This window comes from Oncorhynchus kisutch, linkage group LG16, assembly GCF_002021735.2.
Source record: "Oncorhynchus kisutch isolate 150728-3 linkage group LG16, Okis_V2, whole genome shotgun sequence".
NCBI classification, from domain to species: domain Eukaryota; kingdom Metazoa; phylum Chordata; class Actinopteri; order Salmoniformes; family Salmonidae; genus Oncorhynchus; species Oncorhynchus kisutch.
In genome coordinates this window covers 25,174,689-25,318,867 of record NC_034189.2, presented here as the reverse complement: position 1 = coordinate 25,318,867, position 144,179 = coordinate 25,174,689, and the positions used below count along the sequence as shown (strand labels likewise).

Sequence of the window (144,179 nt, the reverse complement as noted above, 5' to 3'; positions counted from 1 at the left end):
CATGTGTTTTCAGGCTCACTAACCACCTAAAACTTTTTCCACACTGGGAGCATTGGTAGGGCTTCTCTTCTCTATGCGTCCTCTCGTGCCTATTCAGGTCCCCTAACTGGGTAAAACTCTTTCCACAGTGAGAACATTGGAAAGGTTTTTCTCCTGTGTGTGCCCTCTCGTGCGTTTTCAGACTACCTAACCAAGTAAAAGTCATTCCACATTGGGAGCAGTGGTATGGCTTTTCTCCAGAGTGTATTCTCTTATGTATTTTCAGGTTCCATAGCAGAGTAAAACTCTTTCCACACTGGGAGCAGTGGTGTCTTCCTGCTGATTTGGACGTCTCTGGGTCTGGTTCCCCCGAAGGACTCTTTTCGCTGTCAGAGTGACAGTCTGGCCTCTCTCCTGCCAAAGAGAATAATTAAAAAGGGACTTCATTGTCATTTTTTGTCAACAATATTCATAAATTACTCAATGTCGAAGTGGAAGAAAAAGGTCATATTTATTTTTTATGGAAAATAAATCACTAATATAACTAGATTAGATAAGTATTCAACATGTATTCAAGACATGTTAGAATCACCTTTGGCAGTGATTGAAGCTGTGAATCTTTGAGTAAGTATCTAAGAGTTTTGCACACATGGATTGTACAAAATTTGCCATTTATTCTTCACAACAATTCTTCAAGCTCTGAAGTTGGTTGATGATCATTGCTAGAAAGCCATTTTCAAGCCGATTTAAGTCAATACTGTAATTAGGCCAATCAGGAAGATTGAATGTCGTCATGGTAAGCAACTCATGGTTAGAGCGTTAGGCCAGTAACCAAAAGGTTGTTCAATCGAATCCCCGAACTGACAAGGTAAAAATCTGTCATTCTGCCCCTGAGCAAGGCAGTTAACCCACTGTTCCCCGGGTGCCGAAGACGTGGATGTCAATTAAGGAAGCTCCTTGCAACTCTCCGATTCAGAGGGGTTGGGTTAAATGCGGAAGACGCATTTAAATTGAAGGCATTCAGTTGTACAACTGACTAGGTATCCCCCTTTCCCAAATCCAGTATATTTATTTTGCCTTCTGTTTTAGGTAATTGTCCTGCTTAAAAAGGTGAATTTGTTACTCAGTGTCTGTTGGAAAGCAGACAGAACCAAGTCTTCCTCTAGGATTTTGCTTATGCTTAGCTCTATTCTGTTTCTTTTTATCCTAAAAAACTCCCTTATCCATGCCAGTGACAAGCATACCCATAACATGATGCAGTCACCACCATGCTTGTAAATATGAAGACGTGTACTCAGTGATGTGGTGTATTGGATTTGCCTCAAACATAACGCTTTGTAGTCTGGGCAAAAAGTTTATTTCTTCCCCACATTTTTTGCAGTCTAACTTAAGTGACTTATTTATTAAACAGGATGCATGTTTTGGAATATTTTTATTGTGTACAGGCTTCCTTATTTTCATTCTGTCATTTATGTTAGTATTGTGGAGTAACTACAATGCTGTTGATCCATCCTTGAGCGGTTTCCTTCCTCTCAGGCAACTGAGTAAGGAAGGGCGCCTGTATCTTTGTAGTGGCTGGTTGTATTCATACACCATCCAAAGAGTAATTAATAACTGCACCAAGCATCCTGAGACCATTCATGTGTGGGGTTGCTTCTCAGCCAAGGGAGTGGGCGCACTCACAATTTTGCCTAAGAACCCAGCCATGAATAAAGAATGGTACCAACAAATCCTCAGAGATCAACTTCTCCCAACCATCCAGGAACAGTTTGGTGACAAACAATGCCTTTTCCAGCATGATGGAGCACCTTGTCATAAGGCAAAAGTGATAACTAAGTGGCTCTGGGAACAAAACATCGATATTTTGGTCCATGGCCAGGAAACTCCCCATACCTTAATCTCATTGAGAACTCGTGGTCAATCCTCAAGAGGCGGGTGAACAAAAAAAAAAAAACTATTCTGACAAACTCCAAGCATTGATTATGCAAGAATGGGCTGCCATCAGTCAGGATGTGGCCCAGAAGTTGATTGACAGCATGCCAGGGCGGATTGCAGAGGTCTTGAAAAAGAAGGGTCAACACTGCAAATATGGACCCTTTGCATCAACTTCATGTAATTGTCAATAAAGGCCTTTGACATTTATGAAATGCTTGTAATTATACTTCAGTATTCCATAATAACATCTGACAAAAATATCTAAAGAAACTGAAGCACCAAACTTTGCGGAAATAAATTAAATTTGTGTTCTCAAAACTTTTGGCCGCGACTGTACAGTGTAGAATTATAGTGAAGACATCAAAACTATTAAATAACACATATGGAAGCCATAGAAAGAGGAGTGAGAGGCCCCAGTGCACAACTGAGCAAGAGGACAAGTACATTAAAGTGTCTACTTTGAGAAACAGACGCCTCACAAGTCCTCAACTGGCAGCTTCATTAAATAGTACCCGCAAAACACCAGTCTCAACATCAACAGTGAAGAGGTGACTCTGGGATGCTGGCCTTCTAGGCAGAGTTGCAAAAAAAATGCCATATCTCAGACTGGCCAATAAAAGATTAAGATGGGCAAAAGAACAGACACTGGACAGAGGAACTCTGCCTAGAAGGCCAGCATCCTGGAGTCACCTCTTCACTGTTGATGTTGAAACTGGTGTTTTGCAGGTACTATTTAATGAAGCTGCCAGTCCTTTACAAACATGTCAAACAATGTATGGAATCAATCGTTAGGATGTTTTTAACATAAAACATCAATAATGTTCCAAAATCAATAATGTTCCATGTTCCAATGTTCCAACCGGAGAATCCGTTTGTCTTCAGAAAGGCACTGGAACGAGAGGAAACTCTGTCGGGAGCGCACGTCATGAGACCAAGGCTCTCTGCCAGACCACTGACTCAAACAGGTCTCATGAGCCCCTAATTTATAGTAGAATCCTCATTCAACTTTCAAAAGACGGTTGACATCTAATGGAAGCCCTAGGAAGTGCAACCTCATCCATATCTCAATGTGTACTCAGTAGGCCAAGCTTTGAAAAACTACAAGCCTCATATGTGGTTGGATTTTTCTCAGGTTTTCGCCTGCCATATGAGTTCTGTTATACTCACAGACATCATTCAAACAGTTTTAGAAACTTCAGTGTTTTCTATCCAATACTAATAATAATATGCATATATTAGCATCTGGGACAGAGTAGGAGGCAGTTCACTCTGGGCACGCTATTCATCCAAAAGTGAAAATGCTGCCCCCTATCCCAAAAAGGTTAAGCAGGTTCTTAATTTCACCATTTCAGCGGCCTATTGACAGGTGTCGTTTTTATATTCAAAGTCAACAGTGTTTTCTTTGCTTCAATAGAGTGATCAGGGATGTGCAACTATAGTTTTCCTTCTCAGAAAATACATTAGTGCAACACATTCTGCAGAAAATTGCTTAATTTTAAACAGATGACAACAGAAGTACAATGATATTTGTCTGGCAGCCACAATAAATTAGTAAATGAGCTTAAAATGAAAAAGCAAAGTATTTTGTGCAAAAACAATGCATGGCCATTATACACTATACATACAAAGGTACATGGACACCCCTTCAAATTAGTGGATTCAGCGATTTCAGCCACACCCATTACCGACAGGTGTATAAAAATCAGGCACACAGCCATGCAATAGCCATAGACAAAAATTGGCAATAGAATGGCCTTACTGAAGAGCTTAGTGACTTTCAGCGTGGAAGAGTCATAGGATGCTACCTTTCCAACAAGTCAGTTCGTCAAATATCTGCCCTGCCAGTGCTGCCCCAGTCATCTGTAAGTGCTGTTATTGTGAAATGGAAACGTCTAGGAGCAACAACAGCTCGACTGCAAAGTGGTAGGCTACACAAGCTCAAGACAGCACCAACAAGTGCCGAACTGCATAGCACGTAAAAAAGTATTTGGTTGCAACACTCACTACCGAATTCCAAACTGCTTCTGAAAGCAACGTCAGCACAAGAACTGTTCGTCGGGAGCTTCATGAAATGGGTTTCCATGGCCGAGCAGGGGCACAAGCCTAAGATCACCATGCACAAAACTAAGCGTCGGCTGGAGTGGTGTAAAGCTCGCCGCCATTAGACTCTGGAGCAATGGAAAGGCGTTCTTTGGAGTGATGAATCACGCTTCACCATCTGGCAGTCCAAAGTACAAATCTTTGTTTGGCGGATACCAGGAGGACGCTACCTGCCCGAATGCATAGTGCCAAATGTAAAGTTTGGTGGAGGAGGAACAATGGTCTGGGGATGTTTTTCAGGGTTAGGGTTAGGACCCTTAGTTCCAGTGAAGGGAAATCTTAACGCTACCGCATACAATGACATTCTAGACATTTCTGTGCTTCCAACTTTGTGGCAACAGTTTGGGGAAGGCCCTTTCCTGATTCAGCATGTCAGTGCCCCCGTGCACAAAGTGAGGTCCAGAAATGGTTTGTCGAGATCGGTGTAGAAGAACTTGACTGGCCTGCACAGAACCCTGACCTCAACCCCATCGAACACCTTTGGGATAAATTAGAATGCCGACTGTGAGCAAGGCCTAATCACCCAACATCAGTGTCCGACCTTACTAATGCTCTCGTGGCTGAATGGAAGAAAGTCCCTGCAGCAATGTTCCAACATCTAGTGGAAAGCCTTCCCAGAAGAGTAAAGAATGTTATAACAAAGGAGGAACCAAATACATATTAATGTCCATGATTTTGGAATGGGATGTTTGACGAGCAGGTGTCCACATACTTTTGGTCATGTAGTATATTTGTAATGCTTATCATAGAAAGAAAGTAGCCAGCTACATTTCCTAATGTTTTGCTTAAAGTTAATCTTGAATTTTACCAGAGGAAAGTTGGCTGGCTGGCTACACTCAGTCGGAACGCTGTCTGCTGATAGCAACTTATGTGAGCGGCGCTGAAGAGAGGAGTGGAGCACGCCCAATTTGACTGGAGCATGGAGCGAGATTCGCAAAGGCAGGAGTGTCAGCCTTCTAGCACAGTAGCGACGCAGGGCATGCCCGGCCAAGCATTTGTAGTCTACTTGTGTGCTGCTATAGCCCCTTGCTTTAGCTATTGTCATCTAGTATGCTAAATATTTTCATAAAGAAACTGATAAAACACACAGGAGAAAAATCAAGGTGACTTACAAATGAGGAGGAGTACTGTAAGAGCAATAGAGGGAGTGTGGTGATGTAGTGTCCACAATTACAGAATTATTGTGGAATCTGAAAAGACAGGTACCCCGAAAGCATGATGGTTTACTTACTACGTGCACATTCTAACAGAAAGGAACGAGGTGGGTCGCTAGCAAGTGTGTCATTGTAGCAAAGTATTTATAAACAGAAAATCTGACCTCTTAAAAGTTTTGTTAATATTTGTTCTATTATCTATACCAGTGGTTCCCAACGAGGAGTACTCGGCCCCTAGGGGTACTTGGCCTATCCACACAGGGTACTTGTGAAAATTCATGAGACCATAGGCCTAAAATGCACATGAGGAGGTACTTCAGGGTACTCGGGACAGAGCAAAATTCAGTTGGTGGTACAGTAACCAAAAAAATCTAAAAATGTTGGGAACAACTCATCGATACAATAGGCTATCATTGTTTCTGGCATATATTACCTCTTTCAATGAGCTTTCTGTTTTGACTAATCCTTTTGGCCTACCAATAGAAAAATGAATAAAAAACAACTAAACAGCCCTGCCCAGCCTGGAAAAAGTGGCCCGAAGGGTGTTACGCATCCCCAGTGGCTCTGCAAGCTCTCAGAGGGTATTCTCCACTGCTGGCCTGCTTGCCAGGCACCATTGCATGAGCTTGAAGCCACAGACTCTACCCAAAAAAAGTATAATTAAAAAAGGCACTGTAGATGGTGCCTAATAAGGCATTTTTCATTTAAATTGTATTTAATTAAGTAAGTCACAGCCTACATGTGCAATTTATAGACTATTTAATACAACGAAATGTTGTTTAAATGCTGAGCGCTTTATGTCCCTGCTAGCCTAGTGTTTCGTACTCGCAAATGCTTCTCAATTTATTTATTTGTAAGCTATAGCCTTGAAATAATTGAACTAATATAGCCTAAAAAAACTATGTTCGTTCCTTCTTAGGCTACCTGTCTGGCTCCTGACCTATTTAGAGTGTTTATATTTTGAGAGGTCAGTGGAAAATCTCCAACCTGTTTAGTGCGCCTTTCTTGTTTTTCTTTTATATTGACGACGCTATTGTCCGGTTGAAATATTATCGATTATTTAGGCTAAAAACAACTTGAGGAATGATTATAAACATCGTTTGACATGTTTCTACGAACTTTACGGATACTATTTGGAATTTCCGTCTGCCTCTTGTGACCGCATTTGAGCCATTGGATTACTGAACAAAATGCGGCAACAAAATTTAGGGTTTTTTTATATAAAGAGGGACTTTACCGAACAAAATGAACATTTATTGTGTAACTGGGAGTCTTGTGAGTGCAACCATATGAAGATCATAAAAGGTAAGTGATAAATTTTATTGCTATTTCTGACTTTCGTGACTAGTCTACTTGGCTGGTAACTGTATGTAAAGTTGTGTCTGCTGGGCGCTGTCCTCAGATAACCGCATGGTTTGCTTTCGCCGTAAAGCCTTTTTGAAATCCGACACAGCGGCTGGATTAACAACAAGTTAAGCTTTATTTTGACGTATTGCACTTGTGATTTTATGAAAGTTAAATATTGATAGTCATTTAATTTGAATTTGGCACTCTGCAATTTCACCGGATGTTGTCGAGGTGGGACCTGATCCGAAAGAAGTTAACAAGAAATTTGTGGAGTGGTTGAAAAACGAGTTTTAATGACTCCAACCTAAGTGTATGTAAACTTCTGACTTCAACGGTATATTATTTTACTGCTCTAGGGATATAATTATTGTTTGGATAAGCTTATTTACTACTATGTATTGATATTTTTTCCTCCCCACTCTTTATGCGATGCGCAATGCAGAGAAAATGGGAAGAATCATCATCACTTAACTACCCTGGTGAATTATTGCAATGCTTGTTTATGTGTCAGTTAATCCCATAAGGGATGGCTTGACAATTGGCGATTTGACACAATATATTTTTTTCCCCCATTCATGTAATACTTAATAAACGTCTTTAAAAAAAAATGTTTCTAACCAAGTGGATTATTTATCTTTAGGCTCCCCGAATGGCATCTATTAATTTTATAGAGCCAACTTCATTAGATTATATATACACACCGTCCCATTCAAAGGTGCCAACCAGGTGGGATGGCGTATCATGGCAGAATGCTGTAATAGCCATGCTGGTTAAGTGTGCTTTGAAATCTAAATAAATCACAGACGATGTCACCAGCAAAAGAAACACACCATCACACCTCCTCCTCCATGCTTCACAGTGGTAACCACACATGCAGAGATCATCCATTCACCTACTCTTTGTCTCACCAAGACAACTTTGGACTCAGACTAAAGGACACATTTCCACCGGTATAATGTCCATTGCTCGTGTTTCTTGGCCCAAGTAAGTATCTTATTATGGGTGTCCTTTAGTAGTGATTTCTTTGCAGCAAATTGACCATGAAGGCCATTTGAAAAAATGGCCCCGGAAGAAATGGCAGCAGTTTTACGGGCGCCCAACCAATTGTGCTATTATGTGTTTTTTTCTGCGTGGATATGAGGACATCGAACACTCACCTCGGATTAGACAAAGATTTTTTTCTTCAACAAGCAGGACATTCTCCGAACACCCGACATGGCCAACATCCCAGTTATTTGCAAGAGGAAGAGACGCAGGTATAGAGGACACAGAGCGGGGTGCCTCATAAGGATCCGCAGAAGGCGAGAGGGAAAGCTGCCATTATTACTCACCAACATGCAAACATTGGACAATAAATTAAACGAGATAGGATCACGAATATCCTACCAACGGGACATCAAAAACTGTAATATCTTATGTTTCACGGATTCGTGGCTGAATGATGACATGGATATTCAGCTAGCAGGATATACGCTGCACCGGCAAGACAGAACAGCACACTCTAGTAAGATGAGGGCGGGCGGTCTGTGCATATTTGTAAACAACAGCAGGTGCATGAAATCTAAGGAAGTCTCTAGATTTTGCTCACCTAAAGTAGAGTATCTTGTGATAAAATGCAGACCACACTATTTGCCTAGAGAGTTTTCATCTATACTCTTTGTGGCTGTTTATTTACCACCACAGAGGAACGCTGGCACTAAGACCGCTCTCAGTCAGCTGTATAAGGAAATAAGCAAACAGGATACTGCTCACCCAGAGGCGGCGCTCCTAGTAGCCGGAGATTTTAATGCAGGGAAACTAAAATCAGTTCTACCTAATTTTATCAACATGTTACATGTGCAACCAGAGGGAAAAAAATTATAGATCACCTGCACTCCACAGACAGAAACGCGTACAAAGCTCTACCTCGCCCTCCATTTGGTAAATCTGACCACAATTCTATCCTCCTGATTCCAAAAATAAAAGCAGGAAGCACCAGTGACTCGGTCTATGAAAAAAGTGGTCAGATGAAGCAGATGCTAAACTACAGGACTGTTTTGCTATCACAGACTGGAACATGTTCTGGGATTCTTCCGATGGCATTGAGGAGTACACCACATCAGTCACTAGCTTTATCAATAAGTGCATCGAGGACGTCGTCCCCACAGTGACTGTACGTACATAACCCCAACCAGAAGCCATGGATTACAGGCAACATTCACACTGAGCTAAAGGATAGAGCCGCCACTTTCAAGGTGTGGGATTCCAACCCGGAAGCTTAAGAAATCCTACTATGCCCTCCGACGAACCATCAAACAGGCAAAGCATCAATACAGGGCTAAGATTGAATTGTACTACACCGGCTCTGATGCTTGTCTTATGTGGCAGTGCTTGCAAACTATTACAGACTACAAAGGGAAGCACAGCCAAGAGCTGCCCAGTGACACGAGCTTCCCAAATGAGTTAAATCACTTCTACGCTCGCTTTGAGGCAAGCAACACTGAGGCATGCATGTGAGCATCAGCTGTTCCGGACGACTATGATCACACTCTCCATAGCCGATGTGAGTCAGACCTTTAAACAGGTCAACATACACAAGGCTGCGGGGCCAGATGGATTACCAGGATGTGTGCTCCGGGCATGTGCTGACCAACTGGCAGGTGTCTTCACTGACATTTTCAACATGTCCCTGATTGAGTCTGTAATACCAACATGTTTAAAGCAGACCACCATAGTCCCTGTGCCCAAGAACACAAAGGCAACCTGCCTAAATGATTACAGACCCGTAGCACTCATGTCCGTAGCCATGAAGTGCTTTGAAAGTCTGGTCATGGCTCACATCAACTCCATCATCCCAGAAACCCTAGACCCACTCCAATTTGCATACTGCCCCAACAGATCCACAGATGATTCAATCTCAACTGTACTCCACGCTGCCCTTTCACACCTGGACAAAAGGAACACCTATGTGAGAATGCTATTCATCGACTACAGATCAGCGTTCAACACCATAGTACCCTCAAACCGCATCACTAAGCTAAGGCTTCTGGGACTAAACACCTCTTTCTGCAACTGGATCCTGGACTTCCTGATGGTGAGGTAGCAACACATCTGCCACACTGATCCTCAACACTGGAGCCCCTCAGGGGTGCATGCTCAGTCCCTGTACTCCCTTGTTCACCCACGACTGCATGGCCAGGCACGAATCCAACACCATCAATAAGTTTGCCGATTACACAACAGTGGTAGGCCTGATCACCGTTAACGACGAGACAGCCTATAGGGAGGAGGTCAGAGACCTGGCCGGGTGGTGCCAGAATAACAACCTATCCCTCAACGTAACCAAGACAAATGAGATGATTGTGGACTACAGGAAAAGGAGGACTGAGCACATGCCCATTCTCATCAAGAGTGCTGTAGTGGAGCAGGTTGAGAGCTTCAAATTCCTTGGTGTCCACATCACCAACAAACTAGAATGATCCAAACACACCAAGACAGTTGTGAAGAGGGCACGACAAAACCTATTCGCCCTCAGGAGACTAAAAAGATTTGGCATTGGTCCTCAGATCCTCAAAAGGTTCTACAGCTGCAACATCAAGAGCACCCTGCCTGGTACGGCAACTGCTCGGCCTCCGACCGCAAGGCACTACAGAGGATAGTGCGTACGGCCCAGTACATCACTGGGGCTAAGCTGCCTGCCATCCAGGACCTCTGTACCAGACAGCATCAGAGGAAGGCCCTAACAATTGTCAAAGAACCCAGCCACCCGTCATAGACTGTTCTCTCTACTACCGCATGGCAAGCAGTACCGGAGTGCCAAGTCTAGGACAAAGGCTTCTCAACAGTTTTCACCCCCAAGCCATAAGACTCTAATTAAATGACTACCCGGACTATTTGCATTGTGTTCCCCCCCCAACCCCTCTTTTACGCTGCTGCTACTTCACTGTTTATCATATATGAATAGTCACTTTAACCGTATCTACATGTACATACTACCACAATCAGCCCAACTAACCAGTGCCTGTATAAAGCCTCGCTACTGTTATTTTTCAGTGTTGTTTTTATTTCTTTACTTACCTTTTGTTCACCTAATACCTTTTTTATTTTATTGCACAGTTGGTTAGAGCCTGTAAGTAAGCATTTCACTGTAAGGTCTACACCTGTTGTATTCGGCGCACACGACAAATAAACTTTGATTTGATTCTCGCAGTCTCCTCTGAACAGTTAACGTTGAGATGTGTGTTACTTTAACTCTGTGAAGCATTTATTTGGGCTGCAATTTGAGGCTGGTAACTCTAATTAACTTATCCTCTGCAGCAAAGGTAACTTGGGGTCTTACTTTCCTGGGTCCGTCCTCATGAGAGCCAGTTTCATCATAGCGCTTGTTGGTTTTTGCGACTGCACTTGAAGAAACTGTCAAAGTTCTTGAAATGTTCCAGATTGACTGACCTTCATGTCCTAAAGTAATGTTGGGCTTTTCTTTCTCTTCGCTTATTTGTGATGTTCTTGCCATGATATGGACTTGGTATTTTACCAAATAGGGTAAAAAGACCACACCTAACCTTGTCACAACACAACTGATTGGCTCAAACGCATTAAGAAGGAAAGAAATTCCACAAATTAACTTTTAACAAGGCACACTGTTAATTGAAATGCATTCCAGGTGACTACCTCATGAAGCTGGTTGAGAGAATGCCAAGAGTGTGCAAAGCTGTCATCAGGGCAAAGGCTGGCTACTTTGAAGAATCTCAAATATAAAATATATTTGTATTTGTTTAACACTTTTTTGATTGCTACATGATTCCATATGTGTTATTTCATAGTTTGGATGTCTTCACTATTATTCTACAATGTAGAAAATAGTACAAATTAAGCAAAACCCTTAAATGAGTAGGTGTGTACAAACTTGACTGGTCCTGAATATATAACTTTTTCTAAATGACAAAATATTAGATCAATGTACCTCCAAATCGTTATGTTGGAGTGACTTAAAAAGTTGAGATGAGACAGATGTTTTTGTTGCGCAAGACCAGAAGTATCCAGGGAAAGTGTTGGAAGATTAGTGACAAAATGGTTGCTATGAGAATTACAAGATGGGGAGTTTAACCCCAAATTGCCCTAATGAGTAGAATTCTGTTTTCACATGCAAAGGTGATTATTATTTTCAAACATTTAAACGCGTCTGCCTTCCCAACGAAAACTCGAACATATATTTTATGGAGAAAAAAAATGTGTTTGTATGTTTCTGAAATATGCATCAGGCTGCTTTGTTGACACCATGACTGAGCTATGCAGATTACGGTTCGCCGCTTTTGCCCGTTCATGTCACGCGGTGCACTTAATCTAACCCCCTTCACTACTTACTGGTGTTAATCCGATCTCCTGTCTCTTCCGATGTGACAGTTATCTCTCCCTCCGTCTTCACTCCAAAAACTGCATCCTCCTCTTCTTTCACGGTAACATCCTCCTCTTTCACTCTGAACGTTTCTTCCTCTTGTTTCACTGTAACAGCTTCACCCTCTTCTTTTTTTACTGTGACATCCTCCTCTTGTTTCTCATCTTTTACGACAATGTTCAACCAAATACCGTCTTTCTCCGTCAAGCAGACCCCCTCTTCTTTGTCAGGGGAGGAGTAGTTTAGTGAACTCATGGTCGGGGATGTTAGCATGGGCGACTAGCCTGGTGCTATGTTATCCAGCTAACTTACTAGCAACGTATATGTGCAATTAAAGAGGGTAACTAGATATACAACAGAAATGTGTTTAAAACAAACACAGTGGCTATAAATGTAACGTCACACCGAAAACGTATAGAGATTCAAAGGTTCGTCGATGTTGGCTAGTGACTTACTAGCTTGTTGTTGTATTTGAAGAAGGGACACGTTTCACGCCACTTCATACAGCTACGACCGGAAGTGATTTTCCCTAACCCTTTCCTAGCCTCAACCTTGGCCTCCTAACCTGCTACGTAAATTATCCTAACCAGCTACGAATAAGTCACTTCCGTGTCGAATTGGCGAGGAGGAGAGAGAGGCCCAACTCGGCGGAAAAGCTGTGTCTCCCCAGCAGTTGGCGTTGTTTCGCCTACTCATGCGACCACATGTCTCGGAGTGTGCAGGAAAAGACGGCATTTTGTCCCCCAACCAAACCATGGTCCGCATGTTCTCAACAAATTCAAACACCACACATTTTGAAAACAATTGATTTGTCCCGTATTTCAGTCAGACATTCCAACCTGTCTATTTGCAGGCACGTTCCGTTTATGGAAAGATATTCTCTATATCATTAGATGTAGTAGCCTACATTTAAATGTTAAAAACTTTTCCAATCATTGTGGAGTTCTGATATTCTGTGCAGCACAAGATGAGATGTATGCCAATGTCATATGCCTATCATCAACCAATCATATTTCTGAAATCCTTTCGAGCTAAATTCCAGCTACATTTGGAGAGGCCAGTTAGGCCTCATCACTTACAAAAAAAGCGTGCTTCTGAGTAAGAGTTACAAAAGTAAGTAAATAGCTACATGAGACTGAAATATATAAGGTAATTTCATCAAATGTGTGACTGAGGTGCTATATGCGCATTAGTTGTTTATTTAGCATATTTCTTCTACTTCACTCAATCCCGTTTTAAAATTCTCCCTAGTAGTGGTGTAAAGTACTTAAATAAAAATACTGTAACGACCCTGGATAGTAAGGTAGTAAGTACTACTTAAGTAGTGTTTTGGGGTATCTGTACTGTACTTTACTTTCCTATTTATATTTTTGTCCCGTGTCCTGCAACCAAACAATTTTCCACATTTTATCAACAAATTCAACAACACATTTTGGAAGAAAAGTTGATTTATCCCATATTTATATATATATATAAATATATATATTATACTTATATATTATATATATATAATAAATATTATATATATATATATATATATATATTAGGATGTGTTTACCTAAGATTACTAGTTACGTTAAACACTTCTCCAATCATTGTGGAGATCTGTTATTCTGCGCAGTGCAAGATGAGATGTTGGTCAATGTCATATGCCTATCATCAACCAATCATATTTCTGAAATCCTTTCAGCTAAATTCCAGCTAAATTTGAAGAGGACCGTTAGGCCTCACAATTTACAAAAAGCCTGCTTATGATTAAGAGCTCTTAAATTAAGTAAATAGCCATATTATACTGAAAGATATCATTTAATAAAATGTGTGACTGAGGCTCTCTATGTGCATTAGCACCCAATCCCGTTCTCCCTACCTATCAGTGGTGTCAAGTACTTAAGTAAAATTACTTTAAAGTAGTATTAGGCTACTTAAGTAGTTTTTTGGGGTAACTTTTACTTTTGCTACACTACATTCCTAAAGAAAATATGTACTTTTTACTCCCATACATTTCCCTGACACCAAAAAGCACTTGTTAAATTTAGAATACTCAGGCAGGACAGCAATATGGACCAATTCAGGCTCCTATCAATATAATGCTTTCTAATCCTCATTGCCTCTGATCTGGCAGACTCACTAAACACAAATACTGCATTTGTTAATTATTTCTGAGTGTGCCTGTCTTCCATAAATAAAATAACAACAAGAATATCGTGCCATCTAATTAAGGAATTTGCTGTATAGCATTTCCTTTTACTGACAATTGAGTACTTCTTCCACCACTGGATTGAAGTACATTTAAAACCAGATACTTTTAGACTTTTTCTTACTCAAATAGTATTTTACTGGGTGACTTTTACTTTTATTTGAGTCATTTAATTATTATTATTATTATTATCTTTACTTTTACTTAAGTATGACAATTGGCACGTTTCTTTGGCCACTCCCATATATTCAAATAGTTTCATAAACCAGCCACACATGTGGACTCTTGTTTCTGCATCACCACATTTTGCGTGAGGAAAAATAATAGGCTAGGTGCGCTTAAATTACCTCGTTCAGAGCAGCCGGAGTGGCAAGGGTGTAGCGTCGCTACTGCTCTCCTCACAGTGGTGTTCGTTTAGTAAGTTAGAGCAATGTTGAATCAATGTCTTGGAAGATCACATAATGATGAATTAGTCAAAATGATTCATGTAGACTACACTGTCCCGCAAAATCATCCTGTTGTCCCATATTTGGATATTTGAAATGTGGTCACTCTAATGATAATTGAGGTCTGTGATATCGTTAAGATATCACATTTCCTCTGGAACACCTTAGAGGTCCTCTTCTGTCCTCTTCCAGGTGGACAGAAATCTTCTTCATCAGCAACACTGTGCTGCTCAGATGTGGGATGTTACTCAAAATGCAAACTACCGTGCTCCGAGCACGCAAATTGCCCAGGGGGGGTCGGAGTATGAGTCCAAATCAAATAATGCATAACGGAGCATGAAGGGCACTTCTCGAATGTATACTCCGTTTGTACATATTTTGAAGCATGCATCAATGACGGTGTGATGAGATAACTCTAGTGGAATACGACGATACCAGCGCTTATTTCAGAGAGCGTTCCGGAAGCAGCGCCCCCAGTGGGCAGAGCTAGGTTTATTGGATATGGACACGTTTTTAATACAAGAAAAAAGCCTCTCATTTTACAGTGGGTTCGCCATTGTTCTGTGTGTCCTAGTTATACTAATATATTTGAGACCAGTATATTGCAGTTAATTTCGTCTTTTGACTTCATAAGTAAAATATATTCGAGTAGTAAAGAGGGAAACAACGAGTCCCAGACAATTCACAATAGAACATACCGGAGGTGGCGTCGTTTACTATGTTACCTAAATTATTGCGATCATCTGGTTACCACAAGTCTTTGGACTACACTGAGCTCATTAATTAACAAAACAGACCATGGTCCACGGTTGGTCTGTGTAAATTATGCGACTATATTGGAGACAGATTTATAGCAGTGAATGTCATCTATTCATTTACTCTTACTTCTAAATAGAAGCAATATCAGACAGAGAAACTAATTGTTCTCACTTTGTGATAGAACATTCAGATGTCTGCCTGACTTTACCTGAAATATTTGAATTTTCTTGTGATCACAACAAAACTATGTAAAATTGTACCTTTATTTAACTAGGCAAGTCAGTGAAGAACAAATTCTTATTTTCAATGACTGCCTAGGAACAGTGGGTTAACTGCCTGTTCAGGGGCAGAACAACAGATTTGTACCCTGTCAGCTCGGGGGTTTGAACTTGCTACCGCCCCTTCTTCGAAGGTTTGTGTTTTCTTGCCGACCGCAATTTTCTGGATTATCTTGAGACACGAACAAAACTACTTATTTTACTCAACTAGAGATTTAAATCATTTGTTTCTTTAAAAAGATGGGCCTGGCTGACATGGGCTGTTTCCTTGCCTTATTCTCCTTGTGGTTGTAAGGGAAATTTTAATGTTTGTGCTATTCTTATAACTAATTTATGTGTTCTATTCATGTGCTGTTCTATAAACCAATTGCTGTGTTCATACAAGTGGCTGACTACAAATCCTTATTATCAGTAGCTGCAATTTGGCAGTACGCCCAGGCCTTGTTCTGAGAACAAACTAAAGATATCTCAGTTTCAAGGTCTTAGCTTAGAGAGGAGAAGCCTTGTGAGGTGTTGGTCTGTCACATGTTATGAAACAGTATTGGTCGGTTACATGAATGAAACAAAACGGTAATGATTAATAATGCCAAATCGGGCCTCCCAGGTGGCACAGTGTTTAAGGGCGCTGTACTGCAGCGCCAGCTGTGCCACCAGAGACTCTGGGTTCGCGCCCAGGCTCTGTCGTACCCGGCCGCGACCGGGAGGTCCGTGGGGCAACGCACGGCGTCGTCCGGGTTAGGGAGGGTTTGGCCGGTAGGGATATCCTTGTCTCATCGCGCACCAGCGACTCCTGTGGCGGGCCGGGCGCAGTGCACGCTAACCAAGGTTGCCAGGTGCACGGTGTTTCCTCCGACACATTGGTGCGGCTGGCTTCCGGGTTGGATGCGCGCTGTGTTAAGAAGCAGTGCGGCTTGGTTGGGTTGTATATTGGAGGACTTTCAACCTTCGTCTCTCCCGAGCCCGTACGGGAGTTGTAGTGATGAGACAAGATAGTAGCTACTAACAATTGGATACCATGAAAAAGGGGGTAAGAAATTAAAAAATATATATATATATTTTAAAAAATAATGCCAAATCATGCAAATATCACTGGTCTGTGTATAACCGTATATAATACAACTGCTGGGTCTGCCCAGGGAGAGCTCCTGATTGACACTATGGTGCATTGAGTTGGTTGGAACCTCTCCAGCATGCTGACAATAAAGAATGATTCATTTAAGATTGACTTCGAGTGTCCCTGTGAAAGATTTTGGTTATTTACCAGGTAACAAGAAGTGAAAACTATACAAGGACTGAAGCAATAGACTCCTTACTCAACTAGAGATTGAAATAAATGGCTGTTCTTTCAAAAGATGGGCCTGGCTAACGTAAAAAATACATTAAAGGGAAAGGATCCAAAGACACAGAGGCTGATTATCTTTCTGCACATCTCTTTATTTACAATGGTGGCTGCCATGGTTAACACAAATGCAGGGCAATTAATTCCTACCTGAATTGACTCAGAAAATGAACATAAGTAGGCCTACAGTATCACAGCGAGGTCAAAAAGGTGTGTGTGTGTGTGTGTTAGTCAGATTATCCAGTGTCCACAGCAACACTATTAATTATTCTCTACCCCAGTGTATGTGGTGTACTATGGTCTTGGCCATGCTCTCACTAACCCTCGTCTTTTCTCTATCTCCCCTTCCTGAGGATCTTGGAGCGCGACTGAGAAAACCCTGGCCTGACGCCTGGACGTGCCTGGCCCAATCCCTTGCCCCCCCTCTACCAGTGTGTTGCTGCCTCCACTGATTATTTCTCCCCCTCAAGTCACTGACCCACTCCCCACACACCCACAAATGTGTCTTTCTTTACTTACCATATGACTTTATGAAAAGTCGTCTGTGCATAGGGTCTTGAAGTGTGAATACTTTCTCTATTGTCATTATGGATATTATCTGACCCTGCTGGCCATTAATACTGGTATTGCCCTTTCATTGTTGAAATGGTGAATAAAGGAAGATGATGCTTTCATTTTAAATTAAAATACAATGAAGACAATGTTTTATTGAATGTATGCTTTTATACTGTATTACAACAGAGATTAGTGCAAACTGGTAGTGTGACTTCTTTCCCCAATGATTTCCTGAGGCTGAGGTACTTTGTCAGTTATCAGTTATTCCGTACCAACTCTAGATGAGGTCAAATGGCATCAACACCACACACAACTGCAATGCAACTAATTCATCTCATTGATACATGACTGTTCAGTCTGTTGAATATTTAATCAATGAAAATATGGATTTCTTGGCTAAATGAAGGTTTTATTAAATCTTCAAAAGGGACACACATACAAAATAAAGTCATTGACAGGAAAAGTAATTTACTACATAACTTATACTCACTCTTATAGCCTCTCCCATTCGTTTGCTTAGCTGGGGGAACGGGATGGAGAAATGGTTTACAATAGGCAGGGTGGGGCTCATGGCCACATAGAGCCATGACTCCTCTATTCCACATCAGTAACTCATGCAAGCAGCAAAATCTGATAAAAAATGATAAGACACCTTATGGAACAGCAGGGACTGTGAAGAGACACACACACACACATGATAACATACACATGGATTTTGTGTTGTAGATAAATGGTAGTAGAGTATGGCCTGAGGGCACACACTTAAAGGAAAATTCCACCCAAAAACTATATTTTGGTATGTTATATGAGTCCATTATTGATATAATCCCAAAATGTTTTGCTTGTCAGCAATCAAGATATGTAAGTTTCAAAATACAGAAATATGAAATGTAATGTTTTTAATTGTTGGCAGCAGCTAATGGGGATTCATAATAAATACAACAATCAGAATGCATCCCAAAGGGCACCGTATTCCGTATAACTTTTCCCTGTATAATGCATTACTTGTGACCCAAACCCTGGTCAGATCTAGTCCTGATCTAGTTGAAGTGCTGCAATGTGAAAGCAACTCTGTGTGCAAGTCCTCGTTGGTCATTGCCTGCTTCAGCCATGGGCACATCTGCTTGATCCTGATCTTCCATTGGAGGAAGCAATGCTGCTTCAGGTAGTTGTGCAGCACAGCTATAGCAATGATCACCTTGCAGCATCTTCTTAGCTTGAAACCAAGTGTATTGCGGAAATACTGGAATCAATTTTTCCATGCTCCAAACATATGCTCAACCAATCCCTTTCGTCCGGAGCTCGGTTGTATGTATCTCTGCTGCTCAGCTGTTGTGGGATTTATGTATGGAGTGAATAAAAAGTTACTCTGACCATATCCACGGTCACCAAGTAGTAGTCCACTATGTTGTCCTCTCTGAAACTGAGCACACAGAAAAATCCTTGAATCGTGAGTTGCACCTTACCAACAGGCAACTATGTTTGAAAACTCTAAATTAGGAGTGCATATATTGATGGAAAACCAGTTCTTACGGTTCCTGTACTCCTCAGCATCAGAAGTTGCTGGACACTTGATGGGAACATGACATCCATCTATACAGCCAATCACTCCTGGGAAGTGCCCATATTCATAGAATTGCACTTTATAGTTGGCTTGGCAAGCAGAATCAGGAAACTTGATGTAAAGACTCCTTAGTACACAAATGACCCTGCAGACTTTATGAACTATTCTACACACAGTTGCTTCACTGGCACCACACAAATCACCAGTTCCACGGTGAAAGATTCCAGATGCCAAAAACCTCTAAGTGATCAGAACTTGGAGAGAATCGGGTAGAGTCCTTCCTCTTTGAGACCGAGAGGAAAGTCTAGGCTCAAGCAAAGATATTCTCTCCAATGCATTTTCTTTGTACATACGAAAGCGGTCTCGAACAGCTATTTCATCAAAGTAATTTAATGGATTACTCCTATCCACAAGTACTCGTCTGGTTGGCCTCTGTAGTACATGTTGGTCTTCATTTAGATATTCCAAATAGTCCATGCTCCCTCACAAACAGAACAAGTCAGAAGTTAAACCTGACTCTTTTATGGATTAATTTAAGCTTCAATTTAGTCCTAGAGTAGCTCTAATCCTCTTTCGGCTTTGATTAATCCAGAACAGGCTAAATCTACGACTATTTTAAGATAAGACTGTGCAAGTCAGTTTGAATTATAACAGTTCAAACAGGCCTTTTATTCTGGGACAAGGCTTAAGCCTTGTCTGTGAAACCAAGACTTCGGAATGAAATGTTGTCAAGTCACATCTCATATATTGTCTGCTACGATATTTTATCTTGATACCTTAATAAACACACGCTGTGTTAATTTTGGCATGGTTACCTGCCTAAAATACCGACTGTAGTGTGCGTAAATCATAAGCCCATAGTAAATCAATAGAGAACTGGTTAGCTGCCTACTGTTAGCTAGCCAGACAGCCACAAATAATTATTAGCTAGCTACCCACGAAGAATTGACATCTACCTTGGATAACATTGGTTTTAGGTCATTTTTGCTTGTTATACTATCTGGTTAGCTACATTATTAGGATTCACAGATAGCTAGCTGACAGTTAAGAAGTAAAACATTTGCTTGGTGTATATCTTGTTTCGTCTCTATTGCCATTGTCCTGGCTAGACGGAAGGTTTTAGTGAATGGGTAAGTCCATAGTAAGGCAATAGGGATAGCTAGCTAGCCACAAAGAATTGACATCTACCTTCAAATCAAATTTTATTTGTCACATGCGCCGAAAACAACAGGTGTAGACCTTACAGTAAAATGCTTACTTACAAGCCCTTAACCAACAATGCAGTTTAAAAAATATATATAAATAAAAATAAATTAAAGTAACAGGCTGCCTTATGAGAATTCGTATGAGATCGAATAAACCCCCACTTCCTTCCATTCTGCTAGCAAATGTGCAATCTTTGGAGAATGAAATCGATGACCACGTGGAAGATTAAACTACCAACGGTACATTACAAACTGTAACATCTTACGCTTCACAAAGTCGTGGCTGAACGATGATAATATCAACATACAGCTGGCTGGTTATACGATGTACCGGCAGGATAGAACAGCGGCGTCTGATAAGACAAGGGGCGGCGGTCTATATATTTTTGTAACAAACAGCTGGTGCACGATATCTAAGGAAGTCTCGAGCTATTGCTCGTCTGAGGTAGAGTATCTCATGATAAGTTGTAGACCACACTACCTGCCGAGAGAGTTTTCATCTGTATTCTTTGTAGCTGTTTACATACTACCACAGTCAGAGGCCGGCACTAAGACAGCATTGAATGAGCTGTATTCCGGCATAAGCAAACAAAAAAAACGTTCACCCAGAGGCGGTGCTCCTGGTAGCCGGGGACTTTAATGCAGGCAAACTTAAATCTGTTTAACCAAATTTCTATCGGCATGTTACCTGTGCAACCAGAGGAAAGAGGACTCTGGACCACCTATACTCCACACACAGAGACGCATACAAAGCTCTCCCTCGCCCTCCATTTGGCAAATCTGACCATAATTCTATCCTCCTGATTCCTGCTTACAAACAAAAATGAAAGCAGGAAGCACCAGTGACTAGATCAAGAAAAAAGTGGTCAGAGGAAGCAAATGCTAAGCTACAGGACTGTTTTGCTAGCACTATACTGAAATATGTTCCAGGACTCCTCCAATGCAATTGAGGAGTACATCACATCAGACATTGGCTTCATCAATAAGTGCATCGACAAATTCACAGTTACTGTATGCACATACCCCAACCAGAAGCCATAGATTACAGGCAGCAATTGCTAAAGGCTAGAGCTGCCACTTTCAAGGAGCAGGACTCTAACCTGGAAGCTTATAAGAAATCCCGCTATGACCTCCGACGAACCATCAAACAGGCTCAATATTGAATCATACTACACCGGCTCTGACACTCGTCGGATGTGGCGGGGCTTGCAAACCATTACAGACTACAAAGGGAAGCACAGCCAAGAGCTACCCAGTAACACGACCCTACCAGATGAGCTAAACTACTTCTATGCTCACTTCGAGGCAAATAACACTGAAACATGCATGAGAGCACCAGCTGTACCGGAAGACTGTGTGATCACAGCCGATGTGAGTAAGACCTTTAAACAGGTCAACATTCACAAGGCCGCAGGGCCAGACAGATTACCAGGACGTGTACTGCGAGCATGTGCTGACCAACTGGCAAGTGTCTTCACTGACATTTTAAACCTCTCCCTGTCTGAGTCTGCAATACCAATGTGTTTCAAGCAGACCACCATAGTCACTGTGCCCAAGAACACTAAGGTAACCTGCCTAAATGACTACCGACCCGTAGCACTCATGTCTGTAGCCATGAAGTGCTTTGAAAGTCTGGTCATGGCTCACATCAACACCATCATCCCAGAAACCCTAGACCCACTCAAATTTGCATACCGCCCCAACAGATCCACAGATGATTCAATCTCCACTGCACTCCACACTGCCCTTTCCCACCTGGACAAAAGAAACACCTATGTGAGAATGCTATTCATTGACTACAGCTCAGCGTTCAACACCATAGTGCCCTCAAAGCTCATCAAAGGACCTTGGGACTAAACACCTCCCTCTGCAACTGAATCCTGGACTTCCTGATGGTCCACCCCCAGGTGGTAAGGGTAGGTAACGCTGATCCTCAACACAAGGGCCCCTCAGGGGTGCGTGCTCAGTCCCCTCCTGTACTCCCTGTTCACTCGTGACTGCACGGCCAGGCACGACTCCAACACCATCATTAAATTTGCCGATTACACAACAGTGGTAGGCCTGATCACCGACAACAACTAGACAGCCTATAGGGAGGAGGTCAGAGACCTGGCCGTGTGGTGCCAGGACAACAACCTCCCTCTCAACATGTTCTAGGCAAAGGAGATGATTGTGGACAACAGGAAAAAGAGAACAGAGCACTCCCCCATTCTCATTGACAGGGCTGAGGTGGAGCAGGTTGAGATCTTCAAGTTCCTTGGTGTCCAAATCACCAACAAACTAACATGGTCCAAGCACACCAAGACTTTCGTGAAGAGGGCACGACAAAACCTATTCCGAACCTACTCAAGAGACTGAAAAGATTTGGCAGGGTCCTCAGATCCTCAAAAGGTTCTACAGCTGCACCATCGAGAGCATCATGGGTTGCATCACTGCCTGGTATGGCAACTGATCGGCCTCCGACCACAAGGCACTACAGAGGGTACATGTAGGTAGAATTATTAAAGTGACTATGCATAGATGACAACAGAGAGTAGCAGTGGTGTAAAGAGGGGGTGAGGGGGTGTTGCAAATAGTCTGGGTTGCAAAGTACAGAAAACGGGCTTAACCCACATCGTTTTTTTGCTTCCTATTGTTTGTTGTAGCTGCACAGTCTATTCTTTTTTGCATTCCCTTGATATGCCAAACCGACAGAACAACAACATAAATGACTTTACAGGAATTGGCGCGTTTACGCTATACTGTGATTGGATGTATATACGGGACAAGGGAGGTCCCATATGGGACAAACCAATTTATCCCAATATAAGGGAAACACCTGTTAATACGCGACAGTTGGCAACCCTACCTCCTCCCTATAGGCTGTCTCGTTGTTGTCGATGATCAGGCCTACCACTGTTGAGTCATCGGCAAACTTAATGATGTTGCATAACATTCGTTTTTGTTCATTTTTGCCTGTTTAACTAGCTAGCTAGGTTACGATTCACATAATTCTAGCTGATAATTATGAAGTAAAACGTTTGCTTTGTGTATATCTTGTTTCGTCTCTATTGTTGGCTGGAAGAAGGTTCAGTGAATGGGGACATGCAGCGTGAGGTAATACACTCACTCATCTGATCGGTCGAGTTAGCAGGGCTTCTGACTTTGTGGCTGTGGTAACTAGTGATGTTCTCTTATCGGGGAGCCGTTTCATGTGCTTTGTCAGGCATTGCCAACAGGGAGATCTCCTTAAAAATGTATCAAATGCGTTAAAATATTGTATACCACAACAAAGCTGATGCTAGCTAGCTTTGAATGGCTAATATCATAGACTGTTTCTAATATTGTTTTAGAGAGAAATAAGTCTATGTACAGTTGTGGCCAAAAGTTTTGAGAATGACACAAATATTAATTTCCACTAAGTTTGCTGCTTCAGTGTCTTTAGATATTTTTGTCAGATGTTACTATGGAATACTGAATTATAATTTCAAGCCTTTCATAAGTGTCAAAGGCTTTTATTGACAATTACATGAAGTTGATGCAAAGAGTCAATATTTGCAGTGTTGACCCTTATTTTTCAAGACCTCTGCAATCCGCCCTGGCATGCTGTCAACTAACTTCTGGACCACAAGTTCTCAATGGGATTAAGGTCTGGGGAGTTTCCTGGCCATGGACCCAAAATATCAATGTTTTGTTCCCCGAGCCACTTAGTTATCACTTTCGCCTTATGGCAAGGTGCTCCATCAGGCTGGAAAAGGCATTGTTTGTCACCAAACTGTTCCTGGATGGTTGGGAGAAGTTGCTATCGGAGGATGTGTTGGTACCATTCTATATTCATGGATGTGTTCTTAGGCAAAATTGTGAGTGAGCCCACTCCCTTGGTTGAGAAGCAACTCCACACATGAACGGTCTCAGGATGCGTTACGGTTGGCATGACACAGGACTGATGGTAGCGCTCACCTTGTCTTCTCCGGACAAGCTTTTTTTCCGGATGCCCCAAACAATCAAAGGGTATTCATCAGAGAAAATGACTTTACCCCAGTCCTCAACAGTCCAATCCCTGTACCTTTTGCAGAATATCAGTCTGTCCCTGATGTTTTTCCTGGAGACAAGTGGCTTCTTTGCTGCCCTTCTTGACACCAGGCCATCCTCCAAAAGTCTTCGCCTCACTGTGCATGCAGATGCACTCACATCTGCCTGCTGCCATTCCTGAGCAAGCTCTAGACTGGTGGTGCCCCGATCCCGCAGCTGAATCAACTGTAGGAGACGGTCCTGGCGCTTGGTGGACTTTCTTGGGCGCCCTGAAGCCTTCTTCACAACAATTGAAACGCTCTCCTTGAGTTCTTGATGATCCGATAAATGGTTGATTTAGGTGCAATCTTACTGGCAGCAATATCCTTGCCTGTGAAGCCCTTTTTGTGCAAAGCGATGATGACGGCACGTGTTTCCTTGCAGGTAACCATGGTTGACAGAGGAAGAACAATGATTCCAAGCACCACCCTCCTTTTGAAGCTTCCAGTCTGTTATTCAAACTCAATCAGCATGACAGAGTGATCTCCAACACTCACACCTGTGTTAACGAGAGAATCACTGACATGATGTCAGCTGGTCCTTTTGTGTCAGGGCTGAAATGCAGTGGAAATGTTTTTTGGGGATTCAGACTTGTCATGTTTGTTAAAGCTCGATCAGCTAACGAGCTACACTGAACAAAAATGTAAATGCAACATGTAAAGTGTTGGTCCCATGTTTAATGAGCTGAAATAAAAGTTCCCTGAAACACACAACCTTCTTTCTCTCCAATTTTGTGCACAAATGTATTTATATCCCTGTGAGTGAGCATGTCCCCTTTGCCAAGATTATCCATCCACCTGACAGGTGTGGCATATCAAGAAGCTGATGAAACAACATGATCATTACACAAGTGCACATTGTGGTGGGGACAATAACAGACCACTCTAAAATATGCAGTTTTTGTCACACAACACAATGCCACAGATGTCTGAAGTTTTGAGGCATGCTGACTGCAGGAATGTAAACCAGAGCTGTTGCCAGATAATTGAATGTCAATGTCTCTAGTATAAGCCTCCAACATCATTTTAGAGAATTTTGCAGTACGTCCCAACTGGCCTCACAACCTCAGACCACATGTATGGCGTTTTGTGGGCGAGTGGTTTGCTGATGGCAACGTTGCGAACAGAGTTTCCCATGGTGTTCGGTGGGGTTATGGTATGGGCAGGCATAAGCTATGGAAAACAAATACAATTGCATTTTATCAATGGCAATTTGAATGCACAGAGATTCTGATCCTGAGGCCCATTGTTGTGCCATTCATTCGCTGCCATCACCTCATGTTTCAGCATGATAATGCATGGCCTCATGTCGCAAGGATCTGTAAAGATTTCCCAGTTCTTCCATGACCTGCATACTCACCATACATGTCACCCATTGAGCCTGTTTTGGATGCTCTGGATTGACGTATACTACAGCGTGTTCCAGTTTTGCCAATATCCAGCAACTTTGCACAGCCATTGAAGAGGAGTGGGACAACATTCCACAGGCCACAATCAACAGCCTGATCAACTCTATGCGAAGGAGAAGTGTTGCGCTGCATGAGGCAAATGGTCACACCAGATACTGACTGGTTTCTGATCCACGCACCTACCTTTTTGTTTAAAGTATCTCTGACCAACAGATGCATATCTGTATTCTCAGTCATGAAATCCATAGATTAGGGCCTAATCAATTTATGTAAATAGACTGATTTCCTTATATGAACTGTAACTCAGTAAAATCTTAGAAATTGTTGGAAGTTGCATTTATTCTTGTTCTGTATAATTTAAGCGCACCTAGCCTATTATTTTTCCTTGCGCCAAATGTGGTGATGCAGAAATGAGAGCCAATATGTGGCTGTTTTATGTAAAACTGGGAATATGTGGCAGTGGCCAATGAAACATTTCTGGTTGGTCTCAGTTAGGAAGCAGTGGTAGAAAAAGTACTCAATTGTCATTATTAAGTAAAAGGTACCTTAATAGAAAATGACTCAAGTAAAAGTAAAAGTCACCCAGCAAAATTCTACTTGAGTAAAAGTCTAAAAGTATCTGGTTTTAAATGTACAGTGTTGGAAAAAGTACTCAATTGTCATACTTGAGTAAAAGTAAAAAGTAAAAGCTATACATCAAATTTCTTAATTAGACGGCTCACTTTTCTTGTTTATATTTAATTTTTATGGACAGACAGGGGCACACTCCAACACTCAGACATAATTTACAAATGCAGTATTTGGGTTTAGTGAGTCTGCCAGATCAGAGGCAGTGGGGATTACAAAGCATTATGTTGATTGGTGCATGAATTGGTCCATATTGCTTCCCTGCATTAGCATTCAAATGTAACAAGTACTTTTGGTGTCAGGGAAATTGTATGGGAGTAAAAATGACATATTTTCTTTTGGAATGTAATGGTAAGTAAAAATATAAATAGTAAAGTACAAATAATCCCAACTACTTTACTACTTCAAAGTATTTTTACTTTAGTACTTTACATCACTGCTAGGAAGGGAGACTTTTAAAATGGGATTGAGTGAAGTAGCAGAAAATATGTTGAATAAAGCAACTAATGAGCACGGAGTGCCTCAGTCGCAAGTTTGACGAAATTACCTGATATCTTTAAGTCTAAGATGGCTATTTACTTACTGTTGTAGCTCTTAGTCAAAAGCAAGCTTTTTGTAAGCCTACCACATCCTTATGATATACAGTTCAAGTCGGAAGTTTACATACATTTTAGCCAAATACATTTAAACAGTTTTTCACAATTCCTGACATTTAATCCAAGTAAATATTTGCTGACATAGGACAGTTAGGATCACAACATTATTTTAAGAATGTGAAGTGTCAGAATAATAGTAGAGAGAAGGATTTATTTCAGCTTTTACTTCTTTCATCACATTCCCAGAGGGTCAGAAGTTTACATACAATCAATTAGTATTTTGTAGCATTGCCTTTAAATTGTTTAACTTGGGTCAAACGTGTCGGGTAGCCTTCCACAAGCCTCCCACAATAAGTTGGGTGGATTTTGGCACATTTCTACCGGCATAGCTGGTGTAACTGAGTCAGGTTTGTAGGCCTCCTTGCTCGCACACACTTTTTCAGTTCTGCCCACACATTTTCTATGGGATTGAGGTCAGGGCTTTGTGATGGCCACTCCAATACCTTGACTTTGCTGTCCTTTAGCCATTTTGCAAGTATGCTTGGAGTCATTGTCCACTTGGAAAACCCATTTGCGACCAAGCTTTAACTTCCTGACTGATGTCTTGAGATGTTGCTTCAATACATCCACATAATGTTCCTGCCTCATGATGCCATCTATTTTCTGAAGTGCACCAGTCCCTCCCGCAGCAAAGCACCCCCACAACATGATGCTGCCACCCCCATGCTTCACGGTTGGGATGGTGTTCTTCGGCTTGCAAGCCTTCCCCTGTTTCCTCCAAACATAACAATGGTCATTATGGTCAAACAGGTCTATTTTTGTTTCATCAGACCAGACGACATTTCTCCAAAAAGTACGATCTTTGTCCCCATGTGCAGTTGCAAACCGTAGTCTGGCTTTTTTATGACAGTTTTGGAGCAGTGGCTTCTTCCTTGCTGAGCGGCCTTTCAGGTTACGTCGACATAGGACTCGTTTTACTCTGGATATAGATACCTTGTACCTGTTTCCTCCAGCATCTTCACAAGGTCCTTTGCTGTTGTTCTGGGATTGATTTGCACTTTTCGCACCAAAGTACATACATCTCTAGGAGACAGAACACGTCTCCTTCCTGAGCGGTATGGCAGCTGCGTGGTCCCATGGTGTTTATGCTTGCGTACTATTGTTTGTACAGATGAACGTGGTACCTTCAGGTGTTTTAAAATTGCTCCCAAGGATGAACCAGACTTGTGGAGGTCTATAATGTTTTTTCTGAGGTCTTGGCTGATTTATTTTGATTTTTCCATGATGTCAAGCAAAGAGGCACTGAGTTTGAAGGTAGGCCTTGAAATACATCCACAGGTACACCTCCAATTGACTCAAATTATGTCAATTAGCCTATCAGAAGCTTCTAAACCCATGACATAATTTTATGGAATTTTCCAAGCTGTTTAAAGGCACAGTCAACTTAGTGTATGTAAACTTCTGACCCACTGGAATTGTGATACAGTGAATTATAAGTGAAATAATCTGTCTGTAAACAATTGTTGGAAAAATGACTTGTGTCATGCACAAAGTAGATGTCCTAACCGACTTGCCAAAACTATAGTTTCTTAATAAGACATTTGTGGAGTGGTTGAAAAACGAGTTTGAATGATTCCAACCAAAGTGTATGTGAACTTCCCACTTCAACTGTATATTTAATTTATTTAATTTATTTATTTAACCTTTATTCAACTATGCAATTCAGTTAAGAACACGTTCTTATTTACAATGACAGCCAACCAAAAGGCAAAACGCCTCCTGCGGGGACTAAGGCTGGAATTAAAAAATGAATAAATATAGGACAACACACACACATCACGACAAGAGAGACAACACAACACTACATAAAGAGAGACCAAAGACAACAACATAGCAAGGCAGCAACACATGACAACACAGCATGATAGCAACACAACATGACAACAACACGGTAGCAAGACAACATGGCAGTAGCACAACATGGTTCAAACATTACTGGACACATACAACAGCACAAAGGGCAAGAAGGTAGAGACTTCAATACATCACGCAAAGCAAGTACTTTTAACATTCTGCCACAAAGAGCTCAATTTAGTAAAAACATGTTCTCATCTCAAGATGCTAAATAGGTTAAATAAATAAATTACTATAGCAAGTGTCAAATAAAGTAAAAGCCAAATATCTGCCAATTTCAAAAATAGAAACTTCGGTGACCCTCTGAAATATTTTGATGGTCTTACAACTATTTAGCTGTCCATTGAAATATTTTCATGGCCTTTGAAATATTTCACAGCTTTTTACCAAACTTCGCAGCCTGAAATATTTTGCTGGCCTTTTTACAGAAGCAAAGCATGTCTGACTTTTGTTAATAAGAAGGAAATTGTCGAGGCAACTTTTATGTCTATTTTAGATCATGGGGATATTATCTATATGCGTGCAGCAGCATCTACACTAGTAATGTTTGTAGAACTCGCCATTATGATTTGTATCAAAAAGTGGCTTGGGCCTATTTGGAGAGAGCAGCATTTCCTTGTGTTTATTTACAAAGCACTCATGCAGAAACTTCCTAGGTATTTATCTATCATCATTAATTCAATTTAGACCTACAAATGACCAAACCCGGTCTCAGGCTTGGATAACACCAGATGCCCCTTCAGTCTCCACAGAGTTGGTTAAAGCTGCTTCTAGTGTTTTTGCGCCCTTTATGTGGAACAACTTCCAGAGCGCTCTGAAATTAGATGTTCATAAATGTGTCTGTTTTCCTTAATATGTTTTGTAATTTTGTATATTGTATGTCTTTGATGTGTTTATGCAGGGCTCATCTTTAAAAGAGAACTTAGTTTCAGTATGACTTTCCTGTCAACAAAATAAAGGTTAAATCAAAAAATGTAAATCAAAGCAAGCAAGGTTTCCATCCATTTAGATACAGATTTTCATGCAAATATCCTAACATCCCCATAAAAACAATATTAGCATTTTCCCACCAGAGATGTGTTTCCATCAAATTGACTTGTTGTAGATAAAAAGCTGCGCGTAATGACACGTTTTGCAGTTAAATTCCCATGTACTGAATAGGACATACAATTTAAATGGGTTTCCGTTGCATTTTGAACTCTACTGATGGTTTTCTCACAAAATAATTGTGCTATACAGTGCATTCGTGAAGTATTGACTCCTTTACTTAAAAAACAAAAAAGTATTCTAAAATTAATAAAATCATTTTTTTCCCTCAATCTACACACTATAGACCATAATGACAAAGCAAAAAAAAGTTTTTTGAAATTTGCATTCAGACCCTTTGCTATGAGACTCAAAATTGAGCTCAGGTGCATCCTGTTTCCATTGATCACCCTTGAGATGATTCTACAACTTGATTCGATTCCACCTGTGGTAAATTCAATGAATTGGACATGATTTGGAAAGGCACACACCTGTCTATATAAAGTCCCACAGTTGACAGTACATGTCAGAGCAAAAACCAAGCCAATGAGGTTGAAGGAATTGTCCGTAGAGTTCCGATACAGGATTATGTCGAGGCACAGATCTGGGGAAGGGTACAAAAAAATGTCTGCAACATTGATGGTCCCCAAGAACACAGTGGGTTCCATCATTCTAAAATGGAAGAACTTTGGAACCACCAAGACTCTTCCTAAATCTTACCGCCCGGCCAAACTGAGCAATCGGGGGAGAAGGGCCTTGGTCAGGGAGGTGAACAAGAACCTGATGGTCACTCTGACAGTGCTCCAGAGTTCATCTGCGGAAATGAGATAACCTGAAGGACAACCATCTATGCAGCACTCCACCAATCAGGCCTTTATGGTAGAGTGGCCAGACGGAAGCCACTCCTCAGTAAAATACATATTATAGCCTGCCAGTCATTTGCCAAAAGGCACCTAAAGGACACCTAAACAAGATTCTCTGGTCTGATGAAAACAAGATTGAACTCTTTGGCCTGAATGCCAAGCGTCACGTCTGGAGGAAACCTAGCACCAGCTCGGTGGTGGCAGCAGCATGCTGTGGGGATGTTTTTCAGCGGCAGGGACTGGGAGACTAGTCAGGATCGAGGGAATGATGAACAGAGCAAAGTACAGAGAGATCCTTGATGAAAACCTGCTCCAGAGTGCTCAGGACCTCAGACTGGGGCCAAGGTTCACCTTCCGACAGGACAACGACCCTAAGCACACAGCCAAGACAACGCAGGAGTGGCTTTGGAACAAGTCTTTGAATGTCCTTGAGTGGCCCAGCCAGAGCCCGGACATGAACCCGATCGAACATCTCTGGAGAGACCTGGGAATAGCTGTGCAGCAAAGCTTCCCAACCAATCTGACATAGCTTAAGAAGATCTGCAGAGAAGAATGGGAAAAACTCCCCAAATACAGGTGTGCCAAGCTTGTGTCATACCCAAGAAGACTCGAGGCTATAATCACTGCAAATGGTGCTTCAACAAAGTACTGAGTAAAGGGTCTGATTACTTCATTTGTTAATTTTTAATACTGTCGTGGAAATTCTCACACAGGGAAACTCAAGGTCATTCTTAAATGAATCATTGTTTATTGTCAGAAATTCCCACAGAAGAACATTGGTTCTTAATGTTCTCTGAACCTTCTGAGAGCATGCCTTTAAATAGAACCACGAGGAAACCTGTAGGAAACATTATGCTGAAGTACGTTCTTTGAACATTTTGAGAACATGACTCGGAATGATATTAACTATTTTAGAACATTCCTAATGTCAAACCAGTTGGAGAACGGAATTCTTCAGTATTTAATTTACAGTGCCTTGCGAAAGTATTCGGCCCCCTTGATCTTTGCCACATTTTGCCACATTTCAGGCTTCAAACATAAAGATATAAAACTGTATTTTTTTGTGAAGAATCAACAACAAGTGGGACACAATCATGAAGTGGAACGACATTTATTGGATATTTCAAACTTTTTAAACAAAATTATGCAAAATTATTCAGCCTCTTTACTTTCAGTGCAGCAAACTCTCTCCAGAAGTTCAGTGAGGATCTCTGAATGATCCAATGTTGACCTAAATGACTAATGATGATAAATACAATCCACCTGTGTGTAATCAAGTCTCCGTATAAATGCACCTGCACTGTGATAGTCTCAGAGGTCCGTTAAAAGCGCAGAGAGCATCATGAAGAACAAGGAACACACCAGGCAGGTCCGAGATACTGTTGTGAAGAAGTTTAAAGCCGGATTTGGATACAAAAAGATTTCCCAAGCTTTAAACATCCCAAGGAGCACTGTGCAAGCGATAATATTGAAATGGAAGGAGTATCAGACCACTGCAAATCTACCAAGACCTGGCCGTCCCTCTAAACTTTCAGCTCATACAAGGAGAAGACTGATCAGAGATGCAGCCAAGAGGCCCATGATCACTCTGGATGAACTGCAGAGATCTACAGCTGAGGTGGGAGACTCTGTCCATAGGACAACAATCAGTCGTATATTGCACAAATCTGGCCTTTATGGAAGAGTGGCAAGAAGAAAGCCATTTCTTAAAGATATCCATAAAAAGTGTCGTTTAAAGTTTGCCACAAGCCACCTGGGAGACACACCAAACATGTGGAAGAAGGTGCTCTGGTCAGATGAAACCAAAATTGAACTTTTTGGCAACAATGCAAAACGTTATGTTTGGCGTAAAAGCAACACAGCTCATCACCCTGAACACGCCAGCCCCACTGTCAAACATGGTGGTGGCAGCATCATGGTTTGGGCCTGCTTTTCTTCAGCAGGGACAGGGAAGATGGTTAAAATTGATGGGAAGATGGATGGAGCCAAATACAGGACCATACTGGAAGAAAACCTGATGGAGTCTGCAAAAGACCTGAGACTGGGACAGAGATTTGTCTTCCAACAAGACAATGATCCAAAACATAAAGCAAAATCTACAATGGAATGGTTCAAAAATTAACATATCCAGGTGTTAGAATGACCAAGTCAAAGTCCAGACCTGAATCCAATCGAGAATCTGTGGAAAGAACTGAAAACTGCTGTTCACAAATGCTCTCCATCCAACCTCACTGAGCTCGAGCTGTTTTGCAAGGAGGAATGGGAAAAAATGTCAGTCTCTCGATGTGCAAAACTGATAGAGACATACCCCAAGCGACTTACAGCTGTAATCGCAGCAAAAGGTGGCGCTACAAAGTATTAACTTAAGGGGGCTGAATAATTTTGCACGCCCAATTTTTCAGTTTTTGATTTGTTAAAAAAGTTTGAAATATCCAATAAATGTCGTTCCACTTCATGATTGTGTCCCACTTGTTGTTGATTCTTCACAAAAAAATACAGTTTTATATCTTTATGTTTGAAGCCTGAAATGTGGCCAAAGGTCGCAAAGTTCAAGGGGGCCGAATACTTTCGCAAGGCACTGTAAATGTTGGAAGGACAAATGACATGTATTTAACTATTCTTTGTAGTACTTTCTAAAAAATTATACTTGAAATAAAATTTTATATTTGTTACATGTTTTTTGCTTAGCTCACAATGACATTTAAACGTCTGCATTCAGATGTCTGTAATAGAATAAACTTGGCAAACATAAATGTAGACATTAATAAATGCCTTTCTATAGCTTCCAAAATATATATTTTTTACAATAGTGGGGGGGTGCCAAGATGGAAACGCGGTGGATTCAAAACAGCATGCTGTGTCAGTAATATAGTGTACATATATAAATCAGTGTATAACAGGTTCCAAGTGATATGAATTGCAAAAATCCCAAAAGGTACAAAAATGATAAAATAGCAGGTAAATTAAATCCAAATGAAACTGTAGAAAACTGAAGCTCTGTTTTCCCGTTTCTATCAAATCAAATTTTATTGGTCACATATACATGGTTAGCAGATGTTGTTGCGAGTGTAGCGAAATGCTTGTGCTTCTAGTTCCGACAGTGCAGCAATATATAACATGTAATCTAACAATTCCACACAACTACCTAATACCCACAAAACTAAGTAAAGGAATGGAATAAGAACGCATACATATAAATATATGGATGATCAATGATACAGTGGCATAGGCAAGATACCGTAGATGGTGTAAAACACAGTATATATATATATATATATCAAGCCCCAGTCAGCTGTCCTAATTAGCTCAACCGCAGATTATCCATTATATTGTCCAGATATTCAAGTGGCCACTTTAACAATTAAAATTAATGTCTTCAAAAATGGAAGGCAGTCGGGAGGAGGCAAGACCAGGTGGGACAATTGTAGCCAATGAGAGGGCAGATACGTGTGTGAACAACAGGCAAAACTCCGATATAAAGTTGCTGGGATGTCACGTGTCCTACTTACATTAGTACACTCCTAACAACTTTAGCATTACAAAACTTATATTTGATCAAATGCACATGGAAAAAAATCATCCATTAATGTTTTTGTTAACCAGATTCAAAACTGATTGATCTCCATACAAAAACTCCTGGCTTGGTTTCCATACATTAATAAGCCTTTCTAGATATTTCTCCGCAATCATAAATCAACCAAACTATTTCATATACATTTTCAATATATTAACTTTTCTATACACAACAAAGCTCTTATGAGTACACAAATGAACTAAATTCAAGGTTTCAAGGTTAGTCAAGAAATGTACATTTTATTAATATATTGAATAGTTTACATTTTTAAATACCAAAATCATATATCAAGCAATATCTAAAGGTTTATACTTGTATCCAATCAATCAAAGTTTATAATCAAAATAAAATACACATTTTAATCAAATTTGTGATGGAAAAAAAACATCTTTCAGACAATTAAGTTTCATGTGGCATGAACAAAAACACTTTCTCAGTCAAAAACATAACTCAGAACACAGCCTCTAGTAGCTCATGTGATTTCAGGGGCTCTAATTGTCCAAAACTATTTCCACACTGGGAGTATTATATTTGTATTTTTTTTATTATGGATTCAAATTAGCTGCTGCCAGGGCAGCAGCTAATTCCCTTCCTGGGGTCTTCTTCTCCCGTGTATGTATCCTCTGATGTGATTTCAGGCTCCCTAACTGGGTAAAACCCTTTCCGCAATGCGAGCATTGGTAAGGCTTCTCTCCTGTGTGTGTTCTTTCATGTGTTTTCAGGCTCCCTACTTGGGTAAAACCCTTTCCACAATGGGAGCATTGGTAAGGCTTCTCCCCGGTGTGTGTTCTTTCATGCACTTTTAGATGCCCCAATTGTCCAAAACCCTTTTCACAATGGGAGCACTGGTAAGGCATCTCTCCTGTGTGTGTTCTTTCATGCACTTTTAGATGCCCCAATTGTCCAAAACCCTTTCCACAATGGGAGCAGTGGTAAGGCTTCTCTCCTGTGTGTGTTCTCTCATGGTTGTTCAGATTCCCTAATAGGGGAAAGCTCTTTCCACAGTGGGAACAGTGGTAAGGCTTCTCACCTGTGTGTGTCCTCTCATGCGTTTTCAAGCTACCTAACCAGGTAAAAGTTTTTCCACATTGTGAGCAGTGGTAAGGCTTCTCTCCTGTGTGTATTCTTTCGTGCTCTTTCAGGTCCCTTGACCGGGTAAAACTAGTTCCACACTGAGAGCAGTTGTAAAGGCTTCACTCCAGAGTGTATTTTCTCATGTGTTTTTAGGGTCCCTAATTGGGTAAAACTTGTTCCACACTGAGAACAGTGGTAAGGCTTTTCTCCTGTGTGTATTCTCTCATGTACTTTTAGCTTCCCTAACCAGCAGAAACTCTTTGTACACTGCAAACATTGGAAAGGCTTTTCTGCTGTGTGTGTCCTCTCATGCTCTTTTAGGTTTCGTAACTTAGTAAAACTCTTTCCACACTGGGAGCAATGGTGTGGTCTTGCTGGTTTGGATGTCTTTGGGCCTGGTTCCACTGAAGGACGCATCCCGTAGTCAGAGTGAGAGTCTGGTTTCACTCCTGTAAAAAGACAGTGTGGTAGTTAAATAGACTTGAACGAAACCTTCACATTATAAAACTGTCTTCCAATTAGATCAGTTTACACAAAATGTCCATAATTGTTTTAACTTGGTGGCCATTAAAATGATAATGTAGAACTTAAAATGTGATCTTTCTCTTGAAAATGTGATCTGTACACATAACTAATAACTAAAGTATTAATAGCAGAAATATTTGTAGGAAATCAAAGGGAAGATATTTTGAAAAAGTAATTGGTATAGCTTTGGTAAGAGAGGTCAGAGAACCCGACACACTTGTCTGTTGATCTGTCGGTTTTATGGACCGTGACTTATTGAAAATTAGACCCATAACTGGAAATATTCATATAAACTCAGTGAAATGAAAAATGTTAGCCTAATTCTAGTAGGTGTAGTATGAGGGAAGTCAAGAGACCTAACATCAAGTCGTTTTAGGTGCATGCTGAACAAAAATATAAAATGCAACAATTTTGATTTCAAAGATTTGACTGAGTTACAGTTCAAGATATTCAGTCAATTGAAATAAATTAATTAGCTAGGGGTCTGGATCAGAAACTATCTGGTGTGACCACCATTTGCCTCATTCAGGGCGACATCTCCTGGGCATAGAGTTGATCAGGCTGTTGTTTGTGGCCTGTGAAATGTCTCACTCCTCTTCAATGGCTGTGTGAAGTCGCTGGATATGGCTGTGAACTGGAACACTCTGTTGTACACGTCGATCCAGAGCATCCCAAACATGCTCAATTTGTGTCATGTCTGGTGAGTAAGCAGGCCATAGAAGAACTGGGATATTTTCAGTTTGAGGAATTGTGTACAGATCCTTGCAACATGGGGCCATGCATTAACATGCTGAAACTGTGTAATGAGCATGCTGTTTAATCAGCTTCTTGATATGCCACACCTGTCAGGTGGATAGATTATCTTGGCAAAGGAGAAATGCTCACCAACAGGGATGTAAACACATTTGTGCACAAAATTGGCGAGAAATAAGCTTTTTGTGCATATGGAACATTTTGGGGATCTTTTATTTCAGCTCATGAAACATAGCACCAACCCTTTACATGTTGCGTTTATATTTTTGTTCCGTGTAAATGTTTGCCCTCAGATATTTTACAATGGCTTTCTGCCAGAAGTCAAAGAGCTCTGGATGAGTTCTGTATAGCTGCCATTTTTCCCCTGTGCTTCCTAATAGCGTTTTTAAAAATCTCCTCCTCTATGCTCCGTGTACACATGCTGCTCTTCCTTCAGAAAAGCATTCATCACAACTTTGTTCATTTGCACAATTTCTCTCATTCACTTTTGCTTGCAAATGTTAACACTCACCAAAAATGACATTCGGTAGCTACTAGCTATGCTTGTATAACTTTATGAGCAGGATTTGCCTGTCTTTGCAGTTAGTTTGTTCATTTTCGCATGTTAGCAGTTAGCTAACAGCATCTGTGATTTCACAATTAGTTTGTGCTAATTTTGTTAACATTCTGGTAATAGAGGCCCAATAGGGCTTTTCTGGCATTTTTAGTACCCCCTTGTGTGCTATGTCGGTAATACCGTAAATCCCGGGTTGAGTTAAGGACGATATGAAAATCTGGATATACCGCCCAAGCCTAGTTCAGATCGCTCCCTTGGGGATCTTTTATTTCAGCTCATGAAACATAGGGCCAACACTTTACATGTTGCGTTTATATTTTTGTTCCGTGTAAATGTTTGCCCTCAGATATTTTACAATGGCTTTCTGCCAGAAGTCAAAGAGCTCTGGATGAGTCCTGTATAGCTGCCATTTGCTAAGAGCGCACACAAGCTCCAGTTAGACATACAGAAATAAATGCCTATAAAAATGTTCTAACTGATGGGATACACAAGCTACATTTCTTGCCAAATGACATCAGTATTATCACAAATTCAAAATGGACTGGTTGATTGAAATAGGGTAATATGTGTTCCGACAACAGGCTGCAGTTTTGGAATAATTGCGTCCTGTCTTTTTTCAACTGAGGCTACTTTGCGAACAAAGACAGGTTCCACACTAAAAATATACAAAAACATTTGTCTTTATCAAACTAAGAGCAGATTTTTCATCAGAACCATTAAGCCTAGGCCTTTTCACCAAACTGAATGTTGTTGCTGTAATTTATCACCATGCAGTGTTCAATGTGGAATTCTTAATCCATTTGGAAAATTCCAAAGAACCATCAGAATTATTTAAAACATCCGTCTGTTTATCGGAAAGAAAAACAATTTAAGTTTGTGACCCTGAAAAAACGTATACTCTCCAAATTGAGCCCATTTTAAAAACCTCACTCTTGGAGAATAACTGTTCCAGACGCGTATGACTTCGCACTGGCAACTTTATTAATTTGGAAAAATATTGGGTTATATTTTATTCTGTTATATTACATCACGTCTTTTTACTATAACATACAGGGATGCAAACTGGTGAGGGCCCATAAAGGTGACACTTTTGTTTCTGCACTGAAACATGCAAAAAATCCCTTCCAGGAGGAAAAGCGGGTTTTAACTAATTAAACAACAAAGAATATGATCTACATGATCCGTCCCTGTGTGTAAAATACAAAGTGGTTAATGTGAACCTACCTCACAACTAAAACATGTAAAGAAAGCAACCCAATGTTATTTGTTGCCTAAACTTTACTGCAAATGACTTGAGAAAAAAACAATACACTAATATTGCAGTTAGCCATGAAGGCCTTTATAATAGAATGCTTGTGACCACAAACATCTAAATATTGCACTTGGGAAAAAAACATCTTAAAAGTAGAAATAGAATGAAACAAACAGTCATTCTATCTTTTCTCTATTTTAATGGCCACTATAGTAGACATCGATCAAGTGCACAAGGCTACATATGCAAAAATAACATTCACAGAGTTAAAAAATATATTATCCCCCCCCCCCCCCCCCCCCACACACACACACGTGTTACTGTCAAGTTCAATACAACAAAATCAATATCTTTGGATTACACAGCACATTATTACATTGTACACTTTCTGCCTGTGGTCACCTGTTCTACAATGTGCCTGCAGAGCATGATACCCTTTGTTGGCATAATTGATATCTTTAAGGCAGAGAGAACACCTGGCATACCCCTTTTTATCCACTGTATTAAAAAAAGTGAAAAAGAGGGGAAGTGTGTGATGTTCCTTTCACCTCTATAGTGGCATCCAGCTTAAGCCAGGCTCAGCTCCAGCTACACTTGATCCCTGAATCCACTTGTTTAAAAAGCAATGCCTAATTTTCACCCAATTCTCTCATTCTGAAAATCAACCACATACTGTAGAGGGAAAACATTAGTTCATAGATAGTAGTTAGTTCGTTAGCTAGTTAACATTTCACACAGATTGCCAGGCTCCAGTAAGCAACTAATGCGTTATAACTTGAGGAAAGGCAAGGTATTGTACACCAGTTAATACTATAGTGAATTGGTTAGGTTACAAACGTTAGCTCATCTGATGTTGTAACGTTAGCTAGCTAACGTTAGCTGTCTGACTTTATTAGCCAGCTACTTTTTACAATATTAACTCAATTATTTGATCAGTTAAGTTGGCTAATGTTGCTCAACATTTCTCTGGCTAGCTAACGGAGAATTCGATCCAGCTAGCAAGATACTTAACAATGCTAACAATACTTGTTCCACCACACTTTCTCCCTCACCTCAAAACTTTCCAAATGCCAGTTGTTTTTGGTCACAGGTCTTGAAGTACGATTCATCATCTTCTCACCCCCATCTCCGTGGTCAGGCTTCTCACCGACCTCTTTGTTATCGTTCAGGGGACGCACTGCTGTAACTGTCAAACTGCCATTCCACTCTCCGCTGTCTTTCCAGAGCGCGCGCTGATGCTGTAACTAGCAAATTGGTTGTCACTTCTCTCTTCAGTCTCGTGCTGCATTCTGTTGTTATGTGAACGATTGGCTCAGCCTTGGATACAGCCAGTATTGCTCCAAACGCGCATCACTCGTTCGCTTACAGACGGTAGTGATCCAAAGCCGTAGGTCACCTATTTTGGAACCAAAATGGCAAATTTTGCAGAAAGATGACTAGTTTGCATCCCTGAACATAGGTGTGGCTTGACTGTGATAAAGGCTCTGGAAATAAGAGTGCCTTGTCTGCTAAATTAACAAAAACAAGGCTGTTCCATTGCATAGCCATAGGCTTCTACAAGCAAGCACCACCGCTGAGGTTACTGCCTTTTTGAAGATATAACCAGCTGATATTACGGTTTCCAGTAAATTCATCTTAAATGGCATTTGCTTTTTTATTGAGTGAATATACACTGTGTACAAAACAGTGTATAGAACACGTGCTCTTTCCATGACAGACTGACCAGGTGAAAGCTATGGTCCCTTAAATCCACTTCAATAGGTGTAGATGAAAGGGAGGAGACTGTTTAATAAAGATTTCTATGCCTAGAGACAATTGAGAATTGAGAAATTGGTCGCCCCTCAATTGACAATTGAGAAAAAAATCCAGAAAATCACATTGTAGGATTTTTTATGAATTTATTTGCAAATTATGGTGGAAAATAAGTATTTGGTCACCTACAAACAAGCAAGATTTCTGGCACTCACAGACCTGTAACTTCTTCTTTAAGAGGCTCCTCTGTCCTCCACTTGTTACCTTCATTAATGGCACCTGTTTGAACTTGTTATCAGTATAAAAGACACCTGTCCACAACCTCAAACAGTCACACTCCAAACTCCACTATGGTCAAGACCAAAGAGCTGTCAAAAGACACCAGAAACGAAATTGTCGACCTGCACCAGGCTGGGAAGACTGAATCTGCAATAGGTAAGCAGCTTGGTTTGAAGAAATCAACTGTGGGAGCAATTATTAGGAAATGGAAGACATACAAGACCACTGATAATCTCCCAAGATCTCACCCCGTGGGGTCAAAATGATCACAAGAACGGTGAGCAAAAATCCCAGAACCAAACGGGGGGACCTAGTGAATGACCTGCAGAGAGCTGGGACCAAAGTAACAAAGCCTACCATCAGTAACACACTACGCCGCCAGGGACTCAAATCCTGCAGTGTCCCCCTGCTTAAGCCAGTACATGTCCAGGCCCGTCTGAAGTTTGCTAGAGAGCATTGGGAGAAGATTGGGAGAATGTCATATGGTCTGATGAAACCAAAATATAACTTTTTGGTGAAAACTCAACTTGTCGTGTTTGGAGGACAAAGAATGCTGAGTTGCATCCACAGAACGCCATACCTACTGTAAAGCATGGGGGTGGAAACATCATGCTTTGGGGCTGTTTTTCTGCAAAGGGACCAGGACGACTGATCCATGTAAAGGAAAGAATGAATGGGGCCATGTATCGTGAGCTTTTGAGTGAAAACCTCCTTCCATCAGCAAGGGCATTGAAGATGAAACGTGGCTGGGTCTTTCAGCATGACAATGATCCCAAACACACCGCCCGGGCAACGAAGCAGTGGCTTCGTAAGAAGCATTTCAAGGTCCTGGAGTGGCCTAGCCAGTCTCCAGATCTCAACCCCATAAAAAATCTTTGGAGGGAGTTGAAAGTCCGTGTTGCCCAGCAACAGCCCCAAAACATCACTGCTCTAGAGATCTGCATGGAGGAATGGGCCAAAATACCAGCAACAGTGTGCCCTCGGGGGTACGCCAAATAAAAATGTGATTCACATTTTCAAACAGACCCATTTAGATTTTCCAACGGGGCTATACATTTGGGTGAGGTTTTTTCTCTCACCTGAGTAGCCTCGTTTCACTGCCAAAAATTAAAATTAAGCCAACTAGTGTTCAGCAAAATAACAACACAATGTCAATTACAGGTTGCCGAGTCAAATAATTAACATCCAATCACATTAACCGTTACTCTCTTGCGGGAAACCTTCACTCTTGCACAGACATTAAGAAACGAAACATGCCAATTTGAAAAATAAGAGAATAAAGGTAACTTTTGAGTAGTAAGACATATAAAAGCAACAGATACCATTAATAAGAAGGGACTAGAACCGTCTTATATGGTGAGCTACCGAGTGGATAGGACAGGCAAGCCCCATACTATTGTGGAGGACATCATTCTTCCTGCTGCCGCGGATATGGCTGGGACAATGCTGGGGGGAAAAATTCTAAAAACTATACAGACAATGCCTTCATCAAACAACACTGTTTCACAACGCATCAGTGACATGGCAGGAGATGTTTTGAAACAATTACTGCTTCGCATACAAGCCAGTGAATTCTATGCGTTACAGCTGGATGAGTCAACAGAAGTGGCGGGACTGGCACAGCTGCTGGTATATATCCGTTACGTTTATGGGGGGTCAATTAAGGAAGACATCCTCTTCTGCAAACCACTGGAAACAAGGACAACAGGAGAGGATATTTTTAAAGCACTGGACAGCTTTGTGACATCACATGGACTTTGGTGGTCAAGATGTGTTGGGATCTGTACTGATGGCACAAAAGCCAGCTTTGTGACATCAAATGGACTTTGGTGGTCAAGATGTGTTGGGATCTGTACTGATGGCACAAAAGCCATGACAGGGAGACATAGTAGACTGGTAACGGGCTTGCAAGCAGTTGCTCCCGACACCACTTGGGTAAACTGCAGCATCCACTGAAAGGCTCGTGCTGCCAAGGGAATGCCTGGCAGTTAAAAATGTTTTGGACACTACAGTGAAAATGGTTAACTTTGTTAAAGCAAGGTCCCTGAGGCCTCCCGGGTGGCGCAGGGACACTGCAGCGCCAGCTGTGCCATCAGAGACTCTGGGTTCGCGCCCAGGCTCTGTCGTAACCGGCCGCGACCGGGAGGTCCGTGGGACGACGCACAATTGGCCTAGCGTCGTCCGGGTTAGGGAGGGTTTGGTCGGTAGGGATATCCTTGTCTCATCGCGCACTGTGGCTGGCCGGGCGCAGTGCACGCTAACCAAGGTTGCCAGGTGCACGGTGTTTCCTCCGACACATTGGTGCGGCTGGCTTCCGGGTTGGATGCGCGCTGTGTTAAGAAGCAGTGCGGCTTGGTTGGGTTGTGTATCGGAGGACGCATAACTTTCAACCTTCGTCTCTCCCGAGCCCGTACGGGAGTTGTAGCTGAGACAAGATAGTAGCTACTAAAACAATTGGATACCACGAAATTGGGGAGAAAAAGACGGGTTGTGACCAAAACTCACACTCATTCTTATGTTTAATAAATGTATTGTATAGGGTGTGTGTGGCAGGCTTGATGGCAAAAAAACAACATTTGAGAGTGCGCTGACCCTGGTGCTAGAGGGGGTACGCAGCTGGAGATTGAATGTTTGAATGGGTACGGGACTATAAAAAGTTTGGGAACCACTGGCATAGTACAGTCAAATGCCCATACCTAGTTACTGGTAAGGATTACTAAAATTGTATGGTACAACCTTGTAGCTACTGTTGTCCTGTCTCAGCAGCTACAAGCAGAGGCTACGCCCCCTACAGGGTAACCCCATTACTAAAGACCATACAGATTAAAACCAGTGGAAAATTCCCGATGGCACGTGAGGCTGGAAGTAATTGAATTTGAAGCACTCCATATTACTGAATGGGTCTGAATGACGCACCCGGTGAAAGTGGCCGAACGAGCCGGGTCAGAGGATCTCAGCCATAGAGAAGGCCCAGCCAACAGAATGAGAAGATGATCCTCAAGGAGCTATTCACCAAAGAGTGCATGAAGGCCAAAGGCCTCACCCAGGCCGCCAACGGACTTATACTGGCCGTCCCCGCACAAAGCGTCACAGACACAATGGAAGCCATCGTGGGAAGTATTAGGGCCGGGGACCTCACGGTATGATATAATCGTGATAAATACTGTAGGTGCCGATACGATATGTATGCTTTTCGAAACAATTCTAAATGTATTGCAAGTTGATACTGTGTTTTTATTCTGATTTAATGTTCCAAACATATTGTTCACCATAGAAAGCATGAGAAAATGAGTTAATTAGTCATGGAAATAAGTGCTGAAAACAAATTGGCTTCCTATTTAAAAAATAAGATGGAGAACAAGCTATAAAGGAAAAATACTGGAGTTTTGGTGCAGGTACAGCCAACTAGCAAAAATAATAATGCGATTTTGTCAAAAGAATATACGATATATCATCAAATAACATCTTGATATGCAACTGTATCAATCCCCCCCCCCCCCCCCAGGAGCTAAGAATTTCACTGTAAGTCTACACCTGTAGTTTAAGAAGTATGTGACAAATAAAATTTGATTTGTTTCGAGGTATGTGAGCAGTTACTGTAGAAGGCTACATTTGTCTAATAATTTAACATATGTCCTTAGTGGAAATTACCCAAAGGTGTTTTGTAGTTTGACTAACCTGTGGTCCATTCCTTCCAGATGGTAATGCTGCTGCACAGTGCCAACAAGGAGCACAGTAACGTTTCAGATTACACTTGTCTCAGCCTAGCCACCTCAGGGGGCTGCATCAACATTCTCCTAAACGCTGGCACTGAAATCAACTCCTGGTATGACTGTTTATCAACCCCTGAAACCCATGACCAACCCTGTCAGTGACAAGGATTTATCCCACTCTTAACGGTGTATAATCCTCCCAGTCCACGTTTCCCCCTCTCCCTGTCTGTTTCTCTCTGTGTATTTGTTTACACTGGGTATCTCTCCTCTTGAGGCTGGCTGCAATGAATGGCCACGTCCCTGCGGTCAAGCTGCTGCTGGACATGGACTCAGACATCAACACCACACAGATCGAGACCAACTGCAACACGGCACTGACCCTGGCCTGCCAACGTAGAGCACAACACCAAGATGAGAGCAGCCGCCATCAGCTGAACCTGACACATTATGTTATCTGGGCTAAAGTCAATGAGAATGTAAATTCAGTCAGAATTCCTCTCCAGTCTCACTGCCCTGACCTGCGACACCTCTGAGTAAGTTATTACAATGTTGTTACAACCAGCAGTGTGTGTAGTTAGGCAGTTGATTCTCGCTGAAGTCCAAATTATTCACATCTTCTCTCTCTTTTAGTCATGTCCATTTCAGAGCTGTTCAAGATGGAGCAGATAGACATGGTCGCCCTGCAATTCGACTTATCCAAGACACCGGTACCTGTCATCAAAAGTTTGGACACACCTACTCTTACAAGGGTTTTTCTTTATTTCTGACTATTTTCTACATTGTAAAATAATAGTGAAGACATGGAAACTATGAAATAACATATGGAATCATGTTGCTGTGGTAGCCATGCTGGTTAAGTGTGCCTTGAATTCGAAATAAATCACAGACAGTGTCACCAGCCAAGCACCCCCACACCTCCTCCTCCATGCTTCACAGTGGGAACTACACATGCAGAGATCATCCGTTCACCTACTCTGCAACTCACAAAGACATGGCGGTTGGAACCAAAAATCTCAAATTTGGACTCATCAGACCAAAGGACAGATTTACAACAGTCTAATGTCCATTGCTCATATTTATTGGCCCAAGCAAGTCTCTTCTCCTTATTGGTGTCCTTTAGTAGTGGATTCTTTACAGCAATTTGACCATGAAGGCCAAATTCACGCAGTCTCTGAACAGTTGATGTTGAGATGTGTCTGTTAATTGACTCTGCATTTATTTGGGCTGCAATTTCTGAGGCTGGTAACTCTAATGAACTTATCCTCTACAGCAGAGATAACTCTGGGTCTTCCTTTCCTGTGGCGGTCCTCATGAGAGCCAGTTTCATCATAACGCTTGATGGTTTTTGCGACTGCACTTGAAGAAACTTTCAAAGTTGTTCAAATGTTTTCCATATTGACTGACCTTAATGTCTTAAAGTAATGATGGACTGTCGTTTCTCTTTGCTTATTTGAGCTATTCTTGCCATAATATGGATTTAGGGCTATCTTCTGTATACCACCCCTACCTTGTCACAACACAACTGATTGGCTAAAACACATTAAGAAGGAAAGAAATTCAACAAATTAACTTAACAGGGCACACCTGTTAATTGAAATGCATTCCAGGTAACTAACTCATGAAGCTGGTTGAGAGAATGATCAAGGCAAAGGGTGGCTACATTGAAGAATCTCAAATATAAATATATATACCCTTGAATGAGTAGGTTTTCTAACTTTTGACCGGTACTGTATGTATATATGTATATATATATATATATATATATATTAATATTGTGTACACATGTTATATATTTTTACCTCCTGTTTCAGTAAGTGATATCACTGAGTACTGCCCCTATATGTATATACAGCATACATGTAGGACCTTCCACCCCCATCTGGGAAATGGATGCCTGATGAAGACCCAAGGTTTGAAACGTTGTTATAAATAAAATCAGGGAGCATGAGCAACAGTGTGTGTGTTTTTCTTAAATTTTTTATATACTGTTTTACCCACTTCATATGTATATACTACTGTATTATAGTCGAGGCCTAGCCTATTTAACTATTGCTGTACATATACTATCCTTCAGATATACTAAATATTATATCCATCATGTCTATACATCCCATCATACACACACTCCGGAATCCGACATTGCTCTTCCTAATATTTCTTAATTTTTTAGATGTGTGTGTGTATGGTATTGTCCCTCTCACCACAGGGCCTTCCGCTGGAGGTATTGATGAGCGAACTCCGAATATCCAAAGTGAAAACAAATTTACGGCAGTACTTACTGGTGTTAATCAGATCTCCTGTCTCATCTTCCTCATTCAATGTGACAGTAATCTCCCCTTCCTCCTTCACTCCAAAAACGGCACCATCCTCTTTCACTCTGAATGCGTCTTCCTCTTCTTTCACTGAAACGTCTTTCTCTTCTTCTTTCAATGTAACACCCTCACCTTCTATTTCGTTTTTTACTGTGACGTTCTCCTCTTCACTTTCTTCTTTCACGACAATATTTAGCCACATACCCTCTTTCTTCGTCCAGCAGACCTCTTTCTTAGCAGGGAGAGAGTAGCTGGGTGAGCTCATGGTCGGAGATGCTAGCTAGCTAACATTAGCGACTAGCCTAAATTAGTGCTACTGCTAACTTAACCAGCCTGTGGGTCTGCTTGAAACAACGTAATATGAAATTGAATGGGGTAAACACAAAGACAGCACAACGCCAGCAGTGTGTTTAAAACACAGTGAATAATATACACCAAAACAGTCTAAAGACCTTTAACGTTTCGGTTGTTGGTTAGCAAGCTACCGATGTTGCTGACTAGCTGTCGTTCTTCTTCTTTAAGGCTTATTGACAGACGACAACCGAGAAGGTGTATTGTCGCCATCTACTGTATGGGTTGTGAATGAGAATGTCGTTTTTCTTTGTGGGAAAAACAACATCAAATACAAAAAAATCCATCCCACTCCTTCAGTCATAGTCCAATTCACATCCCTACTGTGAGGATGGAACAGTCCCAAAAAACGTTCAGTGGCAATGCATATTTTCTCAGATTTCCTCTTTCTTTGCTCTGCAGTTTATAACCTATGCAATAAATTATACAAAGTCCATCTTTTAAACATGCAACATATCAAGATACTGTTGGCTAGGAACATTTACTGGTGTCACTAATCCAACTACCATTGCTTCTTCAACATTACTCTCTTCTTCCACTCTTCTCACCACCTCCGTATACAAAACATACACTTGCCACCTCCTTCACTCTAACAGGGCACTTCAGTAATTTGGGCACATATTCACCACCACAATTGTAACATTTCACCTCAACTGGCATACGATACTCCCCCAGCCTACATAAAATTAAATTAAATGTTATTTGTCACATGATTTGTAAACAACAGGTGTAGACTAGCACCCAACAGGGTCCTGTTGGTTCTAGACCGCTTGCCGTACGGTAACAGAGAAAACAGTCTATGGCTTAGGTGGCTGGAGTCTTTGAAAAATGTTGGGCCTTCCTCTGACACTGCTTGGTATAGAGGTCCTGGATGGCAGGGAGCTTGGCCCCAGTGATGTACTGGGCCATTCTCTCCACCCTCTGTAGCGTCTTGCAGTCAGGTGCCTTGCAGTTGCCATACCAAGCGGTGATGAAGCCAGTCAAGATGCTTTCAATGGCGCAGCTGGCAAATATTTTCAGCCTCCCAAGGGGGAAGAGGTGCTGTCGTGCCCTCTTCACAACAGTGCAGGTGTGTGTGGACCATGTTAATTCCTTTGGTGATGTGAACTCTGAGGAACAACCTCCCCTCCATTTCCATTTCCTGCTCCCATAGCAAGTCAAAATTGTCACAAAAAAGGATATTCCTGTCTTTACAGAGTTTCTTCAGGAACTCGTTTAGGGCAGCGAGGTGGATGCAATGTTCCTAACCCCTTCTATAGCACGGCAGGGGGCCAGAGATGACTGTTCTCTTTCCTGTGCAAACAAGGGTGTTTAAGAGAATATTGCAGTCCTTCAATTCCTCAGATTGACGAAAGTGAATGTTGTTAAATCCAACATAAGTGACAATGGTGCGGATATTAGAGTAGTTGGCTAGAACTGTTGGCAAGAGGACCTCGGCGTGGGATTCGTGAAGTACCTCGGCGTTACTCTGGACCCGTATCTCTCTTTTGACGAACATATCAAGACTATTTCAGAGACAGCTTTTTTGCATCTTCGTAACATTGCAAAAATCAGAAACTATCTGTCCAAAAATGAAAAGTGAATCCGATGATTTTGTCCCTTCTGGACTAGACTACTGCAATGCTCTACTTTCCGGCTACCCTATAAAGTACGAAATAAACTTCAGTTAGTGCTAAACACGGCTGCTAGAATCTTGACTAGAACCAAAAACTTTGATCATATTACTTCAGTGCTAGCCTCTCTACACTGGCTCCCGGTAAAGGCTAGGGCTGATTTCAAGGTTTTACTGCTAACCTACAAAGCATTAAATGGACTCTCCGATTTGGCCCTGCCATACATACCTACACGTACGCTACGCTACGGTCGCAAGACACAGGCCTCCTTACTGTCCTTAGAATTTCTAAGCAAACAGCTGGAGGAAGGGCTTTCTCCTATAGAGCTCCATGTGAGAGACGCATACTCGGTCTCAACATTGAAGTCTTTATTGAAGATTCATCTCTTCAGTAGCTCCTATGATTGAGTAGTCTGGCCCAGGGGTGTGAAGGTGAACGAAAAAGCACTGGCGCAACGAACCGCCCGTGCTGTCTCTGCCTGGCCAGTTCCCCTCTCTCCACTGTGATTCTCTGCCTCTAACCCTATTACGGCGGCTGAGTCACTGGCTTACTGGTGCTCTTCCATCCCGTCCCTAGGAGGAGTGCATCACTTGAGTGGGTTGGGTCACTGACGTGATCTTTCTGTCTGGGTTTGGCATCCCCTCGGGTTTGGGCCGTGGGGGAGATCTTTGTGGGCTATACTCAGCCTTGTCTCCGGGTAGTAAGTTGGTGGTTTGAAGATATCCCTCTAGTGGTGTGGGGGCTGTGCTGTGGAAAAGTGGGTGGGGTTATTTACTGCCTGGTTGGCCCTGTCTGGGGGCATCGTCGGGCGGGGCCACAGTGTCTCTCGACCCCTCCTGTCTCAGCCTCCAGTATTTATGCTGCAGTAGTTTATGTGTCGGGGGTCTGTTATATCTGGAGTATTTCTCCTGTCTTAGCCGGTGTCTTGTGTGAATTTAAGAATGCTCCCTCTAATTCTCACTCTCTCCCTCCCCTCCCGGAGGACCTAAGCCCCGGTACAACGCCTCAGGACTACCTGGCCTGACGACTCCTTGCTGTCCCCAGTCCACCTGGTCATGCTGCTGCTCCAGTTTCAACCGGAGCAGCAGATGTGCTACCTTGTCCCGGACCTGATGTTTTTGACTCTATCGCTCTACCGCACCTGCTGTCTCGAACTCTGAATGCTCTACTATGAAAAGCCAACTGACATTTACTCCTGAGGTGCTGACCTGTTGCACCCTCTACAACAACTGCTGTATTATTTGACCCTGCTGGTCATCTATGAACTTTTGAACATCTTGGCCATGTACTGTTATAATCTTAACCTGGCACAGCCAGAAGAGGATTGGCCACCCCTCAGAGCCTGGTTCCTCTCTAGGTTTCTTCCTAGGGAGTTTTTCCTAGCCACCGTGCTTCTACTGTACATCTGCATTGCTTGCTGTTTGGTGTTTTAGGCTGGGTTACTGTATAGCACCTTGTGACATCGGCTGATGTAAAAAGGGCTTTATAAATACATTTGATTGATTGATTGAGGAGGGAGTTTATGTCTTGGACAAGGATGCCTGGGTGACAGTGGACCTTGGTAGTCCCGCAAGCCGCAGACAGGTCAAAATATCTCACCATTGTGCTGCCCACGAAGATGGTGGTGGTGATGGAATCCGATGGGGAAGAAAGAGAGGGAACAGAACAGCCCTGTCTTGGGCAGGGGTAAGGAGGTGAGCTTCGACTTATGCCAGCCTGACTTACTGCACATGTACCAGTAGCAGTGGATGGCGTCAGAATCCTTGGGGAGATGGAGGATGGCCCAATACCTTGTTTCCTTTGGTCAGCAACAAGCTGAGCTTTGGAGGGTGCCTCTGGATGACTGCTGGCTGTTAGTGTGCTCCCAGGATCAGAGCTGACTCCTGGGGCCGGTGTGTCCGCCTCCTGAGGGGCAGAGCTGTTTAATAGCTGGATCTGATCTTCCAGGATATATGGAGGCCGACCAGACTGCCACCCACTCGACCTCCTTTGCCTTGCCAGTGTCCAGTTTCCCACTGGCTGCGGAGTTGAGCTTACCATCTGGATTGGAGCAGGTCAATACCAGCCGACTCATCAACCCCTTGGCCGTAGGAGGCATTCAGAACTGAAATTCTGTGTGCCTGGGCTGCATCAAAGTACTTAGAAAGCACATCTTGTTTTTTCCGCAGCTGAGCTAGCAGCCAAAGAATCTCTTCCCTAAGCTGCTTGATGATGATAAATTCTTTGTCTGTTCCAAATGTATGTTTATCTGTTCCACCTTACTTTCCTCCTCTTGCGTTGATATCATCTCACACCTAGCGCATTTGAGCCCAGACTTAGACACAAATACCACTGGTGTTTTGACTCTAGCACTGTTAGTGTTACCTTGCTCTGTTAGCTTGATGGCTAGCCACTTACTAGTGTTTTTTTTTGCAGGAATCCAGGACACAAACTTGCGGTCCCAGCCGAAAAGGCTAACTGCATCGCGGAATCTTTAGCTATCAAAACTTCCAATGGTTAAAGATCTTGCTGTTTACATGATTAAAAACGATTTAATGAAAACTATTTCTTAAAACAACAGACCGAGTGTAGTCAGGATTGAGGCAAAGATGAACGGAGCAAAGTACAGAGAGATCCTTGATTAAAACCTGCTCCAGAGCACTCAGGATCTTCGACTGGGCAGAAGGTTCACCTTCTAACAGGACAACAACCCTAAGCACACAGCCAAGACAACGCAGGACTGGCTTCAGGACAAGTCTCTGAATATCCTTCAGTGGCCTTGCCAGAGCCCGGACTTGAACACGAACGAACATCTCTGAAGAGACCTGGGAATAGCTGTGTAGCAAAGCTCCCCATCCAACCTGACAGAGCTTGAGAGGATTTGCAGAGAATAATGGGAGAAACTCCCCCAAAAACAGGTGTGCCAAGCTTGTAGCGTCATATCCAAAACGACTGAAGGCTGTAATCACTGCCAAAGGTGCTTCAAAAAAGTACTGAGTAAAGGGTCTGAATACTTAAGTAAATGTGATATTTCAATTTTTTTTTTAATAAATTAGCAACAATTTCAAAAAACAGTTTTTGCTGTCATTATGGTGTATTGTGTGTAGACTGTGTGTAAATATTTAATACATTTTAGAATAAGGCTGTAACCTAACAAAATGTGTAAAAAGTCAAGGGGTCTGAATTCTTTCTGAAGGCACTGTACATAATGGCATTTGCGGTCACTTTTTAGAACAGTGTGTTCCCGCTAATCAATTGCATTTTGGAACATTTGCGCTTATAGCCTACTGCCATATGAGCATTGCTGTGAAGAAATAGCCTAATAGTTTATCTGTTGCAATCAGGCTCATTGCTTTAAAAAACATGTATGCGAGAGGTTGTATTCATTTGGGATCTATCGCATCCCACTGTCAAAGAGCATGTTTGGGATATTTATTTATTACATAGAAGGACAAGTTGACTAATAGAATAGGTAGACTTTTGTACTATGGGGGATAGTAGATTTACATAGGCTAGTGCTTTTGCTGTTCGTTAGGCCTACTCATCTTGTTGGCTGATGAAATGTGAGCTAAATGTGGACAGTTCTTCTAACATCTTCAATATATCCCTCAGTATTCGATTAGAGGGAAGCGCACAGTTGTGTCCCCAATATGTCTGTCTTCACTTGTAGCCTACGTCTTAGCTGAGATGCCTGTGAGAAGGACCCGATCACGTAATGGGCATTGGCTAATAAGAATTTATATATATATCTGAGAGAGCCATGTGAGTGAGAGGTGATTCAGAGCACGGCAGCTGGGAGAAGGGAATTATAATTATTATATTCATCCCAAGGGCACAACGGCTGCAAAAGGCCTGGATTTTTTTAGGGGACATTACGGCCACACAAGTGGTATACCGCCAGGAAATTCGAGGACTGGTGAGAATATTATCAAGTGCTTGATAAATTATGAATGAGAGACTGATGAAGTGTGTGCAGCCTGCACAAGAAACAAATCAGAGCTCATGCCTTTCATTAAACTTTCTTCAAATCATCTTTAGTCGCATTATGCAGCCTTAGAATGTATTAAAAATTGAAAACTTACAGCCTGACGTTTGTATCACAACTAAAGTTGCATAAATAAGTCTAAATTAAGCATACAGGAGGACCTGTTTCTTTGTTAACTGCTCAACACAGAATAGCAACATTTGCGCACTTCCTTGAATATAATTTCTATTTTATTCAGCTATGTTCAATTGTATTCTTCATACTATAAAATAATAACACCACAGAATTCCAAGCAAATCTTGTCTGCTAAATGAACTAGTGTAGCCCACAGCCATGTGGCTTAGCCATATCAGGGCCCAACATAAGGACAACTCAAGAGTATGTTATTCTGTTCTTCTGAAATAGACTACATTTTCTTCATATCGTTTTCTTTAGACCTTTCCAAAATAAAAAAAATATTTTTGAAATGGTTTTATTAAACTTTTTAAAAAGTAGATGTTCCTAAGTTCTGCATCAATGGCTTGTATGCTATGCACGGCAGCCAAGAGATGCTAAACATGTTTATGTTAATCAAATGTAAATTACAGTGAGACAGTAATTTGCTTGACAATCACCAGCAGACAAAATGTCATGACCACCACAGACCTATGCATGCCCCTACCTTTTTTTAAGGTATCTGTGACCAACAGATGCATATCTGTATTCCCAGTTGTGAAATCCATCGATTAGGGCCAAATTCATTTTTTGAATTGACTTATTTCCTTATTTGAACTGTAACTCAGTCAAATCTTTTAAATTGTTGTATGTTGCGTTTATATTTTTGTTCAGTGTTCAAATGCCTCATGAGCTTAGTTCATATGTGGTACCCAATCCGAACACAAAATAAGCTTATTTTACTCAGTCTCAAGTATCTATGCTGCAATAGTCTATGTGCCGGGGGGGCTAGGGTCAGTCTGTTATACCTGGTATAATTCTTGTCATATCTGGTGTCCTGTGTGAATTTAAGTATGCTCCCTCTAATTCTCTCTCTCTCCCGGAGGACCTGAGCCCTAGGATCTTCCCTTGGGACTAACTGGCCTGATGATTCCTGGCTGTCCCCAGTCAACCTGGTCATGCTGCTGCTCCAGTTTCAACTGTTCTGCTTACGGCAAGGGAATCCGGATCTGTTCACCAGACGTGCTACCTTGTCCCAGACCTGCTGTTTTCGACTTTCTCTCTCTCTACCGCACATGATGTCTCGACCTCTGAATGCTCGGCTATGAAAAGCCAACTGACATTTACTCCTGAGGTACTGACCTGTTGCACCCTATCCAAACACTGTGATTATTATTTGACCCTGCTGGTCATCTATGAACATTTGAACATCTCGAAGAACAATTTGGCTTTAAATGGCCATGTACTGTCATAATCTCCACCCAGCACAGCCAGAAGAGGACTGGCCACTCCTCAGAGCATGGTTCCTCTCTAGGTTTCTTCCTAGGTTCCTGCCTTTCTAGGGAGTTTTTCCTAGCCACCGTGCTTCTACATCTCCATTGCTTGCTGTTTGGGGTTTTAGGCTGGGTTTCTGTATAGCACTTTGTGACATCTGCCGATGTAAAAAGGGCTTTATAAATACATTTGATTGAAACGAAATATTTCAAACTTAACCGTGTAGCCTCAAAATATTGTTAAAACGATCATTTAGATATCATAGATGGTCAGTACCGGTCTATGAATTTGAGAGTGGTTACATTTCTCCACACCCATCCCAAAGCTTTTCACTGAAACATGGGCAGGAAGAAGGCTTTGTTATTGTTTCTACTGCGAATTGCCCCATTAAAGAATAATATCACACTAAAACGTACAAAAAGAAGCATGTGTTGATTAGTGCAGACTTTAAATGAGTGAGAATTTTCTGACGTGGTATAATAATACTGATGAGAACATTCATTTCAACAACTTATCAATGTTCTCAGAACAACATCACATTTTCATACACCTTTAGCTTGACGACTAATACACAAATTAACTCAATAAAATACATTGACAAGAAATGCACATTATTCATTGATTTAACCATTTAGATTTAGAAATATCCAAATCATTATCAAATACATTTTTCAACATCCAAACAATTTATCCAATCAAATTAATTTAGCAATATCCAAATCATATTTTCAATTCAAGAGGTTTTCAAGATTAGAATTAATAAATGCAAAATACCATTAATCTATATAATAATTGTATAAACTAACGTCCTGTCCAGGGGGTGTACTTGTACATCAAGCTGCCTCAATCTACAGAAATACGAACAGGAGCCTATCAACCTTCTGGCTTAGAATAGCCAAGCCCTGTGCAAGTTGTCACTTAAATAATTTACATTTTAAAATATCCAAATCATAAAATGAACATCTAAGGGGTTTATTATTGTATTCAATATATCATAATACAAAATTAATACATCTGAATTTATATATAATCATGTCCAAAACAATAATACAAAAATATGCCTATTTTCAAGCAAGCTTTCAAATATACAATTTGATTTCATAAGGCATAAACAAAAACACAAATTCTCAAGTCAAAAACATAAGTCTGAACACAGCCTTTCTAGTCTCTCATGTGATTTCAGGTCCTCTAACTGGGAAAATGTATTTTCACAATGAGAGCAGTGGTATGTCTTCTGCTCCTGTGTATGTATCCTTTCATGCCTATACAGGCCCCCTAACTTAGTAAAACTCTTTCCACACAGAGAGCATTGGAAGGGCTTCTCTCCTGTGTGTGTCCTCTTGTGCTTATTTAGGGCCGCTACCTGGGTAAAACGCTTTCCACAGTAGGAACATTGGAAAGGCTTTTCTCCGGTGTGTGCCCTCTCATGCGTTTTCAGGCTCCCTAACCAGGTAAAAGTTGTCCCACATTTTGAGCAGCAGTAATGCTTCTCTCCAGTGTATTCTTTGATGTATTAATAAATACCCTACATCGTTAAAACTCTTTCCACATTGGGCGCAGTGGTGAGGCTTTTCTCCTGTGTGTGTTCTCTCATGTTTTTTCAGGCTCCCTAACTTGGCAAATCTCTTTCCACACTGAGAACAGTGGTGTTGTCTCGGTGGTTTGGGTGTCTCTGGGTCTGGTTCCCCTGAAGGACTCTTCCTGCTGTCATGGCGAGAGTCAGCTCCCTCTCCTGCCAAAGACAAACGGAGTGATAAAGGATAAAACAGTCTTCACATGAGTTTTAATCCAAATTAGATTGCTAAAAACCCGAAGGCTAGTTTTCACAACATTTCATCATTAAATATAAATCTTGCTGCGTTATTTTGTCTCCATTTTTGGGGGGGTATAAGAATGATGTAGAGCTTCAAATCTAAATCTTGCTCTCTTGGAATGTCACGTTTTTAGGCTCAGCAGAGCACAATTATTAAGCAATGAGGCCTGATGGGGTGTGGTATATTGCCCATATACACAACAAACCCCTGAAGTGATTTATTGCTATTGGGCAATTCCACAGTTACTGAATTGCCCTGAGACTCACTTTAAAATGTATGCCAATTATGTATGCCTGTACAGTAGATTTCAGTACACTGTACTGTATTGTACTGAACGATACTCTACTGAACACTACTCTACTGTCCTATACTTTCTATAATGAAAAATACAATACTTTACTCTATTCTACTGTACTCAAACCTACTCTTCTGTGCTGTACTCTAGTTATCTGTACTTTGATGTCCAAACTTGTGAAACATAGACATCTATGAGGGGCGGAGTTCATTAGAATAATAGCTATTGTGTAGAATAATAACTAAACACGCAAAAGAGGATATTACATTTTCGACCTTTGTGTACCTATTCAGGATACATCACCATGAAGATAATGACATGAATAATTATGGATTTCTGTATAGTACAGCTCATGGACCCATTACGTAATTATGTTACCGGATGTTAAGTCACATCAATAACCAAAATAGATTTTTAAAACTCAATGTGTCATAATACAGCTGCAGTGTTGGGGAATGTTACTTTTTAAAGTAACTTGTTACGTTACTTGCTGTGGAAAGTAACTCGTTACATTACTTTGCGATACCAAAAAAAGAAAACCCTCTGAAGATGCCTTGCGTGTGTTGGTCATTCTTACGCACACAACCTATGAATGGCTTGCATACTAGCCTACTACCATACATAAAGTTGCTTCTCAATGAAGATGACAGTTGATGCACAAAGCATTGGGTTGGAAACATAAGTTCTTGAACTATTACTGTACAGTACACACACAGATGGACATGCTGCTCAACTTCGACTTGTTACTGTTGGACATGGAGTAAACTTTGAACATTGATATACTAGAGACATGATAGATCAGAAGCATAGTATATAAAGGAGTGAAAGAGACAGGTTTTTATATCAGAAGATAATAGTTCTCTATAGAAAGACAGATGGCTTTGGAATGTGTTGGGTGGGCGGGAGGAAGAAACAGGATTGCTATAGGGGAAGCGGATGGACATCCGTGGATTAGGCAAAGGAGTGGTTGAGGTCAGATCCCCGAAGGGAGAAATTAATTGTTCATTACTCTATTACCCTCTTCCTGTCGAACCATAAGATGTAAGGATTGGAGAGAAGGAGGAGTGCCTAAAGCGGAGTGTATATACAGTTGAAGTCGGAAGTTTACATACACCTTAGCCAAATACATTTAAACTCCGTTTTTCACAATTCCTGACATTTAATCCTAGTAAAAATTCCCTGTTTTAGGTCAGTTAGGATCACCACTTTATTTTAAGAATGTGAAATGTCAGAATAATAATAGATAATTATTTATTTCAGCTTTTACTTCTTTCATCACATTCCCAGTGAGTCAGAAGTTTACATACACTCAATTAGTATTTGGTAGCACTGTCTTTAAATTGATTAACTTGGGTCAAACGTGTCGGGTAGCCTTCCACCAGCTTCCCACAATAAGTTTGGTGAATTTTGGCCCATTCCTCCTGGCAAAATAAAGTTCTGAACCGGTTCGAATCCAAAAAAGTAAAAGATTTATATTGTTCCTTTCTGTTCCTTTTTAAACAGAAATTAAGTTACTTCACCAATCAGTGTGGATAGAGCAGCTTGCTATGGAACGGGCAAGCTATTTACATGCATTTGACAGACAGCACGGGGCATTGGCTTGAAGCACAGGGCATCTTGTTGTTATGACGTGCATGATTTGAATTAGGTCCATAGAATTATACCATTTGAGGAGTGGATTCAATGAAGGAACTGAATGTCTTTGAACTTAAGAGAGAGTTGGCTTTCGATGGACCAGAGCAAGCTAGCTGGCTAACAAGCTTGTCTGTGCAGAGAGGCAGCAGAATTGAAAAAACAAACAAATTAAATCCAATGTGAAACATGATAACTACAGTATCCATAACTAGCATTGAAAAATGTAATCCATTGCCTCCCGGGTGGTGCAGCAGTCTAAAGCATGAATCGCAGTGCTAGAGGCATCCCTACTGACCCGGGTTCAATCCCAGACTGTGTTGCAGACGGCGAGACCAGAATACCCATGAGGCGGCCCACAATTGGCCCAGCGTTGTCCGAGTTAGGGGAGGGTTTGACCGGTCAGGATGTCCTTGTCCCATAGCGCTCTAGCGATTCTTTGTGGTGGGCCGGGCGCAAGCACGCTGACACAGTCGCCAGTTGCACCGTGTTTCCCCTGACACATTGGTGCGGTTTAAACGAGCAGTGTGTCAAGAAGCAGAGAGGCTTGGCAGGGTCATGTTTCGGAGGACGCACGGTTCTTGACCTTTGCCTCTCCCGAGTCCGTACGGGAGTTGCAGCGATGAGACAAGACTAACTACCAATTGGATACCTCGAAATTGGGGAGAAAAAGGGGTAAAAAGTTATGAAAAAAGTTCATTCATTCTTCTCTAATTAAAATCTAAGGGGGGGCAGGTAGTCTCCACGCACACACACAGACATTTTCAGCTGGCAGGCAGGCACTGGAATACGTTTGAGTGAGAGTTTTGCGTACGTACTTTGTTGCATTTTTGTGGGACTAAAAAAATAAGTGCCTGTAACGTAAAAGAACGTTATTAACCAGATCTCATGCTTTTAAAATAACGGTTTTGTTTCAAAACAGTATATATCACTTTCGTTCCCAATTTTGATTCTGATTCTCAAAATGTTTTGCTATTTTCCGGTTTTTGGTTCTATTCCCTGAATCGGTTCCAACACCTGGGTGTTTCAAACTCAAAGCAGATAGCCCTCGACCCTAAAGCCCTTGAATGACGTTTTACATTGTCATATCCGAGTGTACCTTAAAATGTCCCTTACCAAGCAAGGGAAAGTGATGATCAGAGAGGCAGCTTAAAAACAACCAACCTAAAGCTATTAATGTACCTTGTAAGCTAACGTATGTAGCTAGCACTCCTGTCAGGTAGCTAGCTACAGTTAACCATAACTGGCTAGCTAGTTTAATAGTTTGGTGATTTATTCCAATACATTTAAAAATTCCCCAAAATATGTTTATGAATCTAGCAACGTTTTATAGGCTACTCACTACAAGACTAAGCCAGTTTGCCAACGCTAAAACCAAAGTCTAGCGTAGCACCTCGTATTAACAGCATATTCAACAGCGTGGGGTTGAGGGGCTGGCGATGTTGTGGACGGGAGAGCAAGTCCGTGGCCTTCTTCTGCAGCTGGGGACTCCGGCGGCTCCTACAGGTGTTGCACACTGGGAGGCACTGGCAGTGGTGATGCAGCTGTCAGGAGTGGTTCCAGCGGGGGTCCAGCAGAGGCGATGGCGTCGATGGTCTCATCCATGGCAGCCATCTCCTGTGTTCTGAAGACTGCCCGACGCTCTTTCTCCTCTGGCTCAGCCCTCTCCTTCTCACCCACGTGTGTATTCCTCCCCGGTGCTGGTGGGAGGCACAGTGCTTCTGGTTCCAGGAGAGGCAGTGCTAGGACCTGGTAGGGACCGAGACGGCATTAAACGGGACCCTTCAATGGCTGAAGGGTCAAAAGGGAAGAGGCCACACTTCTTGAACCCTTCCACCACATAGCGCATGCCCTTGCAGTGCTGGTATGGGTAGCAGAATACTCTGGCAAATTCTGATTTGTTTACCATGTAGGAGTGGTTAAAATGGCTAAGGTCTCCAGCTACCTTGGAGAATTCAGCCTTTAAAGGGCCAAAGTATGTCACGTCCAGCAGCTGCAGGACATGAGTGCAGTGTGGTGGAAGACAAAGAAGTATAACCCCTTCCCTTAGTGCCTCCGCGAGCACCTCGAGGCCCATGTGGCTCTTGTCCCCATCAAAGAGGAGAAGGAGAGGGTGCTCCTTCACTGCATGCTTAATGAAGTGTTGAAACCACTTCCTGAACAGGTTCCCGTCAATGTAACCACTGTTTGACCGCACATACAAGGCTTGGGGGGGGGGCCTCCCAGTGTATAGTGGCCACCGGGGAAACACTTGGGGTAGATAATAAACAGGGGAACGTCCTCCCCAGCTGCGTTGAAGCAGGCCAGCACTGTGATGTGCTCCTTGGTCCCCATAACCTGCTGGTACGTGTGTTTTGGACCTCGGTGAGCCAGCACTTTGTAACTGCTCTGGTTGCTATGGAACCCAGACTCACTGCAGTTATAGATTTGTCTGGGTTTCTCCCTCAGCACACTCTCCTTCATAAAAAGTGAAGGGGCCTACCGGGTGGCGCAGTGGTCACTGCATCGCAGCGCTAGCTGTTCCACCAGAGAATCTGGGTTCGCGCCCAGGCTCTGTCGCAGCCGGCCGTGACTGGGAGGTCCGTGGGGCGACGCACAATTGGCCTAGCGTCGTTCAGGATAGGCCGGTAGGGATATTCTTGTCTCATCACTCACCAGCAACTCCTGTGGCGGGCCGGGCGCAGTGCACGCTAACCAAGGTCGCCAGGTGCACTGTGTTTCCTCCGACATATTGGTGCGGCTGGCTTCCGGGTTGGATGCACGCTGTGTTAAGAAGCAGTGCGGCTTGGTTGGGTTGTGTTTCGGGGGACGCATGGCTTTCGACCTTCGTCTCTCCCGAGCCCGTGTGGGAGTTGTAGCGATGAGACAAGATAGTAATTACTAACAATTGGATACCACGAAATTGGGGAGAAATTGTCAGATGTGTGGCACACTGAGCTCTCCCCCTGTCTAGGGTGTCCGGCCTCCTCATGCTCAGGTCCTTGTGCCTCCTCCTGAACATTTCCCACCACCTCTTCCTCAGTGGTGAGATTGTTTCCCCCTGGGTGTCGACAGTATCTTAGTTAATGTATACATTAAAAAATAAATACAACTTTCAGTCTTCGTAAGTCTGTAAACAAAATAGGCCTTCTGGTCATACAAGAAAAAAAAAATTGAGGTATCGGAGTAAACCCGAAAAATAGTCACCTGATGCTTGTTAGGTAACATTAATCAATACAAGCAAAATGAGAATATCATGGCCGAAACCATCAATCTGTTCCTTCTGGTGGGATTGTAGGGAGGAATATGGATTTCTGAACCGTTGATGAAGCCTCGACCTCCGACAAAGTAAGCGGCCTTTCCCTCATTTCGTGCTACCTTGATCGTTGGCCACAACTTGTTCCTTCTTTCTATGTCCTCCAGGCTGAGATGCTCAGCAAAACAGCTCTGGAGGAAGGCGTTCTTCCTAGCAGCTTTCCAGACAGCATCCCTGTAGAATCTGGCAGTGAAGTGTATGATGATACCCCTTGGTCTTGAATCGTTTGCTGTTGCATCTTTCAGAGAATATGCACAACATCGATGGTATCACCAACTTTGTTCTTCTCTGCAGGCATAACTCCTTGGCAGATGCAGATAGTCTCTCCTCACACATCCTCATTCTCCACCTCTGGCACGCAGTAGAGTCTCAGGTTCCATCTTCTTGTGTATTGTTCCAGATCAGTGAGACGTCTATGGGAGACATTGTTATTCTTTTCCACACTTTTTTCAACTTTTGCCACTCTCATTTTCCCATCCTTGATCCCACTACATGCAAACTCCAGTCTTTTTCAAGCCTTCGATAACCATGGTGTTCGCGCCTACCATTTTCTCAATGGCGTCAGACCTGGAGTTGATGAGTAAGGAGATGCCACGATGTCAGAGTTCATGTTGGGTTTTTTAGAGGGTGGAGGTTTGCACGGAGTAACCGGTAAAGAGGGGAATTCATCATCTTCAACAGCATGATATTATCCATAGGGCAAGCATAGTTATGACAGTTGTCTATAAACACGGAAAAGCATACAATTTATTAGGCTACTGATGCAATAAGTTATGAACTTCACAGGTTGGTGAAAGTGCAAGGTGATGAGCTTGATGCTACTTTCCAATAAATACCGAGTGTCTTATTCTATTGACATGATGATCGATGCTTGTCCATAATGTAATAATCACTATACAATTATTCGGTACATGGGAATTTAAAGCAAAAGGTATTTATGTGCACTACGTCATCACGCGCCGACTTTTATCCTCAAGTGAATTTGATGGAAACATCTCTGGTTGGAAAATGCGAAGATTTTATTTATACTCGCATGAAAATCTGTTGCCAATTAGATGGAAACCTAGCTACTTACTAGCGAACTCTGAATATCTAAATTAAAAACCCATTACGACGGTAAGTTACTTACTAGTGTTAATCAGATATCCGGTCTCCTCTGTCAATGTGACAGTAATCTCCCCTTCCTTCTTCACTCCATGAACTGCAGTAGCCTCTTTCATGGCTACATCCTCCTCGTCTTTAATTCTGAACGCGTATTCCTCTTCTTTGACTGTAACAGTCTCTCCCTCTACTTCTTTTTTCACTGTGACATCAACCTCTTCCTTCTCTTCTTTCACGACAATGGTCAGCCACAGACCCTCTTTCTCCGTCCAGCAGACCTCTTTTTTTTTTTTTTAACAGGGGGAGAGTAGTTTAGTGAGCTCATGGTCGGGGATAAAAACTAGCTAAATTCGTGCTAACTTAACCAGCCACTTAGCTGACTAACAACAAAGTATGACATTAAATGGGGTAACAAGTAGATAAAACACTGCGAGTAATATACACCAAAACAACCGACAGTAAAGCGCTTGAGTGTTTCGGCTATGTTGGCTATCAACCTACCGAGGTAGTTGACCAACGATAGCTGTTGTTGTTGAAGAAGCATCTGGTCCCGCCCACTAGAATTTACGTCACATGAGCAGCATCGCCCGAAAGACGCACATCGCCATCTGCTGACTGGAATGAGTAACGCAGTTGAGAGAAGTTTATTTTATTTCCAGACAAATGCTGTGTTCGAATACTCATACTAACCGTACTATTTGTGACGTTAATTGAGTATAGTATGCATATATATCTATATCTATATATATTTATTAGTTAGAATGCCAAAAGTTCTATCGGCTATCTACTCTGATTTCAGAGCACTCTCGTCTGAGTGTACCAGAGCGTGGAATAATGAATTTAGTAGCGCTCAACACCAGTTAAATATGGCCAGTGTCGGTAAACATCGGCAAAAAAAAGCGTAATTAAATTGTTGCCAGCAGCACAGTTACATTCACCAACGCTCTGGATAACATGAAAACTGCCTAACCAGCTCTGCTAGGGCGAGTAAAATGGTCAGTGGTCTCATTTGTGTCTGGAAGGAGCTAGCAAGCTAGCCAGCGTTAGCTTGGGTGCTTGACTGCAGTTGTAAGGTCAGAATGTTCAAATCAACCCTAAACGTCCCGAGCGTCCAGTGTGCGCTTTGAGAGCGAAACGCTCTGGATTTACAAACAGACAATCCGACAATGCTCCGAATTTAAGAGCGCACTCCACATTGAATTTAAGAACACACCCGAAGTCGTAAAATGTCTAACTAGTCATTTGTTACGTTAACTAGTTAGCAAGAGGTTGCATAGCAACAGCATCAACTTCCGGTAGCTTGGCGACGAGCTTGTACACTCAACTGAAAGCATACTGTTCGTTTACAGCATTTTAGTATAAACTAATAGTATGTTAGTATGGGTATTCGAACACAGCTGTAAAGTGTAGTTTTTATTTATTTAATAAAATCTGAAGTAAAATTGAGCAATCTCACCTTGGCACGGTATAGGCAGCTATTGGTTCGAAGGTTGAACTCGTATTTTGAAGGGACAGGAAGTGTTGGCTGTCTAATGACAGGCATTCCACATTTAACCTCACCGACAGGTGAAAATCAAAGAGAATTCATCAAAAACAATACTGCTTTCAGAAATTATTCACACCTCGTGACTTTTTCCACATTTTGTTGTGTTATAACGTACTTTTTTTTATGGAAAATCAAACAATAATATATCTTGATTAGATAAGTATTAATTCAAACCCCCTGAGACAATAAATATTAGAATCAACTTTGGCAGGGATTAGTCTTTCTGGGTAAATCTCTAAGAGCTTTGCACACCTGGATTTAAAAAAAATATATATTATAATTTCACCTTTATTTAACCAGGTAGTTCTCATTTACAACTGCAAACTGGCCATGATAAAGCAAAGCAGTGCAACAAAAACAACAACACAGAGTTACACATAAACAAACATAGTCAATAATACAATAAAACATAAATATAGAGAAATCTTTGTACAGTGTGTGCAAATGTAGAAGAGTAGGGAGGTAGGTAATAAATAGGCCATAGAGGCGAAATAATTACTTTTTAGCATTAACACTGGAGTGATAGATGTGCAGATGATGATGTGCAAGTAGAGGTACTGGGGTGCAAAAGAGCAACGGGATAAGTAATAATATGGGGATGAGGTAGTTGGGTGTGCTATTTGCAGATTGGCTGTGTACAGGTACAGTGATCTATCGGTAAGCTGCTCTAACAGCTGATGCTTAAAGTTAGAGAGGGAGATATAAGACTCCACCTTCAGAGATTTTTGAAATTCGTTCCAGCAGAGAACTGGGAGGAAAGGCGGCCAAAGTAAGTGTTGGCATTATGGATGACCAGTGCAATATACCTACTGGAGCGCATGGTGGGTGTTGCTATGGTGACCAGTGAGCTGAGATAAAGCGGAGCTTTACCTAGCAAAGCCTTATAGATGACCTGGAGCCAGTGGGTTTGGCGACGGATATGTAGTGAGGGCCAGTCAACGAGAGCATACAGGTCGCAGGGGTGGGTAGTACATGGGGCTTTGTTGACGAAACAGATGGCACTGTGATAGACTTCATCCAGTTTTTTAAAATATTTTTATTTTATTTAACTAGGCAAGTCAGTTAAGAACTAATTCTTATTTTCAATGACGGCCTAGGAACAGTGGGTTAACTGCCTGTTCAGGGGCAGAACGACAGATTGTACCTTGTCAGCTCGGGGGGTTGAACTTGCAATCTTCCGGTTACTAGTCCAACTCTCGAACCACTAGGCTACCCTGCCGCCCACTAGGCTACCCTTGCTGAGTGTTTGGGACTATTTTGTAAATGACATCCCCGAAGTCAAGGATTGGTAGGATAGTCAGTTTTACGAGGGTATGTTTGGCAGCATGAGTGAAGGAGGCTTTGTTGCGAAATATGAAGCCGATTCTAGATTTCATTTTGGATTGGAGATGCTTAATGTGAGTCTGGAAGGAGAGTTTACAGTCTAACCAGACACCTAGGTATTTGTAGTTGTCCACATATTCTAGGTCAGAACCATCCAGAGTAGTGGTTCTAGTCGGGCGTGAGGGTGTGAGCAGCGATCGGTTGAAGAGCATGTCCTTAGTTTTACTAGCATTTAAAAGCAGTTGGAGGCCACGGAAGGAGTGTTGTATGGTGTTGAAACTCGTTTGGAGGTTTGTTAGCACAGTGTCCAAAGAAGGGCCAGATGTATACAGAATGGTGTACAATATTGTATGTAGAATTGTACAATATTTGCTTATTATTCTTTAAAACATTCTTTATGCTCTGTCAAGGTAGTTGTTGATCATTGTTAGACTAGCCATTTTCATTGCTAGCCATTTTCAAGTCTTGCCATAGATTTTCAAGCCGGTTTAAGTCAAAACTGTAACTTGGTTACACAGGAACATTCAATGTCGTCTTGGGAAGAAACTCCAGTGTATATTTGGCCTAGTGTTTTAAGTAAGTGTCCTGCTGAAATGTGAATGTCTCCCACTGTCTGTTGGAAAGCAGATTGAACCAAGTCTTCCTTGACGGTTTTGCCTGTACTCAATTCCATACCCATAACATGATGCAGCCACCACTATGCTTGAAAATATGAAGAGTGGTACTCAGTGATGTATTGTGTTGGATATGCCCCAAACATAACTCTTTGTATTCAGGACAATTTGTTTTATTTCTTTGCCACATTTCTTGCACTATACATGTTTTGGAATATTTGTATTCAGCACAGGCTTCCTTCTTTTCACTCAGTCATGTATGTTAGTATTGTGGAGTAACACCAATGTTGTTGATCTATCGTCAGTTATCTCCTATCACAGCCATTCATCTCTGTAACAGTTTTAAAATCCTAATTGGCCTCATGGTGAAATCCCTGAGAGGTTTCCTTCCTAGTTAGGAAGGACGCCTGTTTCTTTGTAGTGACTGGACACCATCCAACGTGTAATTAATAACTTCACCATGCTCAAAGGGATATTAAATGTCTGCTTTTTAAATAAAAAAATATCTACCAATATGTGCCCTTCTTTGCGAACCATTGGAAAACCTCCCTGGTCTTTATGGTTGAATCTGTGATTGAAATTCACTGCTCTACTGAGGGACCTTACAGGTATGTGTTGGGTACATAGATGGGGTAGTCGTTTAAAAATCATGTTAAACACTATTATTGCACACAGTGAGTCCATGCAACTTATGTGACTTAAGACTTGCCATAACAAAATGGTTGAATACTTCTTGACTCCAGACATTTCAACTCTTCATTTTGTATTAATTTGTAAAAACATAATTCCGCTTTGACATTATGGGCTATTGTTGTCACGGATCTACAAACAATCTCAATTTCATCCAATTTTAATTCAGGCTGTAACACAACAAAATGTGCAAAAAGCCAAGGGGGGTAAAAACTTTCTGAAGGCACTTTTGAGATGAGACAATTTTTCGGGTTGCTTGTAAAAAAAAAATATTAAATGGCAAGTACATACCGGGCTGATGGCAGTAAATTATGATAGTTGCTCAGCGAAACAAATGTAACAAATGTATTTTGACATTAAGCTTTCAAATTGGTCTAATGTGAGAATGAATGGTTTTTAACTGGGCTAGAGAGGAGACTCGTCAAATTAATCGTCTCCTCCTCTGCCCAGATACTGGTTCAGACTAAACTCCACAGTGAAGAAAGTTTCTGATGAACGCTACAACAGAGTGGAGCAGAGACCAGGCTTTGTGGAATTCAGTTCCAACTACATCGATTCATCCAAGAACAATACTTCAGAATAATTATGAAACGCTAACCTTGTACCTATGTTTGTCCTCTGTAGTTGCGTGCCTCACTTTGTTTGCTGAAAGCCATACTTTTTCAATAAACTTTAATCACAATCGGTGACTGCTCATTGCTGTAAAATGAAACTCAGCGCAAATGGGCATGTGACAATGGAATCCCAATAAAGAAACTGTGGGTGGTTGTATTTAATTAACATTTATTGAAAAAGTATGGATTTCAGCAAACAAAGAAAGGCATGCAACTACAAAGGACAAACATAGGTACAAGGTTAGCGTTTCATAATATTTTTTAAAAGTATTATCTTGGGCGAATCGATGTCGTCAGAGCTGAATTCCACGAAGCCTGGTCTCAGCTCCACTACATTGGAGTTAATCAAAAACGTCCTTAACCATTGAGTGGAATTTAGTCAGCTAGAACAACCCCAGAGCAAGTCCCTGTAGTGTCTTTAATTCTATGGTAAATCAAATATATTACAAGGACTTTCTCATATCCTCTTTGACAACATGTTCCATCTCTGCTCACTGTTTATATAAACTGACCACCTCTCTCAATACAATAGGCCTAGGATAAAATAGAAATGTATTATTTCCATCCTCTGCCGACCCACCCGGACATCCCCGCCCACCTGCAACAGCTGACATGAGTAATAACAGAGAGGATTCGATTAATCTCGCCCGGACGCCCGTGTTGGCGTGTTTTGCACCGGCTGAAAGATGATTGCATTCGATATGGAATGAGGCTGTCTCCCAGACTTGAGGCAGGTATCCCGCTCTGTACGACAGCTCAAAACAAAAGCGAGAACATATATTTTATGAAAAAAATATGTATATGTTTCTGAACGCTTGACCATGTTGCCTGGTTGACAACATAACCAAGCAGCTCAGAATGCTATTCGATTTGGGTGGCGCTCCTCCCTCACCGACTTCGCCCGGTCACGTGATGAGCCAGAGGCTGGTTCAGTGCGGGCCAGCTTAATAGAACTGCCATAGATACAGCGATGCGGAGGAGGAGTCAAAAGAAGAGAAGTCACCTTGCTGAAGACAGTAGCGTACCAACTAATACAGGAAAACCGTGAAATTTAGGTGTTGGAAGAGGCTGCGAAATTATGAATTCTTCGAAAAGGAGTGAAAGTGACTGGCAAGGCCTGGTGAGCGAGGTGAGTGCGCTGCAAAAACACTGTGACAATCGGTTGCGTGAGCCATTAGTGATGCTTAGCATATAGAATTGGGTTGCCATATGGAATGATAAATTAAATGTCTACTTCGAGATAAGTATTTTGTTCCTATTATCTAGCCAATTTGAATAATTATATGGTTGTGTGTGCGCATATTGCCTATCACAGCGTATTTTTTTTAACACTAATCCTCCAAATCAAATCAAGCTTTATTTATACATGGAATGCAACACAATGTGTTTAAGAAGAAAAAACTAATATAAACAATGAAAATAAAACTGAAATATTTACTACACAACAGAGATGAGAGGGTAAAAAAACAAAACCATAACAAGAGCTGAATTATTTAAAAGCACCCTAAGGAAAAGCAAAGCTAAAAAGGTGTGTTTTAATATCTCTTTTAAAATGTACACAGTTTTGGGCCCCCTCGGGTTCTCTGGCAGGCTATTCTCAGGGGCTTGGGGCATAGTAACTAAAGGCTGCCTCTCCATGCCTCTTGGTCTTAGGCTATGGGATAGATAGCCTAAGGACCTGAGGGACCTACTGGATACATAACCTATATGTGGAAAACCCTTCAAATGAGTGGATTTGGCTATTTCAGCCACAACAGGTGTATAAAATCGAGCACACAGCCTTGCAATCTCAATAGACAAACATTGGCAGTAAAATGCCCTTACTGAAGAGCTCAGTGACTTTCAACGTGGCACCATCATAAGATGCCCCCTTTCAAATAAGTCAGTTCATCAAATTTCTGCCGTGCTAGAGCTGCCCCAGTCAACTGTAAGTGCTGTTATTGTCAAGTGGAAACATCTATAAGCAACAACGATTCAGCTGTGAAGTGGTAGGCCACACAAACTCACAGAACGGGACCGCCAATTGATAAAAATTGTCTGTCCTCAGTTGCAACACTTACTACGAGTTCCAAATTGCCTCTGGAAGCAATGTCAACACAATACTTGTTAGTCGGGAGCTTCATGAAGTGGGTTTCCATGGACGAGCAGCCACACAAGCCTAAGAACACCACGCGCAACGCCAAGCGTTGGCTGGGGTGGTGTAAAGCTCACCCCTATTGGACTCTGGAGCAGTGGAAACGCATTCTCTGGAGTGATGAATCACGCTACACCATCTGGCAGTCCGACGGTCGAATCTGGGTTTGGCGGATGCAAGGAGAAGGCTACCTGCCCGTTTGGTGGAGGAGGAATAAATGTCTGGGGCTGTTTTTCATGGTTTGGGCTGGCCCCTTAGTTCCAGTGAAGGGAAATCTTAATGCTACAGCATACAATGACATTCTAGATAATTCTATGCTTCCAACTTTGTGGCAACAGATTGACAAAGGCCTTTTCCTGTTTTAGCATGTCATTGCCCCCCAGTGCACAAAGCGAGGTCCATAGAGAAATGGTTTGTTGAGATCAGTGTGGAAGATCTTTACTGGCCTGCACAGAGCCCTGAACTCAACCCCATCGAACACCTTTGGGATGAATTGGAATGGTGACTGCGTGCCAGGCCTAATCGCTCTACATCAGTAATGCTCTTGTGGCTGAATGGAAGCAAGTCCCTGCAACAATCTTCCAACATCTAGTGGAAAGCCTTTCCAGAAGAGTGGAGCTGTTATAGTAGCAAAGGCGGGACCAACTCCATATTAATGCCCATGTTTTTGGAATGAGATGATCGACGAGCAGGTGTCTACATACTTTTGGTCATGTAGTCTAACTTCAAAGCATGTCTGACATTTATTGGTGTGCACAATCATAGATTGATTTTAAAAACCAATAGAATCTTAAAATGAATTCCAAAACTGACAGGCAGCCAGTGCAGAGACCTTAAAACCGATGTATTGTGTGCTCTTCGTCTGGTCTTGGTCAACACCTGTGCTGCAGCATTCTGTTTGTTTTGCAGTTGACCAATGGCTTTCTTGGGTAGACCAGACGAGAGCATTACAGTAGTCAAGCCTGCTTGTAATAAAATCATGGATGAGTCTCTCCATATCAGCCTGAGAGAGAAACGGCCGCACATTGGCAATGTTCCTCGGGCGGTAAAAAGCTAATTTGGTCTCATTCCTAATGTGTGATTTGAAATTGAGTTCAGAAACTGAAATAACACCTAGTTTTTTTTTACCTGGGATTTTATCTTTATTGCCCGTGAATTAAAATGTGTGGCAGTATTCTCGCTGTGCTTTGGCGCCAACAATAAGTACCTTGCTCTTGTCTTGATTTAGCTAGACGAATTTGTGCGCCATGATATTTAAATAACTAATACAGTCTAATAATTTCTGTGGAGCTCAAAAACTCGGACACAGAAATGTGAAGTTGTGTATCGTTTGCGTAGCAGTGAAAATCAATGCTGACCTTTCTGATAACACTGCCAAGGGATAACGTGTGCGTGTGTGTGCGTGTGTGTGCGTGTGTGTGCGTGTGTGTGCGTGTGTGTGTGTGTGTGCTGAACAGTACCGGAACGAAAATCGAACCTTGTGGAAAGCCACATGTGATATCTATTTTCTCTGTCATCACCCTTGGTGAACATAACTCAAACTCTTGACCGGTTAAATAGGTCCTAAACCAATTTAGAACTGAACTGGAGAGGCCAACACACCTCTCCAGTCTGTTCAGAAGGACATCATGGTCAATAGGGTTGAATGCAGCACTTAAATCCAAGAGTACAAGGACAGAGAGCTGTTTGGACTCTGTTGGCTCCAAGATCATTTACCACTTTAACTAAGGCTGTGGTGGGCCTGAAAACCAAATTGGAATAAAAAACATTTTTAAGAATTGAGTTAGTTGGCACTTAAAGTAATTAAACTGTTTGAAAACCAATTTTGCTTAAGAATGGAGGGTTGGGCCTCCCGGGGGTGGCGCAGTGGTCAAGGGCACTGCATCGCAGCGCTAGCTGTGCCACCAGAGACTCTGGGTTCGTGCCCAGGCTCTGTCGCAGCCGGCCGCGACCATGACGTCCGTTGGGTGACGCATAATTGGCCTAGCGTCGTCCGGGTTAGGGAGGGTTTGTCCGGTAGGGATATCCTTGTCTCATCACGCAACAGTGACTCCTGTGGTGGGCCGGGCCCGTCTCTCCCGAGCCCGTACGGGAGTTGTAGTGATGAGACAAGATGGTAATTACTCACAATTGGATACCACGAAAAGGGGGTAAAAATACATTTTAAAATATTTATATATTTTTTAATAAAGAATGGAGGGTTGAAGATTGGCCTAAAATTGCTGAGAGCTGAAGAATCTAGATTAATTTTCTTCAGAAGGAGTGTCACCATAGCAGTTTTTAGAGCAGTGGGGAAAGTGCCTGTGAATTGTGAATGATTTTAACAATAGCTGGCACTTCTTCAAATATGCATTTAAAATCTGTTTTGAAGGTGGTTGGGATAGGATCGAGAAGGTAGGTAGAATGCTTAAGTTGTGATGTCACTTTCCTGAGCTTGCCTGTGTCAACCAGGGAAAATATATCCATAGTGCCTTTGCGTGGTGGGCTAGGGCACATAACATCAAACTTCTCATCAGGTCTTGCTTGTCTGATAACAAACATTAGGCTGGGTATCTTATGCTGTGAACTCATCACATTTAGACGTGGAGGAAAGTTCAGAGGTTTGCGGGTGCCTTTTCTAATGGCCTCATTCATGGGTTTTTCTTTATTTTTACTATTTTCTACAAAGTAGAAAAATAGTGAAGACATCAAAACTATAAAATAACACATGGAATCATGTACAGTTGAAGTCGGAAATTTACATACACTTAGATTGGAGTCATTAAACTCGTTTTTTCAACCACTCCACAAATGTCTTGTTAACAACCTATAGTTTTGGCAAGTCGGTTAGGACATCTATTTTATGCATGTCACAAGTAATTTTTCAACAATTGTTTACAGACAGATTATTTCACTTATAATTCACTGTATCATAATTCCAGTGGGTCAGAAGTTTACATCCACTAAATTGACTGTGCCTTTAAACAGCTTGGAAAATTCCAGAGAATGATGTCATGGCTTTAGAAGCTTCTGATAGGCTAATTGACATGCTTGGTCGCAAATGGTCTTCCAAATGGACAATGACCACAAGCATGCTTCCAAAGTTGTGGAAAATGGCTTAAGGACAACCAAGTCAAGGTATTGGAGTGGCCATCACAAAGCCCTGACCTCTATCCTATAGAAAATTTGTGGGCAGAACTGAAAAAGAGTGTGTGAGCAAGGAGGCCTACAAACCTGACTCCGTTACACCAGCTCTGTCAGGAGGAATGGGCCAAAATTCACCCAACTTATTGTGGGATGCTTGTGGAAGGCTACCCGACACGTTAGACCCTAGTTAAACAATTTAAAGGCAACGCTACCAAATACTAATTGAGTGTATGTAAACATCTTACCCACTGGGAATGTGATAAAAGAAAAAAAAGCTGAAATAAATATTAATATTAATATTTCTCTCTCCTATTATTCTGACATTTCACATTCTTAAAATAAAGTGGTGATCCTAACTGACCTACGACAGGGAATTTTTACTAGGATTAAATGTCAGGAATTGTGAATAACTGTTTAAATGTTTTTGGCTAAGGTGTATGTAAACTTCCGACTTCAACTGTAGTAGCCACCCTTTGCCTTGATAGCTTTGTACACTCTTGGAATTCTCTCAACCAGCTTCACCTGGAATGCTTTTCCAACAGTCTTGAAGGAGTTCCCACATATGCTGAGCACTTCTTGGCTGCTTTTCCATCACACTGCGGTCTGACTCATTCCAAAACATCTCAATTGGGTTTGGGAAGGGGGATTTTTGGAGGCCAGGTCATCTGATGCAGCACTCATCACTCTCCTTCTTGGTCAAATAGCCCTTACACAGCCTGGAGGTGTGTTGGGTCATTATCCTGTTGAAAAACAATTGAGTCCCACTATGGTGTATTGCTACAGAATGCTGTGGTAGCCATGCGGGTTAAGTGTGCCTTGAATTCTAAATAAATCACTGACAGTGTCACCAGCAAAGCACCATCACACCACCACCTCCATGCTTCACGGTGAGAACCACACATGTAGAGATCATCCGTTCACCTACTCACCTATCAGTCCAAAACGAAAGTTAAAAACAATATTGTGACGAAACATGCAAACCATGAATGGACAGGTTGGTTGTTTAGCAACAACAATGATGAGATTTGTGTAGAATGTTGACAACATTTAAGCTATATTTGGTCTACAATGTTTATTGAAAACATAAATACATTTGCACAGTGACCACTTGTCTCTCAAATACATCGTTGATGGTTAGGCTAGCTAGTGAATTTGACACATTAGCATTGATATGAAATGAATTTAATGAAGTTAAGGATACTTGTTGGTAATGGCAGCCTGCAGTACCCTGGTCGGCCTTCAACTGGAGTTAAAGGTGCTGCATGGTCAATCTGTTCTCTGCATTTACAGTGATAAGGCCTCTGCAAAAGTCAGGGCATTTATACTGTTCAACAGAGCTGTTGTGAAGGACATTTTCAAGGAAGGGAGTTTGTGTTTATACAGGACCTCTCGCCCCCAACTACTGTCAACCAATCATGTCAATGCAGAGATATATGGAACCCTCTGCACTGTTGCAAAAATTGGGAGGCGCACGGCTATGCGGTACGGAGCTCAATTTGACCTCTGCATGCCTCTGGAGACTCTGCAATTGTGTTACACCCTCCATACGGAATGTCCAACCACATTTTCGGATCAAGCATAAATTAGCTCTTAGTCAATAAGAGGGGGCAGCACTGAGCTAGCCTGCAATGTCACTTCCTGGAGTAGTCAGAGAGAATAGGCAAAGCTAGAGCGATAACTAAAGCTAGAGCCCAAAATCTGTCTCCTCCAGCAGGTGATGTTTAAAAAAAAAAAATATTATCATAAATTCACTCACCAAGCGAGTTTTTGTATGAGGTCATTGAGAGTGTCGAATTTGGTTAACACATTCTTTTTTATAGCTTATTTGCTATATGTGGTTTATTTGATAGAATGGAAGTATCATAATGATTAGGTTGTTATGAGTGTAGTGATATGTAGGACACGTGACATCCCAGCAACTTTGAAAAAAAAGTTTTATATCGGAGTCGTGCCTGGTTGTCACTAGATACCACAGCCAAAGTTGTAAACCCTGCCTATTTCCATTCTTAAAATGTGATTTACACAAACCTCAACACCACTAACCTTATGCCTAGCCTTGAATTAAGACCAAAAAGCTAATTGTTGTTTTCATGAATTTTTACGATATAGTCCATTTTTACTTTGTGGCTGTAACTAGTGGAAACCGTTGTTCCTATTATTCACACGTATCTGCCCTCTAATTGCCTGGAATGGTCCCATCTAATCTTGCCTCCTCCCGACTGCATTCCAGTTTTGAAGACATTTCTTTTCATTAAAGCAGCCACTGGAGTATCTGGTCAATATAATGGATAATCTGTGGAGTAGTTCAAACTTTGACTTCATCTTATCATTGATGCCATGTCTTGTTTTGAGTGGTTTTTATGTGTGTGATTTAAACAAAAATAAAAAAGATTTTTTTTGGTTTAAGGACATCTGGTGTATTAGAAAACAATTATAATATTTTTTTTACGCAGATTGACCACTACGATGGTGATTTTTCCATTTACTATAATGGGGGATCATGTTTTCTGCAAACAATGACTGCAGTACCGCAGTCTGACTTTTACTTCCGTGGCTTCAATGAGAGGGGGCAGTCGTTATCCCGTGGGTTAGAATTTGAAAATGGCTCGATTTTAATAATAATCAGCTATAACCTATAATCTCCTACCCGTTATTGGGCTTCAGAATGAGCACACACTCAATGTTTGCACAAAAAGTGTACCAATCACACAGTCATCCCTTGTACCACACCAAGTATGATGGCTGAGGGAACACAGTTAGTCCATTCATTGAGAAGGCTGTGTCGTGTCCTTACTGCGGATATTACACTTTGCTACTACTCGTTATCACTTTTATATTCTTTGCATAACTGAGTGTCTGTTATCATGACAACCTGTATGTGGTGGGGGGGGGGGGGGGGGGGGGGGGGGGGGGTTCCACATGAATATTCCAGTGTTTCTTATCTTCACACAATTCATATTGTGCATAGCCAACTGTTTATTCTTCCATCAGTGCTGAACTAGCAGCCACACTGGTGATAGTGTTAAGTTACAGGTGATTTACCTGTTACTGTTAGCTGACATGTGTTACTGTATATGAGATGTATTTCAGTCAATAATTGGGCTGATCATTTCTTGGACTTGTTTTTTTAAGGTACCAATTCATGACCATGGGACTATAAGGTTCTATTTGACATTTTGGTTTTAAAAAACGAGTTATTCACATAGTTTCTCTTTAGGTGGTCCTTTACATGTGAGATGTACATTTACGATAAAAAACATTTAATCAGGAAGTTCTATCTGCGCAAACTCCAGATTATACATTTTTTACACCTGTTTTCTCCCCAATTTTGTGATATCCAATTGGTAGTTAGTCTTGTCCCGTACGGACTCAGGAGAGGCAAAGGTCGAGGGACATGCGTCCTCCGAAACACAACCCTGCCAAGCCGCACTGCTTCTTGACACTCTGCTCTCCTAACTCGGAGGAAACACTGTCCAATTGGTGACCGCAGTCAGCTTGCATGCGCCCGGCCCGCCACAAGGAGTCGCTAGAGTGCAATAGGACATCCCGGCCGACCAAACCCTTCCCTAACCCGGACGATGCTGGGCCAATTGTGCGCCGCCTCATGGGTCTCCCGTTCGCGGCCGGCTACAACAGTCTGGGATTGAACCTGGGTCTGTAGTGATGTCTCTAGCACTGCGATGCATTGCCTTCGACAGCTGCGCCACTCGGGAGGCCACAAACACCTTTTTACTTGGTGCTATAAGGTTATCTGCAAAACACAGTGCATTCGGAAAGTATTCAGGCCCCGTGACTTTTTTCACATTTTGTTACATTACAGACTTATTCTAAAATTGATTAAATTATTTTTCTCCCTCATTAATTTACACACAATACCCCAAAACGACAGTGAAAACAGGTTGCTAGAAATTTCACAAAATCAGAAATACCTTATTTTACGTAAGTTTGCTATAAGACACAAATGAGCTCATGTGCATCCTGTTTCCATTGATAATCCTTGATGTTTCTACAACTTGATTGGAGACCACCTGTGGTAAATTCAATTGATTGGACATGATTTGGAAAGGCACACACCTGTCTATATAAGGCCCCACAGTTGACAGCGCATGTCAGAAAAAAAAACAAGCCACGAGGTGAACAAAATCCCGATGGTCACTCTGACAGAGCTCCAGAGTTCCTCCAGTGCCTATATAGCCCTTTAAACATCCGCCAATGTGACAGTGCTATACAGAAACCAAGCCTAAAACCCCAAACTGCAAGCAATGCAGAAGCATGGTGACTAGAAAAATGATAGCAATCACTGGTTGTAAAGCGGTGCAACAGGTCAGCAATGTCAGTTGGCTTTTCATAGCCGAACATTCAGAGTTAGACAGAGAGAACACAGCAGGTCCGGGACCTTCCAGAAGGACAACCATCTCTGCAGCACTCCACCAATCAGGCCTTTATGGTAGAGTGGCCAGACGAAAACCACTCCTCAGTAAAAGGCACATGGCAACCCGCTTGGAGTTTGCTATAAAGGACTCTTAGACCATGAGAAACAAGATTCTCTGGTCTGATGAAACCAAGATTGAACTCTTTGGCCTGAATGCCAAGCATAACGTCTGGAAGAAACCTGGCACCATCCATACGGTGCAGCATCATGCTGTGGGGATGTTTTTCAGGGACTGCGAGACCAATGGGAAAGATGAACGGAGCAAAGTACAGAGAGATCCTTGATGAAAACCTGCTCAGGACCTCAGACTGGGGCCAAGGTTCACCTTCCTACAGGACAACGACCCTAAGCACATGGCCAAGACAACGCAGGAGTGGCTTCGGGACAGGTGTCTGAATGTCCTTGAGTTGCCCAGTCAGAGGCCGGACTTGAACCCGATCAAACATCTCTGGAGAGAACTGGAAATAGCTGTGCAGCAACGCTCCCCATCCAACCTGACAGAGCTTGAGAGGCTCTGCAGAGAAGAATGGGAGAAACTCCCCTAATACAGGTGTGCCAAGCTTGTAGCGTCATACCCAAGCTGTTTCGAGGCTGTAATCTCGCTGCCAAAGGTGCTTCAACAAAGTACTGAGTCAAGGGTGTGAATACTTATGTAAATGTTTTTAATTTTTTTGTCTTGTTCTATATCAATACGAAAAGCTCCATGGACGAGGTATTTCACTAAAATTACTAACTTACATTTTATTGATAACTAGCAAGTAGTTTACTGACTTTGGATGTCAGAGACCAGACAAATATATCAGTTTACTCATCCAGAGCTAAACTTGAACAATGTTGCTAGTTATCCATATGATAAGGAGTATTTATAATTTTAGGGAAATATTGCTTTAACAAATGTGTGAACATTAATTTGATAATGTGATTAGAAAGATGAAAGGGTGTTGTCTTTATTCATTAAATGTCTGGAGTTTTTTAATTGTAACTTTCTGGGCCAGATAAAACGTTTTGGCTGAACCATTTCAGAGCCATACGGTTCTGTCTGCGATTGCCCCCCCCCCCCCCCCCCTTAAAAGAGGAAAAAACGATTTACAAATGTCTTTAGGATTTTGATGTTCTGCACTTTGGGTACCTTTTTTTAAGGTTAGGACTTTGATGTGTTGTGAAAGAAGAATTCGCTACAAAACAGTTCTGGGATGTGAACTTTAATGCTGAATATCTCAGAACAATGCTTTGCGCAGATAGAACCTTTTTATAGTCCCAAGGTCTTGAATTGTCAGTATACTGTGTATGCAAAAGTGATGAGGTTAATTGGGAAGTCGTACCATGGTTGTAACTGCTTAACTGTTTTTAGTTTCCTCATTTTATTTTTCCTGTTAAAATAACTTAATGAAAGGGCCTTGATAGTTTTTCACCATGTTATTTTCACCTTTCAAAGCTTTGAATCAGATGAAATGAAAGCTATTCAACACTTGGTGCAAAGCCCACACTTTCTGAAATACTAACCTGTCCTTACACTTTATAACAAAGGGAGCAATAGTTTTTTTTCTTTGACATCCGAACATGCAACTTGAGCATCCACAGTAGGAACCGGTGTTAATTCCCATTCCGTACCCTCCCCTATATTGTTTCTTAGTTCCTGGTGTGTAAGCGTAAACTAGACAGCAAGAAGGAGGCCCTCCTGATCCTGTCCAAAGAGCTGGACACCTGTCAACAGGAGAGAGACCAGTATAAGCTGATGGCCAACCAGCTGCGAGAACACCACCAAGGACTCAAGAAAAAGTACAGGGAGCTCATTGTGAGTCTGTCTATAGGATTTATGTTCAGAAATCTTGATCTGTAATGATTTGCCTTAGTGATAATCTGGCCAAATGACGACTTTGACTTTGTTTTAATGGTTTCTAAAAAGTGTTTTATGGACCTGGAAAATCAGTGACCCATGAATGTTTGTTTAAATAGAGCTTAGTATTTTGAGGGAAAAGCAATGGGACCACTGTTCATGCTCTGATTCACCTTATAGTAAAATGTTTATTTCTTTCAGGATGGAGATCCTTCTTTACCACCTGAAAAACGCAACCAGGTAAATTAAGCTGTCTCTAATGCCCATGCTACAGTTGAAGTCGGAAGTTTACATACACCTTAGCCAAATACATTTAAACTCAGTTTTTCACAATTCCTGACATTTAGTCCGAGTAAAAATGTATTGGTTTAGGTCAGTTAGGATCACCACTTTATTTTAAGAATGTGAAATGTTAGAATAATAATAGTTATTTATTTCAGCTTGTATATATTTTCATTACATTCACAGTGGGTCAGAAGTTTACGTACACTCAATTAGTATTTGGTAGCATTGTCTTTAAATTCTTTAACTTGGGTCAAACGTTTCGGGTAGCCTTCCACAAGCTTCCCACAATAAGTTGGGTGAATTTTGGCCCATTCCTCCTGACAGAGCTGGTGTAACTGAGTTACATTATAGGCCTCCTTGCTCGAACACGCTTTTTCAGTTCTGCCCACAAGTGTTCTATAGGATTGAGGTCAGGGCTTTGTGATGGCCACTCCAATACCTTGACTTTGTTGTCCTTAAGCCATTTTGCCACAACTTTGGAAGTATGCATGTGGTCATTGTCCATTTGGAAGACCCAATTGCGACCAAGCTTTAACTTCCTGACTGATGTCTTGAGATGTTGCTTCAATATATCCACGTAATTTTCCTGCCTCCTGATACCATCTATTTTGCACCAGGCCCTCCTGCAGAAAAGCACCCCCACAACATGATGCTGCCACCCCCGTGCTTCACGGTTGGGATGGTGTTCTTCAGCTTGCAATCCTCCCGCTTTTTCCTCCAAACATAATAATGGGCATTATGGCCAAACCGTTACATTTTTGTGTCATCAGACCAGAGGACATTTCTCCAAAATGTATGATCTTTGTCCCCGTGTGCAGCAGCAAACTGTAGTCTGTCTTTTTTATGGCGGTTTTGGAGCAGTGGCTTCTTCCTTGCTGAGCGGCCTTTCGGGTTGTGTCGATATAGGACTTGTTTTACTGTGGATATAGATACTTTTGTACCTGTTCCTCCAGCATCTTCAAGGTCTTTTGCTGTTGTTCTGGGATTGATTTGCACTTTACTCACCAAAGTACGTTCACCTCTACCAGACAGAACGCGTCTCCTTCCTGAGCGGTATGACGGCTGCATGGTCCCATGGTGTTTATACACTGCTCAAAAAAATTAAGGGACACTTAAACAACACAATGTAACTCCAAATCAATCACACTTCTGTGAAATCAAACTGTCCACTTAGGAAGCAACACTGATTGACAATACATTTTCACATGCTGTTGTGCAAATGGAATAGACAACAGGTGGAAATTATAGGCAATTAGCAAGACACCCCCAATAAAGGAGTGGTTCTGCAGGTGGGGACCACAGACCACTTCTCAGTTCCTATGCTTCCTGGCTGATGTTTTGGTCACTTTTGAATGCTGGCGGTGCTTTCACTCTAGTGGTAGCATGAGACGGAGTCTACAACCCACCCTCAGGTAGTGCAGCTCATCCAGGATGGCACATCAATGCGAGCTGTGGCAAGAAGGTTTGCTGTGTCTGTCAGCGTAGTGTCCAGAACATGGAGGCGCTACCAGGAGACAGACCAGTACATCAGGAGACGTGGAGGAAGCCGTAGGAGCCCTGCAAAATGACCTCCAGCAGGCCACAAATGTGCATGTCTGCTCAAACGTTCAGAAACAGACTCCATGAGGGTGGTATGAGGGCCCGACACCGTGCAGGACGTTTGGCATTTGCCAGAGAACACCAAGATTGGCAAATTCGCCACTGGCGCCCTGTGCTCTTCACAGATGAAAGCAGGTTCACACTGAGCACGTGACAGAGTCTGGAGACGCTGTGGAGAACGTTCTGCTGCCTGCAACATCCTCCAGCATGGTCAGTCATGGTGTGGGGAGGCATTTCTTTGGGGTGCCGCACAGCTCCATGTGCTTCCCAGAGGTAGCCTGACTGCCATTAGGTACCGAGATGAGATCCTCAGACCCCTTGTGAGACCATATGCTGGTGCGGTTGGCCCTGGGTTCCTCCTAATGCAAGACAATGCTAGACCTCATGTGGCTGGAGTGTGTCAGCAGTTCCTGCAGTTCCTGCAAGAGGAAGGCATTGATGCTATGGACTGGCCTTCCCGTTCCCCAGACCTGAATCCAATTGAGCACATCTGGGACATCGTCTCGCTCCATCCACCACAGACTGTCCAGGAGTTGGCGGATGCTTTAGTCCAGGTCTGGGAGGAGATCCCTCAGGAGACCATCCGCCACCTCATCAGGAGCATGCCCAGGCTTGTAGGGAGGTCATACAGGCACGTGGAGACCACACACACTACTGAGCCTCATTCTGACTTGTTTTAAGGACATTACATCAAAGTTGGATCAGCCTGTAGTGTGGTTTTCCACTTTAATTTTGAGTGTGACTCCAAATCCAGACCTCCATGGGTTGATAAATTTGATTTCCATTGATCATTTTTGTACTATGTAAAGAAAAAAGTATTTAATAAGAATATTTCATTCATTCAGATCTAGGATGTGTTATTTTAGTGTTCCCTTTTATTTTTTTGAGCAGTGTACTTGTGTACTATTGTTTGTACAGATGAGCGTGGTACCTTCAGGCATTTTAAAATTTGCTCCCAAGGATGAACCAGACTTGTGGAGGTCTACAATTTTTTTTCTGAGGTCTTGGCTGATTTCTTTTGATTTTCCCATGATGTCAAGCAAAGAGGCACTGAGTTTGAAGGTAGGCCTTGAAATACATCCACAGGTACACCTCCAATTGACTCAAATTATGTCAATTCGCATATCATGAGCTTCTAAAGACAGACATTTCCAAGCTGTTTAAAGGCACAGTCAACTTAGTGTATGTCAACTTCTGACCCACTGGAATTGTGATACAGTGAATTATATTTGAAATTATCTGTCTGTAAACAATTGTTGGTAAAATTACTTTGTGTCAAGCACAAAGTAGATGTCCTAACTGACTTGCCAAAACTATAGTTTGTTAACAAGAAATTTGTGGAGTGGTTGAAAAATGAGTTTTAATGACTCCAAACTAAGTGTATGTAAACTTCTGACTTCTACTGTATACCCCTCAAACTGTTACACATGTTATACTTTTATCACAATGTTTATATGATGGACAACACTCTCTGAAGCTTTCACAGTTTGACTTGATTTGATCCTGCGCTTTCAATCTCCAACCTTGTGTGTCTGAAGGGTTGAGTACAGCAGAAGACATTTATGTCTCGTATGAATTAATAAAAGCATTCTTCTATTTCTCTGACCTCTCCACAGGTGAACTTGGCTCAGCTGCTGAGAAACGCAAGGGAGCGAGGGAAACAGCTAGTCGAGGAGGTGAAGGAGCTGAATCAGAGACTGGCAGAGGCCCAGGGGGATAACAAGGTAGGGCATCAAACACACACACACACACACACACACACACACAAACCTACATCTCTCATACTAACTCAGTGAATCTGTTCCTCTATTTGACCCGTCTCTCCCTGGTCCACAGCTGCTGAGGATGACAATCACTAGACAGAGGCTGGGGGATGAGGAGGTGGGGGCACGCCACTTTCCCGCCCATGAGAGAGAAGACCTGGTCCACCAACTGGAGAAGGCAGGGCTACAGGTGGGAAGGGATCTTGTCCAATGGGAATGCTCTTTTTCTATGGTACATCGTACCCTAATGAACATGACCCAGTGCCTCTCCTTCAGCACTTTCAGAATAGTGCAAAAAATGGAAGATAGGAGACAACTGTGTCCTATTCGCTTTCTTTGTTTCTCTCGCCCACTGTCTCTCTCTGTGTGTTCAGATGGAGGAGCTGGAGAACAGTGTTAAGGCACTAACTGATGAGCTGGAGGACGTTAAGGCAGAGCGTGGTGTGTTCAGCGAGAAGGCTGAGCGTCTCAACCTGGAGCTCAACCATATCCTGGGTGGCCACGAGACCCGGATCATCGACGTGGATGCCCTCTGTATGGAGAACAGGTGAGGGGTGGACTCTTCTCTGCAAGTATTACATTTACAGTTGAGTAATTTAGCAGAAGCTCCTATTAAGAGTAACTTACAGTCAGTGCATTCAATTAAGGTAGGTAAAAAAACGACATGCCACACAGTGTTCAACACAATTAAATACCCCCCAATTTATATTAGGCTATGCACGCATAATTTATTTTTACTTCTGTACACCATAGAAGGAGACATTTTCATACACTGTGAGGTTGGCACTATTTCAATGTCTTCCTATTCCAGGTAGGTATAGGGTGTTCTGTGTGTGTTTCTAGATGAAGAATTGTTGTTTGCTGCTGCTTTTTCTTCTTCTTTTGCCCGGAAAGATGAATCTAAAGCTATTTTTTTCCCCCTCTGTCAGGTATTTACATGAGCGGTTCAACCAAGTCCAAGAGGAGGTGAACTTGCTGAAGTCTAACATCATGAAATACAAGGTAGAGAGGTGTCTAACTGTGAGCGTGTGCTCAATACCCGCATTGCAGTAACGAGTAACTTTTTTACCATCAGTTAGACTCTCCTCACGTTTAGATACTTCAGAATAAGGTGTGTGTGTGTGCGTGCAGTAAACAAAGGCGCTGTGTCAACATTGCATTGCAATTACAATGAATTCTAGCCAGTGTCTCTTGACAGTCCCAAAGAGAGTTAGAGATGACAGCTGATAAAGGTGGGTGTATTTGTTTTGCAGACTGCGTTGGAGAGGAGGAAGAGCTTTAAATTGTCTGGGAAGTCCAACAGCAGTGCTCTAACAGGAGTCCTCTCTGCCAGACAAGGTACACCACCATCGCATACAGATGCATCCAGCTTCTGGCAGGTCCCAATTCAGACTGGTAGCTCCGTAGTGAGTAGGATAAGAATGCTGGTCAGAGCAACTGATCCGAGAAGAGCAGTTAGGAACTTTCTAAGTGATCTCCTCTGTCATTGAATCTAGGTAATGCATAGCCCAGGGACGCATAAGTGTAGAAGATGTGAACTAGCTAGCTAGTGAGTGCAAGCCCACTGCAATGGGCTTGCAATTTAACCTTCCCTGAGATTTGAAGGATCTATTCTAGAACCTGTATTGCAGCGTGGCAGTGTGAGTTGCATTACATTATTTACTTGAAGAAATCAAGCTACAGTAGCACACTGGCGTGTAGAAACTATTTTCAGCTCTTGTAAAAGCCTATCATATTTAGTCTACACCACCAGGGTTCCAGTTCTAGATCAAAAATAAGTACCTGTAATGCCCATTCTGTCTGAAGTAGACATTATTTCTTCATTAGAGTTACGTTAGTCTCCAGTGCCTAACTTTTGAAACACCTGAGACTCGCCCTAATTTGTATTCAGAGTTCTGGCAGAGATGCAAAGCTTAGGTCTTGATTGACAGTTCTCGGCAGAGCCAGCACAGTAGGGCAGCAGTTCAAGCTAGAGGAAGCAGGGAGGTAACCTATTGTACAGACGGCTGTTTCTATCGCGCTATCACTCTTTCACTCACTCTCTCTCGCTTTTTCTTTCTTTCTTTATCCCTCATCTACCCTGTGTGTCGCTCCTGTCTATATACCGTTTCTCTCCTATTTTTGTCAGTCTTGCTATCTGTTTTCATCTCCCTCCTCACTCTGTTTCACTTATGTCCTCCCCTTTCTTCTCCCCCTCGTACTCTCTCTATTCCCGACTTACTCCTCTTTCCCCTTTATGCCCCCTTCTTTACCCCTTTTCCTGATTATATTCTCTCTCTGTCTCTGCAGTGCAGGAGTTGTTGTCTGAGGAGCAGGGCTGCAGTCTCCCGGCCACGCCCCAGTCCATCTCTGACCTAAAGTCCCTAGCCACGGCCCTGCTGGAGACCATCCATGAGAAGAACCTGGTCATTCAGCACCAGAGACACACCAACCGGTATATGCACTGGCACACACATTTCTACAGTACACACACACACACACACACACACAGTCCACACATTCCCTTTCTTATTCTTTCATATCCTTTATTTACGTCTGGTGTGCTTTGTCTCCATTGACCTTTACCCATAGTAAGTTCATAAACCTCGCCACACAATGTTCTCCACTCCTACTAGTCAAACAGTGGAGACACACTTAGTTTACAGTCTGGCCACTGGGCCATAAGGAACCTTGTGACTCACCCTCCAGTTTACCTTCTCCACACAGGATTCTGGGGAATAGAGTTGCTGAGCTGGAGAGGAAGTTGAAGACATTAGAGGTGTCCGGCTTGTGGAGTCTTCCAGGTTAGTTACAGTAACGTTGTTCAAACGCATTGACTGTTATTGACATGAGTGTAAATCCTAGACAGTGGGGTTTTAGTTGGGTGGATAATACTAGATCTTGCAGGTAAATAACACTACAGAGAACAAAGCACCACGCCATTAGCAAACACACTGTCTACCAACATTTATTTGCAAATATCTGGTTAATGCTAGCTCCAATGGGACTGTACGATGAAATGTTACCCAGCTTTACCTACTGAGAATTTCTTTATTGAGACTTCAATTTACCAATGAACTGACCAATTGGTGGTGCACGGTCCAATGAAATGCTGTGTTATTAACTGGGTATCTCCTCCCTGGCTGCGGCTGCCTACAGGACTGACCTACCACGTTTCTCTGGGAATAGGGAGTATGTGTTCTGTATATACCGCCCTTCTTAGCCCATGCTTTCCATTGTCATGCCACCTTGGCATCCTCCCAAAAACTGCCATCTCATATCGCCCTAATGCTACCTCCATTCTAGCCCAAGGCCACTCCTTGTGCATTCATGTCACCTGTTGGGGTCTTCTCACCTGCTGTACGTAGTCACTTACGGCTTAACCTCGGAACCCAGAGCTAAATCACACTTGCACAATGGCCACCTACTCAGTTTGGTTACTCGATTCATAACATTTGTGTTAACAGTCTCTCCTGAGAGACTACTTACTGCTCTGTTTATCAGTATAAAAGGTGAGTCCGTCTTTTGTATATATTTGAATGTCGGTACAACTACAGGTAGGTTACCTAGCGGTTAGAGCGTTGGGCCAGTAACCGAAAGGTTGCTACACTGAACACCAATATAAACGCAACATGCAACAATTTCATATATGAACTGTAACTCAGTAAAATCTAAGGAAATCAGTGAATTGAAATAAGTTCATTAGGCCCAAGCGATGGATTTCATATGACTGGGAATACAGATATCCATCTGTTGGTCACAGATGGATCAGAAACCAGTCAGTATCTGGTGTAACCACCATTTGCCTCATGCAGCGCGACACATCTCCTTCACATAGAGTTGATCAGGCTGTTGATTGTGGCCTGTGGAATGTTGTCCCACTCCTCATCAACGGCTATGCGAAGTTGCTGGATATTGGCGAGAACTGTAACACGCTGTCGTACACGGCGATCCAGGGCATCCCAAACTAGCTCAATAGGTAACCTGTCTGGTGAGTACGCAGGCTATGGAAGAACTGGGACATTTTCAGCATACAGGAATTGTGTACAGATCCTTGTGACATGGGGCCATGCATTATCATGCTGAGACATGAGGTGATGGCAGTGGATCGCATAACATGGCATAACAATGGGCCTCAGGATCTAGGCACGATATCTCTGTGCATTCAAATTGCCATTGATAAAATGCAATAGTGTTCATTGTCTGTAGCTTATGCCTGCCCATACCATAACCCCACTGCCACCATGGGGCAACGCTGTTCTCAATGTTGACATCTATCCACTCACCCACACAACGCCATACATGCTGTCTGCCATCTGCCCGATACAGTTGAAACCGGAATTCATCCGTGAAGAGCACACTTCTCCGGCGCGCCAGTGGCCATCGAAGGTGAGCATTTGCCTACTGAAGTTTGTTACGACTCTAAACTGCAGTCAGGTCAAGACCCTGGTGAGGACGACGAGCATGCTAATGAGCTTCCCTGATAGTGCTAATGACAGTTTGTGTAGAAATGATTTGGTTGTGCAAACCCACAGTTTCATCAGCTGTCCGGGTGGTTGGTCTCAGAAGATTCCTCAGCTGAAGAAGCCAGATGTGGAGGTCCTGGGATGGCGTGGTCTGGTTGTGAGGCTGTTTGGACGTACTGTCAAATTCTCTTAAACGGTGTTGGCGGCAGCTTATGGTAATTAACATAAAATTCTCTGGCAACAGCTCTGGTGGACATTCCGGCAGTCAGCATGCCGATTGCCCGATCCCTCAATACTTGAGACATCTGTGGCATTGTGTTGTGTGACACAACTGCAAATTTTTAGAGTGGCCTTTTGTCCCCAGCACAAGGTGCACCTGTGTAATGATCATGCTGTTTAATCAGCTTCTTGATATGCCACACCTGTCTGGTGGCTGGATTATCTTGACAAAGGAGAAATTCTGACTAACGGCGTTAAACAAATTTGTGCACCAAACTTGCGAGAAATAATCTTTTGTGCATATGGAACATTTCTGGGATCTTATCAGCTCATGAAACATGGGACCAACAACACCTCGTGCCGACAAGGTGAGAAATCTGTCGCTCTGCACTTAACCAGGGTCGCCGTAAATAATGTCTGATCCCTGGCCGTGACCCCACGCATTTCCATTTCACACCTCACACTTGTACAGGTTACCCACTTGTACATGCAGTGAAACATGACAAATATGTGTTCCAAAACTACTGGTTAATGAGTGACAGGTAATTTGGGGAGTCCTGCGAAATAGGCAATTCCTACAGCTTTCAAATACTGAAATAGACTAACTTTTTAAGCGTATGATTTAGTAAATATCTGAACTAGTTTAACAGCTTCCCTCAATCTAATGGAAAGAACAGCAAATGTACAATGCACAGACATGCCAGTCAGACGTTGAGATTATAGAATAATTTCTCCAGTGTGCACCAGAGGGGGGTGTTGTGCTGTGTTTAAAGTGCATTGGTGGGATTTAGGTGGCGAGCTGTAGCTCGATGAAGCTCGCCTGTCATGAGACTGTCATTCTCCCGCCATAAAACTGACAAGCATCCATTACTGAAAATGATTGCCCACATTACAAACACATTTAGGGGAATGTGCTGTTATTAGGGGATTTGTAGACGAGGCCCAAAGTGCCTCATGACTCTGTCCACCACAATCGGCGTAGGGCAGAGGGAGAGGGCGAGATGGAGATTGAGAGAGAGAGTGGCCTTGTCAAGATGGACAGTCACGACGGGGCGAAAAAAAAACAGAGGGGCCGATTTGGGGGCAGGCCCCGAGTCAAAACATTGGACACGCCATGCGTTGCTGTTCCCGAACGACAAGTTAAAAGGGAGAGTAAAAAAACAAAAGCGACTCACTCAAATAGACTTGTGATTTACTCGACAACCCAAACGCCCCCTGGGAGCGATCCCCTGTTCAATGAGCGCTGGAATACACGCAGACTGAAAGCCTGTCTGGGCGCATCAGCCACACTCAATAGCAAACGGGGTGAGACTCGCATATACAGTAGCCTACTACACTGGAGAAGAAGATGCATTGTGCAATGCCCTGATAGATAGACATGTCATTACCCAGGTATTTTTAAACAAAGATTTCTCTATTTTCTCTCCCAAACTCTTCCCTGTCGTTGTTGCCACCTCTCTGCGGATCAACGTCCGCGAGGGCGCGGGCTGGCATCTCACAAAGGCGGTGTATTGGGCGTGACAGACCTGCCTCGTTGTCAAAATAAGAGACGGGTGACCCCCCCCCCCCCGAGACTGGTGTAGGGACTAGAGAAGCTGGGTACCAGAGAGATGTCCGAAGTCTGTTTTGTATGAGGGAGATAGGCCTACAGTATGGGGTGTTATCGTTTGGGTGTCAGTGTAAAGGTAGAAGCAGTAGTTCTATTCGTGGATGTTGTACTTCCTTTGGTACCTCTACTATCTTTGTTTTAGCATGTATGTAGGATATGTTTTGGCAGAAATAGGCTTCAGGATGAATGCATTCATGCATGCATATGTGCGTGCGAGTTGGGATGTCTGTCTCTTAGTGTGTGTGCAGTTATTAATGTGTGTGTGCGCGCACGTCTGTGAGAGGAGGAATGGACGGATGGATGGGCAGCTGTCAGGAGGGTATAAACCCACTCCTCCATACCTCCTCCTGAGCACGGCGTGGGCTGAAACATGCTGCGTTCAGCCCAGGCCCTGCTCTGCATACATAATCACCACTTTAATACTGGCTTTAAAAAGCAGCCTGAGAAACTCAAGTCACCAAAGGCCCTCTCAACTCCGAACGAGAAAGGCTCTCAGCCTGTATGAGGGCTAGCGCCTAGATGAAAGTTTGAAGTATTACTTAGCCTTGCCATTGCATGTATCCCAACGGGCATTTATTTAAGACGAATATGCTAATGTGTGAAATGAGGTGTACAGAAACTAAGTTGCAGAGTCCTTTTTCATAAACCGCTTTCGAGGAAAGTAAAAGGGGGAACTTCACAGGACAATCAAAGTACGGTGTGCATCCAGTGCCATAGATTGACGTGAAGAGGAATTGACCCCAACCCCTGGTGTGCTATGGAAAAGATGAGCAGTGCCCTGCGTTCATAACACAAGTGCTTGTGCCATTCATGCTTGACAGTCAACATGTTTCACATGCTGACATCCACGTTTAGCATTCTTCTGCTTTTGTTTATGTTTTAATGTTTTACTTCGTAATTCACACTTGAGTGACCCTAGTTTGTGTCGAGGGTGTTTGTGCTTGCGTGGGTATGTGTGTGATGTCTGGTATACGGTGCACGGTCCCCTGTGAGTAGCATATGGCGTCAGCCCAGGAGGCGTGCAGCCATCACTAATGAAGACTGATGACAGGGAACTGCAGCCACTTCCTGTGAGCACAGTTTTGTGTGTGTGTGTGTGTGTGTGTGTGTGTGTGTGTGTGTGTGTGCGTGCATTTGGATGAATATGACTTTATCTGTGTGAAGGAGCACGCGCAGTCCTTACCTGCTTACACACGCACCTTTTTTGAAAACCACCCTCATGTTTTTAGCATCTGTGTCTGTTGGGTGTTTTTATTTTCTGACTGGGTGGGGGAAACCTTCTGGGGAAGTTAACTCTTGTTCCCCTGTGGGTGTGTTGGGTTAACAGGGGGACGAGACAACATTATGCTGAGCGAGAGCCAGCGACCCGAGCTCCTATCGCCCAGCATCACGCCGTGCCCACCTCAGCCCCACACGCACGCAGCAACGCAGCCACCTAAAGGTGAGTGTGTAATTGTGTGTAACTGGGCTTCGCCGTTCGTTAAACGTCGCCCTCGGGCAGCGGCTAAAACGCTGTAATTAGCTCCATCCCCTCTCCCCACACACCCTTCATTTTGCGCCCAGTCCCCTTTCCCGCCTCTCCTCCAACACTGGCCTCTCATTGGTGCTGGTGGCTAAGTACCTGATGCTCCTCAAATGCCATGGCATTTTGGAAATGTGAGCACAATTCTCGCCCGCTGACATTCAAAAAGTTGGTGTGTTTTTGGAAGGGGGGGGCCCTATAAATATGGATGCTGGCATGAATTTTCTTTCCCTCTCTTTTGTGGGGGCAAGTGTTCTCTGTGGTCTGTCTTTAACCTTTTTGACTGAACATTCACAAATATGGGTCAGTAATCCACGGAATGGGAGAAATATTTTGGAGAGGAAGCAGAATTTAGGGGCGTCGCTATTTTTAGCCCTTTGCCGTGGAAGTGCTTGAGTCACAAGTTATTGAAATAACTTTTGTCGATTGACACAGCCCCTAACTCCAAAGAGAAGTAAGGGTGGCTAGTTATTTAATCCTGTAATGACATCTTAATTCTCTGTTAATGTTCAAACCTCCATTTCAAAATCAACTCTTTACAGGTGCTCAGAGTAATGTGGTGTGGAGTTGTTTTCAATGTCCGTTAACGTTCACACTGCATATTCACTCACGTAACTTGGTTGATTTTTACATAGCTTACGCTCATGCATTATCCATTTACACAGCTCTACATACACCCAGGCTGGTTGGATATAGTATGTGGATTAAGGATTAAGTCTTTTGACCACTATCAAGCATTACTGCAAGACTGCGTCCCCTAGCACCGAACACGTTGGAGTTTTTGAACTGCTGATCTAGGATCTGCCCCCTCTGTCCATATGTGCTTGTTCATTATGATCTGAAAAGCTAAACTGATCCTAGATCAGTACTCCTACTCTGAGGCGCATTATGAAACTGGCCCTGATAGGACTGTTAAGGTACTGTATATGTGGAAGGAAAAGCTCAACCTAGTTTACCAATGGGCTTTGGGGAACTTTTGTTCCAGCCCTGCTCTAACACACCTGATTTAAAACTCGACTATGCTTCAGCTGCTTATCAAAACCTTGATTAGCTGAACCAGCTGTGTTATAGCAGATTAGGAGGAAAAGCCTGGACACGCAGAAGCTCTCCGGGAGGACAGTTTACCACTAGGTAGAGTTAAGAGGGTGTTACAGCTTCATTATAACTACCCTCTCACAATGAACTCTTCTCCTCTCTCCCAATGTGACTAGACGACAGAATGGGAGCATCGTCGTGGGAACGGGCCACAGCTGGCGGTGACTTTGGCGCAGATGGCGTCGGCGGGGAGGGCGCACCCGAGCCCAGTGACGGGGCGGAGGCTAACTGCATCTGCCTGAGTGACAGGCGGGGAGTGGAGATTGTGACTCTGTCGGAGAAGCAGGCTGCCGCGGAGCTGGAAGAGGGGCAGAGTCCCGTGGAGGAGGAGGGGCATGAGGTGAAAGTGGACGAGGAGCTGGGCTCCACAGTGGAGGAGGGAGAGGAGGCGGCCCTGGCGCTTGATGCCCCACCCTTAGAGGCGGAGTCAGACTTGAGTAACCTCCCACAGCTGCCTGTAAGGCAAGCTACCATAGATGACACCCTTGAGGCGGGTCATTTGACCTGCCATGATCAAACAGTGGAGCCTACAGGACTCCCTAACACAGAAGATGCCTCTAAGCCAGCTTCCATATTCAAGACCCCAGACTGGGGTGGCACAGATGGGTGGGACCTGCACTGTCAATCAGGACAGAGTGACAGTTGCCATAGCGACAATCATTGAAAAGTGAAGTTTGTCTTGGCTGCATTACTACTCACTAGCAACATTTCCACAATATAGACCAACCCCCCCCCCCCCCCCCCCCTTTTGTGCTCCCAGCCATTCTTTGCGTCAGTCTATAGAATGGATAGAGAGAACACTTTCTCAGCCTCCCATTGACAGTCAGTGCCTGAAGTGTACTTTGCATCTAGATAGTGTTGTTGCTCTGAAAAGAGCAGACAATCTTGAAATCAATCCACTTGCAAGTCTAATGTCCTACAGGAGTAATTTAGCAAAGAAAATAGCAAAGATGGCAAAGTCCCCCCGCAAACTGCCTCCATGGTAGGATAATCCCAGCTGTTTGCTTCCTGTTTATTCCTAAGGGTTGCTAGTTAAATGAGAGCTGTTTTATTTTTTTCCGTTGCCCACATACAGGAGCCATTGTGAGTTAGTGTGATGAATGTATTAGATTTGCATGGAAATCTGTGAAGAACATTGTTCGAGAGTTTGTAATGTATTTGTATTATTGTAGCTTTATGTATATAGATTATAGTTACAGTCACTAATCAATTATGGAGCCGTTTTCTTATTCTGTTTCTAATGGAAAAGTAGATGTTGGCTTGTGACTGCATGTGCCTTATATACACTGGAATATTTCATTTTACATTTTCAAATCCTTTTGAATGAGCTTGACTGACTTTTTGAATGTCATATCTTGCAGTGTCACATGTCTAACTTGTTGCATAGGAGCACAGACGTATAATCAATATGGGCCTCAGTGCTGCCTGAGGAATGTCAATGTCCTTGCTTTCACAACCAACTGATTGTCATGGTTGTCTACTCTTATAAAGCTTTGTTTACCAGCTGCATAACCACACACACACAGTCTTACTACACTTTTGTAAATAAACACATTGACTAATTTTTGGCACACAAAGTTTCATGTACTTGCCCCAAAATTCTGACAGACACACACACACTTACAGCCAAAGTCCAGGCCCTGCTAAGGTATTCAGTTTTTCCCACATTCAGGTGGCAGCTGGCCTCTCCAAGCAAACGGCATCAAAGCCAGAATCCATGAAGTGCTTATTCTGCAGAAGGCTGCTTGCTATTTTTACTCTTTGACACAAAATAGGAGGAAGGAAAAAAATATAGAATCCCGGGAAGCCGTGGTGTGTTCGCAGTACGCACACACTCACACACACACACACACTCACTCACACACACTCACACACACTCACACAGACAGAGTAGGCCCGCTGCCAGCCAGCTTATTTGGCATATTGGCGAGGCGTTTCGAGGAATCTGATGACTTTATAAAGCAGATGGGATTTGCTGCTAATGAAATTGTGAAACGACGTGGTGCCTTGGGCTTTAGCGAAATGCCTAACCTGCGTGCCAATTTACCACGATAAGGGGGTTCCTCATCCTCCGGTATCTTGCCTAATTTGACTTTAATGTCTGTGTGAAATTTAACTACTCAAAGGGGTTAACAGTAGAACTACAAATGTGTTATTTTCTGAGCAGTGGCGTGGAGCTGGTAGTTGTCGTTTTGTAGAAGTGAGACTGTAACCTAGGTTACAATGCGTGACCTGCCCTGTACTAGTCAACCAAAACTGACTGCCGCTCAGAGAGCCCTGGGCATTGAAGAAGTGAGCAATTTCAGCTGCTCTCGCTGGGTTGCTCAAGTTGTGACATGGATTGAAGTTGACAATTCCCTTTTTTGCCCCCCCCCCCCTCCCTGCACCGATCCCTGATGGTCTGTCACAGCCTGCCGCTTGCACTGTGGGAAGTCAGAATCCTCCCGCGTCTCACTACCAGTATACTTTATATTCTCTTAGAGGGATTTCGATTCTCATTTGCAAAGGAAAGTAGCAATGCTCATTGTTTAACTCTTCAGGTCTGTATAACAAATTGCATTAAGACTCAGACTCATTAGATATGGCTTGACTTTATTATCCAATTCCTTTGTATCAGATGTGACATTCCAATATCTTAAGCAGAGGTGGCCAACCTTTCCTGGAGAGCTATTGGGTGTGGAGGCTTTTGCTCCAGCCCTGCTCTAACACATCAGCGAATCAATGTCCTGCAGTTGAACCAAATGTGTTAGAGCATGACTGGTGCAAAAGTCTGCACACCCAATAGCTCTCCAGAAGGAGGCTTGACTATCCATGATTTAGAAGACTATAAAACACATCTAGCCTCAAAAATATAATTATGAAAGACAATCTTATTTCACGGATTGATTGACATCTAGGGTTACTTTTGCTCGTCTCTCTATGACAGGATTACCTGGGACTGACTCTCTCTCTTGTTCTCGTTCTCTCTCTCTCTCACACTCACACACCATCTTCCCTGTCCCTGCTGAAGAAAAGCAGGCCCAAACCATGATGCTGCCACCACCATGTTTGACAGTGGGGATGGTGTGTTCAGGGTGATGAGCTGTGTTGCTTTTACGCCAAACATAACGTTTTGCATTGTTGCCAAAAAGTTCAATTTTGGTTTCATCTGACCAGAGCACCTTCTTCCACATGTTTGGTGTGTCTCCCAGGTGGCTTGTGGCAAACTTTAAACAACACCTTTTATGGATATCTTTAAGAAATGGCTTTCTTCTTGCCACTCTTCCATAAAGGCCAGATTTGTGCAATATACGACTGTTGTCCTATGGACAGAGTCTCCCACCTCAGCTGTAGATCTCTGCAGTTCATCCAGAGTGATCATGGGCCTCTTGGCTGCATCTCTGATCAGTCTTCTCCTTGTATGAGCTGAGAGTTTAGAGGGACGGCCAGGTCTTGGTAGATTTGCAGTGGTCTGATACTCCTTCCATTTCAATATTATCGCTTGCACAGTGCTCCTTGGGATGTTTAAAGCTTGGGAAATCTTTTTGTATCCAAATCCGGCTTTAAACTTCTTCACAACAGTATCTCGGACCTGCCTGGTGTGTTCCTTGTTCTTCATGATGCTCTCTGCGCTTTTAACGGACCTCTGAGACTATCACAGTGCAGGTGCATTTATACGGAGACTTGATTACACACAGGTAGATTGTATGTATCATCATTAGTCATTTAGGTCAACATTGGATCATTCATAGATCCTCACTGAACTTCTGGAGAGAGTTTGCTGCACTGAAAGTAAAGGGGCTGAATAATTTTGCACGCCCAATTTTTCAGTTTTTGATTTGTTAAAAAAGTTTGAAATATCCAATAAATGTCGTTCCACTTCATGATTGTGTCCCACTTGTTGTTGATTCTTCACAAAAAAATACAGTTTTATATCTTTATGTTTGAAGCCTGAAATGTGGCAAAAGGTCGCAAAGTTCAAGGGGGCCGAATACTTTCGCAAGGCACTGTATAAGAATATATATATATATATATATATTACACACCCACACAGTGGGGCAAAAAAGTATTTAGTCAGCCACCAATTGTGCAAGTTCTCCCACATTGTAGGATTTTTTAAATTAATTTATTTGCAAATTATGGTGGAAAATAAGTATTTGGTCACCTACAAACAAGCAAGATTTCTGGCTCTCACAGACCTGTAACTTCTTCTTTAAGAGGCTCCTCTGTCCTCCACTCGTTACCTGTATTAATGGCACCTGTTTGAACTTGTTATCAGTATAAAAGACACCTGTCCACAACCTCAAACAGTTACACTCCAAACTCCACTATGGCCAAGACCAAAGAGCTGTCAAAGGACACCAGAAACAAAATTGTAGACCTGCACCAGGCTGGGAAGGCTGAATCTACAATAGGTAAGCAGCTTGGTTTGAAGAAATCAACTGTGGGAGCAATTATTAGGAAAGGGAAGACATACAAGACCACTGATAATCTCCCTCGATCTGGGGCTCCACGCAAGATCTCACCCCATGGGGTCAAAATGATCACAAGAACGGTGAGCAAAAATCCCACACGGTGGGACCTAGTGAATGACCTGGAGAGAGCTGGGACCAAAGTAACAAAGCCTACCATCAGTAACACACTACGCCGCCAGGGACTCAAATCCTGCAGTGCCAGACGTGTCCCCCTGTTTAAGCCAGTACATGTCCAGGCCCGTCTGAAGTTTGCTAGAGAGCATTTGGATGATCCAGAAGAAGATTGGGAGAATGTCATATGGTCAGATGAAACCAAAATATAACTTTTTGGTAAAACCTCAACTCGTCGTGTTTGGAGGACAAAGAATGCTGAGTTGCGTCCAAAGAACACCATACCTACTGTGAAGCATGGGCTGGAAACATCATGCTTTGGGGCTGTTTGTCTCAATACTTTGTTATTGACCAAATACTTATTTTCCACCATAATTTGCAAATAAATTCATAAAAAATCCTACAATGGGATTTTCTGCATTTTATTTCCTCATTTTGTCTGTCATAGTTGAAGTGTACCTATGATGAAAATTACAGGCCTCATCTTTTTAAGTGGGAGAACTTGCACAATTGGTGGCTGACAATACTTTTTGGTGTGTGTGTGTGTGTTCAAGTATTTGATACACTGCCGATTTTGCAGGTTTTCCTACTTACAAAGCATGTAGAGGTCTGTAATTTTTATCATAGGTACACTTCAACTATGAGAGACGGAATCCAGAAAATCAATTATGATTTTTAAGTAATTAATTTGCATTTTATTGCATGACGTAAGTATTTGATCACCTACCAACCAGTAAGAATTCCGTCTCTCACACACCTGTTAGTTTTTCTTTAAGAAGCCCTCCTGTTCTCCACTCATTACCTGTATTAACTGCACCTGTTTGAACTCGTTACCTGTATAAAAGACACCTGTCCACACACTCAATCAAACAGACTCCAACCTCTCCACAATGGCCAAGACCAGTGAACTGTGTAAGGACATCAGGGATAAAATTGTAGACCTGCACAAGGCTGAGATGAGCTACAGGACAATAGGTAAGCAGCTTGGTGAGAAGGCAACAACTGTTGGCGCAATTATTAGAAAATGGAAGAAGTTCAAGATGACGGTCAATCACCCTCGGTCTGGGGCTCCATGCAAGATCTCACCTCGTGGGGCATCAACGATCATGAGGAAGGTGAGGGATCAGCCCAGAACTACATGGCAGGACCTGGTCAATGACCTGAAGAGAGCTGGGACCACCGTCTCAAAGAAAACCATTAGTAACACACTACCCCGTCATGGATTAAAATCCTGCAGCGCACGCAAGGTCCCCCTGCTCAAGCCAGCGCATGTCCAGGCCCGTCTGAAGTTTGCCAAGGAGGAATGGGTGAAGGTCATGTGGTCTGATGAGACATAAATAGAGCATAAATAGAGCTTTTTGGTCTAAACTCCACTCGCCGTGTTTGGAAGAAGAAGAAGGATGAGTACAACCCCAAGAAAACCCTCCCAACCGTGAAGCATGGAGGTGGAAACATCATTCTTTGGGGGTGCTTTTCTGCAAAGGGGACAGGACGACTGCACCGTATTGACGGGAGGATGGATGGGGCCATGTATCGCGAGATCTTGGCCAACAACCTCCTCTCAGTAAGAGCATTGAAGATGGGTAGTGGCTGTGTCTTTCAGCATGACAACAAACCTAAACACACAGCCAGGGCAACTAAGGAGTGGCTCCGTAAGAAGCATCTCAAGGTCCTGGAGTGGCCTAGCCAGTCTCCAGACCTGAACCCAATAGAAAGTCTTTGGAGGGAGCTGAAAGTCTGTATTGCCCAGCGACAGCCCCGAAACCTGAAGGATCTGGAGAAGGTCTGTATGGAGGAGTGGGCCAAAATCCCTGCTGCAGTGTGTGCAAACCTGGTCAAGAACTACAGGAAACGTATGATCTCTGTAATCGCAAACAAAGGTTTCTGTACCAAATATTAAGTTCTGGTTTTCTGAAGTATCAAATACTTATGTCATGCAATAAAATGCTAATGAATTACTTAATCATATTGTATGGTTTATTTCTGGATTTCTGTTTTATATTCCGTCTCTCACAGTTTAAGTGTACCAATGATAAAAATTACAGACCTCTACATGCTTTGTAAGTAGGAAAACCTGCAAAATCGGCAGGGTTTCAAATATTTGTTCTCCCCATATATATATATATATATATCTATAAGAATGTGAAATGTCAGAATAATAGTAGAGAGAATTATTTATTTCAGCTTTATTTCTTTCATCACATTCCCAGTGGGTCATAAGTTTTTACATACACTCAACTAGTATTTGGTAGCATTGCCTTTAAATTGTTTTACTTGGGAGCTGGTGTAATTGAGTCAGTATTGTAGGCCTCCTTGCTCGCACACACTTTTTCTGTTCTGCCCACAATTTTTAATAGGGTTGAGGTCAGGGCTTTGTGATCGCCACTCCAATACCTTGACTTTGTTGCCCTTAAGCCATTTTGCCACAACTTTGGAAGTATGCTTGGGGTCATTGTCCACTTCGAAGACCCATTTGCGACCAAGCTTTAACTTCCTGAATGATGTCTTGAGATGTTGCTTCAGTATATCCACTTAATTTTCCGTCTTCATGATAATCTATTCTGTGAAGTGCACCAGTCCCTCCTGCAGCAAAGCACCCCCACAACATGATGCTGCCACCCCCGTGCTTCACGTTTGGGATGGTGTTCTTCGGCTTGCAAGCTTTCCCCTTTTTCCTCCAAACATAACAATGGTCATTATGGCCAAACAGTTTCTCCAAAAAGTACCATCTTTGTCGACATGTGCAGTTGCAAACCATAGTCTGTCTTTTTTTATGAGGGTTTTGGAGCAGTGGCTTCTTCCTTGCTGAGCGGCCTTTCAGGTTATGTCGATATAGGACTCGTTTTTACTGTGAATGTAGATACTTTTGTACCTGTTTTCTCCAGCATCTTCACAGGGTCCTTTGCTGTTGTCAGATTGATATGCACTTTTCGCACCAAAGTATGTTCATCTCTAGGAGACAGAACACGTCTCCTCCCTGAGCGGTGTGACGGCTGCGTGGTCCCATGGTGTTTTATACTTGCATACTATTGTTTGTACAGATGAACGTGGTACCTTCAGGCATTTGGAAATTGCTCCCAAGGATGACCCATACTTGTGGAGGTCTACAATTTGTTTTCGAAGGTCTTGGCTGATTTATTTAGATTTTCCCATGATTTGAAAGTAGGCCTTAATACATCCACAGGTACCCCTCCAATTGACTCAAGTGATGTCAATTAGCCTATCAGAAGCAAGCTTTTACAAGCTGTTTAAAGGCACAGTCAACTTCATGCATGTAAACTTCTGACCCACTGGAATTGTGATACAGTGAAATAATCTGTCTGTAAACAGTTGTTGGAAAAATGACCTGTGTCATGCACAAAGTAGATGTCCTAACCGACTTGCCAAAACTATAGTTTGTTAACAAGAAATTTGTGGAGTGGTTGAAAAATGAGTTTTAATGACTCCAACCTAACTTACGACTTCAACTGTGTGTGTGTATGTGTATATATGCTATTTTTGGTTGTTAAGTAGTTGTCACAGAGCAGGGCGCTGCCAGGCTAGCTTGCTGTTGCCCCTTGTGAGTGCGTCTCTCTGCCACGGCAGGTAGAATTAGGTCATGGTCACCACTGTGCAGCCCCTGCCAAAACTAATCTCAGCCCCACATGTCTGACAGAGACATCCCCGACCCATACCCCACCCTTATGTTTGTATGATTTTTTTTTTAGAATAGTAATGTAGTTTTGTTTAGAATAGTATTTGTTAACACTGTGTGTGTGTGTGTGTGTGTGTGTGTGTGTGTGTGTGTGTGTGTGTGCAGCTGTGCCTTTATTATATGTGCCTCTCAGTGAGTGTGTGAGATCCAGTGTGGTGATTTTGGCAGCACTGCAATCTAATCACATTCTCACAGGGAGTGGTGGTGAGATGCTTTGCTCCAAATGCTTCAGCCAAGCCACCTGCCCCCCCCTCTCCTCCTACCCTGGATGCACACACACACACACACACACACACACTACCCTGGACAGACAGAAGCAGTGGCCCAGCCGGGTCACCACGGGGCCTGCTGACTAATAGGTGTGATTTGAGGAGGCAGGAGGCAGCTGGATGTGGGGGGAATTGACACCCCATCATCGCCAAGGGAACTAGGGGGATAGGGGAGGGGGTGGGACACTTGGAGTCCGCGGTTTCCACGCCAACCACTCAGCGGGGTTAATTACTTTACCAGCCAGGTGCCCTGGCCACTGATGGCCAATGGCTGTGTCTATGCCCTGCGCTTCATTCAGTTCTCTCTTCTTTATGCTACCTGACTTCTGTCAGCAATCCCTGAGAGAGGGAACCAATCAGAGTGCACCGAGCGAGCCCACCAGGTTGTCACCTGGTGATGTGAAAAGTGTAACTTTCTGCTCGGTGGATGACTGGTCTGTCATTATCTCTCATGGGGAGGTGGAAAAACAATGTGAAATGTCTTGTCAGATCTTTTTTCCTGCTTGTTTGTCACCCACGCATGGATGAGCCATACGCCTCGTTCCCACCCTTGTGCGAGCAACTGGTTATTGAACAATGTTGTGATTATTACATTACGTCTATTCATTCGGATCCCTATACGTCAGTGCAATGGCTTCGATGATACTGTCCTTGATTAAAGAAGCAAATAAAGCAGCCGCCCGTCAGGATTAACATTAGCATCAATCACCCAAACCCAACATCAACCTCCACGAATGTCCTAGATATACTGTAGAGTTACGTCTCTCCACTGTTATTTATTACATTCAATTACATGTGTCGTGCTTCCTCACAAGGGCAAAGTCCCAGGGAAACAACACGCGGAACCGCTCGGGTTGTTGCTTTTTATGGCCTTATTTATATTACATTTGATTTGTTTATGCACAGGGAATTGAGTTGGAGAATCCGTGGGCAGTTATGCAAATTATTTTTGTAAATCACCCAAGTTGAGTGGCTAATCGCGTCGTGTCGAGTGGCGCCTCGCTCGACTTTAGACAATTCCATCCACGTCGCTCTTCTACATTTGTTGACGGGTTCTTTATCCATTGTGACCTACCTTGCAGTTTCCGCTTATTCTTTAAGGAAACAAGTGACCGCGGCACCTAAATGGTCCCAAGGGCCCAAGTGAGGCCGGCATCAGATGACATTATGGATGGAGGGAGAGTTGTGGTGGGCCAATAAGCAGAGGCCACGCCGGTGGGTCAGCACACTGTCAAGGTGTAGTCCTACAGTGTGATCTCTATTAAGATAAGAGGGTGGACTGGAGCTATAAGAGGAGACATGAACCACTGATCTAGCCCATGCAGTAAGGGGACAGACCAGCTTATCTTGTCCTGCATGACTATTCTGTTAGTGCTGTTGTGCCTGATGAGCTAAATCAAGCGCAACTATGATATTTTGAATACATATTCTACCCAGGTCTGGATAGGAATGAGTTTGACTGATATGTTTGGAGCTTCTACAGGATAGTCAATTGACATGTTGTGTTATTGAGTATCCTTCAACCCCCCTCCCCCCACCCCTACTCAATCTTTGGCATAACTATTGAAAATGTGTGTTGTGCCTGTCTGTGTGCCCTCTCCTTGCTGAGAGAAGCCCCATCATGCACATTGGCACATTGTTGTCAGGGCGTTTCAATGCCCACCCTGCCTAGAGTTGGCTGCTCCAGTGCATCGCCTCAGGGCATCACTACCTGCAGGGCCTCCATTACTCCAGTGTGTGACAACCATCTTTAGAAACTGCCAGCTTTGTCATCTAGAACTCCCACACACTCCCTCTTGATCATTGCAACACTGTCTCACTCAGGCAAAATGAGCCATCCAACAACCTGGTTAGTCACTCGCTTTGTTATGGCTGGTGTTTTAAAATGAGATCGGGATGACTAGAGCTAAATGTTGAAGGGGGAAAAAACACTTTTATTTTTCAAGTGTGAGTAATGGTTGAGCTATTTCTGTCAAATGAAATGACACACCTGCATGAGCAAAGTCACGCATTAAGCCTTTAAAAGCAGGTTAGGGCGTCACATTGAGCTAACACATCATTCCAGACCACACAGTTGCCAAGAGAGATGTATACAGTGGATGTCGGAGAGTTAGCGTTAGCTCACACAGTGCTGATGAGTCAACCAGCTTTAGCTCGCTTAATGTAATGTGACAACAAGCAGACATATCCACATCAATTTGTGTGTCTACAGTTAGAATGATTGAAGTTGGGACACCGGCATATTAAACCTTTTCTATCTATATCTGAAAGGATAAGGGGTGAAAATACTAATATACAATTTTGATATTTATGTGGTTTCCCCATCTAAGGTGCTCATCAGCACTGACCTTTAACATTCCAAATGTGGCTAACTTTGTGATTAAACCATGGATATTGCTGTCACTTTATGAAATAATGCTGCAATTCATGCATGGGCATAGGGTGTCTTATTTTCCACACCTTAATAAAGGAATACTGTGACATTTTGGAAATTAAGCCCTTTTTTTCTACTGGAAGTCTTCAGGAACAACTAGCATGCTAGCTGTTCCTGTAGACTTCCAGGTATTGCGCTAACACTAGTTAGTAATGGCTCCAGAAACTGCCTTCCATTTCCTTCAAACTGCAAGCAGAGACATAACAATGGTATCCATGAGTTCATTGGACTCTGGGTAAAAACAAAAAAAGGCTTAATTTCCTAAATGTCACACTATCCCTTGAAAGTGCTTTAACTTGCCCTATGTACAAAAAAAGGTTTTATTGTAAGGTGAGTAGGGCAGCTGTTTAACTGTGTGATTTATAGTTTCCCAAAGCTGTCTGTCTCCTACAGTGGTCCTGTAAAATGTGATAGTGTTCTTGTTATTTCATTGTATATTGCGCAGATATTTTGTTTCTTTTGAGTGTATGAATGCATTCAGATTGTAAATAGACATATCAGGACTAGACATTAACAAAATACAATATGTTTACATTAAAGGGGCAATCTGCAGTTGCTTCATCCATTTTTGGACTTCTGAATTACTGAAATAAACCTATTGATTCTTGAAGAATATAACTTATAAATGCTTCATGAGCTTAGTTCAAATGTCGTACCCCACCAGAACCCAGAATAGGGGGCTTGCTTCACTCCAATGTTTGTAAACGTAAACAAACACTATATAGCCTCAATATGGTTAAGACTATAATTTTGATTTCATGGATGGTCAGTCCTTGCATCCATAGCCCTGCCTATAAATTTGAGAGTGGCTACATTTCTCCAGCCCTATCCCTCAACTTTTTACCGAAACGGGTGAGGTCGCGTTGTTTCAACTGCTGACTGACACTTTAAATAAATGTTTATTTCATGAATGTACACTGAACAAAAATTGTGTATAAACACACCATGTAAAGTATTGGTCCCATGTTTCATGAGCTGAAATAAAAGATCACAGAAATGTTCCATACGCACAAAAAGCTTATTTCTCTCAAATTTTGTGCACAAATGTGTTTACATCCTGTTCGTGAGTATTTCATATTTGCCATGATAACCCATCCACCTGACAGGTGTGGCATATCAAGAAGCTGATTAAATAGCATGACCATTACACAGATGAACCTTGTGCTGGGGACAATAAAATGCCACTCTAAAATGTGCAGTTTTGTCACACAACACAATGCCACAGATGTCTCAAGTTGAGGGAGGGTGAATTTGGCTTGCTGACTGCAGGAATGTCCACCAGAGCTTTTGCCAGAGAATTGAATGTTAATTTCTCTACCATAAGCTGCCACCAATGTTGTTTTAGATAATTTAGCAGTACATCCAACCGGCCTTACAACCCCAGACCACGTGTCTGGTCTTGTGTGGGTGAGCAGTTTGCTGATGTCAATGTTGTGAACAGAGTGCCCCGTGGTGTGGGGTTATGGTATGGACAGGTATAAGCTACTGACAATGAACACAATTGCATTTTATCAATGGCAATTTAAGTACCATCATGCTGACCTCTGTTATCAGGTGAACAGTGTTTCCGACCCATTGTACTCCACCTTTGCCTCCCGAGCCCATTGGGGAGTTGCAGCGATGAGACAAGATGGAGATCCTCTGAGGCTGTGGAGGGATCCAAATTGTGGATTTAAAATAACATGAATCATCAGCATAAAATGACACTTTTTGTTTTTAAGCCCTGGATTTCTAGCCCCTTGATATTATTGTTGGATCTGATTTTAATAGCTAACATTTTGATGGACATAATAAATAGATATGCCGATAATAGACAACCTTGTTTTACTCCTCTTGACAGTTTAATACGTTCTAATAGCCAGTATTTACTATTTTACACCTAGAGTTACTATACATAACTTTAACCCATTGTATAAGAGATTCCCCAAAATGTAAATATTCCAGGCATTTATATATACAGTGGTCAGCCACATTTAGTCAGCCACCAATTGTGCAAGTTCTCCCACTTAAAAAGATGAGGCCTGTAATTTTCATCATAGGTACACTTCAACTATGACAGACAAAATGAGAAATTTGAAAATCACATTGTAGGATTTTTTATGAATTTATTTGCAAATTATAATGGAAAATAAGTATTTGGTCAATAACAAAAGTTTATCTCAATACTTTGTTATATACCCTTTGTTGGCAATGACAGAGGTTAAACGTTTTCTGGAAGTCTTCACAAGGTTTTCACACACTGTTGCTGGTATTTTGGCCCATTCTTCCATGCAGATCTCCTCTAGAGCAGTGATGTTCTGGGGCTGTTGCTGGGCAAAACAGACTTTCAACTCCCTCCAAAGATTTTCTATGGGGTTGAGATCTGGAGACTGGCTAGGCCACTCCAGGACCTTGAAATGCTTCTTACGAAGCCACTCCTTCATTGCCCGGGCAGTGTGTTTGGGATCATTGTCATGCTGAAAGACCCAGCCACATTTCATCTTCAATGCCCTTCCTGATGGAAGGAGGTTTTCACTCAAAATCTCACAATACACGACCCCATTCATTCTTTCCTTTACACGGATCAGTCGTCCTGGTCCCTTCGCAGAAAAACAGCCCCAAAGCATGATGTTTCCACCCCCATGCTTCACAGTAGGTATGGTGTTCTTTGGATGCAACTCAGCATTCTTTGTCCTCCAAACACGACGAGTTGAGTTTTTACCAAAAAGTTCTGGGATTTTTTCTCACCGTTCTTGTGATCATTTTGACCCCACGGGGTGAGATCTTGCGTGGAGCCCCAGATCAAGGGAGATTATCAGTGGTCTTGTATGTCTTCCATTTCCAAATAATTGCTCCCACAGTTGATTTCTTCAAACCAAGCTGCTTACCTATTGCAGATTCAGTCTTCCCAGCCTGGTGCAGGTCTACAATTTTGTTTCTGGTGTCCTTTGACAGCTCTTTGGTCTTGGCCATAGTGGAGTTTGGAGTGTGACTGTTTGAGGTTGTGGACAGGTGTCTTTTATACTGATAACAAGTTCAAACGGGTGCCATTAATACAGGTAACGAGTGGAGGACAGAGGAGCCTCTAAAAGAAGTTACAGGTCTGTGAGAGCCAGAAATCTTGCTTGTTTGTAGGTGACCAAATACTTATTTTCCACCATAATTTGCAAATAAATTCATTAAAAGTCCTACAATGTGATTTTCTGGATTTTTTTTCTAATTTTGTCTGTCATAGTTGAAGTGTACCTATGATGAAAATTACAGGCCTCTCTCATCTTTTTAAGTGGGAGAACTTGCACAATTGGTGGTTGACTAAATACTTTTTTGCCCCACTGTAAATTCCAGTTGTACTTTATCAAAAGCCTTTTCAAAGTCCGCTATGAGTACCAGGTCTGGTTTCCCATATTTTTTATAGTGTTCTATTGTTTGGAGTACATTGGAGATAATATATCATCCATGTAAAAAACCTGTCTGATTTTGGATGAATAATATCCGACATACCTTTTTAATTCTATGCAACACTTCTCATTGACCCCAACACACTCACCTTAGATTGTACTTCTTTATTAAAAATTGATCTCTAATGAAGTATAATATTTATCTTTAGTCTCTCCTAATGGTATATACAGTGTATTCGGAAAGTATTCAGACCCCTTAGCTGCTTCCACATTTTGTTACGTTACAGCCTTATTCCAAAATGGATGAAGTTGTTTTTTTCTGTCATCAATCTACACGCAATACCCCATAACAAAAATAGATTTTTAGAAATGTTTGCACATTTATTATGAGACTCGAAATTGAGCTCATCCTGTTTCCATTTATCAACCTTGAGATGTTTCTACAACTTTATTGGATTCCACCTGTGGTAAATTCAATTGATTGGACATGATTTGGAAAGATACACACCTGTCTATATAAGGTCCCAGAGTTTACAGGGCATGTCAGAGCAAAAACTAAGCCATGAGGTTGAAGGAATTGTCTGTAGAGCTTCGAGACAGGATTGTGTCAAGGCACAGATCTTGGGAAGTGTACAAAAAAATAGAGTGGCCAGATGGAAGCCACTCCTCAGTGAAAGGCACATGACAGCCCGCTTGGAGTTTGCCAAAAGGCAGCTAAAGGACTCTCAGACCATGAGAAACGAGATAATTTGGTCTGAAGAAACCAAGATTGAACTCTGTAGTCTGAATGCCAAGTGTCACGTCTGGAGGAAACCTAGCACCATCCCTACAGTGAAGCATGTTGGTGGCAGCATGCTTTGGGGATGTTTTTCAGTGGCAGGGACTGGGAGACTAGTCAGGTTCGAGGGACACATAAACGGAGCAAAGTATAGAGCGATCCTTGATGAAAACCTGTGCCAGGGCGCTCAGGACCTCAGACTGGGCCTAAGGTTCACATTCCAACAGGACAACGTCCCTAATTACACAGCCAAGACAACGCAGGAGTGGCTTCGGGACAAGTCCCTAAATGTCCTTGAGTAGCACAGACGGAGCCCGGACTAGAACCCGATCAAACATCTCTGGAGAGACCTTAAATTAGCTGTGCAGCGACACTTCCCATTCAACCTGACAGTGCTTGAGAGAATCTGCAGAGAAGAATGGCAGAAACTCTCCAAATACAGGTGTGCCAAGCTTGTAGCGTCATACTCAAGAAGACTCGATGTTGTAATCGCTGACAAAGGTGCTTCAACAAAGTACTGAGTAAAGGGTATGAATACTTACTCTACCGTTAAAAAGTTTGGGGTCACCTAGAAATGTCCTTGTTTTTTAAAAGAAAGCACATTTTTTTGTCCATTAAAATAACATCAAATTGATCAGAAATACAGTGTAGACATTGTTAATGTTGTAAATTACTATTGTAGCTGGAAACGGCTTTTTTTAATGGAATATCTACAGACCTATATCCATTCTGCCCTGCCTATCTAAATCGACCTGGCCAAGGCTTTCATCTCTGTCAATCACCGTATTCTTGTCGGCAGACTCAATAGCCTTGGTTTTTCTGACGACTGCCTCGCCTGGTTCACCAACTACTTTGCAGACAGAGTTCAGTGTGTCAAATCGGAGGGCATGTTGTCCGGACCTCTGGTAGTCTCTATGGGGGTACCACAGGGTTAAATTCTCGGGCCGAATCTTTTCTCTGTATATATCAATGATGTCGCTCTTGCTGCGAGCGATTCCCTGATCCACCTCTATGCAGACGACACCATTCTGTATACTTCTGGCCCTTCCTTGGACACTGTGCTAACTAACCTCCAAACGAGCTTCAATGCCATACAACACTTCTTCCGTGGCCTCCAACTGCTCTTAAACACTAGTAAAACCAAATGCATGCTTGTCAACCGTTCGCTGCCCTCACCCGTCCGCCCGACTAGCATCACCACCCTGGACGGTTCCGACCTAGAATATGTGGACAACTATAAATACCTAGGTGTCTGGCTAGACTGTAAACTCTCCTTCCAGACTCATATTAAACATCTCCAATCCAAAATCAAATCTAGAATCGGCTTTCTATTTCGCAACAAAGCCTCCTTCACTCACGCGGCCAAACTTACCCTAGTAAAATTAACTATCCTACCGATCCTTGACTTTGGCGATGTCATCTACAAAATAGCTTCCAACACTCTACTCAGCAAGCTGGAAGCAGTCTATCACAGTGCCATCCGTTTTGTTACCAAATCACCTTATACCACCCACCACTGCAACCTGTATGCTCTAATCGGCTGGCCCTCGCTACATATTCGTCGCCAGACCCACTGGCTCCAGGTCATCCAGGTCATAACTGCCTTATCTCAGTTCACTGGTCACGATAACACCACCCACCCGTAGCACACGTTCCAGCAGGCATATCTCACTGATCATCCCCAAAGCCAACACCTCATTTGGCCGCCTTTCCTTCCAGTGACTGGAACAAATTGTGACTGGAACAAGTGACTGGAACAAATTGCAAAAATCGCTGAAGTTTTCTGCTCTTTTGCACACCAGTATCTCTACTTGCACATCATCATCTGCTCATTTATCGCTCCAGTGTTAATCTGCTAAATTGTAATTTCGCTCCTATGGCCTATTTATTGCCTACCTCCTCATGCCTTTTGCACACACTGTATATAGACTTTATACGGTGTCATTGACTTGTTTATTGTTTAATCCATGTGTATCTCTGTGTTGTTGTCTGTGTCACACTGCTTTGCTTTATCTTGGCCAGGTCGCAGTTGCAAATGAAAACTTGTTCTCAACAGGCCTACCTGGTTAAATAAAGGTGAAATAAAAAATACATAAATTGGCATACAGAGGCCCATTGTCAGCAACCATCACTCCTGTGTTCCAATGGCACGATGTGTTAGCTAATCCAAGTTTATCATTTTAAAAGGCTGATTGATCATTAGAAAACCCTTTTGCAGTTCTGTTAGCACAGCTGAAAACTGTTGTTCTGATTAAAGAAGCAACAAAACTGGCCTTCTTTAGACTAGTTGAGTTTCTGGAGCATCGGCATTTGTGGGTTCGATTACAGGCTCAAAATAGCCAGAAACAAAGAACTTTCTTGTGAAACTCGTCAGTCTATTCTTGTTCTGATAAATGAAGGCTATTCCATGTGAGAAATTGCTAATAAGCTGAAGATCTCGTAGAACGCTGTGTACTACTCCCTTCACAGAACAGCGCAAACTAGCTCTAACCAGAATAGAGTGGGAGGCCCCCGGTGCACAACTGAGCAAGAGGACAAGTACATTAGAGTGTCTAGTTTGAGAAACAGACGCCTCACAAGTCCTCAACTGGCAGTTTCATTAAATAGTACCCGCATAACACCATTCTCAATGTCAACAGCGAAGACGCGACTCCGGGATATTGGCCTTCTAAGCAGAGTTGCAAAGAAAAAGCCATATCTCAGACTGGCCAATAAAAACAAAAGATTAAGATGGGCAAAAGAACACAGACACTGGACAGAGTAAGATTGGAAAAAATTGTTATGGACAGATTAATCTCAGTTTGAAGTGTTCGGATTAGTGAGATGAAGATAAGATGCTGGAGGCAATGTGATGGTCTGGGGGTGCTTTGGTGGTGGTAAAGTGGGAGATTTGTACAGGGTAAAAGGGATCTTGAAGAAGGAAGGCTGTCACTCCATTTTGCAACGCCGTGCCATACCCTGTGGATGGCTCTTAATTGTAGCCAATTTCCTCCTACAACAGGACAATGACCCAAAGCACAGCTTCAAACTATGCAAGAACTATTTAGGGAAGAAGCAGTCAGTTGGTATTCTGTCTATAATGGGTGGCCATAATAGTCACCGGATCTCAACCCTATTGAGCTGTTGTGGGAGCAGTTTGACCATAAGAAGTGCCCATCAAGCCAATCTAACTTGTGGGAAGTGCTTCAGGAAGCATGGGGTGAAATCTCTTCAGATTATCTCAACAAATTGACAACTAGAATGCCAAAGGTCTGCAAGGCTGTAATTGCTGCAAATGGAGGATTCTTTGACGAAAGCAACATTTGAAGGACACTTATTTCAATTAAAAATCGTTATTTATTACCTTGTCAACGTCTTGACTATATTTCCTATTGATTTTGCGACTCATTTCATGTATGTTTTCATGGAAAAAAAGAACATTTCGAAGTGACCCCAAACTTTTGAACGGTAGTGGGGGGGGGGCGCTAGTTACCCTGTTCAATGTGCACATGGCATTTACCTCCTCTACTTGACCTGTTATTGATTCTATTCTGCAAGGTCAAAGTAAAAAAATGTGGGTGAATGACTGGACAGCTGTGGTGCAAACTATGAACAAGTTGTAGATCTTGAAAATCTGAAATAACTATTTTTAACAATACCTGTTTACTGTCACTTGGCAATAATAATTATTCATAGCTTATACAGTTACTTGATGTTTCAAGTGCAGCTTTGCAATTCATTCATCTTGATGTTATTGAGAGGTTGTTTCCCTTCAGATTGCATGCTATTGTCCCTTTTCACATTGAAATAACAGGGCTATTCTTTCCTGTGTCGGTGTTGGTCCTCTGTCTGTCAGCAGCTCTGCTTGGCAGACCTATTTCACACACAATTGGACTGTTATTTAATTGCCTGTGAAAGAAAGGGAGAAAAAGACCTGATATTTTAAATTAGCCTTGGATAAAGAGCATCAGTAAAGCTTTGTTATAACGTTGACTTCTCCTTCCCTATCACCATCAATCCCTGGTTACAAGCAATGAGCCATTTGCCATTACAAAGCTTGTTAGGAATGTCCAGGCTGTGTAATTACCTGTGTCAACGGCGATGATTGTCTCCGGTGTCAGCTGATTCGTCACTACATAATCTTATAGGTTGAAACGTGTAAGAAATATCTTGGAAGGTGTATACATTGAAAATGTTTGTCAAATGTTCTTTAAAGATTGACATGGCTTGAAAAAACTCCTTTACATCCAGAATGTGCATAATGCTGTCTTGCAATAACAAACACGTTGACAGCCCTCTTCAAGTACATATTTTTCGTATAATGTTATTTATAAAATGTTTGGCTTTAGGATGAATTCTACAACTGAGTTTCACCATCGGATTCGGTCAATGTTGGTATTGCACATGGACCCTCTTTTTTTTTATGTATTAGGGGAAGGCTGAGTTTGGTGCAAGCCACAACATCCCCCAGACAGCTAACAACTGACTCCACGTCCACGGCAGCAGCTGTCCTTTACAGTTCCCCGTGGCGCAAATATTTAAGTCGCAATATTTTGCTAATATAAAAACGTTATTTAATGTATCTGGCTCGAAGAAACTCACGCTAAATTGCTGTTTTTCTGTCATTTACGCAGAGATATTAATGATGAGGTAAGTGCTTCCGGTCGCCATACTTGTGGTGCTTAACAATAGCAGCAGCACAGATAGAACAAGGACCGATTTCTAAATATATTTGGCAGAAGTGTGCAGAAATTGTATGGCATCTACCTACTTTTGTTCCTTATTGTGGATAGCTATTTATGTGTAAAACAAAAAATGTCGAAACGACATCGATTGGGTTTGGGAGATTGTTATTCATCGAGTGAAAAGAGAGTCTTCTGATGGGTGTGTATAGGGAATAATAGGGAGAGGATCCTTTGTTTTCGTTTTTGATGGGCACTGCAGTGCAGGAGTTTTTTTGGGGGGCTACAGCTAACGTCGCTCGCATGCTATCTAGCTAGATAAAATGTAAATGGCGAATTGACAAAACGTCCAGGGACGTGCATCCGGCGGAAAAGTATTCTAGCCTAGTTACGTTAGTTAGCTAGTCTTTTAAAATAAACACGCAGTATAAGCTAACATAGCTAGGAAGCTCCTACACCAGGCTAACGTTACAGGACAGTGCAAAAGATGCATCATACATGCACGTGGGTAGCCTCCTGCGCGTGGCCATAAGGTAGGTAGGTAACTTAGGTATGTAGCTAGCTAGTTAGCATCCAGTCAGTAGTATTGCTAATGTTAACTAGACCGCTATCATGGAAAGTTAATAATGTTAACTAGTTATATTAGCTAACTATATTATTTGTGTTTTTAAACATAAGTGGCTAGCTGACATGCTTTAGGTTTGTTTTGGTTGAAACTACCCGAAAAGCCGTCTCTGTCCATTGGGTATGCCAGCAGCATACCACCCTGCATCCCACTGCTGGCTTACTTCTGAAGCTAAGCAGGGTTGGTCCCTGGATGGGAGACTAGATGCTGCTGGAAGTGGTGTTGGAGACCCAGTAGGAGGCACCCTTTCCCTGGTCTAAAAAATATCCCAATGCCCCAGGGCAGTGATTGGGGACGTTAAACGGGTGTCTTTATTATTTTTGGCCACTAAAGATCACATGGCACTTATTGTAAGAGTAGGGGTGTTAACCCCGGTGTCCTGGCTAAATGCCCAACTTGGCCTTCATAGCATCATATGGCCACCTAATCACCCCCAGTTTACAATTGGCTCATTCATCCCCCTCCTCTCCCCTGTAACTATTCCCAAGGTCATTGCTGTAAATGAGAATGTGTTCTCAGTCAACTTACCTGGTAAAATATGGGTTAAAGAAACAACGCACTGTTAACTAGCTAAGTCACAGACTTTATACATTTATATAATTATTTATATAATCCCTAGCTATATAAAATGTCTCATTTTGTATATCATCTGATGATTCAGTTGTCAGAGGACATCAACGTGGTGCTGAAACACATGGCCAACTTTGTCAGAACAAGATTCATTCATTAAGTTCTTCGCTATAATTGGGTACTGAAATATCAACATTCTAGGCCCATAAGAACATGACACGAGTTCTGAAGGGTCAACTGGTGTGTGTATGTATGTACCCAAGCCGACATGATGTCCTAGGAAATAGTGTAGTTGCTCATGACACAGGCTACATTGCTAAGACCAGTTTTTGTTTTTTGCCAATTCTTCAAATGGAGTCTTCAACATTGGTCTCATCAAAGAAGGAAATTCAATACTTTGGTTCTGGGGTGCAGACATGTGTTGTAGCATAATTAAAAGGAAATAAAGATCTCACCCATTTGTAAAAGGAAAGTGTTCCCCTTTTGACTTGATATTTTAGCCTATTAATTTCTTTATTAATGTGACCTTTGCATGCAACACTTGATTACATCCTTCTGCAGCGTGAAAGGGAAATGCGCAGTAACCTTTTCATGTTATTTGAGGAAAAGGACATGACATAGCCGAGCCGCGGCACATTGTAGAATATGAGCCGTCCTATTTCTGTGTTGGTTGTTGGGTTCATTCCATCTTGGAATGGTGATGGGAAAAGAGAAGGGAATGGGGCCTGGCCGATATAAATTATTATTTTCTTTAAAGAAGCTTTGTCTCGTCTGTCACACTACTCACATTCATGCCTCGACCACAGGCGAGACCGCGACAGGGACCGCGACGAGCGGTCGAAGGACAGGGACAGAGACCGGGATGCCAAGCTCTCTGGCATGGCCCTGAACCCGGCTGTTGGCAGCGCAGGCCTCTCCCACAAGCAGACGGCCATGCAGCAGCAGATCAACCCGTTCACCAACCTGCCCCACACGCCGCGTTACTACGAGATCCTGAAGAAGAGGCTGCAGCTGCCAGTGTGGGAGTACAAGGAGCGCTTCAACTACATCCTGGGACGCCACCAGAGTTTTGTGCTCGTCGGTGAGACGGGCTCAGGCAAGACCACGCAGGTAAGCAGGACAAGGGGTAGAGGCTTTACATTCATGTGGTGAGACGGAATGTATCTATTAAATGTTCTCCAAGCAATATATCATTGTATTCACGAACAAACAGTAACACAGCCGAGAAAAGCCAACTAATAACTCAATACTGTTTCCTATGAGATGCCTTGATGCCCTCACACACTTTCCCGTTATTTTCAAATGAATCCTGCTGCTGTGACTCATCTCCTTTCCCCCATCTTGATTTGTTGAAATGTTAAATGCAGAGTGTGTGTTTCCCTTCCCCGTAGCAAAGAGGTTGGTTGCCACTGACGGGCACTCATCCGAGCACAAGGCTAATCCGGCAGAAGAAACAGTTTCTAACTTTAGGCTGCTCTTAGCAGGTCCCCTCGTCTTTTGAACAGTGAGCGGGGGGATCCCCACCGGGAGTGCCTATCAGCAGAAAGCTGGCAGACTGTCTAATACAAGCTATCATCTCAACTTCTCTGGAGCTCGCAGTTGATTATCAGAGAGTGGAAGTGATCGGGGATGGTGGCATGGGGTTTACAGACAGTAACTGGCCGTTTTATTCTTTGCTCTCCAAAACATCCATGCTATCATTTATTTTTTTGACTTAAAGTTATCTTCAGTGCCATTTTATAAAGCACTTTTGATTGATATTGGTTTGGTTGCTGATTTGTGGAAGGTCAAGGTATTCTAAAAGTGAGTGTGGTTGAGTAACTTCTTCCTCTCACTATCTCCCCCTCTCTCTCCTCAGATCCCCCAGTGGTGTGTGGACATGGTTAAGGGGTTGGGCGGACCTAAGAAGGCAGTGGCCTGTACCCAGCCCAGGAGGGTGGCAGCCATGAGCGTGGCCCAGAGGGTGGCCGATGAGATGGACGTCAAGCTGGGCCAGGAGGTCGGTTACTCCATTCGATTCGAGGACTGCAGCTCGGCCAAGACCTTCCTCAAGTAAGTGCCAGTCTCTGCTGAAGTTGAAAAGCCTAAGATACTGTTTTATTTCACTGGGGTTCAGTGGGGCGCTTTGAAGGATATGTTTTCCGTTGAAAAATGTATTACTATCTGAACATTTGGCATGTTCAGATAGTACCTCCCTATTTTTTGCTGTCAGAAAAAAAAAAGTTAGATTTCAAATATTCTTTACAAGAGACAACTGGCTGATTTGGCAGTACACAGTTAGCAGTTAAATTGCTCGACGAAAATGTCCACTTTAAAGACTTACCCGTTGTGTTTCCTCCCTCGGTGCAGGTACATGACAGACGGTATGTTGCTGCGGGAGGCCATGAACGACCCTCTGCTGGAGCGCTACGGCGTCGTCATCCTGGACGAGGCCCACGAGAGAACGCTTGCCACAGACATCCTCATGGGCGTCCTCAAAGAGGTGGTCCGCCAGAGGTCAGACCTCAAGGTACACGTCAAATCCTCATACCCCTGGGTGCAATGTACTGAACCTTGCAGGTAGAGGTGTCCTGAACAGAGCTGACCTTATTTGTACTTGACTCTACTTGTCAGAGGAGCATGTCAGTTCTATGGTCTGTTTCTATCTAAATGTTTCCTAACTTTGTGCACCTCTTGAAAGTGATCTGATCCGTGCCAGGTGAATGCAACCCTGGCCTTGCCAAGTTTCCTCTCGCCAGTCTACATTCCACAGCATCTCATAGAGTCATGCCACAGAGTTTCTAAATCCAAAGGTGGGAAAAACGTTTTTATGGTTTGAGAAGTCAGTGAGAGAAGTGAACAATTCTTCCTTATTTGTTCATTTTCTCGATTTCTAAAGGCGCAAGCCAGTGTCTCAAGTAGCTGGACCTGTCGTTACTACAACCTTGTGAAAGTGACAAACTGACACGTTTTCATTTGAATCAAAAACAACTTTATATCGGAAGAGTGCGTTTGATTTCATGGCCGCAGTTCGACACAACCTGCAGACCTATGGCGTGTTTCTGCGCATGAGCTTAGCTAACTAACGTCACCATGACATCGTCTACAAGTGATCAGGGATTTCTATTGGAGAACCAGTTTCTGTTGTGTTCTTTACTGCTTCTCAAAGCCCTGTACCGTCTGATCCTCATGTCTCCTCAGACTCAAATCCTACCTCTGACCTAGTCCTCTATCCTTCATGAGAGCCTGCCTCTCTGTGTGCACACACCTGGTTGTGTACACACACACTCAATTATTACTCTCCCCCCCCTAAAAGCCTCAGTGTGGCAGTCTCTCCACGGGCTGACTGCTATGTGTCTATTGAGGAAAAGACAAACGTCAGCCATTCAGCTCAGAAATGCACGGCGAGTCTCCTCTGCGGCAGCACTGAGATTGCTGCCCGGGTCAGCCCATTTAAGAGAATCAGACAGGGATGGGTGGGGGTTCAGTTTTTATAGGCCGAATGTGCCGGACACAATTCTCATAAAACAGATGGGTAATGACTAGTTGTTGTCAGGGACGGCATCAAAGGTTACACACGTGTTCAGGGACTTTTAAATAAGGTCTAGGTTAGTGGCAATGATCGTACCGGCCCTGCTCATGTCCCTCTTCCCAGTCTCCATCCTCTCCCAAATTTGAAGTGTAATTTGCCTTGATTAAGAGGAATTATAATGTCTTGTTATGCGTAAAGCGAAGTAGCGCATAGACCGTGGACCGAAATATTTGAGAGTGAAAATGGGAGAGCAGAGAGGCGCGCCGCCCACCATCAGAATTTTAATGTGCTTAATGGGCCCTAGGGGAGAACATGGTGTGCCCGCGAGACTTATCCGGGCAGTGAGCGTTGTGATCCTCATGGGTCAGGGGCTCTGTCCTCCTGTGATATGTCCACCATTTTGTTTCCTTTCACTTGGCCTGGGTCCAATCTACACTCTCTTTCTGGCTCATGCCCGCTTCCTATTCTCCTGCATAGAGGGTATCTATTATGTTTCCTATTTCTTTTTTTGAAAACGCATTTTGCCTTGTCATTATGGGGTATTTGTGTGTAGATTGATAATCATTATTGTTTATTTAGTCCAGGGGTCTGAATACTTTCCCAATGTATTGTATGTTCTACGTCCTAGGCCTTATCCATTTCATCAGTCACATGTGTTAACTATCACTCTTAACTACCCCGTGGTGAGACTACACCAGACCCTACCATTCGTCAACTTCTAAATACTCCTACCGTAACCTTTATCTACCTACGCTATACTATCGCCGCTGTCCACTGGTTATATGTAAGCTCCTCTCTTCACAGTATTGCTCCTGCTAAAAGCTGCTGTTTCGGGTTGCCCTTAGACACTGATCTAAGATGACGCTAATCAGAATCTGAACCATTAGGCCAAACTATAATCTAGAACTCTGATCAGTGTCTAGGGGCAACTAAATCCTATAGCATCATATAACCCCATCGGCAGCCATTTTCTCTTCCCAGTCCACCTCTCAACACCCTGTCCTTTGTTTCATCAGGTCATCGTCATGAGCGCCACGCTGGATGCCGGCAAGTTCCAGGTGTACTTTGACAGCTGTCCGCTGCTAACCATCCCGGGACGCACGCACCCGGTAGAGATCTTCTACACGCCGGAACCCGAGAGGGACTACCTGGAGGCAGCCATCCGCACCGTTATCCAGATCCACATGTGTGAAGAGGAGGAGGGCGACTGTCTGCTCTTCCTCACTGGACAAGAGGTAGGCCCTTTTCTGCCACCATTCCAGCTTTTCGCACAAACGAGATGATTAATGCTTAGATGAAGAGAGGTATTGAATGCATGTGGCCTTTCCTGTTTGGAACATTACCCTGGTAAGAGGGAAAAAAAGACAATGTCCCAGATTTTGCCTGCCCCATGAATCCTTGAAATTTCACTCCTAAAAATGGTGTATACTAATGTGTAATGGAGGGTGAGGTTTATGCCCATAATGATGAATTTGGTCACAGCTGGGCGGGCGCACGCCTGCCTGCCTTCCCCCAGAAACATCTGTCTGCCTCCCAGTTCACGAGTGGGAGAGGCAGCCTGTCTCAGGGCTCAGCAGTGCCACACTATTATTCTCACCATTCTCTCCCTACGTAATGTAACAGTTCGTGTAGCTTATGGTTGTGACATGGGAACTAATTAAGTGAGGTTTGTATGATTGAAACCCTAGACTGAGTTTAAAGGGATACTTGGACATTTTGGCAAGGAAACCCTTTATCTACTTCCTCAGAGTCAGATTAACTTGTGGATACCAAAAGTCCCTGGTTCGAATCCAGGGTGAATCATATCTGGCCGTGATTGGGAGTCCCATAGGGAGGCGCCCAATTGGCCCAGCGTCGTCCGGGTTTGGCCGGGGGAAAGGCACTCATTGTAAATAATAATTTGTTCTAAACTGACTTGCCTAGTTAAATGAAAAAAGATGTCTCTGTGTCCAGTTTAAACGACGTTAGAGGTAGTTTTGCGAGGCTAACTAGCAATAGCACAATGACTGGAAGTCTTATGGGAACAGTTAGTTAGAAATTGCGCTAACGCTACTTAGCAACTTCCTTCAAACTGCATGCAGAGAAATAGAAATGGTATGCACAAGTTCATCTGACTCTGGGGAAGTAGGCTAGATAAATCTCTAAGTATCCTTCGTGACCGAGCGTGAATGTTAATGTGCCTGGAGCTTCTCATTTTGAATGTATGGATTCCCTTACGTTAGCGCCACGTCATCATCCAGCGTAGCCATCTTTAAAAAATAAATCATATCTGCCGAGGTCTAACCCAGTCAGATAATATGGCAGCCTATTCATTAACAGCAGTCATTTGTCATTCATCGGCGGGACGGCACTACCGCGCATCTACATCCGTTTTTATTTGCAGATGCCGGATCGATGCCTGGTTCGTTATGGTAGGGATGAAGTCACAGAGGAGCATTGTATTTGAAGTGGTATCCTTCAAGGGGCTGGTAGATTAGATTAGTGGTGTTCCAGACAGCCAGGGAACAGCATTGGCCTCCCCTCGTTGAATGTGCAGAGGAGAAGAGAATATTTGTGGGAAATGCGTTAAACATTGATACGTCTCTTGCTGAGTATCCACCCCCATTGCCACCTCCCCTAGCTCAATAACGCTGAACGCGTCAGGGTGTCAAGCTGCCGAGGCAAAGCAAGCAGTGCAGTCAGCGAGCACTCCCACGGTGAGTTCATTAACACTTTCCTAATTGGGTTAAAGAAGTCAATGTGAGGCAGCTCTGGAGGAGATGGGCGTTAAAATAGTGCCTCCCCGGAGCGCATCTCAACCTCTCGTCGTCCCGCAACTTTGATGTTGACTAATGATCGGGTACGCAGATCTGCAACGTAGTTCTGTCTTTGAGGTAAAGCTGTTTTCATTTATGACAAATGAAAAGCGAAGGGGGCGGGTTCCTTTCCCTCCCAAGTATTTGGGGGAGATTGTCTGTTTTTTAATGGTTCGCGGCAGGGACAAACTCAAACTCCCCCAAAAAAGAGAGGCAAAACTTATCACAGCTGCCTCGCCCTGATAAGTCCCACCATTTAAGCTGCCCCCTCAGCGGTTCACTTCAAAACGTAAAGATTCGCCCGGGCCTCTGCTAATTAAGTGGACCGAGGCGAGTGCCTAATTGAGTCTGGTTAGGTGCCTGGTACTCCACCGCATCGCTCCTGGGGTCGCGTGGGCCGGCTGGTGTGCAGGTTCTCACAGTTGGCTGGCCGCCCCGCTGTGCACGCGCTCCATTTCTCTTCGGGCACTGGCACACCAGCTCAATCCCGGCGCCTTGGCAACGGCGTCCACTTTTCATGACAGCTGCTGCATCCAGAGGGTTGATGGTCTATTAATACCCAGGCTAATTTTACCAATCTATTCATTACTCTTTTCCACTCTAACTTGTCAACGTGTTGATTACATGGCCATCGGTGGGATGGATTTGACTTGTGTAGTGAGTGAACACAGCAGGGAAAAATTGGGCTAGGAATGCATTACTGTCTGCAAACAAAGTCCACAAACACACAGAGAGATCCTAGCTGAGGCTCCCTATGTTTTTGTGTTTTACTCAATCGGGGCAAAGCCTTGCCAGTTCTTACCCTGAGTAAAGTAAATGCCACGTAAAGAGTAAACGCTCCAGGTCAAAGGAGAGCATCTGTTCTACTGGGTATTTCTAGGTTGCAGTCAGTGTCACATTGTGGCTTTGGTATGACTATCAAATATGGTTCCCATAATTTCAGAATACACCAAGCCCCTATACCCCTTCCTGCCCCAGCCCCCGTCTCCTTCGCACTCCAATAAAAAATGTAATTTAATCTGTAAGTGCTAATTGTCACGTGACCCCGAAACAAACTATAGAAGGAGCTGCACAGTTCCCTAGGGCCTGAAGGTGGAGCAACAGCACAGGCTGTGACCGTTTACATGTTGGTGTTCTTGTTTAAAAGGAAGATTGCAGAATTAGGTTTCTTTTAAACATTCTGATTGGTTTCATCCTTCCAACTAATAGTCCCAATAAGACATATCAATTTTAAGCGTTTCGGAAAAGTTATGTCAAGAGGAGAACACACAAAAGGAGTGAAGCCACTGTCCACATGAGACGGTAAAGACCCACATCATAGAGTCGTCATTGTTTTTGAAAAATATATATTTTTGGCACTCTGAATAAAGCCAACTTATCATCTGACCACATCCTGTGATTTCTTTATTCTATATCAGATAAAAAAAATTGTTTTATCACTTTTACAGCACACAGGCTTTTAGCATTGCCCCTTTTAGAGCCCTATTACCTACCCACTAACAGCTTTGAAACATCAAAGTATTCAGATCCCTTCACTTTTTCCACATTTTGTTGCGTTACAGCCGTGTTCTAAAATGAATTAAGTAAAACATTATCCTCATCAATCAGCACACCCCATGCTGACAAAGCAAAAACAGGTTTTTAGAAACAGGTTTTTAGAAATGTTTGCAAATGTATAAAAAAACCTTTGCTATGAGACTCGAAATTGAGCTCCGGTGCATCCAGTTTCCATTGATGATTCTTGAGATGTTTCTACAACTTGGAGTCCACCTGTGGTAAATTCAATTGATTGGACATTATTTGGAAAGGCACATACCTGTCAATAAAAGGTCCCACAGTTGACTGTGCATGTCAGAGCAAAAACCAAACCATGAGGTTGAAGGAATTGTCCGTAGAGCTCCGAGACAGGATTGTGTCGAGGCCCAGATCTGGGGAAGGCTACCAATTTTCTTTTCAGCATTGAAGGTCCCCATGAACACAGTGGCCTCCATCATTCTTAAATGGAAGAAGTTTGGAACCACCAAGACTCTTTGGAACCACCAAACTGGGCAATCGGGGGAGAATGGCCTTGGTCAGGGAGGTGACCAGTAACCCAATGGTCACTCTGACAGAGTTTCTGTGGAGAACCTTCCAGAAGGACAACCATCTTTGAAACACTCCACCAATCGGGCCTTTATGGTAGAGTGGCCAGATGGAAGCCACTCCTCAGTAAAAGGCACATGACAGCCCACTTGGAGTTTGCCAAAAGGCAGCTAAAGGACTCTCAGACCATGAGAAACCAGATTCTCTAGTCTGGTGAAAGATTTAACTCTTTGGCCTGAATGCCAAGCGTCACGTCTGGAGGAAACCTGTCACCGTCCCTACGGTGAAGCATGGTGGTGGCAGCACCATGCTGTGGGGATGTTTTTCAGCTGCAGTGACTGGGAGACTAATCAGGAATGAGGGAAAGGTGAACGGAGCAAAGTACAGAGAGATCCTTGATGAAAACCTGCTCCAGATCGCTCAGGACCTCAGACTGGGGCCACGGTTCACCTTCCAACAGGACAACAACCCTAAGCACACAGCCAAGACAACAAAGCAGTGGCTTTGGGACAAGTCTCAATGTCCTTGAGGGGCTCAGCCAGAGCCTGGACTTGAACCCGATCGAACATCTTTGGAGAGACCTAAAAATAGCTTTGCAGCGAAGCTCCCCATCCAACCTGACAGAGCTTGAGAGAATCTGGAGAGAAGAATGGGAGAAACTCCCGAATACAGGTGTGCCAAGCTTGTAGCGTCATACACAAGAAGACTCAAGGCTGTAATCGCTGCCAAAGGTGCTTCAACAAAGTACTGAGTAAAGGGTCTGAATACCTATGTAAATGTGCAATTTTACCAGATTTTTGCTGCTTTGTCATTATGGGGTATTGTGTGTAGATTTGATAAGGGGGGAAAACAATTCATTCCATTTTAGAATAAGGCTGTAACTTAACAAAATGTAGAATAAGTCAAGGTGTCTGAATACTTTACGAATGCACTGTATTAGCAGTTCAGCACATCAGCATTTATTGTACTGTTACACAAAATCAAAATGAACCTTTACCATCATAGTAGACATTGAACATCTATAACCAAACTGTTGTTGGGTGATGGTAGCTATAGCTAGCCACATGCTAACCTGAGTACTAACGTTACAAGCAGTAGTAACAGTAAATCCAGGTGTAATGGCTAACACAAACATCAGCCACCATGATATCCTGCAAGTTACAGTTGAAGTCAGAAGTTTACATACACCTTAGCCAAATACATTCTAACTCAGTTTTTCACAATTCCTGACATTTAATCCTAGTAAAAATTCCCTGTCTTAGGTCAGTTAGGATCACCACTTTATTTTAAGAATGTGAAATGTCAGAATAATAGTAGAGAGAAGGATTTATTTAAGCTTTTATTACTTTCATCACATTCCCAGTGGGTCAGAAGTTTACATAGACTCAATTAGTATTTGGTAGCATTGCCTTTAAATTGTTTAACTTGGGTCAAATGTTTCGGGTAGCCTTCCACAAGATTCCCACAATAAGTTGGGTGAATTTGGGCCCATTCCTCCTGACAGAGCTGGTGTAACGGAGTCAGGTTTGTAGGCCTCCTTGCTCGCACACGCTTTTTCAGTTCTGCCCACAAATTTTCTATAGGTTTGAGGTCAAGGGCTTTGTGGTGGCCACTCCAATACCTTGACTTGGTTATCCTTACGCCATTTTGCCACAACTTTGGAAGTATGCTTGGGGTCATTGTCCATTTGGAAGACCCATTTGCGACCAAGCTTTAACTTCCTGACTGATGTTGATGATGTTTTGTGAAGTGCACAAAATAGTTTGTTTGTTTTTTAAATAATCTACTAGCAACATATCATGACAAAACTCTTTGGGCACTTTAGTACCTACTTTCCCCGATTCGCCTCTATCACCGAAGCCACCAGCAGGCTGTTCCTCTCTTGACGTCAAAGCCGCAATGTGTTGTTGGTATGAGGTTTTAATGCATTTAATTCAAATTGCGAAAATAGAAGTGTATAAATTTTTTGTAAACTTTTGCATGGAGGCTGTTTAGCTGTTAGATTTGTGGAATATATATGGAAAATATATACAGTGGTGCAAAAAAGTATTTAGTCAGCCACCAATTGTGCAAGTTCTCCCACTTAAAAAGATGAGAGAGGCCTGTAATTTTCATCATAGGTACACTTCAACTATGACAGACAAAATTAGGGGAAAAAATCCAGAAAATCACATTGTAGGATTTTTTATAAATTTATTTGCAAATTATGATGGAAAATAAGTATTTGGTCAATAACAAAAGTTTATCTCAATACTTTGTTATGTACCCTTTGTTGGAAATGACAGAGGTCAAACGTTTTCTGTAAGTCTTCACAAGGTTTTCACACACTGTTGCTGGTATTTTGGCCCATTCCTCCATGCAGATCTCTAGAGCAGTGATGTTTTGGGGCTGGGCAAAACGGACTTTCAACTCCCTCCAAAGATTTTCTATGGGGTTGAGATCTGGAGACTGGCTAGGCCCCTCCAGGACCTTGAAATGCTTCTTACGAAGCCACTCCTTCGTTGCCCGGGCGGTGTGTTTGGGATCATTGTCATGCTGAAAGACCCAGCCACGTTTCATCTTCAATACCCTTGCTGATGGAAGGACGTTTTCACTCAAAATCTCACGATACATGGCCCCATTCATTCTTTCCTTTACACGGATCAGTCGTCCTGGTCCCTTTGCAGAAAAACAGCCCCAAAGCATGATGTTTCCACCGCCATGCTTCACAGTAGGTATGGTGTTCTTTGGATGCAACTCAGCATTCTTTGTCTTCCAAACACGACGAGTTGAGTTTTTACCAAAAAGTTATATTTTGGTTTCATCTGACCATATGACATTCTCCCAATCTTCTTCTGGATCATCCAAATGCTCTCTAGCAAACTTCAGACGGGCCTGGACATGTACTGGCTTAAGCAGGGGGACACGTCTGGCACTGCAGGATTTGAGTCCCTGGCGGCGTAGTGTGTTACTGATGGTAGGCTTTGTTACTTTGGTCCCAGCTCTCTCCAGGTCATTCACTAGGTCCCCCCGTGTGGTTCTGGGATTTTTGCTCACCGTTCTTGTGATAATTTTGACCCCACGGCGTGAGATCTTGTGTGGAGCCCCAGATCGAGAGAGATTATCAGTGGTCTTGTATGTCTTCCATTTCCTAATAATTTCTCCCACAGTTGATTTCTTCAAACCAAGCTGCTTACCTTACCTTAAGTTCAAACAGGTGCCATTAATAAAGGTAACAAGTGGAGGACAGAGGAGCCTCTTAAAGAAGAAGGTACAGGTCTGTGAGAGCCAGAAATCTTGCTTGTTTGTAGGTTACCAAATAATTATTTTCCACCATAATTTGCAAATAAATTCACTGGATTTTTTTCTCCCTCATTTTGTCTGTCATAGTTGAAGTGTAGCTATGATGAAAATTACAGGCCTCATCTTTTTAAGTGGGAGAACTTGCACAATTGGTGGCTGACTAAATACTTTTTTCCCCCACTGTATGTGTATATATATATATATATATATATATATATATATATATATATATCTGGTGCAACCTTTCCTTTAAGTATGAACATGAAAATGCAGTGACTATCGCTTCAGTACGTTTTCTGGTCTTTTCATAGCTAACATTGTCCAATGTCTGGAGATGGGGGGTAAAAACAAGTGTGGTGTTTAGTGTAGATATTCCAGGAATCATAGACACCTATCAGGCTATATAGTATTATGTAGGCTGTATATAAGCTTGTCACTTAGGGTTCTCGTGGGCATGGTCGATTGCAAAGTAATAGTCTTAATTATTCATGGGCCGTTTACCGATTTGATATGTTGCATTTGCTAACGTCACATTATGGCAGTCCGTACCATGTTGGTTTATTATATTCAGGCTGCCTAGTTCAGTCGGAGTCCTAGCCTTTTGTCGTCTGTCATGTTTTCTTATTCCCCTGGTTGTTAAGTTTCTCTGTCTGGGAGCCCACTGGCTCTATAATGTTCAGCTCCACTAAACTGATCTGCCATGATTTGCCGCTGGTTATGCATCAGTGCAGCATTCTCATTTCACATTTCTCCTACAATATTGCGGTATGGAATAATGAACCGTGTGTGTCTGTGTTCTCCTGATTGCTGCATTTGACAACACAGCCATGGGGAGCTCAACCAAGCACGCGGCAGTCCAGGTTTAATTTCCTCAGTCAGATGGAGAGATGGGCAGAACAAATGTTCTCCTTCGAACCCCTCCTCTCCTCTTCAGACCTTTTTCTCCCCATTTGTCTCTCAAGGTGCTATTCAAACCAAGCCCCAGGTTACTGTGTGCCCAAATGCTTGCTCCTCGTCAGCCACCCTACATCTGCCTGCCCATTTTTACTTTTTCCGCTTAATCTTTCAGGAAATCGACGAGGCCTGCAAGCGCATCAAGAGGGACATCGACGACCTGGGACACGACGCGGGGGACATCAAAATCATCCCGTTGTACTCGACGCTGCCGCCCCAGCAGCAGCAAAGGATCTTTGAGCCGCCACCACCCCGCAAGCCCAACGGAGCCATCGGGAGGAAGGTAAACGCCACTCGATTCACTCCTCAGCAGCACAGGGCATCCCAGCAACTCAATATCTCCCTTCCAGAGAGGGAGGGGAGGGAGTGAAAGTGGGAGAAAGTGAGAGGGCTAAAGGAAGCGAGAATTGGAGAGTGGCAGAGAGACGGGGAAGTAGGTGGGTGGATATGGAGTGGGAGGGGGGGTTAGAAAAACTGTTTTCCCGCTTCAGCTTTGGTGCAGGACTGACTCACACAACATATGCTGCTTTTGTCAGCATATGATTCCCTGCTCTAAAATATAACTGGGGTATTACTCACTCCCTGCATGCCTGAGGAAAGCACTGAAGCCACAGTCTTTTAATCTCTTGCACTCCTCTATTGGTTTTGCACAGCCTCTCTCTCAGAGAACAGAGGCCACAATCATCTGGTCTTCTCAGTGCCAGGGAAAGGCAGCATGCATTACCGGAACTTTGCTCATCTACAAAAGAATGTGTGAACATTCCCCTCTTCTTGTTCCCTTGTCCTGAACTGGTCCCACAGAGCAATGTACGGCCCTTCGACTTCATGTTCCATTATTAATACGGGCCGCAAACCTGTCCAGTGTTTTGTTTATGGCTCGGTGTTCAAACGAGCGCACTATAATCACAGCAGTGGAACCACCTGGACGGCCACGCTGTTGGCAAGGAATCTGATGGAATATCAAAACCCTGTCACACCGCCAGTAATTTGCGAACATTTGCCCCAACATCTGACTGGGATTTGATGAATGACTCATTGTGTGCTGCCTACCCAATTGAGGCTGATTTGGCTGTCATCGGAGCCCCGAAAGATTATTGATGACTTATTTGGAATAATGAAGTCACCGCCTGATCATTTTTATATATACAGTGCTTTTGGAAAGTATTCAGACCCCTTGACTTTTTCCACATTTTTGTTACATTAAAGCCTTGTTCTAAAATTGGTTTAATTGTTTTTTTTTTCTCCTCTCATCAATCTACACACAATACCCCATATTTATTTTGCAAATGTATTAAAAATAAAAAACTATCACATTTACATTAGTATTCAGACCCTTTACTCAGTACTTTGTTGAAGCACCTTTGGCAGCGATTACAGCCTGGAGTCTTCTTGGGTATGACCCTTTAACCAAGGGACCCTTCATCCAACCTGTATTTGGGGAGTTTCTCCCATTCCTCTCTGAAAATCCTCTCAAGCTCTGTCAGGTTGGATGGGGAGCATTGCTGCACGGCTATTTTCAGGTTTCTCCAGAGATGTTCGATCGGGTTCAAGTCCGGGCTCTGCCTGGACCACGCAAGGACATTCAGAGACTTGTCCTAAAGCCACTCCTTCGTTGTCTTGGCTGTGTGCTTGGCCCCAGTCTGAGGTCCTGAGCGCTCTGGAGCAGGTTTTCATCAAGGATCTCTCTGTTCTTTGCTACGTTCATCTTTCCCTCAATCCTGACTAGTCTCCCGGTCCCTGCCACTGAAAAACATCCCCACAGCACCATGCTTCACTGTAGGTATGATGCCAGGTTTCCTCAAGACGTGACGCTTGGCATTCAGGCCAAAGAGTTCAATCTTGGTTTCATCAGACCAGAGAAACTTGTTTCTCATCGTTTGAGGGTCTTTAGTAGGCTGTCATGTGCCTTTTACTGAGGAGTGGCTTCCATCTCACCACTCTACCATAAAGGCCTGATTGGTGGAGTGCTGCAGAGATGGTTGTCCTTCTGGAAGGTTCTCCCATCTCCACAGAGGAACTCTTGGGTTCAATTCCCTGACCAAGGCCCTTCTCTCCCGATTGCTCGGTTTGGCCGTGCGGCCAGCTCTAGGAAGAGTCTTGGTGGTTCCAAACTTCAACCATTTAAGAATGATGGAACCCACTGTGTTCTTGGGGACCTTCAATGCTACAGACATTTTTTGGTAGCCTTCCCCAGATATGTGCCTCGACACAATCCTGTCTCGGAGCACTTCTAAAAATTCCTTCAACCTCATGGCTTGTTTTTCTGCTCTGAAATGCACAGTCAACTGTGGGACCTTATATAGACAGGTGTGCCTTTCCAAGTCATGTCCAATCAATTGAATTTACCACAGGTTGTCTCCAATCAAGTTGTAAAAACACCACAAGGATGATCAATGGAAACAGGAAGCACCTGAGCTCAATTTCGAGTCTCAAAGCAAAGGGTCTGAATACTTATGTAAATGTAACGTAACAAAATGTGGAAAAAGTTTAGGGGTCTGAGTACTTTCCGAAGGCAAGTCTAGGAAGGCTGCTGTCATCACGTTCCTTTCTACCGCTGCGTTTTGACCCACAGCATTTTGACAGGCCCCTCTTTTCCTGCTGTTCAAGACGAGTCGGATGAAATGCTTGCTCCGGCCTTCCTCGCTCACCCTCCCGGTGTGACATTATTTTTATCTCTCTCTTCCACGTGTGTGTGTTTTGTGTAAAGGAGGCTCAACAGTTTGGCCTAAGCTAGGGCCTGGGATCTTTCCAAAGTTCAAACATCATCCCTGTGTTTGCTTGCGCTGTTCAAAGGGATGTTGACATGAAAGAAGGACACAGGCAGCACAGGGAGTGGTTTGGATGCCACCTCCACATCTTAGTAGATTGGGACGGGGTGTTTTGGATGGTTGGGAGAATTGGTAAGTGGCTGTAAATTTGCATTCAACAATTCTTTGAACAAAGAACCTCTTCCCAATATGCACTCTCAGCAGTGCCAGACTCCTCCCTGGTGTTTACAGACCGTCTCAACAGCGTGCTACCTCTCAGGTAGTTTTTTCTTCATGTTCATACCTGGCCTGAAGGGACTGTCACATGGAGGTGAGCTGTTGTCGGTGTCTGAACTTACATTGCAAAAGGGGAGAGTGAGGCTAGAATGACCGTGCAGGTCGCAATGATCATTGAACACCATATGACTTGCTTTCACTCAATGTCCAGGTTGATGAATATCATCAATTCTGGTCTTTCGCTAAGCTTAATTCGTCAAGGGTCTTAAATGTAGCAGTGGCAGCCAATGGCATTTGTCTTGAATGGACAAAAGCATGCACAGAGTGAGTTTGGCCTTCTGTTGTCAGTCTGACGCCGTCAGTGGAGGAGCCTTAGCTGAGGTGAGATGTCACCCAAGCAAGTCCAAGGAGAGGCAATGAAAGAATTAAGGATCCCGGCCTCTGCTGTCCCGCATGCTAATGGCTGCATTAAGCACTCCCTCCATTAACATAACTTGCTTGCCCGTCATGTCTCCCCAGAAAAGCCACTGATCTCCCATTTTAGAACATTTTAATGATTTAGTGTTGGAGCTTCAATTCACTGTGATTACTAGCAAAGACTTTAATCCCCCCTCTCCCTTTCAAAGTATCATCATTATGCGCTTTTGACAAATGGGCTCTTGTTTAGCGTTAGGTTTGTTTTCTATCATCCTCACGTGTGTGGATATCCCTTCAATAGTCAGCTACGCACGCCCGCTGGGATCCATTCCAGTAAGTCACTGATGTGGCAGGGCCCAAATTGTTCGAGGCGCCCTCCATTTTTACCAATCAAGGGAAGGTTTTATTTTTCAACAGGCGGTTCCTCCCAGAGGGTTGGAGTGAAAGATGGCCCCTGTTAGCCACAGTGCTCACCCCCTGCAGGTTAATAACCCAGAAATAATGCGCAGAGATGATGCTCTAATGATATTACTGATGAAAAGTCTGGAACGCTCAATACAGCTGACAGACAGACAGGAAGGAGCCGCACTGTGCTTCTCTGTGTAACAGGCCCCAGCCTCCAGACGCATTCTGAATCAATGCAGTCAATGAGAGGCCCTCCTATATGGTTATGAAATGTGAGGAGACAGGCTAGCTACTGTGGCAGCTGCTAAAGCACTGACTTACTCTTCCCTGACGTACAGGTCATTGGCCTAAACTGGTGGGAGTCATCCCATTGAACCTTTCACAGCTCCCTTTGAACAGGACACGAAGTGCTCCTTGCCACCCTTTCCTTTTGGGGAAATGTTGGCCGACATTGTTGTTTTCCAGAGATGATGGCCCAACCTGCCGGTCCATGCTAGGCTAGCCAACTTTGTTCAAGATTGCTTATCAGCTGGGTCATTGACTCAAAGAAGACACAATTTCTCCACACCTACGGGTCACTGAATATGGCTAGGTGTTCTTAATGTCTTTGCCAAGCAATTGGCTTTGGTTTAATTACAGTTTTGCTCTAGTTGTCAGCATGTAATTTTGTTTCAAAAGGTGGTTGATTCCTCTTAGTTCAAAGAGATCCCTTCAGACGTATTGTGAAGTGATACCTGCCACCGTTGATTCTTGCAATGCACCTCCAGTGTTCAATCCGATCAAGATGTACATCCCTCCCGAGGGGGAGGTGTAAACTAATCGAAGTGACCGTTGGCTTGGCCAGGCTGCCTTCTGACAGGTTTAAAATGGGTCGTCTTTGGCTGCTGCCTCTCTCCTCAGCATGAATAGAAAGCAGAATGCTTCTACTTCTAACGGCAGAATTACACAAGGCCGAGGGCTGGGCCCCCAAAAAATGTCCAAGACATTAATAACTAAACAGTCAGGCATTCTCTGGCTGGAGAGAAATCCTCGCTTAAAAGGTAGGATTTTGAAAAGCCTTTAAGGCTCACAGCTTTAGACAGCCAAACGAAACGGAGCTACGCAGGATGGGCGGCAAGTGCTCAGAATCTGTTTTGGACCCATATCGATGGATGATAACTCACAGAAGTATTTTTGTACCGGCAAATGTTTGATCAAGAGATGTGAAAGCATTAACGAAATGCATTCACATACAAGCCACATGTACACTAACAAATTAAGTACATGATTGGCAGATTTGTTAGAGGAAAGTGATGCTGTCTATTTCCTTTTCTCACGCCTGTCATTCGTTGTAAGGAAGTGTCTGTTCAATGCTTTTGGACATTTAATGTAAATGGGCAACTTTCATTATTAGCATCTTTCCTGTGCTTGTAGTTGAACTGGTATTACTTTTCCATATAAAAGAAGTGGCAGTGCACAGAATATGCAATGAAGCAATTTTATTACCACCTTCCTCCCCTCCTCTCCACATTATGCTGAGACATTGGAGTGGGAGTGGAAGTTCCCAGTACAGCAGGTTTCTGCCTGTCTGACTCCAGTCTCCAGTGCCATGGTGCACAACATAGTTCGAAGGGTTCTGGGGCCAATCAGGCTCTATCGTTACATAACAGGAACACCCCCCCAGCGGCGGTCAAGGCTCGCGTGAGAGCAGCTGCAGATCTGCCTTCCTCCCCTCCTCTCCTGTTTGTGTAAACGCTGACAGAGAGAGACCCATAGGGTGATGTGACTCATTTGATTTCGGTGCTCCGATTCAGCTGTCATTGCTCATAGACAGCCTTGCTATAGGGGATAATTGTAATAGAAAAAGATCTGGGACTGGGAAACGTGCAACTCCACAGCAGCTTCCCCGTTTGCGTTGATACCACAACCCAAACGGCTTTTCATTTGTTATTTCTCTTCCTTCTCTCCCCTCCCTTACGCAGTATTTGTCTGCACCCTATTACATTTTAGGGAAAATAAATGTTGCAGCCGGGCCCTGATGCTTTGATCAACCGACGCACCCTTCTGACAGCTGAGGAGTGGGCTTTTTTCCCTCCTCGTCTCCCCTCTGCTTCTTCTAAGTATTACTATGTGTTACCTCGGAGGAATTTCTCCTAAAGAAACCCAGCTGTAATATTTCTAACATTATACTTGGAAATGGGGAATCATAGGAAAAGAAAACCCCCTCCTTGGCTTTGAAGCAGTTGAAAACAAATCTCTGTTCTCATCACCTGCTCTAGTTTAGAGTCTCATTTTTGCCGTGACTCATTTTTTGTGACTCTAAACATAATTGCCGCAATCCTCCGAGCTTATTAATTTTAATGCAACTTCGCTTCTATTTCGAGGTGGGTTTTGAGCACATCTCTGATTGCCGGAGTGAGTGATTTTAATTTGGTGGGCGCTCTCTTGCTGCCACATGACGCCTGCACCTTGGGGCGCATGAAACATCCGCGTGTTGCTTTGTTTGTTGAAGGCGACAGGCTCCATTACTCAGAAAGCAAGTCAGAATTTGATTTCCTTTCATTTTTTCACCGCAACTTTCATTTTAATCTAAAACAAATTCCTCCAGTCTTGTCAGACTATAATCTCGGAGGATGAACGTCAACGTACACAGTGATTCTGAAAGAACTGCATTTTAAATGCAGGCCACCCGCTGGAAAAGGAACTATTACATCAATTATTTGTTGTAATTTTGAAGACCTGTGGGAGGGGCTTTTTGTAAGAGAGAAGATGACATCTCGTGGAGACTGGTAGCGTGCTGCGAGCTGACAGCGGCACCCCCTCCAAAAAGAGCAGTGGTAATACATGTGGAAGGGACACTCAGCGGCGAGGCAGCCCGCTGCAGTTTGCAGACGCCTCATTCGACTTGATTGCAACAACTGTTGCAGTACTCCCCTGTTGGGTCCTATTAGACAGTGTGTCTGCGATGGGCCATGGAAGTGTCTGCAGAACTTAATTCATTCAGATGTTGATGCGTGCTCGCTGTAGAAGTGTAGTGACTTGAGTGTTGAGTAGTGTCTCCACTAAAGGGGGATTTGTATGGGGCCACAAATGAACTATTGGTCATTTTTCCCTTTATTAAAACATTTGCTCCGTCTCGCTCTCATACTAAGATATTTTGACCTCCCCCAATGGCAGTAGGTTTTGACCTATGACCTAATAATTTCCCTCACATATTCAACACCTTATGACTAGACTCTGTGTCAAAATTGAGAATTCATGAATATGTGAATGACTGAATTATTAACCTATCAAATGACCAAATACCGGAATGAGTGAGTGAATGATTGAATAGTGCCATTTCATTACAGAGCCTCGACCCATGTTACTCTCCCTTTACCACAACTCCTCCCTAATGACTTACTCTAAACCCAGCTGTACTAATTTCCGCAGGTCGTGGTTTCGACAAACATCGCTGAGACATCCCTGACCATTGACGGTGTGGTGTTTGTAATTGATCCCGGATTTGCCAAGCAAAAGGTTTGCCGCTGTCCTTCCTCCCCTGCGTCACCCCCATCCACCCCTCCTTAGCCTAATCTTCTCCGATCATCTGCCTCTGTTGCCTGAAAATCCCCAGATAAACAGAGCAGCGCTGCACCTGACAGCGGCAGAGATGGAAAAGCCTGTTATTTATTCCTCTGACATTTCTCTAGCCCAGAGCCAAGTCATACACGTGGCTCAATCAGAGATGATATATTTTCCCGTCTTGGATTGTGTGTGCATGTGTGTTTGTGCTTGTGTGTGTATGTGATTTGGGAATATGTGTGTTAGTGTCTCTTGTGTATGTGTGAAACTCAATTTCCCCCTGTAACCTGCATATAAATGCTGGTCTATTTCTCAACCATGATGCCCCCTATGCCTCATCCCTTTTGTAAATTATTGTGTACCTGTGTTTGTGAAAAGAGTGATTTGAATCCTCTCAATACCTCACCTGTCCCCCTTGCTGTTCCTTCCAGGTGTATAACCCTCGTATCAGAGTGGAGTCCCTCCTGGTGACGGCCATCAGCAAAGCCTCGGCCCAGCAGAGGGCGGGGCGCGCCGGGAGGACACGCCCAGGGAAGTGCTTCCGCCTCTACACAGAGAAGGCCTACAAGACCGAGATGCAGGTTAGTAGTGGTACTACTATAAGAATTATATTAGTCCCAGATGAATTGTCTATAACCGATTAGATTATTTGAAGCTGCTTAGGAATGCTAAGGTCTCCAGGTCGAGATACCTACATATTACATTATTTCCAGAGAGTGTATAGAGCAACGTCGTTCATTGCTTACTTGTATCGTGATTCTTATAAGTGCAGTGCACTTGTACCTCTAGACTATACAGAGAAAAGGCATATGAGGCTTAATTATACCTGTACACTGAAAATAAACATCTCCATTTCCCAGCTATCCAGTATTTCCACTTAGAACACAAGTCTCCTATTCCTTATTCAGCCCTTTTCACTCTGACAGCTGGATTCCCCACCAATCACCCACAGCCCTTTTTAATAACCTGCGCCAGTGACACGGATCCCCCCCCCCCTCCCCCTGTGACAAATGAACACGTGAAAGACCCAGTCCTCCACTTTAACAGGGTAATTCTTTAACGTCACACCGACTGGCAGAGGGCATTTTAAAACAAGTTAAATAGCCCTTCAAGCGGCCCTAGACTTCTATTTTCTGTTCACTTTGACGTACGAGTGCGTGTAACGAGATAATCAGCACCCTTACTAATTTGTTTTGATTTGAAACCGTCTCCTCCGGTTTCCCTTTCTTCTGTCACAGGACAACACGTATCCAGAGATTTTGAGGTCCAACCTGGGTTCGGTCGTGCTGCAGCTCAAGAAGCTAGGTATCGACGACTTGGTTCATTTCGACTTCATGGACCCACCAGGTAAGAACTCTTTTATTGCATTTTGACAAAAGGGATAGATCTTTTTGTTGTGTTAATATCTTGTTTTTGTGTTACTAGGGGACCTATTCAGTCAAGGCTAAATTAATTTCATCCTGCACAGTGTGTGTACACAGTGTGATTGTAAATGCTGCTGAGTTTTTCTTTGTTTCACAGTGTAAATCACATAGCCAAACATGACTTCTTTTTTTTACTTAAAAGAGATTAATGTTCGTGACTTATCCTGGAAACCCAGTGACGGAGATTGATTGAATAGGGCCTCAAGTTGTAAAGTTGGGTGGGTTTTGATAGATAACACCATGGTGAATTTCTGTCTCATTTCAATCACAGAATCATCTGTTAAGGGCTAATGAATAGACATGGACGGGTACATCTCAGGTCCACAAATTTTTTTTGTTGAACTGAAAATGTTTGATGTATGACACCCAATCTGGGTCAGCTATGAGCTTAGAAAAATGAAAAAGAGAAAATATGGAGTGTTTGTAGAGTCTAAAATAATTGTTCTGTCTTGGAAGTTTAGCATAATGGCCACATTGGACCTTGTGGTTCTTTGCTCCTTTGCCGGAATAGGTAGTTAAACTGCACTGTCAAAACAAGTCTGTTTCTATCCGCTGTGGGTGGACATGGTGTAGTGACTAGGGAGGAGTAGTTTGGCTGGTCAGTCGATGTGTGTTTGGGCTGTCGCTTCTCCAGGCACCCCCTATTCCCCCTGTTCATCTGCACTGGGCTGGAGCCTGGCCAAAACACACAAGAGGTGCCGTGTCTCGTCCCAATGTCACTTACTTCTCTTCCCAGCAGCCCCGGAGCCAACACACCATGCGTGTGTTCTTACTCTCCCCAAGGAGAACTGCCCCCCCCCCCCCCCCCCCCCTCGGACTCTCTGTCCATAGCCTCAACCCCAGACCCCCCCACCACCTTAATACAGTTTTCATCTCACCTCCGAGATTAAACCCATCTCTCCCCATCCACGGCGCCAAACACCATTTTGAGAATGAAATTGGTTACATCAATAGCCCCGGTATCACCTTGGCTATTGCCTTCTCTTTATATTCCGCCGATGAAACGTGACTGACCTATTCCCCCAACCTCCGCCACCCACCCCCTTCAGTTCTCTCCCACAACTATACGTCTCCTAGCACTTAAGGGTTAGCCCCCCGCCTGGTCCACTCAAGCCTTGTCCATTTAGTCTAACTGGGAATGAGGGGAAGGAATGATTACCTTATTCATCCACTTAGAAAAAAAGGCTGTCCCTGGAAGTTCTACACGCTGTCAGTGGAGGCACTGGGTCCGTCTAACTAGCTGCTTAGCGCCCCGGGAACACGAGCTGATTGGACTAGAAAGATGAATAGCCGGAGTATGCTGTGCCCTCGCTCCAACGCACTTCAAAGCTTCTCCTCCAAGAAAAGTCTTTGTATCTCGCCGGCGCACAGGTCAATTTGACATGTGGTGCAGAAGAACCACTCCCAGGATGGCTATGCCAGAGTTCTGGGTTCAGCCAAGTGGATCTCTGGAACTGGTTAAAGAGAGCAATGGATGTGGGTCTCCAGGTAGAGGGGCATGATTGGAACATGTTTTGCTCCTTAGCCCAGCGTTTCCCAAACTAGGCGTCGCCTGATTTTGAAAAATGGGGTCGTGAGAGAAACTCTGAAATACTGGCCCAACGCTCTAAACGCTAGGCCAGAGCGCTAGTCCCAATTTGTAATAGACTGGCATAGCCCCAATTAAAAAAGTAAATATTGATCTGCAAAAAAAAACTGGGATCACAAATGGGGTTGTGGACCAAAAAAGGTTTGGGAACCCCCTGCCTTAGCCTGTAGCCATTTGGATTGTCCACACACCGTCATCTGACTGATGAGGCCAGACAACCCAATGAATAAAATGTCAGCTCCTCAAAGGGCTTGAGAGATGGAATGCTTCCTTGAGACGATTGAAAACCTCTGCTGCTACGATGGTGGGGGGATGAGTCCCATCAGCCATTTGTTTTAATTTATCATCAATTTGGGCACATTAAAAGGATTTAATCACGACTTGGGTTTGTGCTGCTGTCATTAAGGCAAGTGGGGACACTGTCATTGAGCTGCTGCTCTCTTCTGTGGCTGTATGCAATGAAACGGTGCAGGCAGGGTGATACCTTGGAGGGGCAAGGATTGGAGAGGTCCATATATTTTAAGGTTAACCAAAGAACCCAGGCATGGAGGCCATTGGCTTTTAGTTTGTGTTGCATTTGAGTTAGGCCTGAATCTTAATGGAGAACCTTGGTTTCCACCCTGTAACCAGGGAGCACACGAGCGGCCAGTCTATTTCTCTGTCAACCTGCCTCGCTCCACGCTCAATAAGCACAGTGGCAGTGGCGTGAAGCGGCTCACCAAATCACATAAAGTCCCAGAGAAATCAGTAGCGATTTACAGGAAGGACCAGCCTTAAGGTGGGATTCATTTGCCTCTTGACATTTGCAGAGTAGTACATTTCAAAGCCAATGTGAGTTTAATGTACCTTTCAGCCTTTAGTCCCATTGATTTGGCCCTTGGTTAATATATTGGATTCTCATGTATTGAGGTGGTCAATAGTTTATTTCTGATGAGGTGCATCATGTATAGATTGCATTTCCACACTTGTGCATCATGTTACAGATACTGCAAAATCAGATTTTCCTCCAAAACGGGTGCTTCTGCCACAAGCCATTGATAAAGTAATGTGGCTAGATCTCACTTTTCTATAACAAAAGTAGTTTTGATGCCCCGAATCGATTTGTTCGTCATAAGAAAATACCTGCTTTTATTTTGAAAAAGGCTTTTTTTGATTCCTTGTTTGAGAGGAATTAAAGTGAACAACATGGCCCTCAGCTGAAGCCGAAGCTAATTTTCAGTTGACATGCAACTGGTCATTAGGCTTCAGTTTTCCTGAGCCGAAGGTCAATAATTGCATCTTGGGGAAAATCTTTTAACCAAACGTGGGAGCCCTGTTTTGATGCATTAAGTGAAGGGTTCCCCTGTAATTGCATTAGAGTTGTTTTGAATCAGCGGAGCTGAAGATGAAAAATGAGTCTCCCCTCCACCATTAAAGTTTCCGTTCGGGGTAACCGGCCATCACATATAGAGGTGCTTGTTTTAATCTCCCCTTGTGTTCTTTCCATCTTCCTCTGCGGTTTCTTTTTTTCACTTTCCTCCTATGCCATCCCTTGCGCTTCCTGTGCTTCTCTTCAATTTCTTATTTAAACCTTTCTTTATTTAAACCTTATTTATCCAGGTTACTCTCATTTGATATAAAATCACATTTTTGTGTGAAAAGACCTGGTCCAAGATGGCAGCGGTTGACAATAGTACAAATATTTTCTTACCCTCGTCTCCCTCTCTCGTCTCCCTCTAGCACCGGAAACCCTGATGCGGGCCCTGGAGCTGCTCAACTACGTGGCGGCACTCAACGATGACGGCGACTTGACGGAGCTAGGCTCCATGATGGCCGAGTTCCCCCTAGACCCGCAGCTAGCCAAGATGGTGATTGCCTCCTGCGAGTTCAACTGCTCCAATGAGATCCTGTCCATCACAGCCATGCTGTCAGGTAATACTCAGGGAGAAAAGTGTGGTATGCCCATCACAAGCCACCGTCATTATTGTGCACACTAATTTTCCTGTGGAAGTTGTATGTTCTTGACAAATTTGCCCTTCATCCTCCACAAAAGATGGATTCAGTGCCCTGCATCTGCAATTTTTTTTCTCTTAGTTGTCCAGACGATGATCCCTTTACCCTTGACCCCTTTCTTGTTTAGTCTATTTCACCAGACAGGTTTTGGAGATAATTAGATTATATGTTTAAAGTCATGAACTTGCCTAGTTAAGTAAAATAAAAAAGTCATGAACTTCTGAAACTCAAGACTTTAATGTGATTGTGTCTGCAGACACAACATGAAGACCCTACTATATCTAGCCTTTGATATGCAGTTGTTGACATTAGATTTGTTTGTCTGGTGTCTAGAGCTGGTCCGAGCATTTCACACCTGGTTCGTGAGAAAAACATATTTGTCCGGGAAAGAACATAAAACCATGCCTCTGTCATTGTAGCAATGACATCACTCTAGTACTGATGGAGTTCTAAAAAGAGCTGTGTATAGGGGGTGTAATCTGAACTCCATCTCTGCAACTGTGAATTTCAATAACGATGTTGATGAATGTGATTTGACTTGCGGCTGATAGCAAATTTAATCTCTAATGGGCCTTAACTTTGCACACGACCCCATTTGAACACAGTGAGGAAGAAAGAGTAGAGCAGAAGGAGTTGGTGGTGTCAGTCAGTTAATATTTGTCAGGCAGGAAAAATGCGTGTCTACAGTAAATTAATGAGTTTATAGTCTGAGCAGCACCAATGTGCTGCGGCAGTAATTGCACTTTAGGCTTGCCAAAGCAGAGTGCTGCTCATTGAGATGAATCCGATGCTTTTGAACAGAGGGAAAGGGAATTTAACTAGCTGTTTGGACAGGCTGCACATCTATAACTGGTGTGTCAAGGAACCCGGTTTTCTGCTGAGTTCATTACCGAGTCAGCAGTGGATACTAGGCCTCGCATCGCCCAGGCAACCAAGTGTAGGGGTTCGAATCGATAAACACTCAGCTTTCACCCGTTAAGCCCACGATGGAGCATGTTTTAACGTTAGGCTGCTCACAACAAGTTTTGGGAAGGCGGGAGGTGTTTGATGCAGCCTTTTGATGTACAAGTGCTTTTCCGCGTGGATGCAAGACCATGGGTTTCCCTCTAAAGTGCTCCGGCAAAGATTGAGTGGTTAAGAGGACACTTTCTTTGGTGTCCCTCTGCACCACCGCTTAAAGAGCTTATGAGTCAGATGCAGGCTAGCCTCATAAATGCCCTTTACCCAAACAGTTTGAGTAAAGATAATGTTTTGGGGGTTGGAGCCCCTTTCTATGCCCCTCTCATACCCTGGCTGAGGTTAGGTCTTACAGTATGCAGCTCGTAAAACATCTAACCTCAATTCTGCGCAAAGCAGGAGAAAGCCAACCCTCCTTTGCCTTCTCCCACCCCCTTTCACCCCCTTCTTCCGACACGCACCTGTGGCAATGCTCTGCCCCGTGAAGTGCTCTCTCTGGCCTCTCTGACCCGAGGCCTTGTTCTTCTCTGTGGGAATTGCTTAACTCATCCCTATGGGCGGCTGTGTTGGGGCCCATACCAACCTTGTTTAGTCCCACAGTGCTTCGTACGACCCACGGAGGCTAGGAAGGCGGCCGACGAGTCCAAGATGCGTTTCGCCCACATTGACGGAGACCACCTGACCCTCCTCAATGTCTACCACGCCTTCAAACAGAGTACGTGTCCCACAGAATGTCCATTGAGCATGCTTTATTAGAATTCAGGACTAGGAATAATCTGTGTCCGGTAAGCCAACCTTAATGTCACCTAACATACAGTGCCTTTTTGTCAACGATCTACACAAAATACTCTGCAATGTCAAAGTAGAAGAAAAATTCAAACTTTTGTAAAACGTTTGTGAAAGATAAATCACTATCTTGATTCCATAAGTATTCAACCCCCTGAGTCTGAACATGTTAGAATCACATTTGGCAGCAATTACAGCTGTGACTCTTTCTGGGTAAGTCTAAGAGCTTTGCACACCTGGATTGTACAACATTTGCACATTATTCTTTAAAAAAATATTCAAGCTCTTGTCAAGTTGGTAGGTAATCATTGCTTGCCAAAGATTTTCAAGACAATTTTAAGTCAAAACTGTAACTAGGAACATTAAATGTTGTCTTGGTAAGCAGGTCCCGTGTATATTTGGCCTTGTGTGCTAAAAGGTGAATTTGTCTCTCAATGTCTGTTGGAAAGCAGACTGAAACAGGTTTTCCTGTAGAATCTGCTTAGCTCTATTCCATTTATTTTTATCATAAACTCCCTAGTCCTTGCAGATGACAAGCCTACCCATAACATGATGCAGCCTTCACCATGCTTGAAAATATGAAGTGCTACTCATGTGTTGTGTTGGATATTCCCCAATCATAACGCTTTGTATTCAGGACAAAAAGTTAATTTCTTTGTCAAATGTTTTGTAGTTTTACTTTAGTTTAAAATTCGGGCTTTAACACAACAAAATATGGAAGAATTAAGGGGTGTGAATACTTTCTGAAGGCACTGTAAATCTATATCTCACCTCTCACAGACCATGAGTCGACACAGTGGTGCTACGACAACTTTGTGAACTACAGGTCGCTGATGTCGGCCGACAACGTGCGCCAGCAGCTGTCCCGGATCATGGACCGCTTCAGCCTGCCCCGCCGCAGCACAGAGTTCACCAGCAGAGACTACTACATCAACATTCGCAGAGCGCTGGTCACAGGATTCTTCATGCAGGTCAGTGCTCACTGGCCAAACAGAGAAAGGAAGGGCCCAGAGGGTTCTGTCTCGGAATGTGTTGTCATGCTCTATGGCGCCATATTGTCCCCCAACAACACAGCACTTGGTTTTGACCTTTGGGTAGTTGGCTAGTCCCTTGTACATGTTCCAAAAATGTCACAGGCCAGAGTAGAGTATGTGGATTAGTCAGTTAACCCTAGTCAATGTTTTGAAATGGGAAAATGGCACTGTACCACTGACTTATGGTTAGATAACCCGTATTCAATATAAGCTTGTTAGCTTGTCAAACTAATGCCATCCCTTAAAGTAGCAATCAACAGTTGAAACAATAACAAAGCGTACTCCACGTTTCAGTAAAAAGCTGAGGGAAATGTAACCGCTCTCAAATTCATACACAGAGCTATGGATGCAAGGACTGATCTAAAAATGATAGTTTTAACCATGTTTTGAGGCTATAGTTTTACATTTACTTTAACAAACATTGGCGTAAAACAAGCTTATATTTTGGGTTCTGATGGGGTACGACAGTTGAACTAAACTCACGAGACAGAAGTTAAATTCTTTGTAGCAACTGCAGATTGCCCCTTTAACCTATTAAGGCTACCCCCCTACTTTTAATAATGACATATCAGGCAATTTCCGGCCAAACGTTCCCCTAGCGGGATGTATGTCCTAGACAGGTTTGACTGAAGAAAGATACAGCGCTGCTTTTGTGCTTCACCTTGGTGGTGTTTTCTCGATACTCACCATGTCTGTTTAGTTAACAGGTGCTTACACTGTTGCTTAAAACACAACACGTCAAGATGCTTATTGTAATGGATCGCCTCCCCTAAGTGTGCGCACACAGGCACCACCAGTTAAACACATAATAAGAATTCAAGGCAATTTGCTGCCTGCTAAGGGAAAATAAATGACATTTTGTTGAAAGTCCATTTCTGGGGGAACCTGAAAACAAGGGACCTGACAAGTTGAATTACGCCGTTAATATAACAATATTTGTCAACATTAACCTTTTATCGCAAAGACACATTTGTAGCTCATATTGCAGTTCAGAGGCGTTTGAGCGCACATCTTTGTTTGGAGAGGTCTTTATTGAGACTGATTGATTGGCCTCGTTAATCACAGCAGCCATCGTCTGCATATTGAAGTACCCCGAACGGAAACCAAAAATGAACCGCCCTCCTTAACTTGGCAAATTCTGCTGAAGTTAAAACGCCTAAGCCCAGAGCTGCCTCTTCTTCCCTTTTTCTGTGTAATTGATTGTGTTCATTGTACTTTAAGATGTACACTATATTCCAAGGGGTCAGTCTAGTTCATACCTGAATAGGCCGATTTGGCTGCAGGGATTATAGATGGTAAAAAAAACTATGTTCAATCGCCTCAGGATTAAAAAAAAACATGAGTGCCTGATCAGTAAACCTTTGATACTGTGTTTCTGTGCGTGTATGGTAGGGATGTAACGTTTAGTTCAAATGTTTAAGATTTGAGTGCATCGGTCTGTGGGACCTCAAACCGATCCAAATGTTGCATGCATCGGTCAGAAAATAGATTCAAACGTTATGAATCGCTGGTTCACTAAAACGTTTTGCTCATATGACTTTTTTCTACCTTCTGAAAATACCTATATATCTTTTGTGCCAACTGATACGTCCTCTTCATCAGTGTCAAACTAAGCATGTAACTGTGTTGAACGTCATTGATCTACAAGTCATTTTTCATGCTGAAACACCCCAGGCAATATCAGTAGCCGAGTCAAACTGCTCACTGTGCTGCTTCGTGCGCAGACCAACCAGATGTAGGCGGACTATTCCTGATCTTGCACATTTGCGCGGCACCTTCAGCATTCAAATGCTTGTAAACTGGCTTGCACAATATTAGGCTTTATTAGTTGAGTGAAAACCAATGTAATTTGATAGGTTATTGTGCAGTTGAAAAATGTGTTTTACCGGAATAAAAGTAAGCTACCGGAGACAACTTTCATCTGGCTATAGCCTATACCTGCTGATCGGGGCTTATATTGGATTTTTTTTAAACGATTGTTCAGGTTCCCCATCAGCAATAGTTTTGGTTGTTTTGCTTTAAATAATCTGTGTATATGGTCAGTTTTAGATATACAGGGTCAAGTTGATAATTACATAACGACCAAAACCATTTGTTTTGAGACGGTGCTATTTATTCATTGCCATAGCTAATTATTTGATACATTACTAGCTAAAACATGTTTAATTCAGATCAAAAGAGAAAATCATACATTGCCCCCCAATCTAACAGTAGCTCAGGTGACTACATACACCATAGACATATATTGTACATAATTTAGACACACAATTCAGCTCAGCAGATTTGAATTGAAAATGGAAAATTAATGTGTTTCTGCAACAGATGTTAGAGCATCGAACCGTATCCCACCGAACCGCATCGATTCATTCCTCTAATCAAACCGAATCGCACCAAATAATTTCAAACTAAAACGTATTGTTTCTGTATTGTATAGGAGCCCATGTATCTAGATACACATTGAATCGTCTTGAAAGAGAAAGATGCATATCCCTCGTGTATGGACTTTAAATTAGTTGATACTGTATGCATTAGTGAGATTTTGTTAATAAATGTCAATGGAAGCCCTCTTGAAATGTAGTTAGTCTTGTGTGAACAAGTGCCCAGTGCAGCTACTATCTAGCCTACTGTCTCTGTATGTGATTGACAGGTAGCCCATTTGGAGCGTACAGGCCACTACCTGACTGTGAAGGACAACCAGGTGGTCCAGCTGCACCCCTCCACTGTGCTGGACCACAAGCCGGAGTGGGTGATGTACAATGAGTTTGTGCTGACCACCAAAAACTACATCCGCACCTGCACCGACATCAAACCAGAGTGGTAAGCTCACTGCCTGCCTAGCCCCAGGTCCATCTTGTCTAGTGCGTGTGCTCCTGACTATAGTCGGTCCTCGCCTAGATTCTTCTAGGCGTCTGTGAATGTGCTTGCCTGCAGTCAAACCCGCCTGCTCCTAGATCCATATTCCAGAGAGAGAGACTACAGCTTCTAGTGTTCATGTTTCCTTCTAGACTGGTGAGAATGTGAGTAGCGTGTGTAAAAAAAATGAAATAAAAAAGCAGTCAGCCCGCTCCTTATGTGTTTGTGGGACTGTGCGCGTTGTTGGTTTACATGTCTGCACCGATCTCTCTCTCTCTTTCTCTCTCTCTGTACCTGGGAGAGAAAGCCTTCCTTGTCTTTCTCTCATACACACACACACACACACACACATACACCCACAAATACACACACACACAATCCAGACACATTTCATGACTGTTTATTTGTGTCCTTTCCCAGGCTGGTGAAAATCGCCCCGCAGTACTATGAGATGGGAAACTTCCCCAACTGTGAAGCCAAGAGACAGTTGGAGCGCATCGTAGCTAAACTCTCAACCAAGGAATACTCTCAGTACTAACACAAGTGTGTATGAGAACAATACCATCACCTCCAGCACTAAGGGCATCTGAACTCTTTATCTGAGCACTCTTCATTTTCTTCAAAAGCCTTTTCTTCTCATTGGTTCATAATGTATTCTTTTCATACTTTTTGTTTGGGTCTTCCTTATTTTGACCACCTGTAGTCATTTGTGATTAACAGGTGGTTGGCACTGCGGCCGATCCGGGTAGGAGTTAGTGCTCAACACAGTTACTGCCATTGACCATGGTAAAGCATGACCATTTATGTAGATGTTGACATTCCTTTTTAGAAAGTGTGAACTCTTACTGAAATGTACTTAGGTAGAGACATTCCATGCTAATTCATTGAACCAACTTTGACTTCAATTTATGGAAAAATACCAGAGTGGACGGTTTAGCACCCTCTGTCTTGCTTGTATAGCTACCAGACTTTGGTGTTATGTTAGGGGGAGGCGCTCAATAGGTTGAAATGTTAAAAACGTGATTGTCTTGTGTTTTATATATTGTTTTTGAGGTTGGAATAATACTGTGAAAATGATAATGCCCTTTTAGTGTAAGAGCTGTTTGAAAAGAGCCTGACATTTCAGTCTGTTTTGATTGGATGGACTTTTGTAAATTAGTTGATAGACCAATAAGAAAGAGTTCCAAAGCTCTGCCAATAACAGCTAGTTTTCTGTTTTCCCCTCGCCACTCAGACCACTTCCAGACAGTCCAAGCTAAGTTCTTGCTTGAGAAATTGCTTTCTTTTTGACCATTTTAATTGAAAACCATCACAGTAAGGTACTTATTTAACAAGAAAGGTTCGATATTGATATAAAAACAGATGCATAGGGCCTTTAATGTATGTTAATGGACACAAGGGCGATCCCCTTGTGTGAACAAATGTGAGATTATAGTGGTGTGCAGACTGGGAAATCACCTGGTCATCCATTTTAAATAACATGAATAAACTGTAATAATTTGTAATGAAGGTCTTGGCATTTTTTTTGACTTTTCAAGCTTGGCCTTGGAAGTCAATTAGTTATTTTTTGTGCATATAGATATGTACTCTGCATACTGAACAAAAATATAAATGCAACATGCAACAATTTCAAAGAGTTCATATAAGGAAAGCAGTCAATTTAAATAAATAAATTAGGTCCTAATCTATGGATTTCACATGCCTGGGAATACAGATATGCATCTGTTGGTCATAGATACTTTTGTAT

General features: G+C 42.9%; 5 protein-coding genes across 10 annotated transcripts in view; 2 read left to right on the top strand and 3 right to left on the bottom strand.

Annotated features, from left to right (window-relative positions):
• Positions 1–12,606, bottom strand: part of LOC109906529 (zinc finger protein 501-like) — a 13,905-nt gene extending 1,299 nt beyond the window's left edge. Inside the window, exons 1-2 of the mRNA XM_020504265.2 lie at positions 11,859–12,606; positions 1–393 (exon numbers count right to left, since the gene is read on the bottom strand). The exon at positions 1–393 is cut by the window's left edge and continues 1,299 nt beyond it. Of these exons, the coding sequence (XP_020359854.1) occupies positions 1–393; positions 11,859–12,162 (697 nt within the window). The 5' untranslated portion in view covers positions 12,163–12,606. The remainder of the gene's footprint in view (positions 394–11,858) is intronic.
• A 22,080-nt stretch (positions 12,607–34,686) lies between these two features.
• Positions 34,687–47,076, bottom strand: LOC109906528 (zinc finger protein 135-like). The gene is made up of 2 exons (XM_031792085.1): positions 46,474–47,076; positions 34,687–35,813 (listed from the first exon to the last, which is right to left on the bottom strand). Exons 1-2 carry the CDS (start codon positions 46,769–46,771, stop codon positions 35,452–35,454), a joined length of 660 nt encoding a protein of 219 aa, XP_031647945.1. The 5' UTR covers positions 46,772–47,076; the 3' UTR covers positions 34,687–35,451.
• A 7,215-nt stretch (positions 47,077–54,291) lies between these two features.
• LOC109906531 (zinc finger protein with KRAB and SCAN domains 8-like) lies at positions 54,292–63,560 on the bottom strand. The gene is made up of 4 exons (XM_031792086.1): positions 63,456–63,560; positions 62,501–62,614; positions 62,028–62,279; positions 54,292–55,594 (listed from the first exon to the last, which is right to left on the bottom strand). Exons 2-4 carry the CDS (start codon positions 62,541–62,543, stop codon positions 55,287–55,289), a joined length of 603 nt encoding a protein of 200 aa, XP_031647946.1. The 5' UTR covers positions 62,544–62,614; positions 63,456–63,560; the 3' UTR covers positions 54,292–55,286.
• A 4,190-nt stretch (positions 63,561–67,750) lies between these two features.
• Positions 67,751–93,887, top strand: LOC109906255 (coiled-coil domain-containing protein 149). 2 transcript variants are annotated; one of them, XM_031792080.1, is made up of 12 exons: positions 67,752–67,915; positions 78,112–78,273; positions 78,517–78,555; positions 81,816–81,923; positions 82,036–82,152; positions 82,337–82,509; positions 82,892–82,964; positions 83,216–83,300; positions 84,252–84,396; positions 84,669–84,745; positions 89,563–89,676; positions 90,969–93,887. In XM_031792080.1, the coding sequence occupies exons 1-12, from the start codon at positions 67,865–67,867 to the stop codon at positions 91,514–91,516; spliced, it is 1,692 nt and encodes a 563-aa protein (XP_031647940.1). In that variant the 5' UTR covers positions 67,752–67,864; the 3' UTR covers positions 91,517–93,887. The 2 variants fall into 2 exon arrangements, with proteins under 2 accessions (XP_031647941.1, XP_031647940.1); XM_031792081.1 differs by lacking the exon at positions 89,563–89,676 and having other exon boundaries at positions 67,751–67,915.
• Positions 93,888–110,371: 16,484 nt separating this feature from the next.
• Positions 110,372–143,937, top strand: dhx15 (DEAH (Asp-Glu-Ala-His) box helicase 15). Of its 5 annotated transcripts, none has more exons than XM_031792075.1 (14): positions 110,376–110,598; positions 112,632–112,935; positions 113,684–113,877; positions 114,175–114,334; positions 116,353–116,571; positions 124,565–124,732; positions 131,667–131,753; positions 132,230–132,379; positions 133,037–133,145; positions 136,530–136,721; positions 138,352–138,474; positions 139,326–139,516; positions 142,227–142,396; positions 142,853–143,657. In XM_031792075.1, exons 1-14 carry the CDS (start codon positions 110,591–110,593, stop codon positions 142,968–142,970), a joined length of 2,193 nt encoding a protein of 730 aa, XP_031647935.1. In that variant the 5' UTR covers positions 110,376–110,590; the 3' UTR covers positions 142,971–143,657. The 5 variants fall into 5 exon arrangements, with proteins under 5 accessions (XP_031647938.1, XP_031647935.1, XP_031647934.1 ...); XM_031792074.1 differs by lacking the exon at positions 110,376–110,598 and adding an exon at positions 110,865–111,163; XM_031792079.1 differs by lacking the exon at positions 110,376–110,598 and adding an exon at positions 113,310–113,478 and having other exon boundaries at positions 112,829–112,935.
• The last annotated feature ends 242 nt before the right edge of the window (positions 143,938–144,179 follow it).

Coding starts and splice junctions, on each gene's coding strand:
- LOC109906528 (XM_031792085.1), bottom strand. CDS start 46,771: ATGAGCTCACCCAGCTACTCTCTCCCTGCTAAGAAAGAGGTCTGCTGG. Junction 35,814..46,473: donor AGGAGATCTGATTAACACCA/GTAAGTACTGCC, acceptor GTCTTTTTACAG/GAGTGAAACCAGACTCTCAC.
- dhx15 (XM_031792074.1), top strand. CDS start 111,129: ATGCACGTGGGTAGCCTCCTGCGCGTGGCCATAAG. Junction 136,722..138,351: donor CATCACAGCCATGCTGTCAG/GTAATACTCAGG, acceptor AACCTTGTTTAG/TCCCACAGTGCTTCGTACGA. Junction 142,397..142,852: donor ACCGACATCAAACCAGAGTG/GTAAGCTCACTG, acceptor GTCCTTTCCCAG/GCTGGTGAAAATCGCCCCGC.
- LOC109906255 (XM_031792080.1), top strand. CDS start 67,865: ATGAATTCTTCGAAAAGGAGTGAAAGTGACTGGCAAGGCCTGGTGAGC. Junction 78,556..81,815: donor CACCTGAAAAACGCAACCAG/GTAAATTAAGCT, acceptor ACCTCTCCACAG/GTGAACTTGGCTCAGCTGCT. Junction 82,965..83,215: donor CTAACATCATGAAATACAAG/GTAGAGAGGTGT, acceptor TTTGTTTTGCAG/ACTGCGTTGGAGAGGAGGAA.
- LOC109906531 (XM_031792086.1), bottom strand. CDS start 62,543: ATGCTTCTTCAACAACAACAGCTATCGTTGGTCAACTACCTCG. Junction 62,280..62,500: donor ATCGTTGGTCAACTACCTCG/GTAGGTTGATAG, acceptor AAAAAAAAAAAG/AGGTCTGCTGGACGGAGAAA. Junction 55,595..62,027: donor CGGATATCTGATTAACACTA/GTAAGTAACTTA, acceptor TGTCTTTGGCAG/GAGAGGGAGCTGACTCTCGC.